General features: G+C 39.5%; 1 protein-coding gene and 4 long non-coding RNA genes across 5 annotated transcripts; 1 reads left to right on the top strand and 4 right to left on the bottom strand.

Moving 5' to 3' along the window:
- Positions 1-655: 655 nt before the first annotated feature.
- Positions 656-100,575, bottom strand: LOC124274976 (zinc finger protein 816-like). Its single transcript, XM_046710349.1, has 4 exons — positions 99,390-100,575; positions 18,827-19,132; positions 13,931-14,014; positions 656-1,260 (listed from the first exon to the last, which is right to left on the bottom strand). Exons 1-4 carry the CDS (start codon positions 100,252-100,254, stop codon positions 938-940), a joined length of 1,578 nt encoding a protein of 525 aa, XP_046566305.1. The 5' UTR covers positions 100,255-100,575; the 3' UTR covers positions 656-937.
- LOC124275000 lies at positions 33,624-34,172 on the bottom strand. Its single transcript, XR_006898161.1, has 2 exons — positions 34,123-34,172; positions 33,624-34,052 (listed from the first exon to the last, which is right to left on the bottom strand). It is a non-coding gene; the product is annotated as an uncharacterized LOC124275000 (long non-coding RNA).
- LOC124275001 lies at positions 47,669-49,209 on the top strand. The gene is made up of 3 exons (XR_006898162.1): positions 47,669-47,721; positions 48,657-48,712; positions 49,168-49,209. It is a non-coding gene; the product is annotated as an uncharacterized LOC124275001 (long non-coding RNA).
- LOC124275003 lies at positions 54,346-55,640 on the bottom strand. Its single transcript, XR_006898164.1, has 2 exons — positions 55,261-55,640; positions 54,346-55,158 (listed from the first exon to the last, which is right to left on the bottom strand). It is a non-coding gene; the product is annotated as an uncharacterized LOC124275003 (long non-coding RNA).
- Positions 75,053-96,739, bottom strand: LOC124274996. Its single transcript, XR_006898157.1, has 4 exons — positions 96,730-96,739; positions 87,235-87,239; positions 81,204-81,207; positions 75,053-75,238 (listed from the first exon to the last, which is right to left on the bottom strand). It is a non-coding gene; the product is annotated as an uncharacterized LOC124274996 (long non-coding RNA).
- Positions 100,576-100,974: the final 399 nt, after the last annotated feature.

Raw genomic sequence — 100,974 nt, forward strand, 5'->3', positions numbered from 1 at the left:
CTAGAATATGTAATGGACGGTCCCTTACTCTGTACATATGTTTACGTCGGCACGTTGTGTTGTCTCATACAATAATGCTCCATCGTCAATCCCGAAACAACTGTTTTCCAAACAACTGCATGCTTCCAAGACGTCTCGTGATACATGTTTCCATTCGTAACTACTCGTGTCATTCCGGCAAGCCGGATGGCGTCCCGTGCCCCTCTCGTGGCCATGTTTACGACTGGGCCCTGTCTAAGCGCAAACGGGCATGGAGATGAAAATAGTCTAGTACTATTACAAAGGAAAGGTTAGCCTACTCTGAATTTCTAAACATGGCTCATAGAATATTTTACATCCCGTGGGCAAATCAGCAATACAGCCATTCCCTTTGTAAATATGTTTAAGTTTTTAAAGTTTCTGATCCTTTAGCTCAAAGTTTATGTTTAAATTGTCCTTTGCATAGTTTAGCGAAGTTTCAAATTTCAACGTGGCGCCATTTTCATGCTTCTAAATGCGTTTTACTACGCGCAATTTGATTGGTTTGCCACGATTCTTGGCAATAATGGCGTACGATAGGGGTACGAGTCTTCTTGTAGGTTACGGAAAGAGGCGAGTAGTTACGAATGACATGTTTCGGTACATTCGTAACTACTCGTGTCATTCCGGCAAACTGGAGGGTCTTCTTGTAGGTCACGGAAAGAGACGATCGAGTAGTTACGAATGGTTTCGGCAAACAACAGAAGTTCATCATTCGCTGACACAAATATAATAATGCTCCAAAGTCAATCACTAAACAACAACTGTTTTCCAAACAACTGCTTCCAAGACGTCTCGTGATACATGTTTCGGTATATTCGTAGCTACTCGTGTCATTCCGTGTGACCGGAGGGTCTTCTTGTAGGTCACGGGAAGGGACGAGTAGTTACGAATGGTTTCGGCAAACAATCAAAATTCATCATTCGCTGGCACTGAGGTTTTGAATGTGGACTATGGGACAATGCTGTTTGTGGTAGAGAAGGCCCGGCTTGTACTTATAGCCCTTCCCACAGACACACACATAGGATTCCCTGTCGTGTACAGCGGCCTTGTGCACCATCATGGCTCGTCTGGTGGTGAACGTCTTGTCGCAGTTGGGGCAGCTCACTGACGTCGGTTTAGGCCTGCGACAGTGGAGCGAGCCATAGTTGAGTGGATGTGGACTTGTCACCTGCATCAGGTTGAACTGGTTGTAGTCTGTGTGAAACTGCGAAATACGTCCACGCTCTCTTCCAGGATTTCCTAAAAGATCAGAAATGTAAAACGGGTAAATTTCATACAATTTCACAGCAACAATTAGCACAGTAAGATGCCTCATGGATGGCAGTTTCTTTACTACATTATATATGACGCGACTTTTCAGCATTGATACTTAAAACCGTTGTCAAGCTCTCAAGCAAGAGTCATAGGCGGATCCAGAGAGGGTGGGGGTGGTCCTGAGTGTTTATTTAATGACCATTGAAACTCTCGTGAAAAAATGCTGTATCCGCCCCGGAAGAGTGCTTGACAAGACAGAACCGTGAAGGTGTGGGTTACAATATTGATCTTCAGTAACCCATGCTTGTCGTAAGAGGCGACTAACGGGATCGGGTGGTCAGGCTTGCTGACTTGGTTGACACGTCATCGGTTCCCAGTTTCGCAGATCGATGCTCATGCTGTTGATCACTGGATTGTCTGGTCCAGACTCGATTATTTACAGACCGCCGCCATATAGCTGGAATATTGCTTCAGCAGAAGCCATTGGCAACTATAGAATTATGCTGAGATATGACTTGCTGTGAAATATCCATGGTAACAGATGTGTGTGTTTAAGTTTACAAACAGAAACTTAAAACTGAAAAACAACCAGTGAAGAATCAGTGAAAGTCTATTCATAAGAATCCGTTGAAGAGTTGAAAGCGTGCTTTGATAGCACAGCTTGGGACGTATTCGAGCGGGACTCCGATAGTGTTGACGAATTGTGTGAAGTTGTCACCTCTTACATAAACTTTAGCGTGGACTGAATCGTACCAAATAAAACAATCAGGATCTTTCCGAACAACAACAACAACCCATGGGTGACAAAGGAATGGAAAGCCCTACTTAGAGACAAGAAACAATATTCAAAGTGTTATCACCTGTAAATACCTGGACACACATCGTCTCTCATAACACTGTACGGAGTTTCCCGTGCATTTATGTTATATATAGAGAATACTACACGAGGTCTCATTACATACGAATTATACGAAACGAGTGTCCTTCCTATGGTATCTGACCCAGCGAAAGCGAGGTCAGAAACCATAGGAAGGTCAAGAGTTTCGTATAATTCGTAAGTAATGAGTCCGAGTGTGGTATTTTATTTATTACCCACGTCTTACATGCATTAAATTGACAAAATAGCGTATTTTTGTTATTGTTATGGTTTCAAACGAAACCGGTTTCATAAAGAGGTTGCGGAAGAATTTTGTCCTGTAGTCACTTTTGCATGACGTCACAACTGTATTGACGTCACTAAGCCATTCTCGTCTGTCCCCTTGGTCACGATGCATGTCAGATGTCATCGCCTCGTACAGACTTCTACAGTAAACTACTCCGTAGCACCCCGTTTTTTAGTTTGCAGCTGCTTCACTCGGCTAACATCAGTGGTGGAAACATTTCGACGCATATAATGTCTCAGTTGGACTCACAATTAAACAGCGACACGGCAACGTTCGCAATGTTTACATTCCCACAATGCATCTAAGTTGTAGAATGAATGAATTCACGAGTTTGTTATGAATGAACAAGTAGTTCCGTCACAACGTGACCCACACTCCGGCACAGCGATGACTTAACATAACATCACTGCCACAGGCTAATTTGCATATCACGTGACCGGACTTTTCTCTTGTTTGTAAACAAACGCGCATATTCATAATAAGAAGAGACTTGACTCACGAAAGCTTTTCGGCGCTCTCTTCATATTGTTTTACATTGTTACATATATATTCTTCCACAACTGCGACAGTAAGGTCTATGACAGTACATATTTAGATATCAAACTGGCTGCATCGTTTGCTCTCCATCAGCTTCGATGACAGCACGTGGAGCCGTACAACATATTTAAACAAAGAATCGCTACGCAAATCGAAATAGTGTTACATGTTTTTGGATATTTCACATTGTGAAAAAGCTACATGTATTTATGCGCGAGGCTGAAGAACATCTAGACCCACTCCAGGTTGCTTGCCCGTCAGAGAAGAGGCACAGACGACGCCACATGAACCCTCCTGAATCTTATCTATAAACATTAAGAACAAAAATACTCTTTTCTGAATATTCATCATTACCTTCTGGACGCAGGCTGCGTATGCCGACTTTTAGAACAAACAGGTTTCGCCACTCATTTGTTCCAGCTAGTATTAGATGCATTAACAACAAATTCTGTGAATGACTTGTCTTTAATTGTCCAAATTCTATTCAATATCTATGTTTGTGTACTAAATTGATGTATTTATATCCTGATTATTTCATGATTACCAATTGCAATGTTATGTATGGCTGCTTTATGAATGAAAAACTGGAGAACGTATGATGCAAAACAAATTTCCCTTGGGACAATAAAGAATTATCTTATCTATCTTATCTTATCTTAAAATGCATCATGTGTGAGAATTCTGTTCGCTGACTTTTCCTCCTCATTCAATACCATTCTGATCAGATGGATAGACTCTTGAAATTGAAATTGTGATAAAATACAAATATTAAGGCACTGTCATTGATACCTGGACGTCAAGACTACAGCATCTCTTATTCAGGCATATGTAACATCTCGTCTTGACTACTGTAATGCGCTTCTTGTGGGCCTCCCAAATTATCTTATACACAAGCTTCAGAAGGTGCAGAATACTGCAGCCAGAGTGGTCTCTTAGTCAAAGAAATCAGACCATATTACTCCCGTTCTTCACTCACTTCATTGGCTTCCCGTCCACTACCGCATAAAATATATAACTCTACTCCTTGTTTTCAAAAGTTTACATGGTCTAGCACCTCAGTACCGCTGTGCTCTGTTCCACCGTTATACTCCTGTACGTTCCCTCCGATCAAATGACCAGTGTCTTTTGACAATTCCTGTGACTAGGACAAAAAACATATGGTGACAGGTCACTCGAGACGACTGGCCCTCATCTCTGGAACAATCTTCCATCTCACCTCAGAACACAACCAGACTTAGCTGTTTTTAAATCGAATCTGAAGACGTGTCTCTTTGCTGAAGCATTTGAACTCTTAGATCCAGAGCGCCTTTGAGCGGATTACGGATATTGGCGCTATACAAGTATTTGTATGTATGTATGTATGTATGTAATCTTAATTGGAATGACAATGTTGATTACCTGTACAAGAAAGGCCAGCAGAGATTGTATTTCTTACGTGGTTTAAACAACTTTAACATTGATTGTTCTCTGATGGTACTGTTTTACAAAACATTTATACAAAGCACTTAACTTTTTAACCTTCTTTGTTGGTTTGGTAACCTGTCTGTTCAAAATAAAGCTAAACTCAACAAAATTGTTAACCAAGCACGCAAAATCATTGGTACTGAGTCAATAACATCTATCGGCCTACTTTACGAGCAGCAAATTATAACAAGAAACAATTGTGTCCAGGGACACGGATGCCCCCGCTGACATTCATAAGACATATAAAGATCAATAATTGAACAAAATTCACGAACAAGTTCAATAAACATCTATGCAACTATGAGATGCACACCTTTCGAGTCCCAATGAAACACATGTATAAGCTTAATCAATTCTGTTGAGCAGTTTTGTGGAGAAGGGGATAGACTTAATCCCCTATTTCACTATCATCAGAGAGAAATTCAGGAAAATTTTTCTAAGTTCAAAATTCTCTAAACATACAAAAAATATAAAATACGAAAACAAAATATGAGATGCACACCTTTAGAGTCTCTATAAAAGACATGTAAGCTAAATGAGTTTTGTGCATTGGTTTTTGAGGAGAAGTGGATAAAGTACACCCCCTGTTGTATGGGACGAACTGGATGAATAGAGCCAATTCAAGTTCAATCATCTGTAGAAGTGTCAAAATTAATATATTGGATGAACAAGGTATGAGACGCACACCTTTAGAGTCCCAATGAAACACACATAGAAGGCCAATTCTGTTGAGCAGCTTTTGTGGAGAAGTTGATAGACTTCATCCCCTACAACACTATATTCAGAGAGAAATTCAACAAAATATATGCAAGTTTAAACGGCATTAAAATTGGAAAAATAAATAAAATACAAAGTCAAAATATGAGATGAACATGTGTAATCTAAATGAATTCCATACAGTAGTTTTTGAGGAGAAGTGGATAAAGTATACCCCCTGTTGTATGGGACGAACTGGATGAATAGAACAAAATTCAACTAAGTTCAAACATCTGTAAAAGTGACAAAATTAAGAAATTGGATGAACAAGGTATGAGATGCACACCTTTAGAGTTCCAATGAAACACACGTAGAAGCTCAATCAATTCTGTTGATCAGCTTTTGTGGAGAAGTTGATAGACTTCACCCCCTACAACACTATATTCAGAGAGAAATTCAACAAAATTTATCTAAGTTCAAACGGCATTAAAATTGGAAAAATAAATAAAATACAAAATCAAAATATGAGATGCACGTCTTTAGACTCCCTATAAAGCACATGTGTAATCTAAATGAATTCCATAAAGTAGTTTTTGAGGAGAAGTGGATAACGTACACCCCCTGTTGGATGGAACGAACACTGGCTGAATAGAACGAGATTCAACTAAGTTCAAACATCTGTAAAAGTGACAAAATTAAGAAATTGCATAAAAAATTATGAAATGCACACCTTTAGAGTCCCTACGAAAGACATGTAGAAGTTCATTCAATGCTGTTGAGCAGTTTTTGTGGAGAAGTGGATAGACGTAATCCCCTATTACACTATCATCATAGAGAAATTCAGCAAAATGTACCTAAGTTCAAATGTCTCTAAACTTACAAAAAAAACCCAATAAAATAAAAAAAAACTAAATATGAGATGCACACCATTAGAGTCCCAAGAAAGCCCATGTATAAGTTCATTGAATTCCACAGAGCGGTTATGGTGGAGAAGTGGATAGAATACATTCCCTGTTTCGTACGGACGGACGGACGGACGGACACCGAGGGTAACCCTATATGCCCCTGCCATATATGGTGGGGGCATAAAAAGAGTGCGGAAACTTGTAAACGACAGTTCTCACATTCTTTTTGACGATTTTGAATTTCTTCCATCAGGTCGTCGTCTGCGCATGCCGATAGCTAGAACAAACAGGTTCCGTCATTCTTTTGTAACAGCCGGTATTCATTATGTTAACAACAGTTAATCTTAAATATTTATATTCACCTTATCATCTAACATCATGTATACCATTTCACACCACTGCCTGTTTTACCTCATCATTTCAGTTCATCATATCCTTCTCCTCACCCGTTTTAGTGCTCTTATCTATTTATTTGTTTACTATCTCAGTGCTTACTGAAATGTGATATCTTGCGATTCCTTGTTTTGTTCTGTCTCATGTGTTTTACGATGTAACCAAAATTTCCTTCGGGATAATAAAGTATTATCTTGTCTTATCTTAAAACGCGACCAGCTGTTGATCACTGGATTGTCTGGTCCAAACTCGATTATTTACAGACCGCCGCCATATAGCTGGAATATTGCTGAGTGCGGCGTAAAACTAAAGTCACTCACTCACTAAAACGCGACCAAAGTCTGCCCCACCACAGGTATCTTTGACAAATTAATAAAAGGAGAAAAACCGATAACACATGTTTCTCACAAAAAGACATGAGCCATGGTACAAGTGAAAACAGGTAACTTCATTCGCAACATCTGTGGTCGTCACAAAATATTCGATTTATACTGCGTAAATAGCTTTTAAATGTACCATCAAATCTCTGCCCTAAGGAGTAATCCTTAATACTATCAGAAATGGAATGGAATGCCTCATGTATCTCAAAGCTCAAATGTATTAGAGACAAGCGGAATATACATTATGCGGATTTCTCAAAGAGTTCTCCAAACAGATCAGGCTGGTAAACTTTTACAATTTCAGAAACGGACCGAGTTCAATTCTGTCAGAACATTAGATTTTCCAACGTTGTAACAATAATATTATTATTATTATCCCACATGTAGGAAACTTAAGGAAGAACTTGCTCAAGGCGCTGATATTTTTCCCCCTTGATCCATGGGGCAATTTGTATACAAAACGCACGGTAAACAAAGATATACATTTGGTCAGAACATTAGAGTCAAAAATATGCGTTTGCACATGGCAAATTAAGGAAGAACATCATTTTGTCAGTGATGCAAAGAATACATTTGGTTTTAATTCAAAAATTCGAAAGTGTCAGATTTTGAAGTGTGGAAAGAGAACACAACAGAAACGACAAAGTAACTAATATAACCAAGAAATACAGTACGAATGTTGTGGCTATGTAGACATGTAGCGTAAATGCAGTAAAAACAAGCATTGTCACTAAGGTGACATAATCCCCCGCCGCAAATTATCAAATCAAACTTATAAAGTAATGAAAGTTAAATGTCAACAAAAACATTATCTTGCTCTTTAGTTGTTCAAACACACACATATTTTCAAGACTGACTTTGACCTTGACATGAATGTCATAGTGTATGAAATATGCAAAACTAGTACTAAAGAAATTGCTTATTGAAAAACATTCAAGGGAGGTCTTGAAAGTCTATGAAGAAAATCCAGTGAACGTTCTTAAAATATCTTGCTGACAATTCAGGTTAACATGCTGAAATCTTCAAAGTGTCTCTGTGACCTTGAAAATTAAGTGGAGGTCAAGCTTGGTGTCAAATATGAAGAAACTCAAGTGAATAGTTCTTGAGGTATCTCGCTGACAAGCATAACATGTAGGTTAATATGCTGAAATCTTCAAAGTGTCTCTGTGACCTTGAAAATTAAGTGAAGGTCACCATAATTGACTGGGCCCTGCGCCCTCCCTAGATAAAGCTTGGTGTTAAATATGAAGAACATCCAGTGAACGGTTCTTGAGATAGCTTAACATGCAGGTTTACATGCTGAAATCTTCAAAGTGTCTCTGTGACCTTGAAAATTAAGTGAAGGTCACCATAATTCCAGCCCTGCGCCCTCCCTAGATAAAGCTTGGTGTTAAATATGAAGAACATCCAGAGAACGGTTCTTGAGATAGCTTAACATGCAGGTTTACATGCTGAAATCTTCAAAGTGTCGCCATGACCTTGAAAATTAAGTGAAGGTCACCAAAATCGACTGGGCCCTGTGCCTTCCCTAGATAAAGCTTGGTGTTAAATTAAAGAAACTCAAGTGAACGGTTCTTGAGATAGCTTAACGTGTAGGTTAATATGCCGAAATCTTCAAAGTGTCTCTGTGACCTTGAAAATTAAGTGAAGGTCACCATAATTGACTGGGCCCTGCGCCCTCCCTAGATAAAGCTTGGTGTTAAATATGAAGAAACTCAAGTGAACGGTTCTTGAGCTAGCTTAACATGTAGGTTAATATGCTGAAATCTTCAAAGTGTCTCTGTGACCTTGAAAATTAAGTGAAGGTCACCATAATTGACTGGGCCCTGTGCCTTCCCTAGATAAAGCTTGGTGTTAAATATGAAGAAACTCAAGTGAACGGTTCTTGAGCTAGCTTAACATGTAGGTTTACATGCTGAAATCTTCAAAGTGTCGCCATGACCTTGAAAATTAAGTGAAGGTCACCAAAATCGACTGGGCCCTGTGCCTTCCCTAGATAAAGCTTGGTATTGAATATGAAGAAAATCCAGAGAACGGTTCTTGAGATAGCTTAACATGCAGGTAAAACGTTAAAGTCCCCTTGTGACCTTGAAATGAAGGTCAAGGTCACCAAACCTGACTTGGCCCTTTCTTATAGTGTGATGAACCTAGGTACCAAATATGAAAAACATCTAGTTAACGGTTCTAAAGATATTCCAATTCGTACGTACGTACGTACGGACGGACGGAGCCTAATACTATATCCCCGCTTCGCACTAAACGCGCGGCGGGGGATAATGAGACTGAAATCAGGGTATGAAACTCCCAAAAATTTCAGCCAGACCACAGGGCTGGTTAGATGTAAAACTTGCCAGCCCTGACCAAAACTTACCTGCCCGCAAATAATTTAGGTTTGACAAGCGACGTAGTTTATCATCCATCATTTATTTTTACGTGCGAATTAATAATGATTTAAGTCATTTTCCAGAAGTATGATGAACTTGATATCTTCATATACATGTCTAAATTTTAACCCTACCGTCGGGCAGGTGAATTTGAGAATCTGGCAGTCCGTGTTGAAAATAACCCGTCCCGGGCGGTCGGGCAGGCAGGTATTTCGAACGCTGCTAAAATAGTACAGGCTGCTATTTGAGCTTATTCTGTATTATGTATAGTCAGTACAGTATCAGTATCAGAGTATCGTACACTGTTTTCGCAAAGTTCATGTTGCTAACGGGGCGGTGGGGTAGCCTAGTGGTTAAAGCGTTGGCTCGTCACGCCAAAGACCCGGGTTCGAATCCCCACAAGGGTACAATGTGTGAAGCCCATTTCTGGTGTTCCCCGCCGTGATGTTGCTGGAATATTGCTAAAAGCGGCGTAAAACCAAACTCAGTCAGTCAGTCATGTTGCTAACGCATACATTCCGGTATGAGAAGGAGGTTGGGTATATCTGTCCATTAAAGTGACAACGAAAAATGAAATATATCTAGAGGAAAGTGAAACGTATAATCAAGAAGTATATTTCCTTACGGAGTGAGTGAGTGAGTGAGTGAGGGAGGAGCGAGCGCCCACCCGATCCCGTTAGTCGCCTCTTACGACAAGCACGGGCTACTGAAGATCAATTGTAACCTGGATCTTCACGGGTGTCTTACGACATGAAAGAATAACTTACCTGTAAAGTTTGGTGCGTTCCAGACACAATATTTCTGTGAAAATTATATCAGAGAGGAAAAGATAGATGACAACATAGTGTTATGGGGAAGTATTTTGTCGGACATTTGTATGGTAGAGGACATCTTTTTCGGATGCGAGAGAGATGCTACTTCTGGGCAACTGAATAATTACAGGTAAATATGGGCTCCTGTTGTCAAAAACAATTCAGTGTGGTGACCAACTTTAACGGATAGTAATGATTTGTGGGGAAAACCTGATGCCTTTTCTTCTGGGATGTTCCTCTGAGTTGTGATTCTGAATCGGACTTAGGTGAAATGTTGGAGGTATGTAAGTACGGCTTGTTCATGTATGATTCGGGGCGGTGGGGTAGCCTGGTGGTTAAAGTGTTGGCTCGTCACGCCGAAGATCCGGTTTCGAATCCCCACATGGGTACAATGTGTGAAGCCCATTTTTAGTGTCCCCCGCCGTGATATTGCTAAAAGCGGCGCAAAACCAAACTCAGTCAGTCAGTCATGCCTTTTATTTGATTATCAAATTTGAAGGAGTAACTCACTGGAGGGGGACGAATAGTTTGAAGTGTTTTTGGGGAAAATTTGAATTTACATTTTCGCTTATAAACAATGTCACATTAGATATAGTTTTTAAAGACGACATCCTATGAAAGGAGAAAAAACATCAGCATAGAGACAGGCACACCGACTGTAGACATGACTCAGCGAAAATAAGATGAACAGGTGCCTATTGTTTTTGACTGGTAGACCTTCCAGGGACATTCCATGGTCACGTGACCACGTAGTACAATTTCCTTATAGGGAATTCATTTACTACGCTTTACGTTCGTTTAATGAAGGGTCCAATTTAAGACAGCATTAGCACACTAATCTTTTAATACACTCCTTCAGGAACCACGTCTGCGACACGTGGCAACCATTTTAAAAAACACACACAACAAAAACGAATATACTAGCTCACATTGTTACTGTCTCCTCGGTAGATGCTGCGTCTAAGTCGAGGACTCACACTACACATTTAAGTCAGCCCCACCTGAATATTTCTGAAACGTTGGAGCTATGTTAGTCTGTCTCACAGTCCCTGAACCACATTATTTTCCCTACAGCCTAGCCTTCCCTGTAGTGCTAAAGCCCTAAACGAAGCAAGTCTAGATTTCCCCAGGTTCAGGATCTAATCTCTGGTCTCCCTATGGCTCCTTTTCAATTTAAATGGGCTTGTTTGTTACTATCAAAATTATATATATTCAGAGACTAAGCCTTAGTCTAGAGCTATGTAAGTATTGCTTGTTCTTGTACGATTCATTTGTTTGCATCTAATATCCATCTTCAATACATGCTTCTATTTGATTATTAAAATATATAAGTAAAGATGACCCATCTTTATTTTTTATTTGGCTCTGACTCCCAAGTATGACAGGTGGTTTGTGTTGGCCGGGAAGTCTTCCAGTGGAACATGGCATAGTCACGTGACCACGTAGTACAATTTCCTTATAGGAAATTCATGTAGTACGCTTTGTTTTCGCTTCATGAAGGTTCCAACCCGTTAGTTGCCTCTTACGACAAGCATGGGCTACTGAAGTTCAATATTCTAACCCGGACCTTCACAGGTATTAAAATATGTGAAAATGACATTACATGAACCAAGTATTTCCATGCATGATGGAAACATATGATCATCTTGTTTGAACATATAAAAAACGTTCACATACATACCCTTGACATCCGGCAGGATACATAAATATCTAAGTTGTGTAAACATTTGACTCTTTGAAAAATTACACATGTTTTCCCGCCTTAGGAAATTCCCATGTTTACAACCCTAGTAAACTAAATCGGAGATTTCAACAGTTTTTGCAATTAAAAGAAATGCATTGGAAATACTCAATGGTCATGTATTTGCTGGGGTACCTGTTTTGGAATTAAAGTTTGGAAATACCTGAACATCCGGTCATAGATGTACTTGTGCATACGAAAATATATGATGAGCATGTGTTCCAAAGGTATAGCATTGTATGAAATATATGCCCGAAGTTAGGAAATATCTGGAATAGGGCTCGAATCCGGGTCGGGTACAACTGGAATCGAGTACTATTTCTAGGAATCGAGTACCAGGAAAAGGAGAGAACTCTGTAATGTCTTTTTCATTATTGACGTAACACACATTTGCATCATTGGTATTGTCCGATTAATGGAGGTCATTATTAACGACTGTATATATCTGAGCATGAGCAGTGAGGAGTCAAGAAACAGTGACAGCGGGAACAGAAAGTCCTGTGTTTTAACGAGGAATGCATGTAATGGTGTTACTCTCTATATTTGTTAAATAGACGTAAATTAAATAACCTAAGTTCAGTTTCAGTGTCTTATTGCCATCCTTTCAAGGTTTCTATAAAAATCTCCGCCAACTCGTGATTGAATATTCATGAAGTTGACAGAAGCGCTGTATTCCTTACATTTCCGGGTACTGGATTCCGATTCGGGTAAGTGCATGCGGGTACTCGATTCCATTTTTTATTACCCATCCCAGCCCTAATCGGGAAACATATGTACATTTGGTCATTGTGTGTAGCTCCTACAATGTTTGCATTTATTTCAATGGCGTACAATCCGGCTTTCGGTCCTGTGTATACTCTTTATAACAAGCTTGGGTTGGTCTAACCCGGATCTTTACTCATGGCATTACATTACGACAGTAATGCAATATGAAAGAATAGGATGTTTGTAACTTTTCTTAAGAAGTATAACTTCAAAAAAGTATAGTGAAAGCTCCCAGTTTAACAATAATAGAATTTATTATTACTGGTAAATTAGTTTCAGATACAATTTCTCCTCATCAATGCATCAAAATGCTTTTAAGTTTAACAAATCTGCGATTGTTATTTCGGGTTTGGTTGCAAGACCTGGAAATAATTTGAAATGGTAAATCATCCTTTTGTTGAGTTTTTCTTTTTATCTCATCTTCTTTCACCTGAAGCATTTTGGTTGTTGTTTTGACTGATTAAAACATAAAACAATTCTATTTCTTCCCCAAATTACTACATCCATTTGACAGGCATTAGCTTTATAGGTGATGTATTAATATCTCAAAGATAATGCACATGCTGAAATTTGAATAAACCCACTAGTGAGTTTAATTTTATGGTGCTTTTAGCCATTTCACGGCAAATGGACATCAGAGTGAGTGAGTGAATGAGTATAGTGCTACGCCTTTTAGCAATATCATGGTAGGGGACACCAGAAATGTGCTTCACACATTGTACCCATGTGGGGATTCGAACCCAGGTCTTTTAGCGGGACGAGCAGGACACTGAACCAATTGGCTACTCCACCGTCCCCTAATAGACATCAGGAATGTGCTTCACACATTGTACCCATGTGGGGATTTGAACCCATGTCTTTTAGCGGGATGAGCGGACACTGAACCATTAGGCTACCCTACCGTCCCCTAACAGACATCAGGAATGGGCTTCACACATTGTACCCATGTGGGGATTTGAACCCAGGTCTTCAGCGTGACGAGTGAACCCTTTAACCAGTAGGCTACCCTACCATCCCCTAATAGACATCAGGAATGGGCTTCACACATTGTACCCATCTGGGATGTCGAACATGGGTCAGCGGCGTACGATCGAACCCTTTAACCAGTAGGCTGTCCCATCACCCCTATGTACACATGAAAAGAGTTTACCTTATCTTCTACTTCAGTGAGCTGATGCCAAAGAGGACACAAGACTTCTTGTGCCGGTACAGATCTCCTCTGTACTTGTAAAACTTGCCACAAATACAGTAGTACTTAACGTTTTCATGGATAGCTGCCTTATGGCGCTTCAAGCCGGTACTGTCACAGAAGACCTTATCACACATGTCACAGCTATAGGGGCTCGATGATATCTTGGTTCCCATGGTAACACTTCCTCTACGTAACGCTACAGAAAGACCGTCTTCAGTCTTACGTGTGTGTCTATTAGATATCTCCTCACTGGATGTGAAATGAAGTCCTGTGAACAGTTTCTCATCATCGAGTGAACCAATGGTATCTGAAACCAACAAAAATCAAATCTATTGGTTCATTTGTATATGAATGACAAAGACATAGGTTCAGGATCTCTGGTCTTTCTAGGGCTCCTTTTCAATATAAATGGGCTTGTTTGTTACTATCAAAATTATATATATTCAGAGACTAAGCCTTAGTCTATATCCACCCGACTTAGTCTGTACTCACTCTACAATAGTTCAATGTTTACAGGCATTCAGTCAACATTTATCATCTGTATCACAGTCCCTGAACCACATTATTTCCCTTTCGTCTAGCCATTTCTGCAAAGTAAAACCTCTAAATGTAGATTTAGTCTAAAGTCATAAAGTTGGTTTATGATGTAGACAATATTTGATATGTCAACTCATCAGAGCAGCTTGTTGCAGTATGATGGTATGGAAAGTGAGTGAGTATGGTTTTATGCTGCTTTTAGCAATATTCCAGCAATATGGCGGGGGACGCCAGAAATGGGCTCCACACATTGTACCCATGTGGGGAATCGAATCCATGTCATCGGCATTACAAGTCAACGCTTTACCACTAGGCTAACCCACCACCCCGGTACGGATAGTATTTGTCACAGACAGATGGTAGATATGAGCTGAATATCTTTAACTAGTACTTATTGTTTGATCATTGTTTAACATTGCACTAAGAAACATTCCAGCGATATGATGGCGTCCAGTAAGTAATGAAGTATGGACAAACAAGTGATCAATCCTGTTCACAACAATTTCTGCATGTTAAAACAGTATCTACCAGGGTGGCGTTGTAGAAAGCGATCTTAGCGCTAAGGTGACAATAACTCCCATACCTTAACATAGACTTGAGTTAGTCATAGCGCTAAGATGACTGTATCTCCCATACCTTAACATAGACTTGAGTTAGTCTTAGTGCTAAGTTTGTTTTGTGCAATGGCACCAGGGCCTAGATTTTCGAAGCTCTCTTAGCGCTAAGATAGTCGTAAGTGCCATACATTAACATTAACTTACGACTATCTTAGCGCTAAGACAGCTTCGAAAATCTAGGCCCTGGACACTAAGCCTGGTCACGTGATTCATTTTGTTGCCTCTTGACTTATTACTGGGGACCTATCCTAACCATGAGTGAGTGAGTGAGTGAGTGTGGTTTTACACTGCTTTTAGCAATATTACAGCAATATCACGTCAGGGGACACCAGAGATGGGCTTCACACATTGTACCCATCCTAACCACGAATCTGCACGAGGTACTGAAAAGTGTAGTGTTCATTTTCAACAGTAATTTGCTTACAGTAAACTACCGTTACAAACAAACTCAAAGGGATCAATGATCTAAGTTCGTAATAACCATGATTAGTTTACCAAAACATACTGCAAGAGATCGGGACAAACCAACCAAACATTTCATTATATCCCTGAGTTCGTCACACACACAGTAGTGGTGGTCCGATTAATTGAAATAATCGAAGATTGGTCGCAATGACTAAACGACCAAGCAATCGATCATGTTTTCTCATAATCGAACACAAATAATTTTGGAACACCTGTTTGCATCAGCAACATTTTTTACATGGTTGGTTTAGTCTGTTACATTTCAAAATGTCCTAGTCAAGATTGAATTTATCTTAAAGATTCCAGGAAATTTATGTTCCTAACATACTAGTCATCCTTTAAGATGTGAAATTTGTACATGCATTTTGTGCAATTTGCAAAAAAAACCGAAAGAACTACATGTTTTTTCTATATTTTTGGTGCATAAAAAAACATAACCATGGGCATTTGATAAATGACGCTAACCAATTATTTTCTATGATTGATCGGTTGCAATGAACCAATCATCAATTGTGAGATTTTAACCAATTCCCAACACTAGTTGGGTGTAAAGTTTCACCTTGTATCAGCTTCTTGTGACTGGAAAACCAGGGACCTGAGAAGATTCTTGTCGTGAGAGGTGACTAACGGGATTGGGTGGTCAGACTCGTTGACTTGGTTGACATGTCATTGTATCCCAATTGCGTAGATCGATGCTTATGGTGTTGATCACTGGATCGTCTGGTCCAGACTCGATTATTTACAGACCACCGCCATATAGCTGGAATATTGCTGAGTGCAGTGTTAAACAACAAACCAACCAACCAATCAAGTGTCAGGAAAACCAGATGTGATCCATGTCTCATACATTTCTTACAATGGTGAAATACAGATCTATCTTCTTCTCAACAAAGAAACATTAATAAAGTAAAAAAATCTTTTTATTGCTTTGATATACAAGGTGAATGTACACATATCTTTATAGAATTATTTCCTCTGATGGTACATTTGAGAAGTTTTTAACGCTGAATATAAAACTAAAAGCAAATGTCCGATGATGACAGTATGTTAAGGGTTAAACTATTGTCCTGTAAGGAGTAGGTACATCGTTTATGTCTATAAGCATTCTGAAGAAAGGCTCAATTTACCATCTGACACTTTTTTTCAGACCAGTGAAGATCTGGGGTAGAATTCTTCTCGTAAGAGGTGACTAATGGGATCGGGTGGTCAGCCTCACTGACATTGTATCTCAAGTGACATTGTTTTCCTGTAACAAACACAAGAGTCATCAGAAGATGCCATATCCCCCCGGGCCCTACATCTTTGGAAGAACAAATCATCTGACAGTTACTTAAAGTCCAGCTTGATTTTAGACTAAGTGCAAATCGTTTCCATGGAAATCATGAAATACATAAATGTCAAAATTCTGCAAATAGCAAAAGGCACCACTTTGGGATCTGCCTCACATATCTGCCAAGTTTTGCTGAAAGATATTAAGAAGTTTTCGCGTTCTGCTCCAGAAACAAAATCCACCCCTCCCTTTTGAGACTAAACAAGAAAATTATAAATCACAAAAATCTGTAAATAGCAAAAGGCATCACTTCAAGATCTGTCTCAAATATCTGCCAAGTTCTGTTGAAAGATATTGAATGGTTTTCAAGTTGTGCTCCGGAAACGAAACCCGGCCCTCCCTTTAAGACTAAATCCAAAACGTTTCCATGGAAACAAACAAAATAATAAATCACAAAAATCTGTAAATAGCAAAAGGCACCACTTTAGGGTCTGTTTGATACATCTACCAATTTTTGTTGAAATATATTGAACGGTTCTTGAGTTATGCTTTGGAAACGAAGCCCACCCCTCCCTTTTGGGACTAAGTCCGAATCGTTTCCATGGAAAACGGGAAAAATAAAAATGCCAAAAATCTGTAAATAGCAAAAGGCATCACTTCAAGATCTGTCTCAAATATCTGCCAAGTTCTGTTGAAAGATATTGAATGGTTTTCAAGTTGTGCTCCGGAAACGAAACCCGGCCCTCCCTTTAAGACTAAATCCAAAACGTTTCCATGGAAACAAACAAAATAATAAATCACAAAAATCTGTAAATAGCAAAAGGCACCACTTTAGGTTCTGTTTGATACATCTACCAATTTTTGTTGAAATATATTGAACGGTTCTTGAGTTATGCTTTGGAAACGAAGCCCACCCCTCCCTTTTGGGACTAAGTCCGAATCGTTTCCATGGAAAACGGGAAAAATAAAAATGCCAAAAATCTGCAAATAGCAAAAGGCACCACTTTGGGATCTGCCTAACATATCTGCTAAGTTTTGCTGAAAGATATTCAAGTTTTTTCGTTGTGTTCGGAAACAAGCTCCATCCTCCCTTTAAGACTAGATCCAAAACGTTTCCATGGAAATCATAGAAAAATATATTAATGACAAAATCTGTAAATAGCAAAAGGCACCACTTTGGGATCTGCCTCATACATCTGAAATCCATCCCTCCCTTTTTGAGACATCCCTCCTTTTTGAAAGCAAGAAAATTATAAATCACAAAATCTGTAAATAGCAAAAGGCACCACTTAAGGATCTGTTTGATATATCTACCAAGTTTTGTTGAAAAATATTGAAACGAAGCCCACCCCTTCTTTAAGACTCAGTCCAAAACGTTTCCATGGAAAACGGGGAAAAATAAAAATGCCAAAAATCTGCAAATAGCAAAAGGCACCACTTAAGGATCTGTTTGATATATCTACCACGTTTTGTTGAAAAATATTGAACTGTTTTTGAGTTATGCTCTGGAAACAAAATGATTACGGACAGACCGTCGGACGGATGGAGGAGGCGTCGACTATATCCCCCCGGCATGTAATGCGGGGATATAGATAAAAACTATAAAGTTAAATTAAAATCCAATCAACCATCACATCCTAAGTTTCTCTCAAACACAGTTAGTTTCTATTTACACTTTTCACATATTCATGTTTCTGCTCCATGTGATGTTGACAACCCTGTCAACCTCATCATCAGGGTTCTGTCTGGGACAGGCCTATATTTTCATCACTCAACATGACAACAAACCCTGGCCCACAGTCCATTTAAGCAAAAGTGAATGAGTTAATCCCCTTTGAACAGTATTTTAGTAAGGTATCACAGCATCTCACGTTGATATGAGTTATATGTCAGAAGTGCATTGTAGGTCTCAGTTAGACATATAACTGTAATCACAGAATCCTTGCAGGCCTAAGGGAGGGAACTCATGACTGACTGAGCATGGCAATATTGGTGGTGGGGACAAGTCGAGACATATGAAACCTGTAATCACAGAATCCTTGCAGGCCTAAGGGAAGCAACTCTGAACTTTCTGCACTTTGCTTACACCTCAAGAGCATCGGCATGACTAGCAATCCTAGAAACATAACCAGGAACATAGGATCCTTGCATGCCTAAGGGAGGCAACTGTATACAGCAAATTGTGGCACCTTGTATGACTGGACATGCTGTCCTCAAATTTTGAGATCACATCCTCCTGATTTCATGTGCCTCTTCAGGGCCCTGCGATACCTATAGACCTTCCCACAAACACACACGAAGGTCATGTTCCGATGAACAGAGTCTACATGATTCTTCTTGGTCCAGGGTTGAGTGAAGGTCTTTCCACATTCTTCACACTGATATAACCGATTGGCGGAACACTGCTGCACTCTCATCAATGACTCAGACGTCTCAGTCGACGATGCTGGAAAAAGGACAAAGGACATGTCAGGAGTCGTTTTCCACATATATTCTGACAAAGGCTTCATTCTGTTGCTGCTGGTGTGGTCCTTGTCTGAAATCAAAACAGCGTTGTTGTTTATCCAGATTGTCAAATTTACGCAATGAATATTGAGGATACTTATTACCAGTGTGTTTGAAATAGTTTACAAATTTTGCTAACCAGTCGGGCTAGCTATGCCTGAAAGTTACTTGCCCACAAAATAATTCACTAGCCCAAAATTTAAATGTAGACACGGGTTTAGTCATTAAACTGCTAATATGATGAACATTATATCAGGCCATGATTTAAAAGTGTATTATAACTGAACAAGTTGGAGAGAGTGATATATTTACAAAATGACCTCATGAAAGTTCAATAGCCAGTCGGGCCAGTGACTGGAGATTTACTGGCCCGAGGGGAATTTTACTAGCCACAGGCTAGTGGGCCAGTGGCTACTTTGCACATGGCTTATTACAAAGATCTGGTGCCGTGTTCTCTTTAAGATGAATCTAGAGAAATTTCAATGATGTTTAATCTGTTCCTCAGTTGGATGTGCTCTGTAGAAGGTTTGTATTCCCAAATGCAAAGCTGTATCACTTTAATAAAGTCCTGATAGACCAGGATTGGTCTTGCAATTCAAGTAACTGTTAGTAATACATAACTGATAAACATGAAACTGCATGGAAGCGCTTAGCATATTCAGTCAAAATGTATAGATCACTGGTGTCCAGCATTAAATTGCTGCTCAAAAGTGCTTTGAGTCATGGAGAGGTTCTTGTTGTCTTTAAATGTTCCTGGTTTATTTGGTTACATGGTGGTCATTTTGGTTACATGGTGGTCATTTGTTACATGGTGGTCATTTGGTTACATGGTGGTCATTTGGTTACATGGTGGTTATTTGGTTACATGGTGGTAAATTATTCCACAGATGTGGTCCATATGTCTGAAAGGCCCATCTCCATATATTTTCTATGATATCTAGATGGTTGTGGAAGATTCTGATCCACTGATCGTAGTGATCATTAAGGTTCATAGCCCTGCACAAGATCGGCAAGATGAGCTGGTGCCAGTCCATTCAGAACCTTAAACATGTTGAATACAAGAGTGAGAATTATAGCTGTAACAATGCATTGAACTATCGATGGATTGCAATTGTCGAGTCTCCGATAGCAATTAATCGATGGTAGAAACGAAAAACTATTGATGCATCGATAGTATGTGTGACTATCGATAGTTTATTAATTGACTTCTGATGATAAATGTGCAGCGCAAATTACAGGAAGTACCAGATTCGTTCACTTTGAGTGCAGACTTGCAGCTTCACTGAGTTTATGCTTTAACTGTTAAAATGATCTGGGTTTCAAGTTTCTTGTCATTTATCAAAAGAGACTGAAATTACTTCAGCTTGTTTTCATTTCATATAAACAATACCTTCATTTGGGAAATGACTTCAAATGAGACAATTCAAGGAGAAAAAACTATTGCAATAGATATAACAATAGTTTGTCGCAATAGACTATCGCTATCACAATAGTATGTTGCAATATAACAGATTATCGCTATCACAATAGTATGTTGCAATATAACAGATTATCGCTATCACAATAGTATGTTGCAATATAACAGATTATCGCAGATTATATCACATAGTATGCAATATAACAGTATGTTGCAATATAACAGATTATCGCTATCACAATAGTATGTTGCAATATAACAGATTATCGCTATCACAATAGTATGTTGCAATATAACAGATTATCGCTATCACAATAGTATGTTGCAATATAACAGATTATCGCTATCACAATAGTATGTTGCAATATAACAGATTATCGGTATGCAATAGTATGTTGCAATATAACAGATTATCGCTATGGCAATAGTTGTTTCCCCCTCCATAGTCACCCCTAGTGAGAACCTTGAACTGGATACTTCTTTGATTCAATGATCCAGAGCTCCAGATAAGATTTAGCTCATGTGGGTACTGTACCCACTGTATTTTTTTGGAGTGGGTATTATGAATGTTGAGTGGGTATTTCATTTTCCGTTACCCACAATTTTCAAATATGTGCGTATTTCAGTCATTTTACTCACCTAAGTATGGTGTCATTGAGTAAGTTTACTAAGCAGGTATGTTCTGCCTTATGTCATACCTAATGAAAACCAACTTAAATATAATCGAAAAGATTTCATAAAAAATCACTCATCCTATACTGACAGTACAACACTAGACCTATACTAACAGTACAACTTGATAGCAATCGATGTCTTTTTCATTGTGCAAGCGATTTTTATAAATATATTCCGTACGCATTTGTTTTAAACTTTTTGCATATCTAACATTTTTAATGCGTAATTGGTACGCAACAATTATTTTTCAATGCTTAAATGGAAATTTTCTATGCGTATTTTACCCGGATACACAGCTTATCTGGGCCTCTGATGATCTATCAAACTAAAATTTTGACATGGAACATACTGATGGATTCAGTGTTCGATCAAGGAGATGTTTCTAACAGTACATGTAATTAGCGTAGTACACAATGTGAGATTTCCACTAATTTCCACCCTTGGTAAAACCAGAAGAAGATTGTTACTGACAAACAGTCAAATATAGGATAAAACCTCACAATAGCCAAAACTCTGGCAGCTAACATAACTCTGCCTCCTCTTCATCCCAAAACACTTTGTACCCGTGAAGGTCCGGGTTAGAATGAACCTTCAGTAACCCATGCTTGTCGTAAGAGGCGACTAACGGGATCGGGCGGTCAGGCTCGCTGACTTGGTTGACACATGTCATCGGTTCCCAATTGCACAGATTGATGCCCATGCTGTTGATCACTGGATTGTCTGGTCCAGACTTGATTATTTACAGACCGCCACCATATAGCTGGAATATTGTTGAATGCGGCATAAAACTAAACACACTCACTCACTCAAAACACGTTGTATCCCAACTGTGTGGGTGGCACGTGATCACAGTAAAGCAGGACACGCTGGTCCCTTACATGAACACCTGGTGTTGCTGCTGACCATTATTAATATAAGGGTAACACTATTTCTCAGGGCATTATCATTTGTAGAAGCCCAAGGTCTTTCTTTTAACTGCCCAACAAAGGAAGCTGTGTATTACTAAACTCACTCACTCACTCATGTTTGTCAATTTTTGCTTGCATAATCAGGGGCAGTGGGGTAGCCTAGTGGCTAAAGCGTTGGCTCATCACAACGAAGACCCGGTTTCGAATCCCAACATGGGTACAATGTGTGAAGCCCATTTCTGGTGTCTCCTGCTGTGATGTTGCTGGAATATTGCTAAAAGCGGCGTAAAACCAAATTCAGTCACTCATTTGTTTGCATAATCCTGATAAAGTTGTGGTATCTGCTGTAATGGCGAGTATACGTATGATATAAGTAGCAAATACCACAGACTATTCAGTATTTACAAATCAGTTCACTAGAATCATAGTGACAACAATAATATCATTTTGATAAATGCTTTTATTGAGCATTCAGTATGAAATATCACATGATCAGTTTCAGTCAGGTATTAACAACAAACTACATCTCCCTTTGGACTCTTCGGTAAAGTATGGAAGCATGTTAGTGCCACAGACGTAAAGGTTTACTTTCATCTACGTAGAAGATATTAACATCTATGTAGATGATACATTCATCTGCGTAGGTGATACTTACATTTATGTGTTTGATACTTACATCTACACAGAAGATAAAACATCTTTGACTTATTCTTAGATGATACTTTCTTTCTACGTAGATGATACTTTAAAACATACTTTCTTTAAGTAGACGATACTTTCTTCTACATACTGATATATTTCAATGTAGATGATACTTTCTTCTACGTAGATGATATGACGATACTTTCTTCTCACGTGAGATGATACTTTCTTTTCTAGGTAGATGATTTCACTATTTCTAGTAGAAGATACTTTCTTCAACGTGAGATGATACCTAAATACTATCATCTGATACATTTCTTCTACATAGATACATATTTCAGGTAGTAGATGATACTTTCTTCAATGTAGATGATACTTTCTTCTACGTAGACGATACTTTCTTCTACGTAGATGATACTTTCTTCTCAGTAGATGATACATATTTCTAGGTAGAAGATACTTTCTTCAACGTAGATGATACCTAAATTTATATGATTGACATTTACATCTACATAGAAGATAAAAACATCTACGTAGATGATACTTTCTTCTACGTAGAAGATACTAACATCATCTTACCAGGTAAATGATACTCATATCTCAATCTGTGATACTGTAATCACGCGTATCACTACTCAGGCCGTGATATCTTCTGGATATCGTTCATACAGGTATATGTACACAACTTAGTTTAATGTTGTACTTAAATGAAAGTATCTCTACATGATGATTGATAGATTCTAGACTGTGATACATATACGCTTCTATAGTGAAGACATATAGCACCCCTGAGAGATATATACTGCCGTCAATAGTTGTGAATCTTTCGACTGAAACACAAATATGAATGTGAACTTCTATTCAAACTGAACAAATTAGGAGGAGGGAGTGTCTTTTTCACCCAGAGGAAATATCAATATTAAAACATCATGAAAACTCTGTACTTATGACATTAACAAATATATACATATTTCTGAAATGAGTGAAAAAGGTCAAAATGATTAATGAAAATCGAAGTATGAACAATTCCATTACCCAACATTTTTGTCCTGTATTTAAAGCTGTAAAAACAGACGGGTCAAAACTTGTTCATGTTTAAAGATTAAAGTTTAAAAACACATTTTATCCTTACACATACGTCCAGGTTTGTCATAAGTTCTAAATTGGATATGTTGACTGAACAAATTCTAGTACTCATTCATGTAAAACATCTGACATTTTGTGTTTCAGTTTTACAATTCTTAAATTATTGTAGCCCATTTCTGGTGTCCCTGCCGTGATATTGCTGGAATATTGCAAAAAGCAGCGTAAAACCAAATGAGCAAAAAAGGGCCTTTAAATGAATTTGTCCTTTTCAATATGTATTTGCTTCAAGAGGATTAAATACTTCTCACTTGAGTTTCAAAAACTGAAAACGGCAGTGGGGTAGCCTAGTGGTTCAAAAATTTCATTCGCGCAATCAAAAGTCAAACGTGCTACCCAGAGATCAAAGGTGAGGATTAATGCATTCAACAGTCAAGTGGCATGTTCACACACAAGCCTCAAGAGCAAATGATTAATTAACTTGCTACCAGTGACACGTTGATCACAGTCCAACAAATCCACGTTGTTTCAAAAATGTATTCTTATCTTTTTGTATGCATATTTATTTGTCATGAAGTGATTGAATTAATTTACATATAGATTATTACATGAGCAAGTGTGTCATGTGACTTATACGAAACGAGGGTGAAATTTTGTATTGCAAGAGCGAGGGCAATACACAATTTTGCATGAGTTTCATGTAAGTCGTGTGGTACACTTGCGAGTGTATTAATTTCTTTATTATCCATTTTATTCCTCCACATGTGTGCAGTAAAACACGGTAAGCAAGTGTGACAGCCCTGTTCATTGACGTACGTCACGTTCAATTGTTTAATGACGTCACAGATGATGAAATACAGAAACAGTGGTTGCTAGGCAAAAGTGATATGTGCACATGATATATATGACACTGGTTATGTTTCACCATAGGGAAAATAATTTTATTTTTTTATTTTATTGATCAGTACTGCAGTAAACGTTTATTGCAAAGATGTATTGTTTGTATGAATAGCCTATTGTAGAAAAACGATGTTGTAAGCACTGTTGGTACTTGGTCATTTCTATGCTGATGAATGTGTGAATACTCGGATAAGTCGAGCTTTTCCCTTGGTCCCGACAAGTTCAACAAAAAAGGGTTTGACTGTATCACGGTTTGTACCAGTTCATATCAGGGGTGGAAATAACTTTAAAATTGCTAGTGTACTCCGGTACAGTGGCACATGTAAAATCACTTGCCCTGATAATTTTTCCACTATACCGGCCGTTTTCTTGTTGATTTCTTAAATAAACAACATAATTAACATTGGAATATCAACTGGACACCGGTACAGTGTGATATACAAATTTGCTTGCCCGACAGAAAAAAACACTGGACTCGGGCGTCGGGCAATGGGTTATTTCCACCCCTGCATATGGGAAGTAAACTCTTCTAAACATACTCCCCTTTCGCGGGAAACAATGACCCTTCTAAAAACATTTATCGCAATAATACTGTACCCAATTAGAGAATAGAACCCAAGCCTTCCTTGTGACATGCCATGTTTTAACCACTAGGCTACTCCACCGCCCCTCGGTGAACAATGAGACAAGTGAAAGATTCCCTCCAATAAAATATGAATATTTGAAGACAATGTACAGCTACATTTCCTGATATTTGGAATCACATATTTCTCTGACTTGAACTCTGCTGGTCAAAAGCTCATCACACATTTGCCAAATTAACCTATGGCCAACTGAACGAACAAAACCTTGTAAATCAGAAAAATGTTACAAACTAAAAACAAATTCTATAAGAATGCCTTATCAGTTTGATATAGATCAGAAATTACTTTAAGTAGATGTTTACTTTTTCATCAAATGTTTTCCACCACATAAAAAGTGAAAAATAACCTAAATAATTCAATTGCCAGGCGATATGAAAAGTTGAGATGGAGACACAGTAACGCAGTGTCTATTTGCTAATTTTACGTTCATTTCAACAGATAAAACTGGTCTACAACAGCCTTCAAAACTAACCTGCCAAAAGAAATTGTCGAGTATATTCTATAACGACTAACACCAGGAACCATTCAACATGACACTTTAGAAGTGACGTCCACAACCAATCAACATGACTTCTGAAGCAATCTCTCAATAATCCAGTCATTCTGTTTCTTGAGCTGCATGCAAACGTTGAATACTTGTGACGACTTACTGCTGTGGTCTGATTCTAAGCCCGAAAGGAGTGGTCAAGAATAGGTCGCTTGGATCCTTTTCCAACCCAGAATCCCCGAAATTCATGGCCGCCATGTATATTAGAGACGGTGGCATAAAACAACATTCATGTGGTCACTTGGTCCTAACTCTCGACGCCATCACTGACACTTCATCCTGGAAACATTGCAGTCACTTGTTTCTAAAGCCTCTTCATCTTGGTTGCTGCTGAAATCCCATCTCCATACATATTGGACAAGTTTTCTTATGGCGGGCTAAATTATGCCGATAATTGAAAGTCTTGCCACACAAACTAGCAAAACTGAGCTTGTCATGTATAGCCGCAACATGGTTCCATCGGGAGCCATCACTGGCAAACATCTTGTCACAGTCCGGACAGGGATAGTTGCCCCCAACAGGCTCTGGGTAAACTCGGCCGCGACTGTTTCGAACAGCCCCACAGATCTGACCTTCAAAGGACACACTTGTCCTGTGACCAATACTGTCTACATCCGCAGGACTCACTCCAAAAGAGATGCCCAAACCATGAATACCTGAAAACAACAAAAGATTGCAGTTCAAGTATTGCATCTTGTCTATGATACCCTTGAAAAAGTCCATCCAAAGAATCCGCTGCAATAAAGTTCAAAACCACTTGAATGTGCGTTGGTCTTTACTTCAGGAGACTCTCCCAACTGTGTTGAACAAATCCGTGAGGCACATGAAAGATGACTAAGAACTTATCAGTGCTTAGGTTTTTCACAAATTCTTGCTCAGGAATACAACCACACGGTCCTTCATTTCAAGAGATGACTAGCTCTGCTCCACGAATCAGTCACAAGAAAGACAATTAAGAATTTGCCACAGTGCATAGCTTTTTATGATTTGCCAAGGAATTGCTATACCGATACTGCTTTCCACACACACAAATATACTGAGAGAGTTCATGTATAGCCTTGATGTGGTACCAGCGTGCGCCACGACTTGCAAACATCTTTGGGCAATAGGGACAAGAATGTTTTTTGGATGACGGATTAGCTCGAGCTTCATTGCCACCCTGAATACCAGGAACAACAGGGATACGGAACTCTTGTAAGGAATAGCCAACTGATAAACTTGCTCCAGCCAAATCATGAATATCTGAAAATAACAAAACATTGTGTTACAGGATACTCTTGCATTAGATGAATTGTCTGTTGGTGTTAGTAGATTCTGCATTTACATGTGTGCAAATTAGTGGAATACATTCTGAGAAAAACTGTGAGGGACTGTTTATATTGAATGATTGAATAACCCAGCAGGCAGGGAGGCAGTATAAACCCTCTATGTCAAGTTGAACTGTTCATCCGGCGGGTGGTAACTGCAGGTAACGCTATGACTGGTCCAGGTTTGGTTCTCCACATGGGTACTAGTGTTGGGAATTGGTTAAAATCTCATAATTGATGATTGGTTCATTACAACCAATCAATCATCGCAAATAATTGGTTAGCGTCATTTATGAAATTTTCCTGTTTGCACAAAAACATTGGGAAATTTTTTGTAGTTCTTTGGTTGTTTTTTCCGCAAACTTCACATCTTTAAAGGATGACTAGTACGTTAGGAACATAAATTTCTTGGGGTCTTTAAGATAAATTCAATCATGATTTGGAACGAGCTTGTAGTGCTCATGAAATGTAACTGACAAAACCAACCTTGTGAAAAAAATTGTTAATGCAAAAGGTGTTCCAGAATTGTTTGTGTTCGATTATGAGAAAACATGATCGATTGCTTGGTCGTTTAGTCACTGCGACCAATCTTCGATTATTTCAATTAATCGGACCACCACTAATGGGTACAGTGTGCGAGTCTGTTTCCTAGCTTTGAGATATTGCTTAAAATATTGAATATAATCACTCACTCATTTGTGTCCTTGTTTTATGGGTTTCGGGTTTATTTCTTGATTATCGCATGAACAATTGTAAATCATGTCACTAACATACCGTATTAAAGACAACTTTATATTAACACGAGCCACCAACCAAGTACTGTATGACACAACCTGTCTCAATATAATAAGTATACACTGTCGTTAGATAATATATGACATCCGACAAAATATGATCTGATCAGGAGCCTTGCTGAAGGATTTGCCTCATTATTTCATTTACAGATATTCCAAATTGTGAATCAGCTAGACCACGTGACACTGGCAGCCATTAGAGATATCAGTCACAACTATTTTTTGTAATTTAAGAATACGCCAGTTAATGAAAATCCATAAAACACACACATTTAGACCTTTCTCTTTGTTGAGAGAAAAAGTTGTTTTTTAATGAGAATGGAATCAACTTGGACATTTCTGCCACATTGTATTGTATATCCAATATCATCTCTAAAAGAAGCTGATCTCACAAAAGAAATGATTCCAAGGTGCATTTTTGCCATGGACTTCAAACCTTTTCAAGACACAAGCAGAATCATAATGTATCAAGCATCTCTAATGTTCAAGAAGGAAATGACAGCAAAAATTTCATGATGATATTAACATTTTACCTGGAGTAATGTTATTAAAAAATGGAGTAATGTCAAAAAATAAATATTCCAGTTCCATGGATCCACATCATCAGAGAGTCTCCATACCAGTTACAATTCAAATTGAAACGGAAATACTGCAACAATCCATCCTCAAAAAGCGACAGATACGAGGACGACAAAAACATAAAAATGGCTTCATCAAGGCCATGAGTTTTTCTGTTGTAAATGTTTTGGCGCTGTGGGGTAGACAAGTTGTTCACGTTTCTTCTCAAAACATTGAGTGTCTGGTTCTATTCCCACACTGGATCCCCATTTGTAGTCTTCCCAACTCTGATATTGCCAGAATATTGCCCACAGAAGCATAAACCCATACTCCCTCAGGGTTCGAAATACCCCATGTATTAGCGTGCCATTGCACGGTAAATATCGAAATGGCACAGATAAAAAATGTTCTTGGTGCCCTTATGGCACGCCTAATTTTTTAGAGACATAGCACACCTTTAGTCATTTCATCCCCAAACAAAACACTTATGCAAATGACAACCAAGCAAAAACATTTATTGACTTTTACGCCCAGGAAATCACTGGAATTATGATGGATGATGTAAAGAAATCTGGTAGTTTTTCCATTTAGAGTGTTGTGAGTACTGATAGTTCGGTTAGTGAAGAGTAAATTGTGTATGTTAGACATATTGAAAAAAGTGAACCTCTCACACGATTCTTAGCTATTAAAGGTGTTGGGAACGCAGAACAAATGTAACATAAGAAAGCCATCTTAAACAGAAGACATATCAGTGATAACCGAAAACTGGTTACATTTGTTGTTTTCTGACAATAAATTTCAAAAGATCATCATCCTTGATACAGACATTGATTCTAAAAACATGTGGGGACACTTGATTTCTGAAACACACACCTAAAATATTTGCCTAGTGCCCTAAGGCACACTTAGAAAAAAAAGTATTTCTATCCCTGTCTCTGAATGTTTTAAATCTGTCGTGTGACTGACACTCTGAGAGTTAAGACCTACCACTGGTAGTACCAGGAAACCATGTATAATAGTATGCCAGTCATCAAAGACATTTTCTTTTGTAACTTCAAAAAACAGCTTCCACATCAACACCAACTTGATATTCCAGACAAAGTTTGCTTCCTGCCTCCAAAATTATCATTAGGGATAATTCCATAAAGGACAGGTCTTTTTGTGCAGACTCAGAGCTTGTCTGTAGTTGTACTGCTTTCCACAGTCACACGCAAAGATGAGCCTATCATGAATGGCCCCTACATGGTTGTGGCGAGACCCAGCACTAGAGAACAGTTTGTCACATCCGGGGCATGGGAATTTCCCTCCGATAGGTTTAGGGTAGGTTCTGGGCCGTCTATTGATCGGTACTGTCTGCTGCGTGTACTGATACACGCTCTGGTTTGGTGGAGTGTATTCAGCTCCACTGTATACACCATAGCTCATGTCTGGAAGTGGATCTGGAAGCAATAAAAAGTGCTGTTGTGATCTCTCACACCTGGGCGTTGCCTGTCTGTGTAACACACACATACATCAACCTAGCTTAATTGGTCTTCAGTAACCGGTGAGGTGAGGTGAAATTGGGTTTAACGTCGTGCTTGAGAATATTTCGCTCAAATGACGACGTGCATGTGTGTGTATGTGTATGTGCGGCTGCTTGTACTAGCCCAGACTTAAGCTGGTTTTATAGAGCTAGCCCACTGAAATACCATGCCGCAGTGAAGCATGAATACCCCACTTAGACACATTATACTGACTCCGAGCCGACCAGTCCTTGTTGTACCCATTAATGCCGAGCGCCAGGCAGGGACCAACAAGTACCATATTTTAACGTCTTTTGGTATGACGCGGTTGGAGATCGAACCCGCGACCTTCCGCTCTCCTGGCGGACCACTCTAACCGCTCTAACCACTACACCACAGAGGCGGTCTTCAGTAACCTGTACTTGTAAGAGGCCATTAACGGGATCGCTTGGTCAGGCTCGCTGACTTGGTTGACACATGTCATCGTATCCCAATTGCGCAGATCGATGCTCATTCTGTTGATCACTGAATTGTCCGATCCAGACGTGATTATTTACAAACCGCCGCCATATAGCTGGAATATTGCGGAGTGCAGCGTAAAACAACAAACGAACAAACAATTTGAAAATGAAAAAACTGACAATAAATATAAACACATTGTTGATTTGTTGAATCAGGACTAGCAGCATTCACACTAGTTGTCTGGGTGGACCTTAGAAAAGACAAATTTCTGAAGCTGTGTCTTTGGCAATATATGCCTCGTCTAGAGTGGAGGGATAAGTGAACTGAGTGAGTGAGTTGGGTTTTATGCTGCTTTTAGCAATATTCCAGCAACATCATGGCGGGGGACCCCAGAAATGGGCTTCACACATTGTAATAAGTGAAATGAAGCTTCTCAGAGTTTAGGCATTACTACTAGAGAACCTGGGTTATCATGGTTTGTCTCCAGCAACTCAGGCTTGTCGAAAGAGGTGACAAACAGATCAGGCTCACTGACTGGGTTGGTTGTGTCAATATCCAAACTGAATTAGTAGACTGATAGTCAAACATTTTTATTATTTACAGATCAATGTTACAAATCTTGAACATTTTGATTTTTAACAACAGACAATGCTGACTTGAACATATATCTAACTTGAGATTTCTTGATAACAAACCAAAAGTTACATATGTTATATTTGGGATTACACTTTCTTAGTAAAGTAGAGATTCTTGTACTTTTGTTGGGTTGAGTCCCATCTGGAATTTGAACCCACACCCTCAGTCAGGTACCTAATCCCCAGCACACAAAGTCAGCCGCCTAACCCGCTCACCCACCGCGACTTCCACAAAAATGGAAGTCAGACAACTGGTAGTCCAGACTGCGGACTTTGTGTACCCCTCTGATAAGCGGTAATTGGCACGGTTCCCATTGCCGCTTATCAGAAGGGGATTTTGTGTGCTGGGGATTAGGTGCCTGACTCTGATGGTGTGGTTTAAATTCCATCAAAAGTAGTAGAATCTGTACTTTACTAAGAAAGTGTAATCCCAAATATAACATATGCTACACGTGACCACTTTCTAAATAGCATTGTATAAACAACAAACCAAACGTTGGGACCTTGAAAATAAGGTCAAGGTCACAAATATGTACTGTAGTCTGCAAACTATACCTGTCCACAAATTCTGAACTAAATCATTCTAGAGATAACTCGCTAACAACGTCTGTTCAAACAGTAAGGGCCTGGTATTATAATTCTCCTGCAAACATGTCAGTGTGGAGAAAGTATGTGTTACACTCCTACACAGTATTTATTACCCTTAAGATATATTTGCCGAATTCTGATTGGTCAATAGCCAAAGCATACCAAACCATGTAGGCAGATTTGTCAGGATGTACGAACCGTACACCCCGTCAAATCTGTCGTGTGACACAATACATAGGTTGTACAAATGACCTTGACCTTAGATGGAATGTGGCTGCCAAACGGCTGATCGCTTGAAATTTTAGAGTTGGTGTATACAATAATGAGCATAAACAGAGTAATAAAATTGTTGCCATAATTTCTTATTTGTTTGTGTCAATAAATATATCCAAAAAATGAAATGTTTCTGTATTTCACTTGTCGTTTAACAAAACCTCAAAGTTGATATTTTTTATCATAAACTAAGCCATCCTGAGTTATCTCCCTTTATGACCATTCAGGAAAAATCATGGCAAAGCGTTTTGCGTCTCATTCTGCTGATGATTAAATGTTGTTTAGAGATAAGCTAAACAAAAACATCTGAAGGGTAATAAATTCGTCACACAGTGTTTTGAAAGGGTGTACGGGACTGTAAGACCCTTGAAAATTCCTTGTAAATACAGAATTTACAAGGGTCTAACAGTCCAGTACACCCTTTCAAAACACTGTGTAACTAATAATATGACACAAGAGGACAGAATGATTGTGTGTAAAAACTTTGTAATCTTTGCATATTCATATTTTTTAGTCTAACAGCTGATTGGTCAGATTTAGCCACATGGACAATATAACATGACATCATTCTCGGAGCATGACATAAAAAATGGATTAAATTACGTCATCAGAACAGGAGCCTGACGTCAGTGATGCTTTGCCGTGGGGTGATGTTTCATGCTTTTTATTCATTTTCTCTCTTAAAATGACAGTGAGAAATATATAGAATAACCTAATTGAAATTCGGATTTAGTATTGTTTGTCCTTTGCAAATGAACACTCGGAGTCCATCTCCAAATGCGTGGGATTCACACCATTTATTCACTTGGGAGGGAAAATCTTGATTTCTTTTGAAATTTTAGAGTTGGTATATACAATAATGAGCATAAACAGAGTAATAAAATTGTTGCAATAATTTCTTATTTGTTTGTGTCAATAAATATATCCAAAATGAAATGTTTCTGTATTTCACTTGTCGCTTAACAAAACCTCAAATTTGATATTTTTATCATAAACTAAGCCATCCCGAAGTTATCTCCCTTTATGACCATTCAGGGAAAATCATGGCAAAAACGTTTTGGCGTCTCCATTCTGCCGACGACTGAAATGTTGTTTAAAGATAAGCTAAATAAAAGATCTGAGGGGTAATAATTAGATCATATTGTGTTTTGAAAGGGTGTCCGGACTGTAAGACCCTTGTAAATTCCTTGTATTTACAAGGAATTTACAAGGGTCTAACAGTCCAGTACACCCTTTCAAAAACACTGTGTAACTAATAATATGACACAAGAGGACAGAATGATTGTGTGTAAAAAACTTTGTAATCTTTGCACATTTATATTTTTAGTCTTAACAGCTGATAGGGTCAGATTTAGCCACATGGACAATATAACATGACATCATTCTCGAGCATGACATAAAAAATGGATTAAATTACGTCATCAGAACAGGAGCCTGACGTCAGTGATGCTTTGCCGTGGGGTTGATGTTTCATGCTTTTTATTCATTTTCTCTCTTAAAATGACAGCGAGAAATATATAGAATAACCTAATTGAAATTCGGATTTAGTATTGTTTGTCCTTTGCAAATGAACACTCGGAGTCCATCTCCAAATGCGTGGGATTAACACCATTTATTCACTTGGGAGGGAAAATCTTGATTTCTTCATGCCTCTTTGGTTATTGTCTAAATATCCATTATCTGTTACACACGATGATTATCACCTTAAAGGAATTGTAAGTTTACAGTAATTACACAGTACTAAACATGAACAGGTACAACAAAAGAGACATGTCAGCAAACTCTCTTTGCCTTAAGTCCTAGAAATCCAAAAGCATTAATCTGCTGCCTTGTGAACAAAACACAGCTATTCTACTTTCTGCTAATGATGAGGATGAAACGAATGCGTTACAAAAGGAGTTCTCAAGATCCTGAGAGTAGAAAGTTCCTGACTTCAAGAGCCTCGAGATCATGGCAGCAGAAAGTTCCTGACCTTCACAAGAGCTCTCAAGGTCATGACAGCAGAAAGTTCCTGACCTTCACAAGGAGCTCTTGCTGTTCACAGAAAGAGCTCACAAAGAGGTCATGACAGCAGAAAGTTCCTGACCTTCACAAGGAGCTCTCAAGGTCATGACAGCAGAAAGTTCCCGAGCTTCACAAAGAGCTCTCAAGGTCATGACAGCAGAAAGTTCCTGACTTCACAAGGAGCTCTCAAGGTCATGACAGCAGAAAGTTCCCGAAAGCACAAAAGTTCTGGGCTGGGTCTGACAGCTTCACTGAAAGAGCTCTCACAGCAGGTCATGACATAACTTCCAAAAAAAAGATATCACTTCTGATGCCATATTGGGCAAGTCTTTTTGTGCAGAATCAGTGCTTGTCTGTAGTTGTACTGCTTGCCACAGTCACACGCAAATATCAGCTTGTCATGAATGGCCCCTACATGGTTGGATCGAGAACCGGAACTGGAGAAGAGCTTGTCACATTCAGGACAAGGGTATTTTCCACCAACAGGTTTGGGGTAAACTCTCTCCTTCCTGCAGCGCTGCACGCCATGCGACAGAGCTCCATGTTGATACATGTTCGGGTCTGATTCAGACAGAGAAGAGTCTCGGTAGATACCATAGCTGTCCCAGGTATGAGAATCTGGAAACAAAAAACACGTTGCCTTGGTCACTCATGACAGCTTGAGACTATGCTACAGTCACTTGGGGTTCACAACACAAAATCAGAACCAGTTGTCTGTCCATCTTCTTTCGGTTGTCAGCATGCAGTGAAGTAGCTTGCAGATTTGATTGGATGATATGGATGATCCATAAAGCTACATCAACCAAGTATTAATACACAGTGCCTGACAAAGTGTAATTTCAAATACAGTGAAGCCCCGTTAGTCCGGACCCCGATAATCCGGATGTCTACGCCTCCCGGACGATTTTAGCTTGTTACCAATCTATGCCTATTTAATTTGCCTCGATAATCCGGTTTCCGGAACCGGATGGTAAGTAGCTGTAACCAATCAGTAGAAATAAACAGTAAATTGCTTCACAGTCCGGACGCTGTAAGTCGTGTTCCATACCATAACAACATCCCCCGGCGATGTTTACTTAACTGGCCATAAACAATAAAAACTCGGTGTCATGGAGTTTACAAGATGAACTCTTGTTAACTTTTGAGAAATGTCTATTAAGGGTTGTTGTTTTAATTAGACATTAAAAGTTCGCGACTGAAGATGCTGTACATTTACACTTTGATTGACACAACAATACAAAGGCGTGGATGACAAGTGAGCTGTTTTGTGATTGGTTAATGTACTTTGACAGACAGATGCGGTCATGTGGACTTAAAGTGATTTTGCTTCTCAACAACGCTGCAAGTCACAAGTTTGCGAAATGTGACCAAATACCACGTCTCATATTCAACCGATGGATGCAGGTATGTAATGTCCATATGTCCATGTAATGTCCATATAATGTCCATGTAATGTCCATGTAATGTCCATGTAATGTCCATGTAATGTCCATGTAATGTCCATGTAATGTCCATGTCCATATGTCTATAATGTCCCATGTAATGTCCATGTAATGTCCATGTAATGTCCATATGTAATGTCCCATGTAATGTCCATGTAATGTCCCATGTAATGTCCATATAATGTCCCATGTAATGTCAATGTAATGTTCATATAATGTCCATGTAATGTCCCCATGTAATGTCCATGTAATGTCATGTAATGTCCATATATATGTTCCATATAATGTCCATATAATGTTCCATATAATGTCCCATGTAATGTCCATATAATGTTCCATGTAATGTCCATATAATGTCCCATGTAATGTCCATATAATAATGTCCATGTAATGTCCATATAATGTCCCATGTAATGTCAATGTAATGTTCCGTGTAATGTCCATGTAATGTCCCATGTAATGTCCATGTAATGTTCCATGTAATGTCCATATAATGTTCCATATAATGTCCCATGTAATGTCCATATAATGTTCCGTGTAATGTCCATATAATGTCCCATGTAATGTCCATATAATGTTCCATGTAATGTCCATATAATGTCCCATGTAATGTCAATGTAATGTTCCGTGTAATGTCCATGTAATGTCCCATGTAATGTCCATGTAATGTTCCATATAATGTCCATATAATGTTCCATATAATGTCCCATGTAATGTCCATATAATGTTCCGTGTAATGTCCATATAATGTCCCATGTAATGTCCATATAATGTCCCATGTAATGTCCATGTAATGTCCCATGTAATGTCCATATAATGTCCCATGTAATGTCCATGTAATGTCCCATGTAATATACATATAATGTCCCATGTAATATCCATATAATGTCCACTCATGCCATTCTGAAGATCACAAGATTGATCATTGTGCTTTACAGAAAAGTAATGGAGTCTGATGAAAATCTACTTGCTTTTTCCGATATTCTAGTCATACAAGATAATCCACCAGACGTGAAAGCATTGTGACCCAGAAGGATTCAACAGAGTTGTCTACCTTGCTTTATATATCAGATGTCAACCTTATAAAACAATTTCCTTGATTTCCGGACCACTTTATTGTGTAAATTTCTATCTCAACTAAAGAAAACTGTCAAAGAACACAAGTATACTCTTGTTATTACACATTCCTTGTGGCGATTCCATCATGATCGGAAAAACAAATAAATCAAAAATCAAAATTAACATAAGGTGCCATTTTGGTTTTTTCCTCACAACTCCTGGGTTACTTTAATATAAATAAATCAGTCATTTTTGTCTGCATGAATTACATTTCTTTTTAGGATACATAAAGTCAGATATGTTTGTGGTTCACTCACTCATTAGTGTTGGGAATTGGTGTAAATCTCATAATTGATGATTGGTTCATTACAACCGATCAATCATCGAAAATAATTGGTTAGCGTCATTTATCAAGTTTCCTGGTTATGTTTGTTAATGCACAAAAAATAAAGAAAAAACATGTAGTTCTCGGGTTTTTTCGCCAAATTGCACAAAATGCATTTGCAAATTTCACATCTTTAAAGGATGACTAGTGTGTTAGGAACATACATTTCCTGGAGTTGTTAAGATAAACTTAATCATGACTTGGAACGAGCTTGTAGTGCTTATGCAATGTCGAGACAAAATCAACCTTTTGAAAAATATTGTTATTGCAACAAGTGGTCCAAAATTGTTTGTGTTCGATTATGAGAAAACATGATCGATTGCTTGGTCGTTTTGTCATTGCGACCAATCTTCAATTAGTTCAATTAATCGGACCATCATAACCACTCATTCAAAGAATGTAGAATCCTCAACACTGACTGCTTATTCGAAACAGTATTTTTTAGATGTGATTATTATCAGATTGCTGACCACCACAGAGAGCCATATACGATTTGCTTGGCATTTATTTTACCCAATCCAGTATTGTTTCTAAAACCCATTTCAGCTCCCCGATTTGTTTGGCATCTCATTCACCCAATCAAGTATTGTTTTTAAAACATGTTTGAGCTTCTCACGGATCTATCAGCCGCAATGCTGTGTCTTTTTGTGCCTCACAAGGTTGTGTCTGTAGTTGAACTGTTTTCCGCAATCACACGTGAACACTACTTTATCGTGAACTGCAGCCACGTGATGCCATCTTGTGCCCGAGTTAGAAAACACCTTGTCACACTGAGAGCAAGGGTAGTTCCCTTCGATAGGTTCAGGGTATGGTCGACCATGACCTTTGCGATTCAGGGGGAATAACTCTCGTCCAAATTGTTCATCTACTTGGACAAAAGCGTATGATGAAATGGGCCCAGTAAATCTGTTATCGTAACCATGACAACCTGAAAGCAATAAAAATAATTTTGAGTCCTTAGTGTTATCCAGTTATACTACTGAAAGACGGAATCTGAAGAACGATGAACTTAGAATGATTAAATAAACTTGAAATCTGTTATGCAGTCAAAGGACTTTCTATGTCAGTAATGGTGGGAATATTCCCGTCGCTATACCAACACATAAATAACTAACAGAAACTGAGAGACAAACTGCCCCACGCTAAATGTTGCTCTGACAAAATGGAAGTAAAAGTGCTTTATGATCTGTACACCTCTATCAGTTGACCTGACGACATAGTTTGAAGTATTTCACACTTGGATCATTTGAAAAGTGAGTGAGTGAGTGAGTATGGTTGCACGCCGCTTTTAGCAATATTCCAGCAATATCACGGCGGGGGACACCAGAAATGGGCTTCACACATTGTATCCATGTGGGGAATCGAACCCACGTGACGAGCGAACGCTTTAACCACTAGGCTATCCCACCGCCCCTCATTTGAAAAGATGTCCATCAGTGACAGGTCAACATTTAATGTTGCCTGTACCATGTGTGTAGAAACAATACACACTCAAAACACAACAAATTAAATTGTTACATTGTATCCCAATTTCTGACAAAGTGACAGCCAAATTTCAGTGAAATAAGTCCTAAATTAACTCTTCATGGCCATTAATATTTATCATTAAGTGAGTGTCCACCTAAATAAAAATAAACTATAGACAAAGCAATCTATAGGCGTAAAATGAGTAACATTATTGTGTTGACAAGAACACTAAAACAGTCAACAAAATTGACAAAACTCAATATTCATGAGAAATCTCTGCGAAAGGAGTTGACTGTACAATATATCAAGTAGTGCTGGTTATCGCTCACAATACGTGGATTGGTAGTCGGAGCTCAGTGATTGTTCAAAACTCGATTATAATCGTCAAACCCCCACAACAAAATCATGTGGGCAATAACGGGACACAATCATAACGTTGTGCTAGCAAAACAGGAACGTATTAATATATCAATGGAGGATACTTCCTGTTGAGACACGCACGCATTTATGTTGATTACATTTCTATGATACAAGGTAAACTGCATCAGTTGTTTATGTCTTGATTTAACAAACATAAGAAACATACTTTCTAAACTGTAATTTGATGCTTCATTTTCTCAGAATACGAATTAGTTTAACGAGCTCATCGATAATCACTGATGTCAGATCGATCGATTGACCCATTATTAAATCAATTGCTTCTGCACTAATATCAAGTAATGTCATCATTTTGTTTCAAGCACACCTTTACATATATCTGACAATGAGTGAGTGAGTGAGTATAGTTTTACGCCACACTCAGCAATATTCCTGCTATATGGAGGTGGTCTGTAATTGATCAAGTCTGGACCAGACAATCCAGTGATCAACAGCATGAGAATCGATCTATGCAATTGGGAACCGATGACATGTCAACAAAGTCATCGAGCCTGACTGACCGATCATGTTAGTCGCCTCTTATGACAACCATGGGTTACTGAAGATCAATTCCAACCTGGATCTTCATGGGTCATAGATCTGGCAAATATAGAGCAAAGAGAATGTTTATCACCTTTTCTAGCCGGACGCCTCAACACAGACAGAACAGACCTTCTTGTGATGGAGCAAACTCGATTCATACGAGTACACTTTACCACAAAGGCACGTGTACGACATCCGTTCGTGGAAAGAACGGATGTGGTTTCGTCTCGAGCCATGACTTGCAAACACTTTATTACACTGAGTGCAGGGGAAGCCACCCTGACTTGACTCAGTGCTGGTCTGAAGTCTGGGGACCTCGCAGAACCTAACCTGGTCCATCATAGAAAACTGATTGTGTCCGTAATTCCAGATCTGATTGTTAGGCAGATTCCCAGTCACACCACTGTGACCACGATTATCTGAAAATAACAAAAAGATGGATTCCAGTCCAGGTATTGAGGAAGGAGCGCCACAGTTTTCACGATCGGTACTATTGCCGACTAGTGACAATTACTGCCAACAAAGAGGTATATCGGGTTATGGGGTTTTGCTCACTTACGAACATGCATTGTTTTCTCAATTATCGCATGAACACATATAAAACAAGTTATTAACTTATTAATGGCAAGTTTATCTTAAACATGAACCATCATCCAAGTATGGTCAATCCATCAATCCATCAATGTTGTTGTAGCGGGAGTGAGAGAGTATGGTTTTACGCCACTTTTAGCAATTTTCCAGCAATGGGCTTCACACATTGTACCCATGTGGGGAATCGAATGCTGGTCTTCAATGTGGCGAGCGAACGCTTTAACCACTATACTACCCCACCGCCCCTTTGTAGCGCAAGTTTACAATGCCATCTGAACAGGAATGACATCCAAAAATTTATGATCCAACAAAATAGGAAAGAGCTCAGTCTGTCTGCAACAATGTTGTATTGTAGCTATGAATGATTGCTATTGCAAAATGACTGAACATATGAATAATTTTTGCAACATGGCATATTTTGTTATCTGAGTGTACGTGTTTTGTTTCCCAACATATTCTAGTCACATGATGTCAGTGTTCTTATTTATGTCAGATCAGACAAACCAGTGTTTGACATTATCAGACATCAAACAAACCACCACGTGTGATGAAGATTCAAGTTCTGTAGAACCATCAGACATCGGTAAGGACCTGTTGTAACCTGTAATTAATGAAGGGTTCTTGTTGTCACAAAGATGGACTGCAGCAAGAAGACATCAGATATTCAGCTGTGTAGCAATGCATTAGATATTCAGGTGTGTAGCATTGCTTCAGATATTCAAGTGTGTAGCAATGCATCAGATATTTAGGTGTGTAGCCATGCATCAGATATTCAGGTGTGTAGCAATGCATCAGATATTCAGGTGTGTAGCCATGCATCAGATATTCAGGTGTGTAGCCATGCATCAGATATTCAGGTGTGTAGCATTGCATCAGATATTCAAGTTCGTAGCAATGCATCAGATATTCAGGTGTGTAGCCATGCATCAGATATTCAGGTGTGTAGCAATGCATCAGATATTTAGGTGTGCAGCCATGCATCCAGGTGTGTAGCCATGCATCAGATATTCAGGTGTGTAGCATTGCATCAGATATTCAAGTTCGTAGCAATACATCAGATATTCAGGTGTGTAGCCATGCATCAGATATTCAGGTGTGTAGCATTGCATCAGATATTCAAGTGTGCTGCCATGCATCAGATATTCAAGTGTGTAGCAATGCATCAGATATTCAGGTATGTAGCATTGCTTCAGATATTCAGGTGTGTAGCATTGCATCAGATATTCAGGTGTGTAGCAATGCATCAGATATTCAGGTGTGTAGCATTGCATCAGATATTCAGGTGTGCAGCCATGCATCAGATATTCAGGTGTGTAGCAATGCATCAGATATTCAGGTGTGTAGCATGCATCAGATATTCAGGTGTGTAGCAATGCATCAGATATTCAGGTGTGTAGCCAGCCATGCATCAGCCATATTCAGGTGTGTAGCCATGCATCAGATATTCAGGTGTGTAGCATTGCATCAGATATTCAAGTTCGTAGCAATACATCAGATATTCAGGTGTGTAGCCATGCATCAGATATTCAGGTGTGTAGCATTGCATCAGATATTCAAGTGTGCTGCCATGCATCAGATATTCAAGTGTGTAGCAATGCATCATATATTCAGGTATGTAGCATTGCTTCAGATATTAAGGTGTGTAGCATTGCTTCAGATATTCAAGCGTGTAGCAATGCATCAGATCTTCAAGTTCGCAGCAATACATCAGATATTCAGGTGTGTAGCCATGCATCAGATATTCAGGTGTGTAACATTGCATCATATATTCAGGTGTGTAGCAATACATCAGATATTCAGGTGTGTAGCCATGCATCATATATTCAGGTGTGTAGCATTGCATCATATATTCAGGTGTGTAGCAATGCATCAGATATTCAGGTGTGTAGCAATGCATCATATATTCAGGTGTGTAGCAATGCATCATATATTCAGGTGTGTAGCAATGCATTAGATATTCAGGTGTGTAGCATTGCTTCAGATATTCAAGTGTGTAGCAATGCATCAGATATTCAGGTGTGTAGCCATGCATCAGATGTTCAGGTGTGTAGCATTGCATCAGATATTCAAGTTCGTAGCAATACATCAGATATTCAGGTGTGTAGCCATGCATCAGATATTCAGCTGTGTAGCATTGCATCAGATAATCAAGTGTGCAGCAATGCATCAAATATTCAAGTGTGCAGCCATGCATCAGATATTCAAGTGTGCTGCCATGCATCAGATATTCAGGTGTGTAGCAATGCATCATATATTCAGGTATGCAACAATGCATCAGATATTCAGGTGTGCAGCAATGCATCAGATATTCAGGTATGCAGCAATGCATCAGATATTCAAGTGTGCTGCCATGCATCAGATATTCAGGTATGTAGCAATGCATCAGATATTCAGGTGTGTAGCAATGCATCAGATATTCAGGTGTGTAGCAATGCATCAGATATTCAGGTGTGCAGCCATGCATCAGATTTTCAGGTGTGTAGCAATGCATCAGATATTCAGGTGTGTAGCAATGCATCATATATTCAGGTATGCAACAATGCATCAGATATTCAGGCGTGCAGCAATGCATCAAATATTCAAGTATGTAGCAATGCATCAGATATTCAGGTATGTCAGATATTCACATGTCAGTTTTTCCAGCGAGTACACTTGTGTTGACCCCATTGTTACGCCCCAATACAATAATGTCCTGCATGTGTATCATGAGTTAGCTACAAATAGGATTCACATCCTTCATGAGAATGAAAGAATGTGCAGAATAACATTTTTATTTCAGACAAACAAGTGGTTGATGTTGTACCAGGTTCCTTCTGAGTACGATAACAAACCATCCTGCAAATCTCAGAGTTTGATCAGCCCTGGTCACTTATTACAAGAAATACAAGGAACAAGGACCTATCCCAAGCTCCACAAGCTAATCTGTATCACAGTCTCTGAACCACATTATTTCCCCTTCCGCCAGCCCTCCCTGCAATACGAACCCCTTTTGATGCAAGTCTGGATTTCCTCAGGCTCTGAATCTTCCATCTCATCGGGGCTCCTGTTAAATTTACGAGGAATTATTTGCTTCTATCAAAATTATGCTTATTCAGAGACAAAAATCAACCAAGAATGACTTGACGGCGTGAAGAGCGAACACTTTAATCACTAGGCCACCCCACCTTGGCTCTAAGCTGTTCAAGGTTCCATTGAGTTTGCACATTTTATTCTGACACATATCTATTTCTGTGACAAAATGTCAATCGGAAGCAGCTGCTGGGAATATCAGATCTGCTGCATAGTGAGTGAGTGAGTTCAGTTTTACGCCACTTTTAGCAATATTCCAGCAATATCATAGCGGGGGACGACAGAAATGGGCTTCACAAATTATATCCATGTAGGGAATCGAACGCGGCTTCAGCGTAATCAGTGAACGCTTTAACCACTCGGCTACCCAACCAACGGTCTGCTGTATAGATGAGTGAGTGAGTGGGTTTAGTTTCACGCCACACTCACTCACTCTAGTGTATAGAGCAGTCGCAATAATTCCAACCAGCAAAAACAATCCAATCAGATTTTCAGCTAATTTGATGACATGATTCACACTGACATCACATACAATGAAGAATTGGACAAACTCAAAAACAACAACAGAATTTGTTTCTTGTAAATTTAATACATGATCAACTCAATTTCATCATGACATAAAATACGCCATTTTGCAGATCACAAATGTTGCATGCAGAAAAGACACCAACAGAATGAAACATTAGATATTTATCATTGGTTATACATCAGAGGGCAGGATACACTCCAGATTACAGAGGGTAAGCTGGCTTCAGCTATAGTGAGTGAGTGAGTGAGTTTGGTTTTACGCCGCTTTTAGCAATATCCCAGCAATATCACGGCGGGGGACACCAGAAATGAGCTTCACACAATGTAACCATGTGGGGAATCAAACCCGGGTCTTCGGCGTGACGAGCTAACGCTTTAACCACTTTTTACCCCACCGCCCCTCTTCAGCTAGACAACATACATGTCAATCCGAACACCGTCACAAATAAAACAAAATTTCAACAAAATTCTGCCATCATGTCCATTGCCCACTTTAGGTGACTCTCACAAGAAAGCTGTCTGAACTATAAAACTCTCAGATCCCAAATCCTGATCAAGATGAACATAAGCATCTAGAAGATGGAAGAACAATGCGAAATAAATCTTTGTCTTAGCAACAAAATATTTACAATGACAGTTATGAGACCTCTTTAGCATTTTCCTGATAAAAGTAAATATTTAATGATAATTTTTGTTGTTTAACACAGTGCTCAGCAATTTTCCATCTATATGAGGATGGTTTGTAAGTAACAGTGTTTGGACCAGACAATCCAGTGACTGGCATCATGAGCATCAATCAATCTGACCAGTTCTAACCCGGATCTTCACAAGCAGAGACAAACATGGGTTGCTGAAGACCAGTTCTAACCCGGATCTTCACGGATAGATGAGACCAGGTTCCCGACGAAGGGGCAAGAGGAACACTGAAATGTCTCACATAATAAAGGATATGTTATCATTCGTAAACAGTTCCCCTTCTTGCAAATATACGCCAAGACAAGTCCATCCTGAAACTGTCGATGATTACGATGATGTTGTGATACACATCGGACACGTCTTTTTGTGATACACAAGGCTGGACTGATAGGCATATACTTTACCACAGAGACACGTGAAAGAAACCTTTTCATGAACAGACTTCATGTGGTTCCATTTGACTCCATAGCTAGAAAACGACATGTTACACTTGGGACATAAGTGTTGGTCCAACTTGGGGGGTTGTTTTCTTGGGTAATAATTCTGATAAAAGGGCGAAAACTGACGCTGCTGTTCGTTCATCCTGTTTTGCTCAACACCCATGTTACCATGGTAACTGGCGAAACCAAGGACACCTGCAAGTAACAAAAAGTCCTTTGTCGTATCCATGTTAACATGAGAAGTGGCAGAGAGAGACCAGGCTGGATTATCTTGGGAAATACATTTCAAGAGGCGTAAAAGGCAAAATAGTGATGGAAATTATATGAATGGACCACTGGTAATCGGCGATCACTCAAAGTGTGTGGATACAATATAAACAGCCATTATTTGTATTATCATTTTACAGATTAAGAAATAAAAATGCAGTAGAGAGGGTTCTGGTGATCCTGGAAGTCAGGCTGGTAAGGCTCATCAGCAGCTCAGGGCCCTTGGCCCCTCTACACGCAGCCCAGGAAACGCTGCCTAGTCGAACCCACCAAGAACTTTCCAGAGAATATGAAGGCTCCCCCAGGCTCCCTTCTGCATTACTCTGAATGTCAGGGCTGTGCTCCCGGTGGAGAACCTGGGAACTCTCCTGATCTGCGCCAAGAAATTCATTGCCCGATGGAGCTGTTAAAGCTATTTCCCTGAGGCAGTTTAAAACCATGATAAATCAAACAGAAACTCACAATTACTTTGATTTAAATTTTGGGACTAGATTTGATCAAATCATCCACATGTCGGAACTATCAAAATTTAAGAACAACGGTGTATTTTTATATTCAAAGATACGATGTGAAAACTACCTTATACAGTAACGGTGCATTGGATAACTCAACAAATAGTGACATTCTCAACTCATTACACCAGTTCATTTCTAAAAGTAAGCGCTTGCAGTGGGTATCACCTCTACATATACATGTATATTCATTGCAAGACAGGATTTCTATAACTTGATTTTCTGCGGCAGCTAATTTCGTTGCTAGGCACACCCAACACCATAACCAAATATTTATTATTCAATCATTTTTCTGAGTGTAAGTTTGTCTCAGTATTATTCTTTTCTTGTCGGACTATTTCAATTATGTATCCAGCTATATTAGAACCGTGTACTGGAGCGACGTTTATATAAGCCACTAGGCCTATCCAGGTTTCTGCTTTGACGGAATAAAAACATGTTTAAACCAGATCAGGAGGTACCAAACCAAGGGCATCGTGAACAATGGGGAGTCTAAAGACAGTGTACTTGGGATTCAATTATTATTAATATTTTATTAACTGTTCACAAAAATGGTAAGCCTATCTTGCTCTGCAGAGTTTGGTCAAAATGACACAACATTAAATGTATTCCCTGTGTTAGGAATGAAGAGGTCCTACAAGCAGTAAGCTCAGTTCAAGTACTGTAAATCACGAAATTTTTGCGAGCAAGATATTTTTGCAAAAATTGTGAATGACTTGAGCTCACGAAAATATCATGACGCAATTTATTATTCAGCAGTTGGTATAATCAACAACAGATCTAGACGACACATCAATTAAGCAATTACGACAACTTGGGGGAAGACTAATTACCAGCATTACTAGTCCTCACGTGTCAAACAAGGGATACTCGAACAAAAGTTACTCAATCAGTATGTCTGATAATCCAGACAGGCGCCAACCACTTTACACACGTTCTATTTCTTTAAAGACCTTTTGATAGGCCGACACCATCCACCGGGCGTGGATAGGTTTCATCACACTTATCCGGAGATCAACAGCTTTGCTGATGTCATTGTCAACAATATAATAGAGGCATTCCAATTAATAGAATCCCTTTGAACTGTTTTAAGCTTATCTGGTCTGTGCAGCGTGTGTTGTTTTTAAGAAAACATCACTGATTGCATACACACGGAAGTACTCTACTGAGCTCAGTTCAAGATTAGTGGCAGACCCAGTCTAAGTAAACTTAGGCTCAGTATTATTCGTTACACTTCTATACTGAGTCTAACAAAACCTTGTGGATGGTCGCGTCAGCTGACCTTTTCAATGGACCAATGAGAACACAGCTTACCAAATCGCGAAAGTTGACATTCGCACATACCTTTTGAACTTTTACCTTGAAAAGTTTTGTACCCGAAGCGATTCGAGAATGCTACTATTTTCAATGCGATGAAACTTCGGTGATGCACATGGAGCACGCAACAACGAGTGAGTAAACGATTCGCTGAAAATAGCGTTTTGTCAGTATTCAGGATGTCAGCTTTGGAAATATTAGCTAATGATAACCATGGCAACAGAAACCCAAAAGCGTATATTCTGCAGGTCATATATCTGTGTTCTATGCAGGTTTTCATTTGTTAGGAGATCAGTGTTGGAGACTGGGGAAGAGAAAATCCATTTTGTAAGTCCCGCCAAACCCTAAATAATAGCCATTGTCTGATTGGTTAAATCTGTTTGTCCGTCTCGTGTATGATTGGACAGTCATAGGTCGCTCAAAGGTTACCTGACGCGACCTTCCACAAGGTTTTGTTAGACTCAGTATAGAAGTTTAACGAATAATACTGAGCCTAAGTTTACTTAGACTGGTGGCAGACCTTTAATATGTGATTGGATTTAAATTAGGTAGAACTGTCAGTTGCAATCTACTTTTGAGAATGGGGAACATTCCTCAGTTATCTCCCTTTACAGCTTGGCCAAGAGATGGCGCCAATCACTACGGTCCTAAGTGTACTTCCGGCATAATGATGGCGTTCAAAGTTTGTTGCACGGTTGATTTCAAATGCGCAGCAATATTACGATGCCTGAAACGTGCTGCCGTGCCTCGGGATGCTGCAATAGAGGTTCGACGTGTCCGAGAGGTCAAAACTTGCTGAAGTGGTGGTTGACTATCATTCGAAGTAGCGACGAATGAAACAAAAAGCATGACGAGGTAGCAGTCAGCTCTTGCTGGTCTCACTCTCAGTGTTGTGTGCCATTTCCATATCTTCTGACAGAGCTGATTTTGTTACTGTAACTAATTATGGTAAGTACCTACGTATTTTGTAGCTTTACAGTTTGAAGAAAGCGTTGTTATTGTTATTCTCCTTGCCAAATTTGGATTAGCATGCCAAATACCGAAGAAATTCGAAAGCAGGGTTTTAGAATGGATTCAGGGAAAGAATGTGTTGCTTAAGAGGACACATGCTGTACAGAACTGTTCGCCTTGAAACGCATTAGGGGCCCCTCACTGTAGTAATCATCAAAACGCATAGTACACTTTAGCTTTACAAATGGTGCAGCCAAAGTCACCATCTGTAGAATGCCACTCATGTTATCGTTTGAAATCGGCACCTCAGTGAAGCTATAAACATGATAAAACAGTTTCTGTAGTAGTTAGGCTTTATTCATTGTAAACATTATTTCAAAATGTTCCACCGTACTTGAACACAGCTATTGCATTCTAATTTCAGGTTAATCTATTGAATTTATTTTCAACTATATTTCAATTATATCTAAGCAAAGCATTCATCACTTGATATGGCCTGTTGATTTTACCTGCTTGTCTTCTCTCATACAACACCTGGTCATGCATCTTAAATACAGTTGTCAGTTTGACACCGAGTTACATTGAGTAATTTACTTAAAATTCTAATGTTTGTGATATTTTCACATATGCTTATATCTCCTGATGACAGGTAGGTAGAGTAGGCAAGTAAATTGGAACCCCCAATTTATTATTTTCAGTGTTTTAAGGTAATTGGCATTTCACAAGTAAATTTTCATGTGAACCTGTGGGTTAACTTTCATTTTCTTCTTGCTTTAAAAAGCAAACTAGCATCATTATATACATGTGTGCAAAGTTGTTTATGTTTGACAATAACACCTTTGCTCCCTTCATTGTTGAATTAAAATTTACCAAGAATGCTAATACACAATTGACTTTTCCCCTTTAATGCATCACATTACATCTCCCTACAGGTGCCTGCTTTCCCCAACGATGAGGCCCAGGTGATTCCAGAATACACATGCTACAGGTTAGTGTTTGTTTACTTTTGGTATGAATTTGTCTGAATAATGTCTGGTGTACTTGTTGAACACACTTCTTTGTATCAGAAAAAAATTTAACAAGGAGAGTTACTTGCTTGATAACGGTGTTAGTAGCTACACCACAATGTTGCTCATATTATATTAAAGAAGTTGATTATCCATAGAACTATCCTTGTTGTTCATCATACCAACTTTTAAATGCCACTCAGAGAAGAAAAAATGTCAGCATATTTAAATTATGCTTCTCTGTAGTTGAAACATTTGTTAAGAATAATGTTTTCCACCTTTGACCTATCGGAATGAATATGTTCATTATGTGACATGTCTTTTTCTACAATAGTAACTTAAATCTGATAATGATACATTTTCTGATAACTGGCAGTCATGAGATAACATTACCCTGTATCAGTTTGGATAGTAATACTCCACTGATGTTTTCCAGGATGAACACGTCTGAGGCAACAGAGAGAAACAGATGCTGTATGACTGATTCTTTCCCTGGACTGTATCAGCTGACCCACTTAATGTTGGTGGATACTTGTGATGTTGAATGTAACTTTAGTGAGGTCGCTGGGGAGGAAACAATCACCCATGATGATTTTGATGGCAAGAATATTGAGCCAAACATTTTCTCTCCAGACTGGGCACAGGCCAAATATGAAAGTACCTGTATATCAACACAGAGACAAACATGCAGTGCTTCCAGTACTCACTATTATGCTTAGTGCTGCAGCAATTTTCATTTACACAGGACTGTCAAAGTATTCAGACTTCACTTTTGTACTTCCATTTATGGTAGCATATGCATGTCACCTAAATTATCTGTACAGCAGTATTGACAGTATGATTGTCAGTGTGGAAAACATCAACATGCATCTGATGTAAGTGTTAATCAAGGTTTTCAAAGGAGACCATCACATTTTTTAACTGTATGAATGTCTATATTTATGAATGTCCATTACATGCAGAATATAATATGTTGAACAATAAAACTGAAATGACAACCCAGACTTTGTTGATTTTTTGTCTGATGATAGTGACACAGGAGAATAACCTTAAGTATTGTAGAATCTCAATTGTACCATTTGGACTACCATTTAAAACTTAAATTATTCCTTGTTTCAGTATTTCAAATACACACTGTGTTCACTGACACTGTCAGTCCATTATAATTGTGATGAGCCTTGATGTAATTTGCAAACCCTTCACACATGCTGGAATAACAAATGTGAAATATTTTGTATTCAAATTTAAAGGCTCCCACCTTAAAGACAATGTACCCGATACCCCTTGCTTCTGGCATCATATAGTTCGCGACCTCCAGTAATGGTTCAATGTGTTTATAATATTTCAGTATTTAACCCATGCTTAGTTACATTATTTGACAACACCTGAAACACAATTTCAAATAATATTCTTGTGTTTTCAAAATGTGATCTGTCATTCAGATACTGGTTATTTGTGTTGAGAAGAGACAGCCTTTAAAAATGGTACAGATTGGGGTGGGGTCCCAAATGATACTTAGAAATATATTGTGCAAGCAATATGCCAATATGGGGTGTGTGTGTGTAAGTAAATTTGTACATAAAAAAGATTAATGCTTAAAATTATGGGGTGGGTTTAATTGATTTTGAATATGACATATGCAAGGGGTGTGACTTACTTTGTACATGAACTATAGGGAGGTCATTCACATTGTACATAAAAATCATCACCAACACCCACCTCACTAATTTATGAGCGGTCCTTTAAATATGTATGTAGAAACTATTAACGGAAGTTGTGAGCTTATTTATCGTGTGAATGGGTGTAATATATATTGTTGAACACACACTGTCAGAGTCGTTAATTCGATGAAAATGATTTATGTTCGTTGCCATATCATTTCCTCTTTCCATTGCATCCCAAAGCGTTATTGGCTATGAACATATGTTGTTTACGTGAGCGAAAACTGAAGCACCTCTATGTTTGTAGCGTAATCAGGTCAGCTATGCGTTATTTGTAATAGCAGCTAATTTCAGTGTACACTAATGCTATGTTCTAACAACTATTCACGAAGCGCCATTAATCCTCTGTGTAATGTGACATAATGGGAGTAAATGGTTTGGCAATTTACAAAGCAACTACTCAATACGAAATTCAGAAAGCGGCAATATTACAATAACTGCAGTACCCGTTCTGTTAGCATTATTTTTCGTCCAGACAGCTAGTTCTTAGTGGCTTTGACAATAGTAGTCAGTCGGGACAACTTCCAGCTTCCGTAATTCGTAATATAAGAACCACAGAGTTAAAAGTAGGTTTAATGTCGATTTAAGTTTAGGCTTGGCCGATAGGCAGGCCAGTATCAGAGTGACAGCTGCTGTTGGACCATAACTACTGCAGCGCTGCAGGCGGGCAAGGGGGCGCAACTCCAGGAATGTTCCCCATTAGGCAAGTTGAAAAAACATCATGAGGCAAAAACGTCTGTTGGTCGGTATCCGCAAAAATATCGTGACGCAAACATTTGTGATATACAGTAGTCTGTACACACAGTTCCCACAAGTATTTAAAGTTGAATCCTAGACGGGATTATTTTAAAACTTTGTGAGAATGTCTACTATACCGAGAAAGATTAATCCCAAATATAACATTTGTTGCATCAGGAGTTAAGACCATTGAATCTCTTGTATTATTTCAAACACTGTCTATAATTATGTAGCGTCTGATAAAATATGATGCTATCGCCATTGTTATGCAAGTGATATGAATGTTTAATGCACATGGAGTGTCACTGATGTAGTAAATTAATGCAATAACCTTGGAATCATGTGGTAAATATGCAAATGACGACACCTGGATGAAAATACTTCAAAGCTCAATAAGTTTATGCAAAATATCATTGATTAAACATTACCTGAATTCACTAATAAGTTTAGATAGGACTTTCCTGATGTGTGGCTGATTCTGTGAACAAACATGGCTGCACACAGAGAGACCTTGAACAAACACTCCAGTCCTGAACAGTTTCTAAATTTAGCAAATAGGTACAATGGGTGAAGCCCATTTCTGGTGTCCCCCGCTGTGGTATTGCTGGAATATTGCTAAAAGTGGCGTAAAAATAAACTCTCTCACTCACTCTAACTTTACCAAATGAGTACAATGTGTGAAGCCCATTTCTGGTGTCCCCCGCCATGGTATTGCTGGAATATTGCTAAAAGGGGCATAAAAATAAACTCACTCACTCACTCTAACTTTACTTAACCGAGTGACTTTTAAGGTTAAATAATAAACAACTTAAACAATCCCTTATGTGTATGAATGTCATAAATGTCATACATTACAAATGAAAATTATGTTGCCAAAGTCTAGCATTATGCAGATCTTTTTCTAATAATATGAGATAAATGATATGGAAACACAATCGGGTAATAATCTCTCTCTGAATATATTTGTTTGTTGTTTAATGCCACAAGCAGCAATATTCCAGCTATATGGTGGAGGTCTGTAACTAGTGTCTGGACCAGACAATCCAGTGATCAATAGCATGAGCATCAATTTACCACCCAGTCCTAGTCTCCATATAGAATACAAGCATGGTGGCAACACACAAAAGATATGATTCGTTCAACCATTAAAGAATAGCGATTAGGTAGCAATGACACCAGCTGTGTTTCCATGCAGGAAATGTGAGATCTTTTTTTGCATGATATAGATGATCAGTGTTTTATGTTTTAAACTTGTTTTGACCTGGAAATCAAGGCTGCCATACAGCTGAAATATTGCTGAGTGCGATGTTTAACAACAAAAGAAATCAAAGGTTGGTACAAAGTATTTGGAACATGTGAAGATCCAGGTTAGAATTGATCTTCAGTAACTCATGCTTGTCGTAAGAGGTGACTAACGGGATCGGGTGGTCAGGCTCACTGACTTGATTGACACATGTCATATCCAAATTGCGTAGATCCATGCTCATGATGTTGATCACTGTATTGTCTGGTCCAGATTATTTACTGACCACTGCTTTATCTAGACACTGTACTGAGAAACACTGGGCAGACCTTGTGGTAGACCCCAAACTGGTCCTTTGATAGCCACCATTCTAGTGTGGTAATCACCTTTATCTAGACACTGTACTGAGGAACACTGGGCAGACCTTGTGGTAGACCCCAAACTGGTCCTTTTGATAGTCACCATTCTAGAGTGGTAATCACCTTTATCTAGACACTGTACTGAGAAACACTGGGCAGACCTTGTGGTAGACCCCAAACTGGGTCCTTTTGATAGCCACCAGACTGGACTGATACACATACACCAGCCAAACGACACCTTTCTAGTGTGGTAATCACCTTTATCTAGACACTGTACTGAGAAACACGACTACCCCAGCTCCCCATGAGGTGGTTGAGTAGCCGATATATGTTGGGTATATTGGTATAGTTGGAGACATTGTTTTTCAAAATCATGTTTGGGGCAGTGGATTAGCTTAGTGGTGAAAGAGTTTTAATCTGATTCTCAGTTGGATGTGCTCTGTTAAAGGTTTGTATTCCAGACTGCAAGGCTGTGTCACTTTGAATAAAATCATTATTGTCCAGCATTTGTTCACCACTCTGAAGGCCTGGGTTCGATTTCCCACAAGGATACAAATTGTAAAGCACATTTCTCATGTCATTTTGCTGGAATATTGTTAATAATGACGCAACATAATACTCACTCAAAGAGAGATAGAAAAGATTTCAGGTCATCTGATAAATTTGAACACAGTGGAGTCTAACACCCTTTAAATTTAATCCCAGTCGATCAACATTGATCAATATCCACAACAGAACAGCTCAGTCTTAAAATTTATGAATTCGGAATTCCTTCATCAAATTTTACTAGAGATACAGAAACCACATGTGCTGAATGTTTCACTTGCTGGAACAGAGACTTCGGGAAAGCTTGATACTGATTGGTTGATCAGAAAGTTCACCTAAAGTGATGCTAGTGGCTTGTAGTGTTGGGAATTGGTTAAAATCCCATACTTGATGATTGGTTTATTACAACCGATCAATCATCGTAAAAAATTGGTAAGCATCATTCATGAAATTTGTTAATGCACATAAAAATAAGAGAAAAACATGTAGTTCTTTTGGGGCTTTTTGGCCAAAATTTCACATCCATAATGGATGACTAGTATGTCAGGAACATAAATTTCTTGGAGTCTTTAAGATAAATTCAATCATGACTTGAAACAAGCTTGTAGTGCTTATGAAATGTAACAGACAAAACCAACCTTGTGAAAAATACTGTTTATGAAAACAAGTGTTCCAGAATTGTTTGTGTTCGATTATGAGAAAACATGATCGATTGCTTGGTCGTTTAGTCACTGCGACCAATCTTCGATTATTTCAATCAATCGCACCACTACTAGTGGCTTGTCAGACCTTCACACAGCAAGGTATTGTAGATTGTATTTCAGATTATATTTGATCAGGGGTGTAGCTACCATTATGAAAAAAGCCAGGGCTTACACATGATTGTTGCTAAAAAGGTTGGACAAGCCCTCAATACTATTTAAATATAAAGCTTTGCGGCCTATCGGGCTTACATGACAACACTGGCTTGCTACGCGCCTGTTGATGGCATGTAAAATTTATGATCCATGTTTTATGTTTTATTGAACATATCAATGATACACAAATGTTCTCATCCAATGAATACAGTGGATCACAACTGTCACAGACCATAAAGCATAAAAGCTGTATGTTGTAGAGAAGATGGTCGATAACATGGTTATTGACCTCCTGTCTAGTCTCACTGACAGATGCTGTTTCCTCATTGGCCCAACAGGTGCCCTCATCTTGCAGTGAGTGGTCCATCCACACATCCATTATCCATGCACATATCAATAATCCATTTTAGTTTGCAACTTTATACACTTGTCCAGAAAAGTTCTGGTTGGTCCAGTAACCTGATCTTCAGTAACCCATGCTTGTCGTAACGTGATTGGGTGGTCAGGCTCGCTGACACATGTCATCGTATCCCAGTTGCATAGAGCGATGCTCAAACTGTTGATCACTGGATTGTCTGGTCCAGATTTGATTATTTACAGACCCCATATAGCTGGAATATTGCTGAGTGTGGCGTAAAACTAAACCCGCTCAGCTAGAATAGTTCATAAAACAGTAAAATCCGGTGACAATGATTATTTGATTCATGTTCAGGCAAGTGGTCTCCAAATGTTTTGGAGCAGACAGCATAATTTGGTGCAGCATTACAGTCAAAACAAGTCAGTCTCAAATCAATTAACTGGAAGCTTTTTTAAATTTCATATTGAAACAGTCAACAGGCCGTGTCTTGCATGTGATGTTTCTCTCAAAGCAATGATGGATGACAATGACACCTGATGCATGATGCATGATACATGATACACACACTTTAGCAGTTCAATGTCTGCCATCCTTACCCATCAAACCTGCTATCTGACTGATCTGACAATATTCCAGCAACAGCTCAACCAGAAATGTCTCACCATCATTACCCATCAAAGCCAACCATTAGGCTACCCCACGCCCACCAGCTATCTGACTTCAGCAGCTCAATAATGTCTACCATCCTTACTCATCAAACCAGCTATCTGACTTCAGCAGCCCAATGTCTATCACCCTTACTCATTAACCCAGCTATCTGACTTCAGCAGCCCAATGTCTATCACCCTTACTCATTATCAAAGCTATCTGACTTCAGCAGCCCAATGTCTATCACCCTTACTCATTAACCCAGCTATCTGACTTCAGCAGCCCAATGTCTATCACCCTTACTCATCAAACCAGCTATCTGACTTCAGCAGCTCAATAATGTCTACCATCCTTACTCATCAAACCAGCTATCTGACTTCAGCAGCTCAATGTCTATCTACCATCCTTACTCATTATCAAAGCTATCTGACTTCAGCAGCCCAATGTCTATCACCCTGCTATCTGACTCAGCAGCCCAATGTCATTAAACCAAAGCTATCTGACTTCAGCAACTCAATAATGTCTACCATCCTTACTCATCATTATCAAAGCTATCTGACTTCAGCAGCTCAATAATGTCTACCATCCTTACTCATCAAACCCAGCTATCTGACTTCAGCAGCTCAATGTCTACCAACCTTACTCATCAAACCAGCTATCTGACTTCAGCAGCTCAATGTCTGCCATTGGATGACAATGTCAATGCTAGATGAATGCCACCCGTGACTTCAGCAACTGAGTACTGTCTGTCATCTTGACTCGTTAACCCAGCTATCTGACTTCAGCAGCCCAATGTCTATCACCCTTACTCATTATCAAAGCTATCTGATTCGGTCTCTCACTGTCTTGCAAAACCTTCTGAAGTCAACAAGGCTGCATGTTCAGATGTTGCTTAACACACACAAATTGAACCTGTTTTCATTTCAAGATACCACACTGAGATGTTATTGTTCCACACTTACATGTTATTTCCACACTTAGATGTTATTTCCACACTGAGACTAACTACCAGATCAGCAGCTTCACAATTTCCACAATCAGCAGATTCCAGGGAGCTGTAACCAGTTGGTCAGAAGATTTGTCCAATGTCCAGACATCCTCAATTGTGACACTCATTTCTTTGCAGCACAAACCAGATCATGTGAACACTTCAGTGTATGACAACAGTGAGTGAGTGAGTATGGTTTTACGCCGCTTTTAGCAATATTCCAGCAATATCACAGCAGGGGGCACCAGAAATGGGCTTCACACATTGTACCCATGTGGGAATCGAACCTGGGTCTTCGGCGTGACGAGCTAACACCTTAACCACTAGGCTACCCAACTGCCCCCAGATGACAACAGTGTATGACAATAGGGTTTGGTACTGCTGCAGACCGTTCTATAAGACTCCAGTTCATCCCAAGCAATGGCTGAGACTGATCTGTCACAGGTTGAGAGTAAAAAGACCTCCTTATATAGGAACTACACAGGAGTTGTATAGCAACTACTGAATGATCAACTTTAATTAATTTCAACAGACATTAGAAGACCACAGCCTTCTACAGCAGCTTGTAACCTTGGTCACTTCAGTAAACCATGACGTCTCAACATACAAGACTGACATTCAGATTGAGAGTCAAATGCATGCATGGACTGAAGAGAAGTCATTGTAATGTATTCACAACACATTAATCATCAATGAAACAATGCAAACGTTTGATTCAATGAGGATCGCTGAACACGTTTTCCTTTTCCATCGTGAATTCCTTTTCTTTTGCAAATGAGTCGGTTTCTTTGATGAGTCAGCAATATTTCTTGCAATGAAAAGCTGTTCATCACTGACTTTCCATTAACGGATGCTCAATTCCTCCAGAAACATTTACACTGACAGTCCACTCAGCAATGTTTGTCAGTGTAGAGACAATCAATTCTAAACCCAAATGGGATACTCCATGATGACATGAAACAGTTCCTGAATCCAAAGTTGACAATCGCCGTTATGGCGGAGAGGTGACGGCCACGCACATCGGGCAAGTCTTCCTGTGGAACGACAGACTCGACTGATACACGTATACTTTCCCACAAACACACGAGAACGTGACTTTTTTATGAATGGACTGTATGTGGTTCCACCTGGCCCCGTGACTCGAGAAAGTTTTGTCACAGTGGAAACATGGATGGCTCCCAATAGCCCCCTCTGGATTTGTTTGGGGGGCAGGAAGTCTGCCAGCAGCCACAAGGGTAAAAGCAGCTTGATCGTTCAACCTGATGCCCGCGATTGGTCCTAGGCACCTTGAACCATGAAAACCTGAAAGCAACAAAAGGCTCTTTTTCCAATCCATTCAACACTTGAAGACAACGGTATTGATATGAATCTTGAAACACATGATGCAAGCTGAAGGATTTTTCATCCATTATAAGAACAACAGCATCGACTCATGCCCTAGACTCGTATCCCTGTTGTCTATTCCTCTGGTAGTCCAACTATTTGAGTATAGTTTTGCTATGTTGTGACATTAACAAAGCAGATCAGGATCAGGATTTAAGCATTTTCTCCTGAAGCTGTCACATCGGATCCTATAGGGTCACTGAATTCTTCATGCTACCAGGGTTTTACGCGACTTGCAAATGTGAGTCCAGTACGCACAGATGTGGACAATGGACACAGAAAAAAAACTGCGTTTCAGGACGCACATCTGTGACTTTGCTAAGTGTTTGGTTGTTTCTTTCAGAGCAGTTACGTGCATCATTTCATCCACAAGTCCACATGATCAATGATTCATTCTAGGTTCTAAAGTAATGATCAAAACATACAGTACTCTACACTGATACTTCACATTGGATGCAAGGACCCCTAAAACCGGGGACCCCCATGTTTGTTAGTCGAGGTGAAACCCTGTGCTAATATTGATATCATCACACAGACCCTGCCTTAGTAGGATCCTAGACCCAGACATAAGTGGTTTCTTCCTATATTGACCCTATCAAGTCAAACATACCCAGTCGAAGACTAAAACCTACGCATCAAGCAGACATGATGTTACATTACATGACTACTTTAAACAAACCATCCAATATTCAGGACTTCATCATCTTAATGATGTAGGTGGCGCCACACACATGGAACAGGTTTTCTTATGAAACAGAAGACTGGATTGATAAACATAAACCTGTCCCCACACGCAGGTAAATCTGACTTTCTGATGAATTGAGCGGATGTGATTTGCCCGAGCACCAGGTCCTGAAAACACCTTATCACAGTAACTACATGGGAACATTCCTGACGCCAATGGAGGAACCCTGACTCCATACAGCCAGTCATATTCACGTTCCTTCGTTGTGTTGCCGTATGTACTCATATAGGAATCATGGCCATCTGAAGTAACAAAATGGCTTGTTCTATTCCCAAGAGTGGAATGGGGCACTCTTATTAAATGGACACTGCCTTGAGACTCTTGCAGATCAGCACACACAAACATACGATCAGGAATCTGATCACAACCTTCAGTAACTGAGCTACAAAGAGATGTGGAAATGTCCCCATCCTTGAAAATATGTTTAAAACTCTGGCAAGTGGACTTCCATCAGTGGCAAATTATGAAAGAATCGAACGAGTGAGCGAGCGAGTTATAGTTCAGCAATATTCCAGCAATATCACGGCGGGGGGACACCAGAAATGGGCTTCACATTGTACCCATGTGGGGAATAGAATCCAGGTCTTCAGCGTGACGAGCAAAAGCTTTAACTATTAGCCTACACAACCGCCCCAAATCCACTTGGAGGCAAATATGGTACACGTCACTAATATTGAAAAACAAATACAACAAGTCAGCAGTTGATGTACTATTGATTATATTCAGAGAAACAATAGAAAAATACATACAATAGGATTGACAGTTAATTACTTGCTAATTACTTCTTCAAAGGATTCATAGATTGGTGACATCACATGTTAAGTGGTGCTTGTTATGATTCGCTGACACTGACTTTGACACTGAGATCATCTCAATTTACCATGAGTATTGCCAGTGCCACCAACACAAATTATATTATAATAAGAAGTCATAGTCAGTTACTGCACTACAGTTCAATGGCTACCCGCCTCCTAATAGAGGAAGGACTGGTTTAACTCTAGATATAACTCTATATAAACACACGTTTCGATGTTTCTGCTGGTGGACTGAAGTTTTCTAGATTCATAATTAGCTCGGTAGCAATGTAAGTATGCTCAGTCAATAAGGTCCTTGGTAATTTTTCTATATGTTGTTGAAAATAGATTACTGGAAACGTTTGTTTTCTTGTTTGAGATAGACTTACGTTTTAATCCATATAATGTGAATCAGAGTAAACAATTCTCATCATTTGGTTGTAGTCACTTTCCAAAGCCACAAGTGTCATTATCCAAACCATACGACACAATCCTTTGTATCTAACCCAGGGTCCCGTTCCTCAAAACAATCGTAGCGCTACCATGATCGTAACTCCCATACTTTAACATAGACTTACGACTGTCGTAGCGCTACGATCGCTTTGAGGAACGGGGCCCTGGACCATAAGAATTCAAAGCTAATGAATGACGCATTTCCCATTACTGACAGTGATAGCCATTACTACTTTCGATATCTACGTGACAGGTACAAATGGCTAGATTGTATAAAAGCCAAGGAGCCCACATCGCTGCTCGCAACTATATTTTTATATATATTTTCATTTTTACGTAATCTGAAAATCATCATAAAAATATTTCTCAAATAATATGTATGGTCATCTGTTTGCCAATATCAGTGGCTTTTCGCTCGGTAACATGATACAACAGAGGGAAATACCTCAGTTCTCGAAGCTTCGCATCAATAACATGTGAGGTGATTCATTTGATGGTGGGAATCGTTCAAAAGCTCTGAACATCAACAACATCACTGTATCCTTGCCAACAGTATTTTCACAGTTGTAAGAAGCGATTTTATTGGATAAAGATTGTTTTCTAAAGACGCTTATTTGCCAGAGTTTGCTGCAAGGATCATGATTGGTCAAAATCCATACACATGACCGAAGGCAGCCAATCATATAAGAGCAATGGATACTGTCCTCGTAAATGACAAAATGACGAAGGTTTTGGGTAAAATCATACTATTCTGAATGTGTTACGCAAAACATCACCACCTACACTTATATTATGGAGCTTAGTGGACGTATCGTGCTAGGTTATGGCCTGTGACAAAAAGGCTTCATGCATATATTTAAGCATTAAACATCGTGTCCGAGCACAAAGTTGAAGGCGGCGAAAGCCGAGATGTCACTTGAATATATGACACGATCGCTCAAATAAGATGGAAACAGCAAGTTGTAGCGTTCGTTTGACAACTATTTTTAGTACTGTTGTTGATTTTATTCTTCCGATTATTTGTTTAATTATATCATCAAAACATCATTACTCTGCTTTTTAACAACTTTGATGTGGACCTGTTGCCGAAAGATGTGTCTGAGAATTGTTTTTTTCCAATAATATTGAGAAAAATAGTTTATAATTCTAATTCTGTAGATAATATATGATCATTTGAAATGTAATAAATGTTTTCAGACACTAACAAAGTGATAGATTTGATAAATGAATCATATGTTAGTTACGTTCCTAAAACAATATGTCATTTTGATACGACTATTGCCTGGCCGGTTTACCGGCCTACGGTGTCTGGGGACTCAGCCTATGGAGTTGAATGGGTTAATAACAACAAAAAATGCCAAGGTAGGGAAGATCAGGTATTTAATCAGCACTGAGCAGTTAACTGGCAAACATTTAGTTTTAGAAGTTGAGATTATTTGAACTAAGGGCCCAGGTAGTATTGCATCAACAATGACGCAAGCGCCTAAATTCACTGCGTATTTAAGATAATTTGTGAGTCAAATACGCAGGCTTTCTGCGCCAAGGCAAACACTGTATCACAACGGGGGACACCATAAATGGGCTTCACACATTGTACTCATGTGGTGAATCGGTGGTACTGCAGATTGTTCTTAGAGACTGCAGTTATCTCAAGCAGCGGCTGAGTATGGTCCGTTACAGGTAAAGAGTAAATAGGACCTCCATATATAGGAACTACACAGAGAATTGTATAGCAACTACTGAATATATGGTTGGTGATCAACTTTAATTAATTTCAACAGACATTAGAAGACCACAGCCTTCTACAGCAGCTTGTAACCTTGGTCACTTCAGTAAACCATGACGTCTCAACATACAAGACTGACATTCAGATTGAGAGTCAAATGCATAGATGGACTGAGGAGAAGTTATTGTAATGTATTCACAAACACATTAATCATCAATGAAACAATGCAAACGTTTGATTCCATGAGGATCGCTGAACACGTTTTCCATTTCCATTGTGAATTCCTTTTCATTTGCAAATGAGTCGGTTTCTTTGATGAGTCAGCAATATTTCTCGTGTTCATCACTGACTTTCCATTAACTGATGCTCAATTCCAACTGTCTACTCAGCAATGTTTGTCAGTGTAGAGACAATCAATTCTAAACCCAAATGGGTGAGGTGAGGTGAAATTGGGTTTTAACGTTGTTTGAGAATATTTCACTCATATGACATGCATGCGTGTGTATGTGTATGTGCAGCTGCTTGTACTAGCCCAGACTGAAGCTGGTTTTATAGTGCTAGCCCACTGAGATACCACGCCGCAGTGAAGCATGAATACCCCACTCAGACAAATTATACTGACTCCAAGCCGACCAGTCCTTGTTGTACCCATTAATGCCGAGCGCCAGGCAGGGACCAACAAGTACCATATTTTAACGTCTTTTGGTATGATGCGGCCGGGGGATCGAACCCGCGACCTTCCACTCTCCGGGCGGACGCTCTAACCACTACACAACGGAGGCGGTCAAACCCCAAATGGGACACTCCATGATGACATGAATCAGTTTTCTCAATCCAAAGTTGACAATCGTCGTTATGGCGGAGAGGTGACGGCCACACACATCGGGCAAGTCTTCCTGTGGAACGACAGACTCGACTGATACACGTATACTTTCCCACAAACACACGAGAACGAGATTTTTTTATGAATGGACTGTATGTGGTTCCACCTGGCCCCCTTACTCGAGAAAGTTTTGTCACAGTGGAAACATGGATGGCCCCCTATAGACCCCTCTTGGTTTGTTTGGCGAGCAGGAAGTCTGCCAGCAGCCACAACGCTAAAAGCAGCTTGATCGTTCAACCTGATGCCCGCGATTGGTCCAAGGCACCTTGAACCATGAAAATCTGAAAGCAACAAAAGGTTCTTTTTCCAATCCATTCAACACTTGAAGTGAATGAGAGATTCGTTTTAAGCCGCTTTTAGCAATATTCCACCAATATCACATCTGGGTACACCAGAAATGGGCTTCACACTTTGTACCCATGTTGGGAATCAAACCCAGGTCTTCAGTCTGACGAGCAGACGCTTTAACCACTAGGCTACACAACCGCCCCAAATCCACTATGAGGCAAATATGGTACACGTCACTAATATTGAAAAACAAATACAACAAGTCAGCAGTTGATGAACTATTGATTATATTCAGAGAAACAATAACGAAATACATTCATGTTTTGATCATGTTAACAACTATTAAGTTGAGTGAGTGAGTGAGTTTAGTTTTACGCTGCTTTAAGCAATTTTCCAACAATTTCACAGCAGGGGACACCAGAAATTGTGCCCATGTGGTGAATCGAACCCGAGTCTTCGGCGTGATGAGCGAACGCTTTAACCACTAGGCTGCCCCACCGCCCCTATTAATTTAGCATGACAATGACTAGTGACCACAAGTATATAACAAGCATTGTCACTAAGGTGACATAGTCCCCCGCCACAAATTATCAAATCAAACTTATAAAGTAATGAAAGTTTAAGATGAAGTTAAATGTCAACAAAAACATGACCAGTCAACCTCTCTTGATATCTTGCTCTTTAGTTGTTGAAACACACAAATATTTTCAAGACTGACTTTGACCATGACATGAATGTCAGAGTGCATGAAATAAGCAAAAATAGTACTAAAGAAATTGCTTATTGAAAAACATTCAAGGGAAGTCTTGAAAGTCTATGAAGAAAATTCAGTGAACCGTTCTTGAAATAATCTTGCTGACAATTCAGGTTAACATGCTGAAATCTTCAAAGTGTCGTCGTGACCCTGAAAATTATATGAAGGTCACCAAAATGGACTAGGCTCTGGGCCTTCCCTAGATGAAGCTTGGGTGTCAAATATGAAGAAAATCCAGTGAATATTTTTTGCGGTATCTTGCTGACTATCTTAACATGCAATTTAACATGCTGAAATCTTCAAAGTGTCTCTGTGACCTTGAAAATTAAGTGAAGAATACCAAAATTGACTGGGCCCTGCGCCCTGGATGAAGCTTGGTGTCAAATATGAAGAAACTCCAGTGAATGGTTCTTGAGGTATCTGCTGATAAGCATAACATGCAGGTTAATATGCTGAAATCTTCAAAGTGTCTCTCTGTCCATGAAAATTAAGTGAAGGTCACTGGGTCGGTGGGCCCTGCGCCTTCCCTAGATAAAGCTTGGTATTGAATATGAACAAACTCCAGAGAACAGTTCTTGAGATAGCTTAACATGCAGGTAAAACGTTAAAGTCCCCTTGTGACCTTGAAATGAAGGTCAAGGTCACCAAACCTGACTTGGATCTTTCTTATACTGTGGTGAACCTAGGTACCAAATATGAAAAGAATCTAGTGAACGGTTCCTTAAGTAGGATTTATTCCAATTCCTTTGTCGTATATGCATAAAAACGGACAATGGACCTAACAAAATTTATTAAGCGCATCCACAGGGATGCAGAAGAAGTCCAAATACTTTTGTAAAAAATTCCAATCAAGTAACACTAAGTTATCAAAGAGTTTGCTACTAGCTGGGTTATGGTATCATTTGCAATTCATTTACTGTAACAAATAATGTTATGATCATGATACACATGACAATAACAGTATTAATCATAATATTTAAGTGTCTGGACCTCCATTTTGTTGGCCAGTACCCCTGAAAATTAAGAGTGCGAGTCCCAGGGACCCTCAAAAACAGGACTCAAGGTAAAACCCTGCTTAAGATATTCCAATTGCATCGCACGGATGGACGGAGGCCTTATACTATATCCCCGCTTTTGCGGTAAACGCTGACGTGGGGGAGATAATAATATATAATGATATTGACTATAATCCTGCCTGGCTCCCTGTTATTCCATTTCTGCATAGTTTGTTTTGATGAATAACACTTAAATTCAAGTGAAAGAACAAAAATTATTTGATTCTAGTGATCGCGATTAATGAAGTGAATTCATGAAGAGGTATGGTTCAATTCACTGAATTTGCGAGTGAAACATTACAGCCCATTTTATACACTGTAAGACCTGATTTATTCAGATTTATTCAAAACCACACTGTAAATACATTTTGTTTTTCACGAACACGGAATCAAGCGTTGTTTACATGGTGAAATGTAGTGAGATTAGTTTTACACCGCACTCAGTAAATTTCCAGTATATGGAGGCTGTCTGTAAATAATCAAATCTGGACCAGATAATGTAGTGATCTACTGCATGAGCATCGATCTGCACAATTGGGATCCGATGACATGTGTCAACCAAGCCTGACCACCCAATCCCGTACGACAAGCACGGGTTACTGAATACCAGTTCTAAGCCGGATCTTCTCGGGTTTGGTGAATGGAACTCACATGAGGGATGAGCAACTAATTATTGTTTCTTGACACTATATTCCACCAATATCACGGCCGCTCTGCAGCATTTGATGAAGTTCGACATCAGTCATTCAGTCAGGAAAACGATAAACAGTTAGTGAGTATGGTTCTATGCCGCTTTTAGCAATATTCCTGCAATATCACGCTGGGGACACCAGAAATGGGCTTCACACATTGTACCCATGTGGGGAATCGCTCCGGGCCTTCGGCGTGACAAGCGAACGCTTTAACCACTAGGCTACACCACCGCCCCCGATAAACACTGAGCACAGGACTTCTTATGAAACAGCAAGCTTGACTTGTACACATACACCTTGCCACACACACAGGGGAATGACATTTTTTCATGAATAGATTTGGTATGGTTCCACAGAGCCCCTTGACTGGCAAATACTTTGTTGCACTGTAAGCATGGATGGCTGCCCTTGGTCAGCTCAGTGTTTTGGTTACGCTGGACACGGAACGTATTGTAATCCATGTTAGAATACTGCGCTTGTCCACATACAGTTGTACTAGGGGCTTCTGAGAAATAGTGGCCATTTCCACTGAAATCTGAAAACAACAAAAAAGCTGTTTCTATTTCAGGTAGCCCAACTGTTGTTGTCACACGGTAAACAACAATTAAACCAAAGTACAAAAGAGAACCAAGCTTTGTTCATTAGGACTGTTGTTCATTACAGGTATTTTGACTAAAATATACAGCTAGTATATCGAAACCTCCAAAATAGCTACATCTGCCAGTTCCTTATAGTGCATGAGCGAGTTTAGTTTCACGCCGCTTTTAGCAATATTCCAGCAATATCACATGAATTATATGAATGGACTGTATGTGGTTCCACCTGGCCCCCTTACTCGAGAAAGTTTTGTCACAGTGGAAATATGGATGGCCCCCAATAGCCCCCTCTTGGTTTGTTTGGGGGGCAGGAAGTCTGCCAGCAGCCACAAGGGTAAAAGCAGCTTGATCGTTCAACTTGATGCCCGCGATTGGAACCGTAGCCCTTCATGAATTCAATTCGTTAATCGTGGTCGCCAGAACCGAATATTAACGAATATTTACGATTTTTTGAAGGCAGCATGTTTTACTTGAACCCTTATGTCTTTTCCAAAGTGAGATATGCAAGAATGGAACATGTGCTAGCATTGCAGTAGTGCAAGTCATGTTAGTTTGCCAAGACTGCGCATGGTACTGTCCACTATAACTATTACATACCAAATTTGAGTGTCATGAGATCACTGGTTATTGCTGTGACAAATCAAAACTGTCAACATGGGCATTCCATAAAGTGCATCAATCACTTAATTATATTCCTGAATAATCATTCGTATTCGTCACCCAAAATTCATGATACGTTTCATATTCACCACATAGTGTATTCGTTGCAGCCCTACCTTGAACCATGAAAATCTGAAAGCAACAAAAGGTTCTTTTTCCAATCCATTCAACACTTGAAGTGAGTGAGAGATTCGTTTTAAGCAGCTTTTAGCAATATTTCAGCAATATCACAGTGGGGACACCAGAAATGGGCTTCACACACTGTACCCATGTGGGGAATCAAACCCGGGTCTTCAGGGTGAGGAGCGAATGCTTTAACCACTAGGCTACCCCACCTCCCGTCAGTTCCTTATAAGCAGGGGCGGTGGGGTAGCCCAAGTGTTTGATCGTCACAGCTCCATCAGTGACTTCTGTGAGTACTGTCATAAATTTATGTTGATGAACAGGGTGTGAATGCTGTAATCAGTTGCTTACACAACCTTGAATATCGCACATTTTAGTGTCAAAGATTTTCTATTGATGGTATTGGCTCATTAATACACAACACAGTGGGTGATGTGCCCGGCTTACTGATTACTACTCACACCTGGTGTGTCCTTCCACCAAAAGGTTTCAGTATATTTCTGGGTTAATAAGGCAGTGATAATAATAATACAAGCATGATAAGATTAAAGAATATTTATTAACTCTCATTTCACCCATCAGTGAATTACAACCAGGAAAGTGGGCCATTATAATCTGACCTTAGGTCATCACCATGGAGCAGCCAATCAGAGACCTGGACTCAAATCCTACATATCTGATACCAGTAATCTCACATACGTTTTTCACCTGCAGGTGCGGAAGGTGTGAAGTCATAAAATCTATAAATTCAGAGATAAATATCACTAAAACTTCATACTACAGATACTTGAATATTCTGTTCCAAACATCCAGATCATGACTACCCGTGAAGGTCCGGGTTAGAATATTGATCTTCAGTAATCCATGCTTGTCGTAAGAGGTGACTAACGGGATATGGTGGTCAGGCTCGCTGACTTGGTTGACACATGTCATCGGTTCCCAAATGTGCAGATCGATGCTCATGCTGTTGATCACTGGATTGTCTGGTCTAGACTCGATTATTTACAGACCACTGCCATATAGCTGGAATATTGCTGAGTGCGGCCTAAAACTAAACTCACTCACTCACTTCAGATCATGACAAAAAGGCTGAAATACCTGACACTGTCAAGGCCAGCAGAATATTAACTTCTAAAGTAATCATCACATCATACCTCCACTATCTATATGAAAAATAATTGGTTTACTTATATTGTGCTAATTTAATAAAAGGTGTATGTGTAGTTCAATGTAAATAATGTGTATTTTAAACTTAAAGGACATAATTTAGTTAAGTGTAACAACCCTTTAAAGTAACACAAGCACTCTACTAATCCCTGGTGCTACTAGTCAATGGGTCAGTGTGCACTGCAACCCATGATGCCTGTGAGGTCATATGACCTTTCCATTCCACCGGGTACCCGTTCACAGCTGTATGAACGGTAGCAATTTTGAATGATGTCACTTGCCTATACCCATCATACAAGTCCCAAAAATGCCAAAACAAATATCTCAGCTCAATATGGATCATTTATGGAAAATGGATCATTTAACCATTATTACTGTCTTCCTTACAAATGACATAGATGAGCAAGCAAATCTTGTTTAAAATGTTCAACCCTTTTTCAACATCGTGAAGTGTGTTGTTGTTGTTGTTCCATTTGCAGTCACTCAAAATTGCCATCAAGATCGCGATTTACGTTGGTGGCAACACACACATGGAGCAAAACTTCTTGTGGTATCCTAAGCCAGACTCGTAGATATACACTTTCCCACAAACACAAGAGAAGGTCACTCTGTCATGTATAGATTTGATGTGGTTCCGCCTGGAACTATAACTAGCATAGGCCTTGGTACAGTACGGGCAAGGGTACTTGCCCACAGGCGGTACAGAGGTAGTTGGATCATGGTCCTGATAACTGGGTCCACTGGACCCGACTTGGGATCCTTCAATCATTCTTCTGTGTCCTTGACCTATGCCATAGCAGTGTTTACCATGAGGGTCTGAAAACAACAGGAAGACACTGATCCATTGCAAGTTATTTTATTTCCAACAAATTTGCTATTTCAAAAAGGCATGTGAACTGAAGAGCAGAATATTTAACTGATAAATATTCTGTTACTTTTTGACATAAAGTACAATCATGAAATTTCAACAGACATGCAGCGTGCGAAATTTATGCTGGTCCTGTGGTCCCTGGCTAGTAAAAATTCATCAGGACAACTAAATGTAAGTTTGCAGTGGTCCTGGTGACCAGTGAATTTTGTATTGATAGTTAAGTAAATCTACGAATGTTATTTTGTACCAGTGAAGTACAGACAGGACCACTAATTACTGTCCACTCACTGGACCTGTGGTCTTGTGGGATATTTTGAAAGGTTTCTTTCCCTAACACGACATATGATCGCACAGTATCAGATCTTGATTTGATTCCGAAACTTCACTTCTGAAACAGGCTATTTTAACTGCCATCGGTTAAAGTTGGATTGAACTGTTCTTAAAGAGATTGTCATCTGGCCATAAATTAATTATTAGACTTCCCCCATAGCTCTATCAAGGGGTGGTGGGTAGCCTACTGGTGAAAGCGTTTCACATCACACCGAAAACCATGGGCACATTGTGTTCGGGCCATTTCTGGAGACCCACCCTGATGTTAAAACATCACTCACTCACACGTACCTAGTGAGGTGAGGTGAGGTGAAATTGGGTTTAACGTCGTGCTTGAGAATATTTCGCTCATATGACGACGTGCATGCGTGTGTATGTGTATGTGCGGCTGCTTGTACTAGCCCAGACTTAAGCTGGTTTTATAGTGCTAGCCCACTGAGATACCATGCCGCAGTGAAGCATGAATACCCCACTCAGACACATTATACTGACTACGAGCCGACCAGTCCTTCTTGTACCCATTAATGCCGAGCGCCAGACAGGGACCAACAAGTACCATATCTTAACGTCTTTTGGTATGACGCGGTCGGGGATCGAACCCGCGACCTTCCGCTCTCCGGGTGGACGCTCTAACCACTACACCACGGAGGCGGTCACACGTAACTAGTGAGTACCATCACATGTACATGAACGCACAGACAATACAAACAGCTACGCATAACATCTATTCATATTAAGGATATTCCGGATGTTATCTTCATCAATAGCTTAGGCACACGTCAGCCTATACTGTTGTTTTAAAAATGAATTACATAAAAGAAATGAGGCAGGGCTCGATATAAAAGATGTTAACCCACTTGCACCAGGTGCAACCTAAGATAAAAACCTAGTTGCACCAGTCAAATTCCAGTTGCACAGTTTTTATTGCAATATGTAATATCAGAAATACGCTTTTGAATTATTGAGATGTTTTATTCAGAAGTTTACCCACTCAAAAATTGACTTGCACCTGGTGCAAGTTAGACTAATAACTAAGTTGCACTTTGTAATATTGGGTTGCACCAGTGCAAGTAACAAAGCACTAACTCGAGCCCTGTGAGGCCATCTACATAACATTAAAGATTTGTTTTAAGGAGCAAGTGAATGAACATTATTTTTCGCCGCGGTTAGCAATATTTAAGCAATATCACGGCAGGGGACACCAGAAATGGGCTTCACACATTGTACCCAGGTGGGGGATCAAACCGAATGATCAATGAACGCTTTCACCACTAGGCTACCCCACTGCTCCTTGCTTTAAGTTTAAGGGACATCTAATAGGTGAGGTGAAATTGGGTTTAACGTAGTGCTTGAGAATATTTCGCTCATATGACGACGTGCATGCGTGTGTATGTGTATGTGCGGCTGCTTGTACTAGCCCAGACTTAAGCTGGTTTTATAGTGCGGGCCCACTGAGATACCATGCCGCAGTGAAGTATGAATACCCTCCTCAGACACATTATACTGACTCCGAGCCGACCAGTCCTTGTTGTACCCATTAATGCCGAGCGCCAGGCAGGGACCAACAAGTACCATATTTTAACGTCTTTTGGTATGACGCGGTCGGGGATTGAACCCGTGACCTTCCGCTCTCCGGGCGGATGCTCTAACCACTACACCACGGAGGCGGTCGGACATCTAATAACTTATTGAGGCCTGATGGCCTGGATATCATAATTGAGTAACATTAAACAGCAACACTACTGCTCTTGTCTAAATGTTCAACGGGTAAATAACTGCTTCTGGCCAAGACATGCCAGTGATGGTAAAACACATCCAACCAGAAGAGTATAGAGAATAACATTGTGGTGAGGTCTGGTGAGGTCTGGTGAGAAAGTACTTAACACTGTATTAAACACCATCACGTTTTCATACACAACCTTGGTGTTTTGCATAAACCAATACGTTGTGGACTATAAGTATTGAACTAATAGAGTCTTGCACCATCACATGTAAAACTTCAACTTAAGATGGCTGTCCCGGGTGTCCCCCGAAAACCATAACATAAGACAGTATCAAACTATTTGCTGCAATCTAGGGACAAGTATTTCACTGACACAAGACAAAGGTCAACCAAGTAACTTGAAGACACATCCCACCAATTAGGTTTTAACAATCACTAAAGGAATTAACTGTCCTGCTTCCAATCCAAATCTTCAAAAAGCAGCTCCTCCGGGTAACAGATGTCACACTCAATCCTGAATTCCCCCTACGATGTTCAGTTGGTGGGGTAGCCTAGTGGATAAAGCGTTCGCTCGTCACGCCAAAGACCCGGGTTCGATTCCCCACATGGGCACAGTGCGTGAAGACCATTTCTGGTGTCGCCTGCCGTGATATTGCTGGAAAATTGCTAAAAGCGGCGTAAAACCTCACTCACTCACGACGATGTTGAAACACAAAGTGAGCAAAATTTCTTGTGGTATGCCAGTCCAGATTCATAGACATACACCTTCCCACAAACACACGAAAATATCACCCTGTCGTGGATGGATTTGATATGGTTACGCCTCGAACCTACACTCGCGAACACCTTGTCACACTGTGGGCATGGGTACTTGCCCGGAGGCGGTACTGCGGTACAATGATCTGGGTCTCGGTAACTAGGTCTACTGGATCCAAGCTGAGATCCGTGAATCATTCTTCTGTGTCCTTGACCTATGCCATAGCAGTGTTTGTCAAAAGTGTCTGAAAATAACAAAAACACACTCGTCCATTTGGAATCATTTATTTTTTTTCAAATAATTTTACATCATCACAATTTGCATGATATTTACAATGCACCAAGTGTCAGTGGAAACAGACTGGTAAATAAGGCATACAATGGACAAATATCACAATCTTTGTTTGAAAAATATTTCACTATGATTAATCCATGGTAAACGATTGGTTTGTTTACAAACTAAACTACATCAGATCCATGTTCAATATTTCTTCAAAAGGAAATTTACCATGTGGTTTGAAACCTATTTCAATTATTAGGAATAGAATCTGTTGTTTATTGAATGACGCTGAACTATATCATAGTTAATGTGAACAGGACATTTGCTGAAACACATTCAGTCTGAGATATTTTTTGCATGACATTTGTCTAGTCAATAGTTGGTCAGCTGTACTCAAGTAATTATCATCACAAAAATCTAAAACTGACGTGTCAGTAAAATAAACGTCAGTCTATATTTGTCAGATGGCAAACATTATGAACATGTCACTGAAAACCTTCCTTGTGGTACAATATGTAACTGTAACTTCTGTTGATCGCCTAACAGAAATATATCCAATGTGACATCAGCCTCAAGCTGTATTTTTAACAATTATAACTTCAAACAAAAAGACCAAGTTGAAAATTAATTCCAGACGACAGACTGTGGTGTCGTCATTGATCAAAGGCAATCACCTGATAGAAAATGAATATTTTTTCAAGTCTGTTTCAATATTTCAACTGATTCAATCAAATTTTATGTCAATACAGTAACAGCTTGTTACCAGACTCCTGGGCCCGTCTGGGACAGCAGCCTCTTAAAACAGCACTATTATTTGTAATTCATGGCCCAATACAACTTGAGCAGAGAACACGTCCAGATATGTACTATGTAGCACCTTCAACGCAAACACAAAACTTCAACACTACCATCATTACAGTCACACACAGACGCAAGAAAGACTCTACGATAATCACTAATAATGCACATCCTGTGACCATGTCCCTTAAAACTGATGGCGGCGGCGGTGGGGTAGTCTAGTGGTAAAAACATTCGCTCATCACGCTGAAAGTGGTCGATTCCCCACATGGGTACAATGTGTGAAGCCCATTTCTGGTGTCCCTGTTGTTGGAATATTGCTAAAAGCGCATAAAACTAAACTCACTCACTCATGAAAACTGATGATAAAATCGACAAACACTTAATCTCTGAATACATATAATTTTGATAGAAACAAACAATTCCTGTTAAATTGAAAAGGAGTCCCAGTGAGAGGTAGATTCAGAAATCTAGACTTACTTCATTTAAGGCTTTAACACTGCAGAAAAAGCTAGGCAGAACAGAATATATTGTTGTTTTAATGAAAGTCACGTTCTCACGGCCAGCATACTAAATCTCACATATTTTCGTAAAAATGCTTCCTAAATATTGCTTTATGATGTTTTCACCTCGAATAACGACCGTTTCTGATTAATATGTATAAACTTGCCAGCAGAAGCTTCCAAAACACAGTAAAAAAATACCATAAAAAAACACATTTTCGGTTGGGGCCCTGGACCAGACCAGTACCTGCTGCCCCTGGACGCCGACTTTTAATAGATCTCACTTCTTGGACACATTTAGGGTTGACAGCTATGTGGACTGTGAGACAGACAAATGATGGACTGGAGTTACCTCCCTTACTGTCACCTTTCCCTCATACATGTTCAAATGGTCTGCAAAATGTTCATGAAAATGAAATGCAGGTAATTTGCGATCACAGGGTACATGGGAATGGATCCACGATGTAATGTAGGTTCACCAACTGCAAGCTCCCGAGGTTGTGCTACAATTACAGGCACAATACCAACAGGTCCTGGTTCTCTATGAATCTAAGCACTGACACACATGGTGCATGACTTTCTGTGGTGTATTAACCCTTGCTGGTAGGCATACTTCTTCCCACACACGCACGTAAACTGGATCTTATCGTGCACAGTCTGGACGTGATTGTGTCTTGCTCCAGCACTGGCGAAACTTCTTCCACATTTTAAACAAGGAAACCCTTTAAATGCTCGCTGAGGACCTGACGAATTGGAATAAGTTGTAAGGTGATTATTTTGACCTGTATCGAACGCACTATTCTGACCATAAGCAAATGTGACCATATTCCCCTGGTGTAAAGCAATGCTTGACGGGTCAAATCTGACAGAACTCCCATAGTCGCAACCTGAAAGCAACAAAAATGTCAAGTTTGAAACAGTTTCGGCTCTCCATCAGACTTGACCCACGCAGCTAAAACGCTTCATTCTGACATCTAAAGGAGTAATAAAACGGAAATGAAAGACAAAATAATGTTAATCAAAATAGCAACATATGTGTGTAGCAAAGAATAACCTGCATGAAAAGATGTCCGATGAAGACGTCTCATTAATGCAAAAAGGAGAACTCTATCAGGTTAAAATAAAAAACAATCCTGTAGCCGATTTCAGTGTTTGACCCTGACCAGTATTTGTCAGTAAGCATCACCAACTAGGGCTGCAACGATTAACCCACACCTCGATTTGATTCGATTTTCGATACTGGACCCTCGATTGATAATTTTTTATTTGATTCTTCATACAAGTAAAAACATCAGATTTCATTTAACTCTTAGAGTCCGCTTTTTTAGCGAGAAATCCATCGTCAAATTGGCGCTGTCTACTAACAACAATTCTCATTAGGTAATTAACCCAGCAACAACCAATCACATTTGCCTTATTTCAGGGCTCGAAACTGCTCGAGTTGGAGTCAAAATTACGTTCTGGCTGTGTGGAAATAATTTAAATAGGTATTCAAATATCAAATCGAAAAAGTGATAATGGTTAACGAAAACTGAAACTATGGTGTCAGATTTGATTTTTGATGAATCGAACCACATCGTTGCAGCCCTATCACCAACTCAGATACACAAATCGACTGGTTATGTTTAACCTGTAACGTCGGAAGAGGCCTGTTCCATAAAACAAATGTAGCACTACGACAAGTCCATGTTGAGACTTATGATCACAAGTGCTATGATTACATCATGTAACAGGGCCTGTGCTGATAATAATTTATTTACAAAGAAAGCAGTACATCGTATGTTGTACGAAAACTTACAATATAAATTGTAACACATTTTAGAAACAGACCATGAATAAAGTCCTAAATTTGTATATTGTGTGAGAAAATTAAGACTTGTTTCCGTCACTAAAGTTAATGTATGATATTATCGATAACTCGCTTTTCATATCGATAATCATTAACATTTTCTCGATGATACTTCCAATTATCGATCATTTTAGCCAGCCCCATTATAATACACAGTGGAGGCCCTCTAAACCGGCAGTCCTCCAATCCGGCATGCTCTCAATATTGGCACTAGAATTTGGTCCCAGCAAAAGCTAGTTAATCTATGATCATTTACACACTCTCTAATCCGGCGTCAGTATATTCCGTATTTCGGCCAACAAAAACTGCCCAAATGACTGTTTGTACAGTAATTAACGCCATCTAAACCGGCATATGGTATCTCGGCTTTCCTGTTGATTGGCATTAAGCTCACTGATGTTGCCTGATAAAAGGCGTATGGATAAGGATTAACTTGTTTTTCCGTGCTTTACCGGATGTTATCTTTATTGATGAATATGATGACTATCAGCACGTTGTTCAGTCGTAGTTTACGGCACACGGAAGATCATTCTCAGATTGAAAAGGGAAAAGTTATCTAAACCCGCACGCCCTCTATACTGGCATTTTTTGTCGGTCCCAATGAATGCCGGTTTAGAGGGCTTTTGCCTTTTGTGTGTGTGTGTGTGTGTGTGTGTGTGTGTGTGTGTGTGTGTGTGTGTGTGTGTGTGTGTGTGTGAGTGAGTGAGAAAGTGAGTGAGTGAGTGAGTGAGTGAAATCTCAAACCTCAAACCAATATGTTCTTACATTTCAACACTTCGTCAGTGCCACATGGACTTGGCAGGATCAGTGAAGGCAATGAAAATCCACTCCAAAAGTGTACAAGTCAATAAACTTTCCAACAAACACAATACACATTATGCTTACTCAATATGATATCGTCTATTGCATGTACATATGAATATGGGTTAAAAAAGTGTTCCCATCATCAAAATGACGGATCAGCTAAACTTTTAATACAGTTCTGTGAGAAACTTTGCCTTCATGTTTTCGCTTCAATTATTTACCAGTTTCAATTTCACAAAATTAATACTTTTATCATTGTTCGAAGCAGATTATGCTGAAGCTTAACGATTCGCCAAAGAGTCTTTCCCATCAGCAGACCAAAACCATATGTTCAATATTCAGTCATGGACTAGTGAAAAAATATCGGTATCTTGTTTAAACATGGTCTTTGACCGTCGTCTATGGTCAGCAGACAATCATCACTATTATCCTCAATGGCTTTCCCACCATCGTATTATTACTGAAACAGTATCTTGCATAAAATATGAAGGAATTCACTGGCAGCTTTGGTCACTCACCCAATATTTGTCATAAAAGACACAGCAGTTGCTTATAATGTATCCGATATACTTTTGGAACTGATAGACAGTATTTTAAAATCCCCCAAAAGAAGACCAGTCACTGGTCCCACTTTAAAACCATTCACAGATTTGACTCAGATCAACTTGACCTTGCCGCAACCCCTAATATTTTCAGTTGTCGAACCATTTCAACAATCATTGTTCTGACCCAAACAGCAAAATCACCCCACTGGTTTAACACTGGTCTGGCCCAAACCACCAATCACTGGTCTGACCCAAACCACCAATCACTGGTCCGACTTCTGTGCATTTGCTTGGAGAAGCAGACGGCAGACTTTACTATGTCTAAGCAGCCCTGGTTGGTATTTGTACACCTTGCCACACTTGCACGGAAAGGTCTTGTGTCTGTGTACAGACTCGATGTGGTACATCCGGGCGCTGTACGCTGTGAACTGCTTCTCGCACTCGGGGCACTGAAAGGTACTTTTGTCAGGGTAGGAGCTACGATTTGAGAAAAAACACGGAAACATCTGGCAGAATTTGGAGCACGTTTTCCCTAGGCATATGAGTGAAGGATTCTGTTTTAGGAGTCTTCCAGTTACTATCAGGCACAGTTACAGAAGTGGCAGCATTGTTTCCACCCAAACAACTCGCACCTGAAAGTAACAAAAAGGCTGTGCTAGTTTATTTGAGACGTCTGATCCTTATTTATTTTTAAATGATCACATAAAATGTATGCTTAGAATTTATTGAAACATTTATTCAAAACGGAATTGACAATCATGACATATTAACAACAATAACTGTTGTAGAACTTCCTGCTGCAAGAAAACATGGCATATGAACAGATAGGCGTGCTTTCTTGCGGTGAAGACTGAAAATGAGGGAGTTGGTATAGTGCCACTTCAAAATTTGTATTTTAGATAGTCAGCTTGAAACGATGCATGTCTCAGGTGCTTACAGTGAGTGAGCAAGTCAAGTTTTTAGCATTTAGCAATATTCCAGCAATATCATGCCAGGGGACACCAGAAATCGGCTTCACACATTTTACCCATCTGTTGAAACGAACCTTGGTCTTCGGCATGACGAGTGAATGCTTTAACCACCAGGCTACCCCACAGATGCTTAACAGCTTCGGTGAAACACAGAATAATGGGTATGTGTGGTGCTAACATAAAAAAACCATCAGAACAAATTTGGATTCAAACAAATGATCACAGGATTCTTGCAAACCTAAGGGAAGTAACTCTGCACAAAACAGTGAGTAATCAGTTTTTCAATACATCAACATTTTAGAAACTGTTCAGAGAAAATACCCACTCTTAAAATATGACATGACAATGGGACTGCTTTGCCTACTTATCTAATGGGAGTGGTAAGGGCAACAGACGTAGTATCATTAGTAGGGCTGCGCAATATAACCGGTTTACCGGTATTTACTGGTTCAGACATGAAAATGATACGTATTGCGATACGCTGATTGAAAACCGGTATTTTGACTTGCATTCGGAAAACTTCGTAACACTTGGAAATCTTTGGATATGTCCTTGTTTCATTTGTGCCAAATATTATTCATATTTTTATTTTATCATGATTAAAAGTTGTTATTAAAGCTTAATCAAGCCTAGTGATTTTGTTGTGTTTTTGCTCTATAAATCAAGAATTAACTCGATTATAAGTAGTTTTTTGTTTAAAAATACTTCATGCAATATATTGCAATACATATCGCATTACTTGCTTTCGCATCGCAATATGAAAATTCTCTGCAATACCCACCCCTAATCATTAGTAATTCCAATAACATAGTATTCTTCAATGACAAACTTCAAGAATAAAACAAGTTGTACTTCCTAACTTCTAAATTGACACTCAAAGAAGACAGCATTCATTCTTTCAAAAGAATAGTGTAATTCTGTTCTCATAATGTTGACCATAGACGGGGGTTGAATTAAAGCTAACGCACCCACAATAACACTACACCTTATCACAGAAGCAGCTACAAACCTTGATGAATTACTGAACAAAACATGACAATAGAACTTGATGTGTGACAAACATCACAGGTCTTGCCGCTGATCTGGGGGCTCCTTCCACGAAGCAACGTTTACTAAGGTTAACCTTAACTCCCATTTTTTAGCACTGCACTAAGATTACCATGGTGACGTATGATCACCTTAGTGCTTTATGAAAGGAGGCCCTGACTACTCAACAAAACTGACCCTTGTCTAATTCATGAATGTCTTAAGACACAAAATAACTTTGGATGATCAATAAATATCTCTGTAACTGATCACTGAATGAAGAATTATATATTCCTTGCTCATTTTGTTAAAGTACCAAAAACAAACACCATAGGATTAGTGTCACCTGATGTGTCACACTAATCCGAAGACTGAACAGGGGAGATCAGAGATGCCAACCCCAAAGTGTAGTGTCAAGGATCAAAATTAGCAGTTTGACCATAAAATTAGTAGTCGACTAAATACCTTATATTTATATATATATAAAGATTCTGAGAAAGATAAAATGACACTTTATGGCAGTGTAGAAACACTGGGTCTTTAGTTGAAATTTAAAAGAAGAGAGACTGGAGGCAGATTTGAGATATTCTGGGATATTGTTCCATTTTGATGCTGCAACCTGGGGTTTCATAGCATTGGTACGTCATTGTGAGAAGGGGTGGTGCTATGAAACCCCAGGTATCTCACAATACATACACATGCAATAATATATGTATTACCATAACAAATTTTGATGCAACTTCTGCATGAAATTCTAGGTTCTTATGAGGATGATAGTACCATGCAGTCAGGCACGTAGCAAGCCAATGTTTTTGTGTAAGCCTGATAGGTTGCAAAGCTTTATATTTAGATAGCATTGAGGGCTTACCCAACCTTTATGCCAACAATCATGTGTAAGCCCGGGCTTTTTTTTTTAATGGTAGCTACGCCCCTGGCAGTATGATTTTACATATAGGCTGTATCGTGGTCTAATTTCTAATTTCTTTCATTTTGAAACGTCATTATTTTTCTTTTCTCAACATGGGTGAAAAATTGAATCAGTCTTGATAAAAATCACTGAAGAAAAGCTTGGTGCCGACAGACCAAGGAACATCATCTACGAACATTTCGGACTTGAACCCAGGAGATCCAGACGTGACTACGACCCTCTGTGCACTGCTGAACAAAACTTTGTCTCACGCAACTTCTGATCAGATTATACCCGTTCACACATTTGAATGGAACATTTCACAACACTTCTGGTGAGCCAGTAACCCTGTCCTGTACTTGTAAACTTTACTACAAACACAAGTGAAGGTTTGTTTCCTGTGAACAACCTGCATATGGTTAAATCGTGACCCTCGTGACGAAAACATTTTCCCACATTCGGGACAAGAAATGTTTGCCATCCTATTTGTCCCCAAGGGTGAGGGGAAACCCCTATCATGGCTCCCAGGGGACTGGCTGTGATCCCAACCTAGCCCTTCCCAGCCACCCAGGCCTACATGGATCGCAATCTGGCCTCCATCTGAAAGAAGGAAAAGTACTGTCTAGTTGCAACAGAATATTGTATTTCTTTTTAAATTGTGGGTTAAATTGAATTACTGGACAGAACGATTTGTTGCCTTTAGCAATATTCCAGCAGTATCACAGGGGACACCAGAAAGGGGCCCCACACACTGTGGGGAATCGAACATTTTCAGCATGATGAGCGAATGCTTTTACCACTAGGCTATCACACCACCCCTCACACAACACAAATTTGTATGTAGGTATGAATCTTGTACCAGTGAGTGAGTATATTTTTACACCGCTTTTAGCAATATATTCCAGCAATATCACGGTGGGGACACCAGAAATGTGCTTCACACATTATACCCATGTGAGGAATCAAACCCGGCCTTCAAGGCGTGACGGGCGAACGCTTTAACCACTAGGCTATCCCATCGCCCAAAATTTTGTATCAACTTCTGTCACAAACTCAGTATGGTGTATATACACCCTATCCTTTACACAGCCGTTTTTGTGAGAAGTGTGCACTTCACCCAAGACAATATGGTACTTTCCACGTGTTGTTAACCAGTGTTTACACTGACATTTTTTACAGCTGGACGCTGTGACCGGCTAGCATTTCAAATACTGGTCATTTGTAAATTTTACCGGTCAAGTGATCACACTTTTCATTGTGCGCGAGACCTTGGGCCTAACAACCAATCAGAAATGTAGAAATAAGAAAATTGTTTTTAGAATCTGCCGGACACGATGACTGACAGCCATTGAAATTATCGGACATTCTAACTTTGTACCAGTCAAAGTCTGGTTTATATCAGATAACGGAAACACTGTTACCCATTTGATAGCAACTTCAACAAGGGAGATAACACAAGTTAAGGAATCTCACAGGTTCATGAAAGAAAACGCAAAGTGATTGCATTTTTGGCTTTTTTATGATCTTCAGGTAGTGACATTTGGCATGATGATAGGAATCTTCTTCAATTAAATGCAGCCACACGACTCTGAAACTCATCTATCATTTTTTCGTTTTATATATCGCAACAGTTATGTCTAATGATATGACTACACCGTATAGTGAGTGAGTTAGTTTTACACCGCTCTCAGCAATATTCCAGGTATATGGTGGCGGTCTGTAAACAAACGAGTCTGGACCAGACAATCCAGTGATCAACAGCATGAGCATCGATCTGCGCAAATGGGAACTGATGACGTGTCAACCAAGCCAGCGAGCCTGACCACCTGATCCCGTTAGTTGCCTCTTACGACAAGCATGGGTTACTGAAGGCTCATTCTATCTCCGAAAATATAGTCCTTGTGATTTTTTCTCTTCTCCATAGATTATACCTTCATTATGAATTAAGGAAGAAATAGTATTTCTGAATATTTGCTGAAAATTTTGAGAAAAACAGAAAATTCTCAACAATGGCTAGCTTTGCTGTAGCAATGAGATTTGTACAACAGGTGAAAGAAAAGTATCAAGACGTATGTTCCTAGTTTCAGCAAACTGACTCTAAGTTGCATGAAGCGACCCAACAGATATCACACCTTGGTGGTGCGAGTCCTGGTCACTGGCCTTGAGATGCATGGAGGACGCAAGTCTTCTGATGGTAAACTAGAGCGTTCTGGTACTTGTAGGACTTCCCACACTCACAGACAAACGTCACTTTCTCATGGATAGCCTGGACATGATAAATCAACCCCCACTTTCTGTTAAACACCTTGTCACACTGTTGGCATGGAAACACTTCCCTTTGTTTTGGGGCTGCAGGCTGGTTTGAAGGATAACTTTTACTAAACATATTTCCACTTTTGTTGGAGGTTTGAGAAAAATATGGCCGCCTGTAGCTGCCACTTTCAGAATAGTCTGTCATTGAATGAGTTAATGTCTCTCCTGTCCATAGCCATAGCCATAATCTGAAAGTAACAAAAAGCCAGACTGCAGAGATCTGTCAAGTTCTTGTTTTAATTTCATGATGTAAAAGAGCTTTATTTCCGAATTCAGTGTATGAAATATATACCATTAAAAAAGTAGGGGATATTCCATTTTGCAAGCATACCACTAGCCAATGCCAATGCATATGAGAAAAGTAATATATATCCATACAGATGAAACATTTCCAAAGGAATGGAATAAATTGTCACATTTTCCCTTAATTTCTCTTCATCATCTGTTTCCTCCTTGGCTTCATCATTTGCATTTTATCAATCTTGTAAATCCAATATCCCCTACTTTTTTGGATGGTATATCACATCTGCTTCACAGCTGACCTTGACAGAAAGCACAATGGAGAATGTCTCTCAATCCAAATTGAATATTTCAACAGCATCATGACAGGACTCAAATATTTCAAGATGTATCAGTTTCTGAAAAATACACTGTCAGACAGATGCCATTGTATTACAAAGACCATTAAGACTCCCAAAGAACTCAGCTTTGTTTCTGCCTAAAGGACAAATGGTTCAAATATATTAACAGATACGACATTTTAAATCCTGTATATGTAAGTACCACATACACATAGAAATACTCTATACTTATGGGAATAGGACAGCATCAAAATCCAAACAAGAGATTGAAATAGGGAGTGAAGTCAAGCTCGTTCAAATATGTTTTAACAACTGGATTTGGAAAGAAAATAGGTAGCCACTGAAGATTTTACCAGCACCTATTGATGAGTCTTTGTTTGTTTAATGACACATGTATCATTGTATGTAATGAAGACGTGTTCAGGGCTCCAGATAATGTTTCAACCTCAGGAGTACGTACTCTTTATTTTTTCAATATAGGAGTACTGGAAAACCTTAAGAGGACATTTACAGTACATTCTAAGATGCCTAGCGGTTAGAACAATCAAAATAAAAATACATTATCAGACAATAAAGGTATAGTTTTTTTGATGACGTAACAATTGAATGATGTTATCCCGTCACTGCGCCAATCTAGTGTGCCCCCTCGTAATCAAACCATTTTACATTACGTCACAATGTATGTCACCTGTCATCGCCTCGTACGGCCTCCTACAGTAAACTACTCCGTTGCATCCCGTTTCTTGGTTTGCAGTGGCTTCACGCAGCTAACATCACTGGTGGAAACATTACGTTTATGTTTTACGACGGTTGGGCTGCTGAAGATCAATTCTAACCTGGACCTTCACGAGTCCGATTATGGAAGATGTTTCGTTGGCATAACTACTCTTAAACTCAGAAAAACAACCAAATATATTCATACACGTTATTTATTTGATTATTATAAATTTACGTCACAAGCAAAATCACTGCATAATTTTTTACAGCTTACAACTCCGACACATACAACATTCATGTCAAATCAATCCTGTTCTTTGAACCAAATTCCATCAACTGAATTGTCACAAAACATATTAAGGTCATCACTTCCTTGATTCTAGGTATATCCCACAGAACTTTTGATGACGATGTAGCGTTGTCTCGTACTTGTACGACTTGCCGCACACACAATACAGTGTCACATTGTCGTGGATGGCCTTCATATGATAGATCAGACCCCATTTCCTTTGAAAAACTTTCTCACACTGTGGACAAGGAAAGTTATCTCCCTTTTTTTTGTTTCCAGCTTGTGGCGCCTGTGATCGCCACGAGGCCTCAAATCCCCCTGAATACTGATTACTGTTCCCATGACCTCCCATACCAAGAAAATCTGAAAGCAACAAAAAATCTAGTTTGGAATTGTGTCAAACTGGAACGACAATTACCGACCTTTTCTGAATTTATTTTCTTCCATCCATGTGCATAAAAGACAATTGTGAGACTTAATGTACAGAGTGCAGTTTTACAACACTTTAACCAAAATTCCAGAAATATCTTGTCTCGGCTCACCAAAAATTATCTTAACACATCGCACCCTGGGGAATCAAACTCGGATCTTAACCATGGCAAGTGAACAGTTTCACCAATGAGCTACCCCATCTCCCGTAAGAAGATCATGGTTTAAATATTTAATATAAAAAATAGCTTAGGTAGTTACATGGATGGTGCTGTTTAAATGCTGCATGGGTTAAACTTCTTCACTTGTGAGCTGAATAGTGAGGGTCTTGGGCTTCCATTCACCACAATTCTTGTGTGTAATAAGAGTGCCATGATTCATAGAAGATAAAAAATTAAGGGGATCTTGGGCTTCTAGACGTTTTCTCCTAAATTGCTCAAAAGTAGGGGCTCGTTAATATTTAAATCTTTTGCACCAGGATTATGACAGGATCAGTGGGCTTTTGTTCTGATTTTTAATTGCTCTCATCCAGCTGTATTACAAGTCTGTGAATAACTGACTCATTTATCTGTCAACGCGTGGATATGCGTCGACTGGGGAATTAGCTCATAATTATGATGAAGTGTGCGTTGATGAAGACGAAGGCATAGTTGAGTCTTTAGTACATGACAAACAAATACACAAGACATGAGCGAGGTGAGCGGAGTACCTGCTCAACCCCAGGGCGTTTCCAACGAGCGGCATTATCCTGCTCGTGGTCGTCCCAACAGACAGTCAAATACCGAACTCGTACTCCTACACTTGTCTAGATGTGAGCATACTAAGTATATATACAGTTTTTGACAACAATTGACAGGCTACGACTCATCAATGGACAGACAGAAAAACAATAGCACTTCCTTGACCAGTTGATATGATGGCAGACACGGCCAACGGGGATTACCAATGAAGGTTATAAATGTCTTATACAATAATTAATGGGCTGACAAGTCAATTTACAATGCGGTAGTAATAAGGATGTACAGTAGTGATTAAAAATACAGGTTAGCGTCTTATATATATTACAATCAAGTCTCACATGTGTTGACTACATAGTTTTGGACTTTTTAAATATTTGGACTGAGACAGTTCACCGATGCACTGATACATCACGATACATTTTAGTTTGATACACTGACTGACCGAGTTTAGTTTTACGCCGCTTTTAGCAATATTCCAGCAATATCACGGCGGGGGACACCAGAAATGGGCTTCACACATTGTGCCCATGTGGGGAATCGAACCCAGGGGGTCTTCGGCGTGACGAGACAACACTTTAACCACTAGGCTACCCCACCGCCCCTAGTTTGATACAGCTATCGTATCGTCGACTGGTGTATCGATACAAAAGGATAAACAGCTTTTATTTTACAAAACAGTGTTATCTTAAACATGTTAAAGTACTTCTGTGGAGAAAAATATGCAAGTATGATAGAGTTACTTGTTTGTTTATTACAGTAGTGTTATTGTTATACACAAATACCTTCGAATAAATCATTTTAAATCTTAATACTGTGTCATTCTTTCAAGGTGATATGTATCATATCGCAGGTAAAATATCACGATACGGAACGTATCGTGACATAGTGTATCATCCCAGCCCTACTATGCACATGAGAAACGATGACAATCATCCAGACAGACAAGCAGCAATCATGTCAGTTCTTGACGAGCATGAGCTTCTGAAGACCATTCTTGCTGAGGTAGGACTTATTACAAGCATTGTGAGGACATCCAACCAAGCAACCAATCCATACAATAATTGGACCTGTCAGCTACTTGAGCTTGCATCAACTTCATCTTCTCACAATAAATCTGATTAGAGTGAGTGAGTTTGGTTTTACGCCGCTTTTAGCAATATTCCAGCAACATCACGGCGGGGAACACCAGAAATGGGCTTCACACATTGTACCCATGTGGGGATTCGAACCCAGGTCTTAGGAGTAACGAGCCAACATTTTAACCACTGGACTACCCCACCGCCCCAAATCTGATTAGAAAGAGTCTAACATAACCAATCACTAAACTCTGAACAGGTTGATAAGAACAGCTAGTTGCTTTTGTTGATGAATCAAACTATATGCCTTCATGAGATCAATTTGTTATTAAGAATTACTAGAATCAAGTATACATGAATTTTATAAATTGGAATAATGTTACTTGAATTAGGGTGTCATTTCGTGACAGTTCAGTTTCACGCCGCTTTTAGCAATATTCCAGCAATATCATGGCGGGGGACACCAGAAATGGGTTTCACACATTGTACCCATGTGGGGGATTGAACTCAGGTCTGCGGCATGACGAGTGAATGTTTTAACCACCAGGATACCAGTCAAGTCTCTCGTATATACTACCCATCAACAGTTTAGACACACTTCAGTCAACTGTTCTAAACTAAATTTTGCAAAATATTCCATACTGTTTACACATGAACTGATGTATTGTAAAACAAATTCATACAGTTGAAAAGCTTATTGTCCTGAATTCAAGAAATGATAAAACTCGGTGAAAATTGGCGAATTCTTAACAAAACTTTACACCAAAACACAGCTGTTCACAAGTACGATATTTGCACACGCTTTTCAGCAATTTGATACATGGTTCTCTTGCAATTCATCTGCATAAGGTTTGCAGTTGGTTCCCCCAATTTAGTGGAGAAACCAATCTTCGGCGAATACACACACACACACACACACAGAGTGAGTGCGCATACACGACTGACACACACACACTCACTCAGACACAGAGAGTGAGTGTTTTCAGTGACTCTAAACTTTTGATGTGCAGTATATATCGTTTGACAGTAATGTGGTCACTGACTTTGTCGTGATAAAATAACACTCAACATGGCCAAAACATGTCAAAGACTTTATTTAGTTATTGTTTCACTGAACATAATAAACAATGTTACCCAATATTTACGATAAACTTCAGCAAACATGGGTTGCTGAAGAACTATTCTACCCCGGATCTTCATGGGTCTCGATTGTCTTGATCGTGGTATTAACTGTACCTGTCTCAACAGGAAGTACCCTCGATTGTCTTGATCGTGGTATTAACGGTACCTGTCTCAACAGGAAGTACCCTCGATTGTCTTGATCGTGGTATTAACGGTACCTGTCTCAACAGGAAGTACCCTCGATTGTCTTGATCGTGGTATTAACGGTACCTGTCTCAACAGGAAGTACCCTCGATTGTCTTGATCGTGGTATTAACGGTACCTGTCTCAACAGGAAGTACCCTCGATTGTCTTGATCGTGGTATTAACGGTACCTGTCTCAACAGGAAGTACCCTCGATTGTCTTGGTCGTGGTATTAACGGTACCTGTCTCAACAGGAAGTACCCTTGATTGTCTTGGTCGTGGTATTAACGGTACCTGTCTCAACAGGAAGTAGTATTGTTTTGGTGGTGGTATTAACGGTACCTGTCTCAACTGGGAAGTACCCTCGACTGTCTTAGCGGTACCTGTCTCAACAGGAAGTACCTTCGATTGTCTTGGTCGTGGTATTAACGGTACCTGTCTTAACAGGAAGTATCCTTGAAGTGTCGTGAAGGTATTAATCAGAGCCTGTCTGACAGGAAATACCTGTTTCATTCATGCCATGATTGTGCCCAGATATTGCCCATATGATCTTTGTGGTGGATTAATCGTGGGTTTACAATTACAATCAACTGCTGAGCTCGGATTATGGATCTACATATTGTGAGCCCTAGTAACGACCTCTAGCCAGTCCAGTCCATGAAATATTGGACCCCTGTCCATCATGAACAACATAGTCAAGGTCAGCCTTTATACGAACCCTTCAACAAGCCAGTCACGTTGTACCATTCCCTTGTACCATGGTACATGTTTTCTTATGATACAGTAAACTTCGTCTGTGGTGGTACGACTTTCCACAAGCACAATTAAACTGAACCTTCTCATGTATTGCCTGGATGTGGTACATGAGGCCATTCTTTTTGGCAAATACCTTCCCACACAATGGACAGGCACACTGTCTCTTGCCATTGCTGGAAGTTGTCAAATTAATTCCATAAAAACTAGAGCCACTGACAAGAGGAAACCCTTGCATTCCGACTGGAAGGAACTCACTATCTGCCACAGAGAAGCTCATGTCATCTAAGCCTGCAAGAAACAAAAAGCTTGAGTCACCCGATGCTATTCTCCGGGAATTCAATATCATTCAGATGCCACCACCAAAATGTAGGAATTATGAAAATCTGGAATATTTATTTTGATCAGTAATTAGAAAATAATCATAAAAGAAACCAGAAATTATTTATATAAAGTGATAAGGAAAAGCCAAATGTTGAGCTGTTCAAACTCATACAGATGAGAATGTTTTTTTCTTGCAACCCCGATAGTTCAACTAGATTCTGGTCAACTATCATCTATGCATTGTATTTCAATGTAGTGGATCTCAAAAGTTAGGCTTTATGAACTAATGTACATCAAACTTTCTGCTAAGTTCTGACAAATAAAAACTGAATTTCTAATAACTGGAACAAAATGTATTTCAGCCGAGTCAAGACCAATTCCAACAAATCTACAAAGACTAACACCTTTCCACATTTCTGCTGAAAGTCGACTGTTCGACGTGATCATGTGTTTATGAATCACTATCAAATAGTGATTATAATGGGTCTTCGTGAAAAGGTGAGTGTATCGAGCCGTATTCCTTCATGAATATAATTAATAAATCAAGATCATTAAAATAATTTTTTTTTAAATAGAAACAATTTTAAGCTGGAGTGTTTTTACTTGGATTTAAGTGTTATTTATCAAAGCGAGATATGCAAAATGGAATATATCAAACACAAGCAGGATATTATTATGTTATTACACTAACTGACATCAATGTTGTCATAGGTCATTGTCATGATATATTCACATTGTCAACATACTCAAAACATGTCGATGAATATATTTTGTTATTGTTTATCCAATATATCAAATAATACATTCACTGTTGACATGTAATTTTCTTCATTACCCAATATTCGATTCATTACCCAATCATATTCATCTCATAGTGGATTTATCGCAACCCTTAGTGGATAATTTAGTAAGCACATTTGTTTCGCTTTACTCAAGAAGCAAAATTCAAGAAAACATTCAACTGGAACATCAGGAATTATCTTCACCAACTGTACGCATACAGGATTCAAACCAAGGCCTCCGAGGAGAAAACACTTCAACTGCTGTAGTAACTACCAACATTCAAACAGAAGTGAGTGAGTTTAGTTTTACGCCGCACTCAGCAATATTCCAGCTATATGGTGGCGGTCTGTAAATAATTGAGTCTGGAACAGACAATCCAGTGATCAACAGCATGAGCATCGATTTGCACAATGGGAAACTGATGACATGTGTCAACCAAGTCAGCGAGCCTGACCACCCGATCCAGTTAGGCACCTCTTACGACAAGCATGGGTTGCTGAAGATCAATATTCTAACCCGGACCTTCAGGGGTGTTCATACAGAGAAAGTTTGTTACTTCCAGAGTTACTAACAGAGTTAATTCAGTTAGAACAAAAGTTCAGTGATGAAGTCAAAGCTTCATGTAAATGGCAGCTACTGTTTTAAGTCATCATCACAATAGATACAAATCTTCATTGTTAGATATTTCGAGTCCTTTTGGCGATCAGTTATCATCTACTTATTGTAACTGTGATAGTCCATGTCACTAGTCCTGCCTGAATTTTACTTGTCTGGACTAGTGGACAAGTAGTAATTTTGAACCCCGGTCTTCACAAGTGAACTGATCTATCAAACAGCTCTCAAGTAAATGGTAGTGACCATTGTCATATGTTTCCATCTTCTGTTCTCTTCAACAATTGTCATTCTCCAGCACAAAGTAAAAAAGTGCTCCAGCACAAACCAACTGACAGTATAGAAGCTTTTCATATTTTCACCACTGGACATCTCAATTCCTTGCATTCTGGATTAACAATAATATCGTGAACGTCCTCTTCCAAGTACAAAATGGACGCCAAGTCCAACTAAGTTGCCCAATCATAATAAAACGGTGCATGACCAACAACATTGTCAACAATGGACAACAAATTCCACGCTGCTTGCACTTCGCAACAAAGTTCAGCTTTACTAACTGTAAAATGTTCAGATTACAGCTGCTGGCATTATTGCTTTAAAATCCAGGTTTGATAACATAGCTCCTGTTCTCAAATCACTACACTGGCATCTCGTGTTGTCTACCAGTGCCTACGCAATCTTGTGCCAGCTTCTCTTACTGATCTTGTCACAGAATACACTCCAATCAGAACTCTTTGATACCAAAACCAGCTCTAAATAACAGTCCCCAAGATCCACTTAACTTCATTCAGTAAGCAATCATTCCTACATGCAGCTCCATGTCTCTGGAATTCACTACAGGTCAACATTAAACTTTCTGATTCCCTGACAACTTTCAAATTCATCTTTTCACCTGCACATATTACGGACACTCCTGAACCCATCACATATATTTTGTATATATCCTCTCATTTTATTGTAGTGCCTTCAGCATGCACAAGTGGTTGGAAACAGGTGTATTATAACGTCCATTATCATTACCAGGGTTCGAAATACCCCATATATTAGTGTGCCATGGCACGGTAAATATTGAAATGGCACGGCTAAAAATGCTCTCGGTGCCCTTTTGACACACCTGATTTTTCAGAGACATAACTTGCATTTAGTCATTTAATCCCCCAAACAGTTATTATTTTCCAAATTGAATAATACCATACATATTTGAATGTTCATAAACCCATTTCTTTATTTAACAATAAATTTCAAATGATCATCATCATTGTCATTTATTCTAAAAACATGTGGGCATACTCAATTTCTAAAGGCACACCTAAAATATTTGTCTGGTGCCCTAAGGCACACTTAGAAAAAAAAGTATTTCTATCCCTGATTACTATTATTATATTATCATTACCAGACAGGACTTGACATGACATAGACATAGAAATCAAGCACCAGCATGTCTAGCAAGGACTATCTACAAGCCTAACTTAAAAAACACTAGCTTAACGTGTACAGCATATAAGATGATATGATACGCATGTTCACGCGCATTGGCAAAAGTGTACAGTTCATATCTAGATATGAAAAGATGCAACTATTTAACAGGTGATGTTCGCAGTGAACAGGTGTGGCAATTCAACAGCACAAAGGAATAGATTATACAGGAGATTGTAACAAGAAATCATTTGTGGCAACTTTGTGCATTACAACCAGTTTGGCAGTAGAATTGGAGGCATTACAACCAGTTTGGCAGTAGAACTGGGGGCATTACAACCAGTTTGGCAGTAGAATTGGAGGCATTACAACCAGTTTGGCAGTAGAACTGGGGGCATTACAACCAGTTTGGCAGTAGAACTGGGGGCATTACAACCAGTTTGGCAGTAGAATTGGGGGCATTATAACCAGTTTGGCAGTAACCAGTTTGGCAGTAAAATTGGGGGCATTATAACCAGTTTAGCAGTAGAACTGGGGGCATTACAACCAGTTTGGCAGTAGAATTGGGGGCATTACAACCAGTTTGGCAGTAGAACTGGGGGCATTATAACCAGTTTGGCAGTAGAATTGGGGCATTACAACCAGTTTGGCAGTAGAACTGAGGGCATTACAACCAGTTTGGCAGTAGAACTGGGGGCATTACAACCAGTGTGGCAGTAGAACTGAGGGCATTACAACCAGTTTGGCAGTAGAATTGAGGGCATTACAACCAGTTTAGCAGTAGAACTGGGGCATTACATGACCAGTTTTAGAACTGGGGGCATTACAACCAGTTTAGCAGTAGAACTGGGGGCATTACAACCAGTTTGGCAGTAGAACTGGGGCATTACAACCAGTTTGGCAGTAGAACTGAGGGGGGCATTACAACCAGTTTAGCAGTAGAACTGGGGGCATTACAACCAGTTTGGCAGTAGAACTGGGGCATTACAACCAGTTTGGCAGTAGAACTGGGGCATTACAACCAGTTTGGCAGTAGAACTGGGGCATTACAACCAGTTTGGCAGTAGAACTGGGGCATTACAACCAGTTTAGCAGTAGAACTGGGGCATTACAACCAGTTTAGCAGTAGAACTGGGGCATTACAACCAGTTTAGCAGTAGAACTGAGGGCATTACAACCAGTTTAGCAGTAGAACTGGGGCATTACAACCAGAACTGGGGGCATTACAACCAGTTTGGCAGTAGAACTGGGGGCATTACAACCAGTTTGGCAGTAGAATTGAGGGCATTACAACCAGTTTAGCAGTAGAACTGGGGGCATTACAACCAGTTTGGCAGTAGAACTGGGGGCATTACAACCAGTTTGGCAGTAGAACTGGGGGCATTACAACCAGTTTGGCAGTAGAACTGGGGCATTACAACCAGTTTGGCAGTAGAACTGAAGGCATTACAACCAGTTTGGCAGTAGACTGAGGGCACAGTAGAACTGGGGGCATTACAACCAGTTTGGCAGTAGAACTGGAGGCATTACAACCAGTTTAGCAGTAGAACTGGCAGTAGAACTGGGGGCATTACAACCAGTTTAGCAGTAGAACTGAGGGCATTACAACCAGTTTAGCAGTAGAACTGGGGCATTACAACCAGTTTAGCAGTAGAACTGGGGGCATTACAACCAGTTTAGCAGTAGAACTGGGGGCATTACAACCAGTTTGGCAGTAGAACTGGGGCATTACAACCAGTTTGGCAGTAGAACTGGGGGCATTACAACCAGTTTGGCAGTAGAACTGGGGGCATTACAACCAGTTTGGCAGTAGAACTGGGGGCATTACAACCAGTTTAGCAGGGCATTACAACCAGTAGAACTGGGGGCATTACAACCAGTTTAGCAGTAGAACTGAGGGCATTACAACCAGTTGGGCAGTAGAACTGAGGGCATTACAACCAGTTTGGCAGTAGAACTGAGGGCATTACAACCAGTTGGGCAGTAGAACTGGGGGCATTACAACCAGTTTGGCAGTAGAACTGGGGGCATTATGACATGTAACAGTTTCTGTAACCTTAAACTTTCCCAATACACTTCTAACAGTAGTTTGGAGGTAAATGTTCACACCTGCCATCCGTGCAGGTAGAAACAACAGCCACGGACACATCAAATGTCACTGGTGTCAAGTTGGTCATGTTCTTGTTCAGTAAGGACAGACAGGGAGATAAACGCTTCTTGCATATTTGAAATATTTCAGTGATCACAGCTGGCCATAAAACCAGGTCAGTATAAATCAGAAACCATGGCGACAGAACAACAAACATCGCAAGTCTAAAGTCAACATCAGATCTTAACTGTATCATTATGAGGTCTCGTCTCAACACGACACGCACAATCTGTGATATACATTTATGGCGGAACAATAACTGACATGTTGATGAGCTTGAGGACGTCCTACCCCAGGCCACAGTTGAATCAGGACGTCAGTGTGTGGACTTACCTTGTGATGCCAGGAACCACGCCCCCATCATCGCTGTACTGTGGCACTGGGTGTGTCAACATGGCAAGTGACAAGATGGATGTTCAACAAAGTCAAAACTACTCCCATAAAATTCAAAATACAGTTACTTAATGCAATGTTTTGGCTCGAATTCAAATTTTCAAATTCAAGCACACAACTCCTCCAGTAATTGTTAATTCTGATAAATCTTTAGGGGAACATTACATCTGATGAAATGAGGCTCTACCAATACATCTTGTCACTTGTTGATGATGTGTTTGGATAATAACAAACCATTCTAAACATACTCAAACATAATGTAAAGTCTTTTTAAACCATTCAACATGTTCTATATATTACGTCACACAACTGTTGACTTATAAAACAAATTTAAGCAGTTTCAATTCTTTCAGACCACAAAAACCAAATATTTTGGTTGCCATGTTAGTCATAAGGATGAGCCCTTAAGCCAAGGTAAATCATCAACATCTGTATTTTCAAACTGTGGTAATTGCATCACTATTCAATATGTCTTGCAGAATTGGTCTGATCAAACCAAACAATTCCATACAAGAAAGATAAATAACATGTTTAAAACAGACCCGTAAATCATCAGGTGTGAGCTCAGTGTGGTGAGTACTTATTCCTGGGTAACATATCAACTGGGGAGGAGGAGGCAAATTTAAGTATAAATAGAAGAATACAAATTAAAGTGTCTGACAGGGGAAGGGATGTAATTTAATTCAATGTTCTGAACAGACCTAGGTAATTCTCATAAAGCATTAACTAACACTCCAGTCTGTTTTTCTTTGCTGATGAATGTTGAACTCAGCAATATTCAAGCACAGCGACAGCAGCATGTAAATAAATCGGAACCAGACATCGCAGTTGTTGACGTTTTGATCAGAGCAGCATCAGGAGAACGATGACACTATCAATCTACAGTCATCAAATCATCCATCAACTTGTATCTATGACAACCACAAGTTGCTGGGAAAAATTCTAACCTGAATCCTCAAAGATTTCCCGCATAGGACTGTAAATATTAATCATGTTAAAAAAAAATCCAGATGAAGTGAGTGTTAGTTTTAGCAATATTCCAGCAATATCGGGGCGGGGGACATGAAAAGTGGGCTTCACAAATTAAATCAAAACCATTGTGATGAGCGATCGTTTTAACCACTTGGCTACCCCACCGGCCCTTACGGATGAAGGCTAGATATACAAGGCCATGTTCGTACCACACAGTGAGCTCCAACCTGAATGACTTGAATACAGCAGATGGAGACTCCTATCAATCAGGGATGTACTCGAGAAAAACACTTTCTATGAAAATATCAGACCAGTGAAGATAAACTAAAATATTCACCCTATTCCATTTTTCAAGTAAATAGGCAATACAAAATGTCAGAGCTTGCTTCACATATTATCTCAAACAAACCTGCTTCTGTTACTGTTCTAACTGTCATCTTCAGCTTGGCTGCACAGCGATCTGATTCTGACCAAGGCTTGTAACATTTGAGTCAACTTGCCTTATACTTAGCCCCCAGCCCAGTGGGCATATAGAGGTCTAAATGAAAGCATGGCCAATTCAATATGAAATAAAATGTGTAACTAAAAAAGTATTTTTAAAAATAGATCATTTTTATATAAGCTTGTTCCCCCCAAATCTTGGTCAACATAGCTATCTGTTGAAATCAGTTCCTCAATATTTCACTTGGGATATACTTTCCTTGAGTGTACAACATGTCTAGACCAAACAAGATTCAAGTTTGGGACTGGACAACTCAAGTCTAGAATGGCTGGGCAAGGATAGATTGTTTGAACTCCACTTGATATCAAGGATTTTATGTTTTGCTGATACATATCTTGAAATAAGGTAACCTGATTTCTACACTATAGACGTACAGATATTTCAGGCGTGTAATACTTATCAGAGATAAACCTGGTGCTGAGATGTGTGGACCATGAAGGCCATATCTGTCCAAGTCAATAGCAGCTCTTTGGCTAGCCCAGACAGTAGAATCAGTGTCCTGTGCCAGACAGCGTCTACTCAATTAGGACATTGAGTTATTGCCAGACTGGGCCTGATCATCAAACGTGAGACTTGCTAGACGCAAAATGAGTTCAATGACCTGATACAACTCAGACACTTCAACAGACCCAGATCTGCTACGAAGACATGAAAGAGGTGTATAGTATAGGTTCAGCTAAACAAGGTTATATGACTGGTCATGCACTAATGCAAAATCAACATCCCTGATTGATGGAGCACAATCTATGTACAAAATCAATTATAAGAAAATGATTTTGTAACAGTGTTGGATTATTTTCACTCCTTGTTGAGAAATAAAATTGAAAACTGCCACAGTTTAATTACTTTTTCAGAAAATGCTGCCTCTTTAAGCATACAAATATGCAAATATCAGAATTCAGTCATCATGGCTTTCACAAAAGACAAGGATAAATGACAGGTTAAAGAAATCTTACATGAAGAAATTGTTTTTCTCAACCAGTGACACTAAACAAACACTGTACAAAACAACAAATTGTTGGTCACACCATTTCTAGAACACCAAGATCTAAATATATCTATTCAAACAGCATCTGTGTATTATACCTGAAAAGGTGTAACCTTGTATGTTTTAAACATGTGTAAAAATATAGAATACCTAATATGTTTTAAATATGTGTCATACTTAACTGTCGCTATGGATCCAAATACCTAAGGGCAAAGTGGCGCCATGTCACTTGGTCACATGACAGATGGTTTGATACAAAACAGATTACCATGGCGACTTCGGAAAGAAATAATGCAGCAGTATTTTATTTATTCATTTAGATACAAGCGTATCATCATGAAGCGAATAGTCACTTAACACTCAATCACCTCATTCACAACAACCCGGCTTGTTTGAAATCACAAAAGCTTCATATACGAGTATAAGTTAATTAGTCAGATCGTCCAGAATTGAACATAAGACTGATGTGTTTTTCAGGAGTAAAGCGGATTACTGTGTACTAGTATATCGCACAGATCGGGATTTCCTGTGAGTAAGCAATAAAGCGCCGCGCCTGACAGGTTAAGCCGCTCTGTTTGTTTTCACTGCTATTAGTGGCGGCCAAAGAGACAGCTGGCAGTTCCGGCAATTTGACTTGTAGCGAATAATTGACGTGAGGCGAAGTAGTCAACTGTCAATTCAGCGAAAATTGACCAGCGAAAATAAATGGATTTACAGTATATGACGCGTGTATGCGTGTGTATGCGGCTGCTTGTACTAGCCCAGACTAAAGCTGGTTTTATAGTGCTAACCCACTGAGATACCATGCCGCAGTGAAGCACGAATACCCCACTCAGACACATTATACTGATTCCGAGTCGACCAGTCCTTGTTGTACCCATTAATGCCGAGCGCCAGGCAGGGACCAACAAGTACCATATTTTAACGTCTTTTTGGTATGACGCGGTCGGGGATCGAACCCGCGACCTTCCGCTCTCCGGGGGGACGCTCTAACCACTACACCACGGAGGCGGTCCCGCTTTTAGCAATATTCCAGCAATATCACGGTGGGGACACCAGAAATGAGCTTCACACTTTGTACCCATGTGGGGAATCAAACCTCGGCGTGACGAGCGAACGCTTTAACCACTGAGCTACCCCACCGTCCCACACTTACAAGTAATGCACATAAGGCAAGAATTTGTGGATGCCAATGTCTCTTTTTTTAGAAAAATGTCGTTTCGGAGTATATTCTTACTCCTTCATCAGTATAATCCCTTACGACTAAGAAGTTCCCAAAAATGTCATGCTACTGAAAATAAAGAGCTTTACATCCATAAATTCTCGCCTTTAGGAAAAAGTTTGTTTTGCTTGTTAATCTGCAAGTGTGCAATAAACAAAAGTCATATGCAACGTCTCAATAACGTTCCTGTTCTATAATAGCAGCCTGCAAATAATCCCAACTGGACAGGACAATCCAGTGATTGATATTACGAGTACCAGTATCCGCACCACCTACAATGACGCACCACCTACACAATGACATGTAATGAGTCGATACACTTCCAATCAGTCATTTGCATTCGCGCAGTGGGTGAGTTACTTCTCAATCACTGCAACTTACTATTTGCAGGAAGATCCGGGTAGAATAGGTCTTCAGCAACCCATGTGCTTGCTATAAAACTATCTGCGGGTGAGTCATAACGGGATGTTTGGCCTCATCCAGCCTTCAATATTTACTAAGATTTATCTAAGATTGTACACTGCCCTTGTGGAAAGAAAATTGGGAAACTACTGTCATTTTGATTTACGAAAGATTTTTTTTAAAAAGATGTATTTAATCTATTCACAGCTTGTCTCTTTGCATTGTTGGCTGGTTGGTTGGTTGTTTAACGCTGCTCTCAGCAATATTCCAGCTATATGGCTGTGGTCTGTATATAATCAAGCCTGGACCAGACAATCCAGTGATCAACATCATGAACAACGATCTACGCAATTGGGATACAATGACATGTGTCAACCAAGTCAGCAAGCCTGACCAACCTGATCCCATAAGTCGCCTTTTACAACAAGCATGGGTTACTGAAGACTAATTCTGACCCAGATCTTCCAGGGGTGGAAATAACCCATGCCCGACGCCCGAGTCCAGTGTTTTTTTCTGTCGGGCAAGCAAATTTGTACATCACACTGTACCGGTGTCCAGTTGATATTCCAATGTTAATTATGTTGTTTATTTAAAAAATCAACAAGAAAACGTCTGGCATAGTGGAAAAATTTACATGTGCCCCTGTACCGGAGTACACTAGCAATTCAAAAGTTATTTCACCCCTGATCTTCACAAAGCAAACAATAGCAATCAATACTCAGATACCATTAGTATATCAGATACCATTAGTATTAACTATGTGAAATAAATTAATGTCTACAGACATTTCTGCATATTTGGGGATTAATATAAGACTCTGGATCAGGTCCATTATTAATTACAGCAGTGTTTGGTACAGCTGGAAAATTGCTGACTGTGGAATTTACGTTATCCAGGGCATTACAGAACCTTGATGGTTGTCACTAGATATTGTTCATTTGGGATTTGCAAACTTAATAAACCTATTTCAGAATATTGCTTTGCAACTAAAACAATTTCATGTGATTTTAATTTAACGCCTGTCACTATTTTCATCTCACATGACAGATGTGTGAAAAAAACTTGAATTAGATTATTTAATTGATCATATTAATATAAACTTGTTTAGTACATCATACATGATGCTAACACATGACATGAAACGGTTAAAAGAAACTTGTCATAGCAAGTCAACTACTTAATATTTAGGAAACAAGCTCAGTAATCACAAACCCAAGGGAGACAACTCTACAGGAAATTACCTTTGAATTTAGCTAAAAGCACTGGCAAATTTGGGAAAAATGAATAGTTTGATCAAATAATAATATTTTCTGGTCTTTAAGTCCCAACAGTGTGAAGGAGGATTGTTTAACTCTTGATCAGAATATAACAAGCAGCAAGCCATGGCTGGGTACGATGACTTGCAACAACTCAAACAGCATGACCACTGATTGATTAAGTTGCCAATCGAAACATTGGGTCCAGAATCCACACACAAGACTCATCAAGATCCAGTTACAATTGGTCTTTGGCAACCCATGCTTGTCGTAAAAGGCGACTAACAGGATCAGATGGTCAAATTCGCTGGTTTGGTTGACACATGCAAGGATATACCTGGATACAGGTATTTGACCGACTGACTGACTGAGTTTGGTTTTACGCCGCTTTTTAGCAATATTCCAGCAACATCACGGCGGGGGACACCAGAAATGGGCTTCACACATTGTACCCATGTGGGGAATCGAACCCGGGTCTTCGGCGTGACGAGCCAACGCTTTGACCACTAGGCTACCCCACCGCCCCTCAGGTATTTGAGGGTACCTTGGACTCATACTCTTAATTTTCAGGGATGCTTGACAACAAAATGGGGGTCACGGACACTTGAATATTATTATTAATACTGTTATTGAATTGTTTATCATGATCATCACTTAAATTGTTACAGTAATCAAATGGCCAATGATACCATAACTTAGCTTGTAGCAAACTCAGTGGCAACTTATTGTTACTTGATTGGAATTTATACAAAAAGTATTAGGACTTTTTCTGCATCCGTGTGGACGTGCTAATAAATTTCGTTGGGTCCATTGTCAATTTTTATGCGTATATGGCGCAGAATTTCACGTTCCGTAAATCCCTGCACATGTTATCGTATCCCAATTGCGTAGATCGATCGTCATGCTGTTGATCACTGGATTGTGTGGTCCAGACTTGATTATGTACAGGAGGCCACCATAAAGCTGGAATATTGCTGAGTGCGGCGTTGAACAACTAACACAACAGATGTTTTCCCACACAATGCTTCAAAAGCTGTGCATTGAATTGGGTACGACATAATAGTCTCATTGAGAAATACTACTTTGATTGACATGTTGTAACAAGATCTGTGGTTATCCAAGACCTGCTGGGTAAACTTTCACATGATGGGAATTTGAAGATGTGTTTGCTTTGACTATTTTGGGTTGAAGACAAAGATAACTCATGTTGAGGAATACTTTCACTTTAGATTCCAGGTATTCCGATTTGGTGTGACCAGCAATTCTCCAAAGAAGAAACCAAACACAATAATTACCGTCATTGCTGTAATCTGCTTCGTTATCGTCGCCGTAGTCATTGTCGTCTTGAAACACTAAATAGTCATCTGCACTTTGGTCACCATGATGAACTTGACTGGTACCGGGGTTGGCGTAATCTGGCACATGTGGAACGTTTTGATGGAAGGACGATGATGAAGAACCGGGTGATTGAGAATGTGATGATTGTGGATGAGAGAGTCGATCTAGAGCTGCTTGGGACGTTTGCGTATGAGGTACATCGGATGAATAATCTATTTGCATGTATGGAGTCTCTTTCTTTGGCACAATGTCATCAGGTTCAGGGTCTGGTTCTATTTCTATTAAATCTGGATCTTCTGGTTCTTGTTTCACATTCACCATGTTCACTGGCGGGTCAATTCTTGATTTTGATAAAGAAGCGTTGGACGGAGTTGGTGTGGTTTGAGCATGTGGAATGGTACGATGTTGAGTTCGTGGTGGTGTTCTCTCTGAAAAGGATGTCCGACTAAATTTTACATTAGAATGATCCGAAACTGAAAATTCGTGAGACCTTTTGGTCCGATATGGAATTGTTGGTAATGCTGTCTGCGTCATTGTCACTGCGTTTTCTTGTGCTATTAATGTCCGATCCACATCGAATACTGCAAGTTTAAGTGTTTTGCACTCACTTTTAGAAATCATACTTGCGTTTGATGACACACCATCCACAACGAAAGTCAATTTGTTAGACCGTAGAGTCACTTGAATATTGGCATCTTGCGTCGTGCCGTATGAATTCACGGAAGCTGGAAATTCAAGGTTTTCCTTCGGTCCGTCTTTCAAGGTGGAAAACACATCATACAAGTCCATAGGAATTGTGAATTCAAGTGTTTCGATAAACATGGTGCTTGACAGATTAATTTCCAGCGGAGAAAAATGTCTTGTTTCTTCACTCTCTAGGTCACCAGTTCACACTTCGAAATGATGGGTTTGTTTTGTGAAAATGGTTATCAAACTTAACGATCAAAAACAACAAAGCATCTCACAGGGTCGTCCAGATAATGGCTTGGGTCCCATTAAAATTCTCTTCCCATACAAATGCACTTTACAAGACGTACAGGACATCACTAAATGGACCAAATATACATCATTTTCTGTCCATAACTCTCGTCCACAGTTTCTTCTTTGAGAAGCGGGAGCAAGCACGCGCTACATAACAGAGCATGCGCGAAGCGGTTCATGTTGATTATTTCCTGTTTAATATTGTACTAGCCTCCACAAAACCAACTGTATGACTCCCCTGACGAAAATACGTCTGTTGCCAATCTTCGCATAATAGCGATAGTTTGGACATGACGTGTCTTTTTGTGTTTCAGAAGGCAAGCTAATGAACATGTGTTTATGATTCTGAGTGCAAATTTCGGTACATTTCACGAGACTGCACTGTGCTACTTCTTGTACTTTTAACACCAGTTCATAAGGCGCAGTTCACATGATTGGTATGTCCCGTGTTGTACGTTTGCTGTTTAACGCTGCATCATCAATATATCAAATTTATTACGGTGGTCTGTAAATAATTATCCAGTGACTGACATTATGAACATCGATCTACGCAATTTGGGA

Source organism: Haliotis rubra, unplaced genomic scaffold (assembly GCF_003918875.1).
Source record: "Haliotis rubra isolate DU_JTF1 unplaced genomic scaffold, ASM391887v1 Scf197, whole genome shotgun sequence".
NCBI classification, from domain to species: Eukaryota; Metazoa; Mollusca; class Gastropoda; order Lepetellida; family Haliotidae; genus Haliotis; species Haliotis rubra.

What these genes read in the sequence shown, in the direction of transcription:
- LOC124274976 (XM_046710349.1), bottom strand. Translation starts at nt 100,254, where the DNA reads ATGTTTATCGAAACACTTGAATTCACAATTCCTATGGACTTGTATGAT. An exon ending in AGCAGATTACAGCAATGACG is followed by an intron (nt 19,133 to 99,389) that starts GTAATTATTGTG and finishes TTTTGATTTCAG; the next exon opens with ACAAGGACCACACCAGCAGC. An exon ending in GCACATGAAATCAGGAGGAT is followed by an intron (nt 14,015 to 18,826) that starts GTGATCTCAAAA and finishes TGTTGGTTTCAG; the next exon opens with ATACCATTGGTTCACTCGAT.